This window comes from Pongo abelii, chromosome 1 (genome assembly GCF_028885655.2).
Source record: "Pongo abelii isolate AG06213 chromosome 1, NHGRI_mPonAbe1-v2.0_pri, whole genome shotgun sequence".
Lineage (NCBI taxonomy): Eukaryota > Metazoa > Chordata > Mammalia > Primates > Hominidae > Pongo > Pongo abelii.
In genome coordinates this window covers 121,500,411-121,644,589 of record NC_071985.2, presented here as the reverse complement: position 1 = coordinate 121,644,589, position 144,179 = coordinate 121,500,411, and the positions used below count along the sequence as shown (strand labels likewise).

The window sequence follows — 144,179 nt, the reverse complement described above, 5'->3', positions numbered from 1 at the left end:
GGCCAGGTGTGGTGGCTCACATCTGTAATCCCAGCACTTTGGTAGGCCTAGGCAGGTGGATCACAAGGTCAGGAGTTCGAGATCAGCCTGGCCAACATAGTGAAACCCCGTCTCTATTAAAAATACAAAAAATTAGCCAGGCATGGTGGCAGGTGCCTGTAATCCCAGCTAATTGGGAGGCCGAGGCAGGAGAATAGCTTGAACCTGGGAGGCAGAGGTTGCAGTGAGCCAAGATCGCACCACTGCACTCAAGCCCAGGCAAAAGTGTGAGACTCCATCTCAAAAAAAAAAAAAAAAGAAATTACAAGACAGTCTAAGAAAAAAGACAATTTACTAATAGTTCAGAAAAAAATAGACAATATAAACAGACACACAGTTGATAAAGATGTTGAAAACAGGAACAATAAAATAAATATTATAAACACAGTAAGAGAATAAGAGATGGATAACATGGATGAAATATGTAAAGACTGAACCAAGGTAAAGCTTACACATATTAATTAATGTATTATGTCTACTTAAAATATTTAAAAGCAAGCTGTATCCTGAACATTTGGGCACATGTTGTCAGGACCTCCTGAGGCTGTGTTACAGGTGAGTCCTTAACCTTGCCAAAATAAACTTTGTAAATTGAATGAGACCTGTGTCAGATATTTTGGGCTCACATAATAAAGGTACACTTGAGACTACGTAATTTATAAAGAAAATAGGTTTATTTGGCTCATGGTTCTGCAGGCTGCACAAGCCCATCTCACGTGCAAAGACACAGATAGGATCAAAATAAAGGGATGGAGGAAGATCTACCAAGCAAAGGGAAAGCAAAAAAAAAAAGCAGGCATTGCAATCCTAGTCTCTGATAAAACAGACTTTAAAACAACAAAGATCAAAAGAGACAAAGAAGGCCATTACGTAATGATAAAGGGATCAATTCAACAAGAAGAGCTAACTATCCTAAATATATATGCACCCAATTCAGGAGCACCCAGATTCATAAAGCAAGACCTTAGAGACCTACAAAGAGACTTAGACTCCCACACAATAATAATGGGAGACTTTAACACCCCACTGCCAATATTAGACAGATCAACCAGACAGAAGGTTAACAAGGATATCCAGGACTTGAACTCAGCTCTGCACCAAGCAGACCTAATAGACATCTACAGAACTCTCCACCCCATATCAAGAGAATGTACATTCTTCTTAGCACCACATCGCATTTATTCTATAATTGACCACATAATTGGAAGTAAAGCAGTCCTCAGCAAATGTAAAAGAGCAGAAATCACAACAAACTGTCTCTCAGATCACAGTGCAATCAAGTTAGAACTCAGGATTAAGAAACTCACTCAAAACTGCACAACTACATGGAAACTGAACAACTTGCTCCCGAATGACTATTGGGTAAATAACAAAATGAAGGCGGAATAAAGATGTTCTTTGAAACCAGTAAGAACAAAGACACAACATACCAGAATCTCTGGAACACATTTTAACACTGCTTTAAAAGCAATGTGTACAGGGACATTTATAGCATTAAATACCCACAAGAGAAAGCAGGAAAGATCTAAAATTGACACCCTAACATCACAATTAAAAGAACTAGAGAGGCAAGAGCAAACAAATTCAAAAGCTAGCAGAAGGCAAGAAATAACTAAAATCAGAGCAGAACTGAAGGAAATAGAGACACAAAAAACCCTTCAAAAAATTAATGAATCCAGGAGCTGGTTTTTTGAAAGGATCAACAAAATTGATAGACCACTAGCAAGACTAATAAAGAAAAAAAGAGAGAAGAATCAAATAGATGCAATAAAAAATGATAAAGGGGATATCACCACTGATCCCACAGAAATACAAACTACCATTAGAGAATACTATAAACACCTCTACGCAAATAAACTAGAAAATCTAGAAGAAATGGATAAATTCCTGGACACTTACACTCTCCCAAGACTAAACCAGGAAGAAGTTGAATCTCTGAATAGACCAATAACAGGCTCTGAAATTGAGGCAATAATTAATAGCCTAATAACCACAAAAAGTCCAGGACCAGACGGATTCACAGCCGAATTCTACCAGAGGTACAAAGACGAGCTGGTACCATTCCTTCTGAAACTATTCCAATCAATAGAAAAAGAGGGAATCATCCCTAACTCATTTATGAAGCCAACATCATCTTGATACCACAGCCTGGCAGAGACACAACAAAAAAAGAAAATTTTACACCAATATGCCTGATAAACATTGGTGCAAAAATCCTCAGTAAAATACGGGCAAATCGAATCCAGCAGCACATCAAAAAGCTTATCCACCACGATCAAGTCGGCTTCATCCCTGGGATGCAAGGCTGGTTCAACATACGAAAATCAATAAACGTAATCCATCACATAAACAAAACCAATGACAAAAATGACACGATTATCTCAATAGATGCAGAAAAGGCCTTCAACAAAATTCAACAGCGCTTCATGCTAAAAACTCTCAATAAACTAGGTATTGATGGAATGTATCTCAAAATAATAAGAGCTATTTATGACGAACCCACAGCCAATATCATACTGAAGGGGCAAAAACTGGAAGCATTCCCTTTGAAAACTGGCACAAGACAAGGATGCCTTCTCTCACCACTCCTATTCAACATAGTGTTGGAAGTTCTGGCCAGGGCAATCAGGCAAGAGAAAGAAATAAAGGGTATTCAATTAGAAAATGAGGAAGTCAAATTGTCCCTGTTTGCAGATTACATGATTGTATATTTAGAAAACCCCATCATCTCAGCCCAAAATCTCCTTAAGCTGATAAGCAAATTCAGCAAATCTCAGGATACAAAATCAATGTGCAAAAATCACAAGTGTTCCTATACACCATTAACAAACAGAGACCCAAATCATGAGTGAACTCGCATTCACAACTGCTACAAAGAGAATAAAATACCTAGGAATCCAACTTACAAGGAATGTGAAGGACCTCCTCAAGGAGAACTACAAACCACTGCTCAGTGAAATAAAAGAGGACACAAACAAATGAAAGAATATTCCATGCTCATGGATAGGAAGAATCAATATTGTGAAAATGGCCATATTGCCCAAAGTAATTTATAGATTCAATGCCATCTCCATCAAGCTACAAATGACTTTCTTCACAGAATTGGAAAAAAACTACTTTAAAGTTCATATGGATCCAAAGAAGAGCCCACATTACCAAGACAATCCTAAGCAAAAAGAAAGAAGCTGGAGGCATCATGCTACCTGACTTCAAACTATACTAAAAGGCTATAGTAACCAAAACAGCATGGTACTGGTAACAAAACAGAGATATAGACGAATGGAACAGAACAGAGGCCTCAAAATAACACCACACATCTACAACCATCTGATCTTTGACAAACCTGACAAAAACAAGAAATGAGGAAAGGATTCCCTATTTAATAAATGGTGCTGGGAAAACTGGCTAGCCATATGTAGAAAGCTGAAACTTGGTCCCTTCCTTACACCTTATACAAAAATTAATTCATGATGGATTAAAGACTTAAATGTTAGATGTAAAACCATGAAAACCCTAGAAGAAAACCTAGGCAATACCATTCAGGACACAGGCATGGGCAAGGACTTCATGACTAAAACACCAAAAGCAATGGCAACAGAAGCCAAAATAGACAAATGGGATCTAATTAAACTAAAGAGCTTCTGCATGGCAAAAGAAACTACCATCAGAGTGAACAGGCAACCTACAGAATGGGAAAAAATTTTTGCAATCTACCCATCTGACAAAGGGCTAATGCCCAGAATCTACAAAGAACTCAAACAAATTTACAAGAAAAAAACAAACAACCCCAACAAAAAGTAGGCAAAGGATATGAACAGACACTTCTGAAAAGAAGACATCTATGCAGCAAACAGACACGTGAAAAAATGCTCATCATCACTGGTCATCAGAGAAATGCAAATCAAAACCACAATAAGATACCATCTCACACCAGTTAGAATGGCAATCATTAAAAAGTCAGGAAACAACAGATGCTGGAGAAGATGTGGAGAAATAGGAATGTTTTACACTGTTGGTGGGAGTGTAAATTGGTTCAACCATTGTGGAAGACAGTGTGGCAATTCCTCAAGGATCTAGAACTAGAATTACCATTTGACCCCCATTACTGGGTATATACCCAAAGGATTATAAATAATGCTACTATAAAGACACATGCACATGTGTGTTTATTGCAGTGCTACTCAAAATAGCAAAGACTTTTAACCAACCCAAATGTGCAGCAATGATAGGCTGGATTAAGAAAATGTGGCACATATACACCATGGCATACTATGCAGCCATAAAAAAGGATGAGTTCATGTCCTTTGCAGGGACATGGATGAAACTGAAGCTGGAAACCATCATTCTCAGCAAAATATCACAAGGACAGAAAACCAAACACTGCATGTTGTCACTCATAGGTGGGAAGTGAACAATGAGATCACTTGGATACAGGGTGGGGAACATCACACACTGGGGCCTTTCAGGGGCTGGGGAGCTGGGGGAGGGATAGCATTAGGAGAAATACCTAATGTAAATGATGAGTTGATGCTGCAGCAAATCAACATGGCACATGTATACCTACGTATCAAACCTGCACTTTGTGCACACGTACCCTAGAACTTAAAGTACAATTAACAACAACAACAACAAAAAAGAAAAGTGAAGGGGGAGCAGGCATGTCACATGTCAAGTGAGGGAGTAAGAGAGTTGAGAGAAAGGGCAAATCTGCTTTTTATTTTTATTTATTTATTTTTTGAGACAGAGTCTCACTCTGTCACCCAGGCTGGAGTGCAGTGGTGCAATCTTGGCTCAGTGCAACCTCTGCTTCCTGGGTTCAAGCAATTCTCCTGCCTCAGCCTCCCAAGTAGTTGGGACTACAGGCACATGCCACCATGCCTGGCTAATTTTTTGTTTTTTTTTTTAGTAGAGATGGGGTTTCACCATGTTAGCCAGGATGGTCTGGATCTCCTGACCTCATGATCTGCTTGCCTTGGCCTCCCAAAGTGCTGGGATTACAGGTGTGAGCAACCATGCCCTACCGGGCAATACTCTTTTTAACAATCAGATCTTGTGGTAACTAACAGAGTGAGAACCCACAGATTACCACAAGGATGGAACCAAGGCATTCATGAGGGATCCACCCCCATGACCAAAACATCTCCCACTAGCTCCCACCTCCAACAATGGTGATTAAATTTCAACATGAGATTTGGAAGGGACAAATATCAAAACTGTATCATTCCACCCCTGGCCTCCCCAAATCTCATGCCCTTTTCACACTGCAAATTCACACTGGGGGACTATTCTCAATAGTCCCCTAGTTTTAACTCATCCCAGCATCAACTCCAAAGTCCAAAGTCCAGTTTATCTGAGACTCAAGGCAAGTTACTTCCACCTATGAGTCTGTAAAGTCAAAAACCAGTTATTTCAGTTATTTACTTCCAAGATACAATGGTGGTACAGACATTGGGTAAACATTCCCATTCCAAAAGAGGGAAATTGGCCAAATAAAACTAGCAATAGGCTCCACAGAAGTCCCAAACCCAGCAGGGCAGACACTAAACCTTAAAGCTCTAATAAAATCCTTGACTGTATGTCCCACATCCAGAGCACTCTGGTGCAAGGTGTGAGTTCCCAAAGCCTTGGGCAGCTCTGCCCCTGTGGCTTTACAGGGTGCAGCCCTTGTAGCTGCTGTCACCGCAGGGTTGGAGTTGAGTGCCTTTAGCTTTTCCAGGCTCTAGATGCAAGCTGCCAGTGCTGGATCATTCTCAGGTCTAAAGGGCAGTGATCCTCTTCCCACAGCTTCACTAGGCAGTGCCCTGGTGGGTACTCTGTGTGCTGACTCCTTGGGGAAATGGAAACGTGGAATTGGAGCCCCCACACAGAGAAGCTGTGTAGAGACACAGTAGAGGCTCTCTTGTAGCAGGCTTTTGCCTGGGCATCCAGACTTTCCAATACATCCTCTGAAATCTAGGTGGAAGCTGCCAAGACTCCACCACTCTCGTGCATGCTTGCATTCTGCACCCCTGCAGATACCACCACATGGAAGCTACCAAAGCATAAAATGTGTGCCCTCTGATGCAGCAGCCCAAGCTGTATCTGGGGCCATATAGCTATCACTGGAGCTGGAGTGGCCTGGATTCAAGGAGCAGTGTCCTTAGGCTGCGCAGGGCAGCAGGGCACTAGGCCTGGCCCCTGAAACCATTCTTTTTTCATAGGCCTCTGGGCCTGTGATGGGAGGAGCTGCCTGAAAGACTTCTGAAATGCCTTCAAGGCCTTTTTCCCACTGTCTTGAATGTTAGAATGTGGGTCCCTTTTAGTCATGCAAATCTCTCTAGCGAGATCTTGCTCTGCAGCCACTTAGATTCTGAAAATACTCTTTCCTTCTCTAACACTCAGCCAGACTGCAAACTTTCCAAACTTTTATGCTCTGCTTCCCTTTCAATTATAAGTTCCAACTTTAAGTCATTCCTTCACTCCCAGATCTGATCATAGGCTGTTAGAAGCAGCCACACTACTTCTTGCATGCTTCACTGCTTAGACATTTTTTCTGCCAGTTACCCTTGGTCATCACTCTTAAGTTCAACCTTCCACAAATTACTACAGCATGGACATAATGCAGCCAAGTTCTTGACTAATGGGTAACAAGGGTGACCTTCATTTCAGTTACCAGTAAGTTCTTAATTTCCATCTGAGACCTCATCAGCATGGCCTTCACTTTCCATATTTCTATTAGCATTGTAGTTACATTTAACCAGTCTCTAAGAAATTCTAGACTTTCCGTCATTTTCCTGTCTTCTTCTGAGCCCTCCAAACTCTTCCAACCTCTGTCCATTACCCAGATCCAAAGCAGTTTCCACATTTTTAGGCATCTTTATAATAATGTCCCACGCTTTGGGACCAATTTTCCACATAAGTCCATTTTGGACTGCCAGGAAGAAACACCTGAGACTGGGTAATTTATAAAGAGGTATATTTGGCTCACAGTTCTGCAGGCTATACAAGTGCAGCACCAGCAACTGCTTCCTGTCAGGACCTCAAAAAGCTTCCACTAACGGTAGATGGTGATGGAAAAACACACATTTTACAGGGCAAGAGAGGGAGCGACAGGGTGAAGAAATGGTGCGAGCCTCTTTTTAACAATCAGATCCTCCACTACCACAACAATGGCACAAATCCATGCACAAGGGATCTTCCCCCATGGCCCAACACTTCCCACAAGGCCCCACCTCCACCACTGGGGAAGGTTATGATTCTACTTATATTACATTCTTGAAATGACAAAGGACATGGAGGAAAAAAATAGTGTTTTCAAGTATGAATTTTATTGCATTTATGAAACAAGTTGTTCAAATATTCTGTACTTTTTTGTCCACTTGACATATCATTAATATTGAATCTATGTAAAGCAGCTCACTTTTCCAATCTGTTGTTCCATCTCAGGCAAGCAATGTTAAAAGTTTTGCTTATGTCCCATCTACTCAATAGAGTCCCTTTGTGTGAGACAAACCTCATGATCAGTTCATGACCAGAATCAGTGAATAACCCCCAGGGTACAAAATGGCAATTACAAGGTCACCCTCTTTCTGGAATTCCAATTGTTTCAAAATCCATTGTCTTGACAACTTTCCAATTTATTTAAAAACATAACTTCTGAAATTTTTATTTTTTAAGTTGTTGATGTGGGAGCATTGGGCTCCCACGGTCTAAAAGATTATACTCAGAAATGTAAGTTTATGATCTATGACACTGACATTTTTAAGAAATGGTGCCAGTTGTTTTGCTTAATATACCAAATTAAGAATTTTTCTGTTATCTCATGGTCATTTAACTTTTTTCTCTAACTTCAATATTTTTGGTAAAGTGAAATTTGGTATAGAGTGGTGGGAGAAACTATAGAAAAAGGAGCAGGCCTTCTGAAAGGTCAGAAGGCTCTGCATAGCTTTGGGGGAGAATAGCTGAAGGCAGCTGTTTTCTGACCCTGAGGCAGAGGGCAAGGAGTAGGTACAAGTGAGTGTAGGGGAATTTATCCTGATCAAGCTTGTTTACTTATATTGACTAGGAATGACCTGTGTGTGACATTTCCTGAAAGGGGAACAATAAATGTTAATTACCTGCAGGTTGTGTTGGCTTCAGGTTTTTGGCATTGTGCCTGCAGTGAATAAAAGCAAACAGTACCAGCTTCTCAGGGCTGCATTTTGACCACTTGAGCCAGGCAGTCCCCTAGCTGCTCTTACACTGCATACCTGTGTCTGAGTACTCCTTTCAGTCTTTTTGATGTCACTGTTTAGGGCTATGAACTTTCCTCTTAGCACCACCTTTGCTGCATCCCAGAGGTTTTGATAGATTGTGTCATTATTGTTGTTCAGTTTGAAGAATTTTTTAATTTCCATCTTGATTTTGTTTTTCACCCAATGCTCATTCAGGAGCAGGTTATTTAATTTCCATGTATTTGCATGGTTTTGAAGATTCCTTTTGGAGTTGATTTCCAGTTTTATTTCACTGTGGTCTGAGAGAGTGCTTGATATAATTTAAATTGTCTTAAATTTATTGAGGCTCATTTTATGATCTATCACATGGTCTATCTTGAAGAAAGTTCCATGTGCTGTTGAATAGAATGTGTATTCTGTGGTTGTTGGATGAAATGTTCTGTATATATCTGTTTAGTTCATTTGTTCCAAAGTATAGTTTAAATCCATTGTTTCTTTATTGACTTTCTGTCTTGATGACCTGTCTAGTGCTGTCAGTGTTCCTATTATTGTTTTATAAATTGGGGAGTTCCACTGCTAGGTGCATATATGTTTAGGATTGTGGTGTTTTCCTGTTGGACAAGGTCTTTTACCATTATATAATGTCCCTCTTTGTCTCTTTTAACTGCTGTTGCTTTAAAGTTTGTTTTGTCTAATAGAAGAATAGCTACCGCTGCTCACTTTTGGTGTCCTTTTCCATGAAATGCTTTTTTCCATCCCTTTACTTTATGTGACTCCTATGTGTTAGGTGAGTCTCCTGAAGGCAGCAGATAGTTGGGTGCTGAGTTCTTATCCATTCTGCAGTTCTGTACCTTTTAAGTGGAGCATTTAGGCCATTTACTTTCAATGTTAGTATTGAGATGTGAGGTACCATTGCATTCATTGTGCTATTTGTTGCCTGTGTACTTTGGTTTTTTTGTTTCTTGTTTTTGCTTTTTAACTCATATTTTTGTTTTATAGGTCCCATGTGATTTACACTTTAAAGAGGTGGTTCTGCTTTGATGACTTTCCAGGATTTGTTTCAAGATTTAGAGCTCCTTTTAGCAGTTCTTGTAGTGGTGGCTTTGTAGTGGTGCGTTCTCTCAGCATTTGATTGTATGAAAAAGATTGTATCTTTCCTTCTTATATGATGCTTAGTTTCGCTGGATACAAAATTCTTGGCTGATAATTGTTTTGTTTGAGGAGGCTGAAGGTAGAGCTCCAATCCCTTCTTGCTTGTAGGGTTTCTGCTTAGAAAACTGCTGTTAATCTGATAGGTTTTCCTTTATAAGTTACCTGGTGCATCTGTCTCACAGCTCTTAAGATTCTTTCCTTCATCTTAACTTTGGATAATCTGATGACAATGTGCCTAGGTGGTGATTTTCCCAGGTGTTCTTTGTGCTTCTTATATTTAAATGTCTAGGTCTCTAGCAAGGTCAAGGATGGTTTCCTCAATTACTCCCCCAAATATGTTTTCCAAGCTTTTAGAATTCTCTTCTTCCTAAGGAACACTGATTATTCTTAGGTTTACTTATTTAACATAATCCCAGACTTTTCGGAGGCTTTGTTCATAATTTCTTTTTCTTCTTTCTTTGTCTTTGTTGAATTCGGTTATTCGAAGACCTTGTCTTCAAGCTCTGGATTTATTTCTTCTACTTGTTCAATTGTATTGCTGAGACTTTCCAGAGCATTTTGCATTTCTCTAAGTGTGTCCAATGTTTCCTGAATTTTTTATTATTCTTTAAGCTATTTCCTGGAATATTTCTCCATTCATTTCTTGTATCTTTTTTTAGACTTCCTTGCATTGGGCTTCACCTTTCTCTGGTGCCTGATCAGCTTAATAACCTCCTGAATTCTTTTTCAGGTAAATCATGGATTTCTTCTTGGTTTGGATCAATTGCTGGTGAACTAGCGTGATTTTTGGGGGGTGTTAAAGAGGCTTGTTTTGTCATATTACCAGAGTTGGTTTTCTGGTTCCTTCTCATTTGGGTAGGCTGTCAGAGAGAAGGCCCAGGACTGAAGGCTGTTGTTCAGATTCTTTTGTCCCACAGGATGTTCCCTTGATGTAGCACTCTTCCCCTTTTCCTATGGATGTGGCTTCCTGTGAGCAGTACAGTGATTGTTGTCTCTTTTCTGGGTCTAGCCACCCAGCAAGTCTACCCAGCTCTGGGCTAGTACTGGGGGTTGTCCGCACAGAGTCCTGTGATGTGAACCATCTATGGATCGCTCAGCCATGGATACCAATGCCTGTTCTGGTAGAGGTGGCAGGGAGTGCAATGGACTCCATGAAGGTTCTTAGCTTGGTGGTTTAATGCTCTTTTTGTGCTGGTTGGCCTCCTGCCAGGAGGTGGTGCTTTCCAGAGAGCATCAGCTGTGGTAGTATGGAGAGGAACCCCTGGTGGGTGGGGCCCTAGAACTCCCAAGGTTATATGACCTTTGTCTCCAGCTACCAGGGTAAGCAGGGAAGGACCATCAAGTGGGGGCAGGGCTAGGCGTGTCTGAGCTCAGACTCTCTTTGGGTGCATCTTGTTGCAGCTGCTGTGGGGGATGGGAGTGAGGTTCCCAGGTCAATGGAGTTGTTTCCTAGAATTATGGCTGCCTCTGCTGAGTCATCCAGGTTGTCAGGGAAGTGGGGGAAGGCCAACAGTCACAGGCCTCACCCAGCTTCCATGCAAACCAAAGGGCCGATCTCACTCCCACCATGCACCCCCTAACAGCCCCGAGTCTGTTACCAGGTGGTAGGCAAGCCAGGCTTGAGAACTTGCTCCAGGCTACCTGCCTCCCAGTTGCGAAAGGGCTTGGTTCTTCCCCTGCCTGTGGAGTCTGCACACTGGATTCACACCCTTCCCCCGAGTTCTGGCCAAGAAACTTCTCAACCCATTCAAATTACTATAGAGTTCAGCTGGAAACTGCCTTCTCCCTATGGTGCTTATCTCCCCACCTCGCCCCACTCCTCTGGCCACCCTCCTGATGGATTCCTGTGGTGCCAGGTAGGACTGGCCTGCTTGGGAACCTGGCAAGCTCCCAGGGCCTTTCTGCTGCTTCCTCTACCCCTGTATTTTGCTCAGCTCTCTAAGTTGACTCACCCCCAGGTTAAGGTAGGAAACTTCTGCAAACAAACCTTCAGTTTCTCCAGTGGGGGTGTGTGTTCAGAAGAGGAGACTCTCCCTTTCCCACTTCCACAGTTGGGGCACTCACAAGATCTGGAGTGTCTTGTGGGTCTCGCAGGAGCAGTCTGCTTCCTTCAGAGGGTCTGTGGGTCCTCTCAGGATTGCTGGTTCATTCTTGCAGTCAATCTGGCACTAAAATTCACAATGTGAGCCTCTGCACACTGTTCTGTCCATCCAAGTTGGAGCTGCAATCTAGTCCTACCTCCTGTCCGCCATGATGACCTGCCTCTCCCTTGCGATTTTTAGATCCAAAAATGTCTTCCTATATATTTGACATACAGATTTAAGTTGGCAATATCTTCTTTTAGGTCTCTGACTGAATCCACGACCTTCATTACCTTCGACTTTCTGCTATTTCCGTTAGGAAATCACTTTTGAGTCTTATTTTCCTCTCTTAATGATAATGTATCTCTTCTTCCATTATTTTAAAGAATTTATCCTTGACATTGATTTTTAGTAATTTTAGTATGCTGTAACTCAGTATGGTTGACTTTCATTGACATTACTTTATAACATTTTCTTGAATTTTGGGATTTCTTTCTTTGCTCTTGTATCATTCTTTAGCCAGTATTTCTTTAAGTACTGTTTTACCCTATTCTGTCTCCACCATCCTTCTTCACTCCACTGACAATAATATTTCTCATTATATCCAATGCATCTCTTATAATGCTTCATCTAAAATCATTTTTTTGTCTCTCTGCAACTCCACCTAAATATTTTCCCCAACAAATCTTCCAGATTAATACTACTCTTTCCTCTATGTCTAATGTGTTTTCAAATGGATACACTAGTTTCTTAATTTTAATTGTCAAATTTTACTTCTAGAATATCCACTTGATCCTTTGTACGACCTACAGTTCTCTGCAAAACGTATTTGTCAATCTTGTTATTTCATTTTAACATCCATGTTTATTAATTCCATTATTTGGGTTTCCTTGGGGTATAAAATGGTTCCTTGGGTAAGTCTTGTTTTCCCATATACTCAAGTGGTTGCCAGATATTTTATTATCAGATGAAATGCAAAAACTTATAGATCAACTCTAGATGACTTTATCTTCCACCAGAGATAATTTACTCATGCTTCTGTTAGGCAGATGGGCTACAGAAACTAGAAATCCAGGAGTACATTGATTTATTCAAGAAATAATATCTGAAGTTGGAATTCATACTCTATGAAGAAATAATATACATCCACTTCAGCCTTACACTTGTTAGGAGTCCCAGCTGAAAGTTGGGCTTGTTTGCCAAAGTCTCATCTCCTTCCCAATCATTTCAACATTTGTAATTGTACCATGAGTCTTCTGAAAGTGGTGCATGGTTTTGCATCGTCTTAGCATCTGCTTTCAAAACTGGCATTGCCACAAGCTGAGAAAAAAGCTGCATCAATGATAGGCTCACTTCTTTGGGCTTCGTTTATTTGTAAAGGTTGGCCTCATGATTCACCAGTACCTGTGTAGCTCTTTGATGCCTTCTAAAAGACTTTTATATTTCAACACAAAGCTAATTAAAATAAAACTCACAAAAAAAGCATCTATCATAAGTAGAGTTACATTATTTTTTACAATACAAAAATGTAAGCACTATCACAATCAAGAAGTAAAAGCTAGCCATAACTCCAAAAATTTCCTTTGCAGTCACTTCCCCCATTCCCAGGCACAAACAGTTTTACCTTGTATAATTACAGATATTTTTGCCTTTTCTAAAATATCATAGGAATGAAATTATATATATAATTTCTAGCTACATTCATTACGTTTTAAAATTTCATCCATGTTTTTAAAATTTCATTTTACTTTTTAATGTTTAATTCTTATGAATATTTTTGATATAAGCATACAATATGTTATAATCAAATTTGGGTGATTAGGATATCCACCACCCAAAACATTTATTTCTTTGTGCTGGGAACATTCCAAATCTTCTCTTATAGTTATTTAAAAATATACAATAAATTATTGTTAACTATTTCACCTTGTTGTGCTATCAAACACTAGAAATTATTCCTTTTAATTGTTCTTTTCTACCCATTAACTGACCTTTCTTCATTCAACCCTCCCCACTACTACTCCTAGCCTCTGGTAACCACCATTCTATTCACTGCCTCCATGAAATCAGTTGTTTTAGCACCCACATGAGTGAGAACATGCAATATTTGTCTTTCTGTGCCTGGCTTATTTCACTTAACTTAGCGTCATCAAGGCTCATCCCTATTGCTGCAAATAACAGTTTTTTTTGTTTTGTGTTTTTTTTTTTTCCAAGACCAGATCTCACTGTTGTCACACAGGCTAGGGTGAAGTGAGTTAATCATGGCTCACTGCAGCTTCAACCTCCTAGGCTCAAACAATTCTCCCACTTAAGCCTCCCAAATAGCTAGGACTACAGGAACATGCCACCATGCCCAACTAATAATTAACTTTTTGTAGACACAGGATCTCGCTGTGTTGCCCAAGTTGGTCCTGAGCTCCTGGGGTCAAGTGATGCTCCCATCTCAGCCTCCCAAAATATTGAGATTACAAGAAAGAGCCACCAAGCCAGAACAATTTCATTCTTTTTAAGGCTGAATAATATCCCATTGTGTATATATACTGCCTTTTCTTTCTTCATTCATCCACTGATGGAACACACAGGTTGATTCTATATCTCAGCTATTATGAATAGTGCTACAATTAACATAGTGGTGCGGATCTCTTCAGTATGCCGATTTCCTTTCTTTCAAATATACACCCACCAGTAATATTGTTGGATAGTATAGTAGTTCTATTTTCAGTATTTTGAGGAAGCTTCATAGTATTTTCCATAGTGACTGTACTAATTTACATTTTCAACAGTGTATAAGCATTCCTCTTTCTCCACATTCTTGGCAGCATTTATTTTGTTTTTGATAAAAGCCATTTAACTAGGGTGAGGTGATATCTTATGGTGGTTTTGATTTGCATGTCAAATCAAATTGATTTGATTTGATTTGATTATAAGTGATGTTGAGCATTTCTTCATATATCTGTTGACAATTTGTGTCTTCTTTTTACAAATGTCTATTGAAATCTTTTGCCTATTTTATATAGAAATATTTGTTTTTTATTGCTATTTAAAATCCTTATATATTCTGGTTATTAATCCCTTTTTGGATGACTAGTTTTCAAATATTTCCTTCCATTCTGTAGGTTGTCTATTTACATTGTTTCTTTCTGTGCAGTTTTTTAGCTTGTTGTTATCCCATTTTTAAATTTTGGCTTTGGTTGCCTGTCAGGTCTTACTCAAGAAGGCTTTGCCCAGACAAATGTTCTGAAACATTTGCCCAGTTTTCTTCTAGTAGTTTCATATCTTATGTTTAAGCACCATCCTTTCCCTAATGTATGGTCTTGGCTTGTTTGTCAAAAGAGCTGATTGTTAATGTATGAATTTATTTCTGGACTCTCTATTCTATTCTACTGGTTTATGTGTCTGTTTTTGTTCCAGTACTATGCTATTTTGTTTACTATAGCCTTGTAGTATATTTTGAGGTAACATAATGTGATACATCTGACTTTGTTACTTTGTTACATCTGACTTTTGTGATTTTTGTTCACGACTGCTTTGGCTATTCAGGTCTTCTGTGAGTCCATACAAATTTAAGGATTGTTTTCCCACTATGAAGAATGACACTGGTTTCATTAAATCTGTTGATCACTTTGGTTAGTATAAACATTTTAACAATATTAATTCTTCTAATGCATGAACATGTGATATCGTTCAATTTTTTTGGTATCTGCTTCAATCTCTTTCATCAGTATTTTATAGTTTTCATTGTAAATACCATTAACCTCCTTGGTTAAATTTATTCCGAAGTATTTAATTTTTTGGAGCTATTATAAATGGGACTGCTTCCTTAGTTTTTCAGATAGTTCTTTATTGAAATATAGAAATGTCATTACATTATTCACTGACATGCATGTTGATTTTGTATCCTGGAACTTTATTGAATTTATCAGTTCTAACATATTTTTGTCAGAATCTTTATGTTTTTCTGAAAATAACATCATCTGTGAATAATGAAAATTTAAGTCCTTCCTTTTCAATTCTGATGTCCTTTCTTTCTTCTCCCTCAATAATTACCCTGGCTAGAATTTCTGGTGTGATACTGAATACAATTGTTAAAAGTGGGTATCTTGTCTTGTTTCAGATCTTGGAACAAAAGGCTTCCAATTTTTCCGTTTGTCAATATCATGCTGTGAGTTTCTCATACATGGCCTTTACTGTGTTTAAGTATGTTCCTTCTCTACCCAGTTTGCTGTTTTTATCATGAAGGAATGTAGAATTACATCAAATGCCTTTTTTTTGGCATCTATTGACATGATCTATGGTTTTTGTCCTTGATAACGTTAATATATTCAATTTTATTGACTGGGCCAGGCGTGGTGGCTCACACCTGTAATCCCAGCACTTTGGGAGGCCGAGGTGGGTGGATCAATTGGGGTCAGGAATTTGAGACCAGCCTGGCCAACATGGTGAAACCGTCTCCACTAAAAATACAAAAATTAGCCAGGCATGGTGGCACATGCCTGTAATCCCAGCTACTCAGGAGGCTGAGGCAGAATTGCTTGAACCCAGGAGGGGGAGGTTGCAGTGAGCCAAGATCATACCACTCCACTCCAGCCTGTTCTTGCTTGTCTAGTTCTTCAAGGTATACCATTAGGTTATTTATTTGGAGTCTTTATTGATTTGGCATTTATTATTATAAATTTCCTTGTTAGTACTGTTCTGCTGTATCCTCATAGTTTTGGTATGTTGTGGTTCCATCATCGTTGGTCTCAATAGATTTTTAAACTTCATTTAAAATTTCTTCACTGACCTATTGGTTGTTAGGAACATGTTTAATTTTGATGTATTTGTATAGTTTCCAATGTTTCTCTTGTTATTGCTTCCTAGTTTTATTCCAGTGTGGTCAGATACTTGATATTAGTTTGATTTTTTAAAAATTTGTTAAGCTTTGTGCCATAACATATAGTTTATTCTGCAGAATTCTGCTTGTGCTGATGAAAATGTGTATTCTGCAGCTATTAGAAAAAATGTTCTATAAATGTCTTCTAGTTCCATTAGGTCTAGAGTGTAGTTTAATTTTACTGTTTCTTTTTGTCCTAATGACATGTACATTGCTGAAAATGGGACACGGCAGTTGCCTTTTATTATATTGCAGTCTACCTCTCCCTTTAAACCAATTAATATATGTTTTATATGTTTAATTACTCCAATAATGGTTGCATATATATTTACAGTTGCTCATTCCTCTTGGTAAATTGGCCACTTTACCATTACATTGATGTTGTCTCTAATTTTTAGTTTTTGACTTGAAGTCTATTTTATCTAAGTATAGTAGCTACTTCTGAGATTTTTGATTTCCTATTGCATGAAATATCTTTTTTCACCCATTAACTTTCAGTCTATGTGTGTCCTTATAGATAGAGTGAGTTTCTAGCAGGCAGCATATACCTGGGTCTTTAAAAAAAAAAAAAAATTCAGCCACTCCATTTCTTTCAAATGGAGAATTTAGTCCCTTTAGATTCAATTCTAATATTATAAGGAAAAATTTACACCTGCCATTTTGTTGCTTTCTGGTTGTTTTGTGAATCATTTCTTCCTTTCTTACTATCTTTTCTGTGTAAAAGTGATTTTGTCAAGTAGTATATTTTAATTCTTTGGCTTTGATATCAATGTATTATGAGTTTTTGCTTTGTGGTTATAAGGATTACAAAAAATATTTTATAATAAGTTACTTTAAACTGATTACACCTTAACTTTGGTCAGTACAAGGAAATACTAAAAAACTCTAAGCTCTAAGTTTATTACCCCTACTTTTAGACTTTTTGTTGTCTCTGTATCTTTTTATATTGCCTATTTCTTAAGCAATATTACTTTTGGTAGGTTTATGTTTTAGTTTTCATGCTAAACTTTCTAGCATCTTATACACAATTACAGCATTAGAGTGCTCTGAATGTTGTGTGCTTAGATTTACCAGTGAGTTTTCCATCTTCAGATGATTTCTTGTTGCACATTAGAGCCCTTTTCTTTCAGAGTAAAAAAAATCTTTAGGTTGTCTTGTAAGATAGGTCTAGTGGTGACAAATTTCTTTCAGCTTCTGTTTGTCTGGGAAGTCTAGTTCTTTATGTTTGAAGGATATCTTTGCTGGATACAGTATTCTCAGTGGAAGTTTTTTTGTTGTCCTTCAGCACTGTCTTCCCACTTCCTCCTGATTGATAAGGTTTCTGTTGAGAAGTCTGCTTCCAGATGTATAGGAGCTCCCTTATACATTATTTACTTCTTTTCTCTGCCTGCTTTTAGGATCCCTTTTTTTGTCCCTGAAACAGAGTTTAACTATATGCCTTGTGGTATTCTTATTCAGGCTTAATTCTCTTGGTGTTCTCTGATCTTCTTGTATCTGAAGATTCATATCTTTATCTAGGTTTGGAAAGTTCTCTATTATGTCTGAATAAACTTTCTACCCCAATTGCTTTCTCTATATCCCCTTTAAGACCAATAACTTGTATTTGCTTTTTGATGCTGTTTTCTACATCTTATAAACATCTTCTTTCTTTTCCATTTTTCTCTCCTCTGTGTATTTTTAAATAGCCTGAGCTCATTAATTTTCTCTTCTGTTTGATCAATTCTGCTGTTGAGACAGACATTTTTCTGATGATCAATTGAATTTTTAGCTCCAAGATTTGTTTAGTTTTTGATAATTATTTCAAACTTTTTTACAGTTCTCTGAAAGAATCCTTGTTTCCTTCTGTTTTATTGTAGTTTACTGAGTTTCCAAAAATATATATGTATATTGAATTCTCAGTCTGGAAGGTCACATATCTCTGTCACTCTAGGATTGATCACTGGTGCCTCATTTAGTATATTTGGTGAGGCCATATTTTCCTGGATGTCTGTGATGCTTTTGGACATTCCTAAATGTCTGCACATGCACTGCAGATTTACGTATTTATTCCATTCTTCACAGTCTGACCTTGCTTATAACTCCTTTTTCAGAGGGCTCTCCAAGAGTTCAAAGTGGCTGTTAACTGCAGCCACTTCAGCAGTAGAGGGTACCCTAAACCTAAGAGTGCTGTGACACTTGCAGACTCCTAGCCCTAATGAATTTAGAAATGACGGAGAATTCCTTGGGTTCCCAGAGAAATCCTTACTCTCTTCTGTCTTTCCTCCAAGCCAATGAGTCCCTCTCTAGGCCTGGCTTCTTGGTGTTGGGGGAGGGTTAATGCAAGCACTGTCAGGGCCACCAAAGCTGATATTGCATAACAACCAAGGTCCAGTCTGCCAGACCAGTACAGTACCTGGGTTTGTGCAAGGCCAACAGCTGCTACTGTCTGATTGCCACTGAATTTTATTCAAAACCCAAGGATAATTTAGTCAAAGGAAGGTGAAGCATGGAGGGACTTGGGTCCCATCAGGGCAGTAGATTCTCTTCTGGCCTCAGATGAGTGTAGAAGCACCATCCAGGAGTAATGGTCTGGAATCAGAAGCTTCAGGATTTCTGCCATTGCTTTATTTTACTGAGGATGGGCTGTCACTCTCCTTCCCCAAAGCAGGAGTCTCTCTCCTGTGCTGCACTTCCTGGAGTTGGAGGATGGGTGATCCATGTACTCCCATGGTCACTGCAGCTGGTCCCTTGCTGAATCAAGCCAAAGTAAACAGCCTCTGAAAGCAATACAGCACCAGGGCTTGCTCAAGAACTGCAGTTAACATGGCCTAGCTGTCAGAGAAATTTATCCAGGGCCTCAGGGAACTTTAGCCAGTTGGTGGCAAAGCAGACCAAGTCTTGGGTTCCTGCTACTGGGGTAGTGAATTCTCCTCTAGCCCAGAGCTATTTTAAGTGCTCCCTCCATGGGCATTGGTAGAATTTTGCCTGGTGCCGTTTCATTATTACAAGGCAGCACTGAGTTATTATGCAAATTTCCACTCATGTCACTGTCCCCCAAGCACAGAGATACTCTCTTCCTGCTATGCTGCCTGAGTCTGGGGAAGCAGTGTTACAGGCAATGTGAGAACATCTTTCCTACCTTCTTCAATGCATTTTTCCTCATTATTATGCTAAAACTGTGATCCATCACCTCAATTATTGCTGGTGAGGTACTGGTGACCCCCCTCACTTGAATTTCTCGTTCTTATGAAGGTGCTTTCTTGCTTGGATAGTTGTTCAGTTTGACATTCATGCAGAGTGAACAATTGCTAGAGGGTTCTATTCGGCCATCTTTCTCCACCTCACATCCATGTTTTTGCATGTTATTTCTTTCCTTTTATTGATTAGCATTTGATTCCATGAATATAGCACAATGTATATATCCACTATTCTTTTCTGGAACACTTATGTCCAGGTTGGGGTTATTATGAATAAGGCTATGAAATTTCAGGTACACGTCTTTGTGTGAATTTCTGTTTTCATTTCTCTTAGGTAAAAACATGTCCTATGGAATTGCAGTTAATTTGGTAATTCTAGATTTACAGTTTAAAAAAAAAAAAAAAACCCTGTCAATTTTTCAGAGTGACTCTATGACTTTACTAACCAGAAATGTATACAAATTCCAATTTCAAGTCATGTTTTTAAAAAAGACGATCAATTAACTATATGCATTTGTCTATTTCAGGACTCTATTGTGCTATTGGTCTATTTGTCTATCTATGTTAATACTATATTATCTCTTTTACTGCAACATTATAATACATCTTGAAACCAGGTACAGTAAGTCCTCCATCTGTTTGAAGATTCCTTTGGCTATTCTAAATGCTTTGAATTTCCAGATTTTAGAAACAACTTGTCAATTTATTTAAAATATACTGTTGGAATTTTGCTTGGGGTTACACTGAATTCATAAACCACCAAGCAGAAATTGAAAATCCTAACAATATTGAGTCGTCCAATATATTTAGTAACATATCTTTCCATTTATTTAGGTATTTTAAGTTTCTTCTCATCAGTGTTTTGTAACTTGTAGTGTAAAGGTCTTACAGGTCTTACATGTGTGTCACTGAATGGTTCCTAAGTATATGGCTGTTTTATGCTATTGTAAATATGTTATGCTTCATTTTCCAATTATTCATTAATATAGAAATGCGTATTATCAATTGTCAAATTACTTTTTTTTAATCTGTTGATAATAATCACATGGTTTTTCTCATTTTGCTATGTGGTGAATTATATTGCTGGGTTAAGCCTAACATATATACAACCTTTTACATTGCTAAATTCTATTTCTTTTTATCTTAAGTATTTCTTGCTTCCATATTCACATGAAATACTGATTTTTAAATTTCTTTTATTGTACCATTTTGTCAAGTTTTGTAGTGGGATTGATATGGTTTGGATTTGTGTCCCCATCCAAATCTCATGTTCAGTTGTAATCCCCAGTGTTGGAGGCTGGTCCTGGTGGGAGGTGACTGGTTCATGGGGGTGGATCCTTCACAACTGGTTTAACACCACTCCTTTGGTGCTGTTCTTGAGACAGAGTTCTCATGAGATCTGGTCGTTTAAGAGTGTGCAGGGCACATCCCTTCTCTCTCTTCCTCCTGCTCCAGCCATGTAACATGTAACTCTTTCCCCTCCGCCTTCCACCAGGATTGTAAGTTTCCTGAAGCTTCCCCAGAAGCAGAAGCCGCTATGCTTCCTGTACAGCCTGCAGCATCAGGAGCCAATTAAACCCCTTTTCTTTATAAATTACCCAGTCTGTTATTTCTTTATAGCAATGTGAGAATGGATTAATACAGGGGTTATACTGGCCTCATAAAACAAATTCAAAATTGTTTTGTTTTCTAATGTTTGAAAGAATCTCTGTAGAGTTTAATATTATCTCTAACCTACACATTTGATGTAATTCTCCATTGGAGCAATCAGGAGTTGGTGTTTTCTTTTTGGTAACATTATGATTACCAATTCACTTTAATAAATATGGAGCTTTTTTCATATTTTGTATTCTCCATCATTTTTGACAAGTGTGTTTCAAAAGGTATTTGTCCATCTAAGTTATTCAATTATTGGCATAAAGCTGTTCATAACATGCACTTATTATCTTTAATGTTAATAGACTATAATGTCCTTTCTATTCTAAACATTATTAATTTGTGTTTCCTCTTTTTAGTTTGATCAGTTTGTTTCCTAGGCTGCTATAACATCGTAAACTAGATGGCTTGAAATGAGAGAAATTTATTCTCTCACAGTTGTGTAGACTAGAAGTCTGAAATCAAGCCTCCCTCTCAAGGCTCTAGAGAAGGGGTCTTCTTTGCCTCTTCCTTACTTCTGGTTGCAGGCAATCTTTGGCTTAAAGTTGGCATCACTCCAATGTCTGCCTTTATTTTCACATGGAGTTTGTATCTCTGCCAAGGCCTTCTTATAAGGAAACTAGTCACTGAATTTCAGGATACCCTAACCTAGTATGATTTCGTCATAACTAATTACATCTGCAAAGACCCTATTTTGAAATAAGGTCACATCTGAAGTTTCAAGTGAACACGAATTTTGGAGGGATATTATTCAGCCCAGTATATGTCTTACCAGGTGTTTATCATTCTTATTTCAAAAAACTCACTTTCGACTTGATTTTGTGTGTTAATTTCCATCAACTTTGAAAAAGTTCTTAGTAAATATCTCTTCAAATATTTGTTCTGCATCATTCTTTCAATCTTCCCTTTCTGAGACTCAATTACAAGTATGGTAAGCCATTTCACTTTCCTTCAAATTTCACACACTCTATAATTTTACTCCCTTTTTCTTTGCTTTTCCATTTGTATATTTTCAATTGCTTTGTCTTTATTGATTTTTTCCTCTGTCTACTCTTAGATCATATTCATTTCTAGATTTCTGTGTTTTGTTGTTGTTTCCATATTTCTGCTGAAATTCTCTATCTCTTCATGTATGTTTTCCACTTTGTTTTACTAGATCTTTAGGCACTTTTATTGTTATGATCACCCTCTGATAATGCAAACAGATGGACAATTTCAATTTGCTTCTATTGACTGATTCCTCTCTGGATCAAACTTTTTTCCTCCTTTGCATGTCTTATAATTTTTAACTGTGTGCTGTATATGTTTTATAAAAGGGCAGTAAGTATGCAAAGAAGTAATAGTTAACACCAGAAAACAGCATGCTCCTTTTGTTAGGTTCAGAATATGACACTGAATCAATCTGATGTACAGTTGAGAGCAGTTGGGCTTTGTTGCAGCTGTAGTTTGATTCACTTCCTCCTTGCTTTCAATATATAAAATTGTATTTTATATATATATGTTATATATAAATACACACACACACATATATGAGACAAGGTCCCACTCTGTTGTCCAGACTGGAGTGCAGTGGTGTGATCACAGCCCTGGGTGAAGTGATTCTCCTGCCTCAGCCTCCCAGGCAGCTGGAACAACATGCATATACCACCATGTCCTGCTAATTTTTAGTATTTTTTTGTAGAGATGCAGGTCTTGCTATTTTGCCCAGGCTGGTCTCTAACTCCTGGCCTCAAGTGATCCTCCTGCCTTGGCTTCCTAAAGCACTGGAATTACAGGTATGAGCCACTGTGACTGGCCATTTCAAATATTTTGAGTGAACAAAGTTTCCTTTTAACAGAAATCTGGATATGAGCCCCAGTGAGATTCTAGTGTTTCTGTTTTTTTGTTTTGTTTGCTTTTCAGCTAAGCTGCCAGTTATTGAAAGAACAGATTTTTCTTTGCACTCATCACAATAGTGTATTTTAGAATTTCTGGGGCATTTTACTTGTGATCTATTGATGTCCGTGGCTTTCTTTGCCTCAGGTGAACTTTCAGTCATATTATCGTTCCCTTTGGAGGACACAGTTCTTAGACCATAATGCCTCAGAATGACTTTTCCTTTGTTTCAGGTCTGTTATTTTTCTTAGCTTCCTAATAAATGAGCACACCCTTTCTAAAATGAGCACACTGGTTGTTTAAAACCAAGAAATATTTTCAACACTAGACTTACAAGGGTACTAATAAGCCATTACTTACTGAACTTTCATTTTGCAGCAAGTCTCTACTGGACAATGAAAGATAAAAGTTATCTTCCTCTTTCACAAATTCATTGAGCACTTAAAATATATGACATCTTACTATAAAATACAATATAATCTTAGTAACTTGGATGAACGAATATCAAGTTCCTAAATTATATTAGATTTCAGGTTTGATTTTCTAAAATCTTATTAAAAGTAGACTAGTTCAGGGTCCTTCTACCTTGTGATTCCACCTTTTTTTTTTTTTTTTTTGAGACGGTGTCTTGCTCTGTTGCCCAGGCTGGAATGCAATGGCACGATCTCAGTTCACTGCAACCTCCACTCCCCGGGTTCAAGTGATTCTTCCGCCTCAGCCTCCTGAGTAGCTGGGATTACAGGCACACACCACCACACCTGGCTAATTTTTGTATTTGTAGTACAGACAGGGTTTCACCATGTTTGCCAGACTGGTCTTGAATTCCTGACTTCAGGTGATCTGCCCACCTCAGCCTACCAAAGTGCTGGGACTACAGGTGTGAGCCACCGTGCCCGGCTGATTCCACCATCTCTTACAAGCTTGTAATCAATATCCAATTGGTACAAAGAGAAAAAACTGGGAGAAAGCATTATGAATTCTCAAAACCTTAATATAAAAATAGCAAATACATCCACTCCACTTTCTAAAATTCAGTTTTGCATCTACATCTAACTGCACATGAGGCTAGGAAATATAGTCTTGCGGTATACCCCAGGACAAAAAGGAAACAGATTTTTCACTATCGGTTCACAGTATCTGCCAATTTTGTTAGCTTAAGACCTCTTACTTTAAAAGTTAAATATTCAACTCAAAACTGTTGATGGAATTGAAGAGAAATGCCTTATCTGTTCAATCAAGCTACTGTATCTGACAATGGAGGCAAGGTATATTTTGATGGTATGATTGTCTTCTGTCACTTCAGCATTACAGTTAGGGATGAACACACATTCCAAATTCTCTTATAATCCCTCCACAAGCCTATAGCAGTGTCCCCTTATCAGTAGGGATATATTCCAAGACCTCCAGTGGATTATTTGAAACTACAGATAGTACTAAACCCTCTATATACTGTTTTTCCCTATACATACATATATAGCTATGATAAAGTTTAATATATGTATATCTGTGATAAAGTTTAACATATATATTAGCCATAGTAAGACATTAACAACAATAATAAAATAGAACAATTATAATAATATGCCAGCATACTACTCTTGTGCTTTGAGGCATTAAATAAAATATGGGCTACTTGAACACAAGCACTGAGATACTGCAACAGTCCATCTGATAACTGAGATGGCTACAAAGTGACTAATGAATGGGTAGTGTCTACAGCACAGATACGCAGAAGAAAGAGATGATTTACATCCTGGGCAGGAGGGCAACAAGATTTCATCACACTACTCTGAAGAGCCTATAATTTGAAAATTATGAATTGTTTATTTCTGAAATTATCTTATTATTTTCAGACCATGGTTGACTGCAAATAACTGAAAATGCAGAAAGCTAAGCCATGGATAATGCAAGCCAACTGTATTAACATTTTTAGCCTATGTTATTTCTAAGGGTAAAAGTTAACTAATGGGATTCAAATATTATGAAAGTATTTTTTTGTCTTAAAATAATTTATTTAATATGTTGGTATGTATCGCTATGCCTCGTGTTCTAGGAGTGGACAAAGTCTATGTTTTTCCCTGAGCCACTTTCCCCATACAAATTTTATAATTTTATAAACTTTGACTGTCAATTTCCTTCTCCCCATACTATGATGCTTCATAACTTAAATAATAGTTTCCTTGATACAGGAATCAGGACTAAATGACATTTTGCAGGTGTGTTACACCATGCTTTTCAAAGGCATGATAATTTTTTATGGTTTGTATCCAAATTATTTCTAGCAATGTCAGCATTTAGTCAATCAATGCTTACAGAAATATCTCCCAGGTTTATTGCTGTTTAATATAGGCATAGTATTTTATTCCCTTTCTGTCTTATTAGTCCAGAAGACTTCAGAAATATTATTTACTGATTCTTGTATCTAGCAACTAATTTATAATTGAGGTCTCCATCACATAAGCATTATTCCTTGAATTGCTCCAACTGACAGTTTAAATGTTTTCTCCCCACCTTTTCTTCTGGCCAGGGAACCGAACCATCTCTTCTAAAAAGATAAAAACCTGATTAATCTTCTTCATAGATTATTCTGCAAACCAGTTCATCACTGGGCACTTTCCAAATGAGCATTTTTTTTCTTTTTAATTTCAGCAGGGATCTGTAAACTATTCTTTACCTGTACATACAGAGATCCAAGGAGAAACAATCCAATCATTTGCATAACCAGAAAAAATGAGAATTCTGTTTTTGTAGATGCATGTATCACACTTATTTTGCATGTAGTTTAATTGGATTGCCAATTCTGTTCTTTAGAATTTGAGCTCTACAAAGGTTACATCCTATTAAAAAGGCTCAATATTTACCTGTTCAAGACTACTTTTACATGTAATTATAACTTGCCATAAACGAAAATCTAAGAAGCTCTTGACTATGGTTATGACTTTTGTTTGTTATTAATCATATCTGCTGTTATTCCCAAACTTCTCAATGTTACATGAATACTAACCCTTGTTTTATATAAAATATGACTAAAGTAAATTTACCTACAGGTGCCTCTCTCCTTCATTGGTGATTAAAATCTCACGCCAGAGACTAAACTTCATGAAACTACTGCAAGCATGTGTATGATAGACCAATTAGCTTAGTATCTGGCATTGTGGCCAGAAAAAAAAAAAAATCGTTACCTACAAAATCTCTTGGGCAACACTTAAGCCATGAAAGAGCCCACATGAATCCAGGTCTACTTTCCTTTACAGGTAGATTCCAGAACAACAACAAAAAATGTAAGACTACAAGAAATGATTTAATATGATAAAACTCCCATTTCAAAACCCAGTTCTAAAGGATTTACTGACTAATGCTGATTATTTAGTCATGGAAAATGTCTCTCATAAAAATGCTCCTAACAAAACATGATCTACAATAATTTATAAAATGTGAAGGGTTGGGATGTGCAGACTGATTGGTGCACGTCAGGTTGTTTCTCTTAAATAAGGTATAAAAAACTATGATATCATAGTCTTTTGACTTTATTTTCTGGGATAAAAAAGTATAGGCATAGGTGTTTTTAATAGTCTTCTTGATGATATCCTTTAGAATAATCTATCAAATGGCTTCTTTCATGTTTCCTGATTATCAGCATTCATCAGTGTTACTGTCAGCCTTAAGTGGTTGAAAACTTCAGAGCAGAATAAGCAACTTCTGTGAACCTTTCCCCAATCCCTGAGAATCATAATCATTACAGAAATATTTTATCCTTTCATCAAATATCTCTGGAAAGTAGCCGTGTTCGTTCATTGTTAATAGGGCAAGGTGCAGTGTCATAGAGGGTTAATCCATGTAAATTGGCTTCCACCCGTAAAGAAATTTTCTGGAACAGAAAAGAAAATTATATATAGAAGTTTGCTCCTTAAAGAGAGATCACTCCTTCAATATGTTCTATAGGCTACCTTGTGATTATGAATGTAAATCAATTCTAATGGTAGTGAGACAGCTGTTTTACTGTCAAAGGTATCCTCTTTGTGCCAATTAAAATCTGGAAAAACCAAGCTTCTCTATCCATAAAGTTCCTTGTTTTTCTTTGGTTTCTACTAAGAATCAGTAAAACTAAATGTCGAGAATGACCTATGTAAAAGTACACAGAATCGATAACAAATTCTATGTAAGAATTTCTGAAATTTATTTTATAGCCCCATTTTCAAGGCTAAATCTTGCTAGCAATACACTACTTCTTTAAACACAGAAACAATTTACCTGAAAAGTTACATCACTTGTTTATGACACCAAATTATAAACAGTTAATTTTCAAAAAGGCGGGAGAGTTGCCCATGGAAAGTTCTCTTTGTCCACCTTCCTGGACTAAGAGAAGGAAGTCTGACTGAATAAATCTAATACTGTGCCTTCTTACCTGAAAATCACGAATGTAAGTCAGGAAAAAACCAAAGAAGGAAAATGACATAGACCATTCTGCTGCGGTAGTGATCATGTGAAGCACATAACCCTGAGTGATGGGAAAAAAAGAATAGTTTTGTGAAATTTCATTTAAACGATCTATATACTATGTTTCAAATAAAAAACACACAATTCTTATAAAATAATGGAGCTTCTGAAAATCAACCCTTGACTTACCAGGCATATAATATCTCTAGAATTAAACAGCCAGCATTAGGAAGTCCTCCTAAATGACACTCTATTTGTTTCACTGGGAGCGAATAAAATTTCCACTTAAATAGCTAAGATAGAACAGGATCATTTTTACTCTACAATCGAGAAATTACTATTGCCTTACCCAAAGCCTTAAGATTCATAATATGCGACTAACAAAAGTTTAACAATGCTCAGAATAAACTTAGTAAGTGCTGTGTTTACGATATTAAATACTATATGGGTTACAACTGGGAAAATCTAGTAAATTATTTCATTCATTCATTTTCAGAAACATGCCCAATTTGGGGCTAATTCTTAAATAAAACACCACCAAGTGGTTTGTGAAAACAGATGAACTCATTTTATTCTTTAGTATATGTTCCTCTTCCTCTGTTCTCAGAGTCCAAGATGCTATATCTACATTCAGATATCCACTATATTGAAACCTAAATGCAGAGTCCACAATCAATTTCCAGATAACAAAAAGTGGGAGAAGATGTCTTTTCAATTCAGAAAACAAGTATTCAAAACATAAATGATCTCGGTTGGCCATATTATATACTATACCCACATTTAGGGGAGTCAATTTCTCAGAAAACTCTTCTGCCATCGCAATGCTCTTCATATTTTGACAATATCTATAGATCACAGGTGACAAGAGAATATGGAAGGTTCTACATAAACCCTACCATATCAAGAAAATAATTTTAATACAGAACTGATTATTCTACCAGAAGACTTTCATTGTTACTGATGAAATGAAAAACATATCAAGATCAACCAAAATAACCATCTTTAATATAAAACTAAGTTTTATAGACTGTAAGTTCTTACTTTGTCCTCGGGGTTCCAATGGAGTTTCTGTTCTAAATCAGTCCCAAAATTGCCACTGTGCAAAACTGATGAGAAAGTCAGCACTATAAAAACATAAGTCAAGGAAGAATCTCAGAGAAGATCTCAGAGAACAAAAATCACTTTACAGTCTAAAAGGATTACTCACACATTTATTGCTAAGGTCTAAACCCATTTTCTTAAAGACTTAATGTTACACAGCAGTGGTACTGTAAAACTAAAAATGTGCTGCTCAGAGGGTCACAACAAAATGGGTCTCACAGTCAAACCCCACCTTTTTGTTCAGAAAATTAGCAGTTCTATCATAATCTTTAGCTAGATAATGGTTCTCAGAGAGGGTATTTACTCATCCCTCATTTCTTTGAAGTGAGTATGATCAGGCTCAATATTTTTATTCCTAGCTCAATTACTGAGGCACTATGTACAACCTGAATTTCATATTTCAAATTCTTTAGTTTAGTATTATGAACCTAAGAATCCCTCCTACAAAAAAAAAAAAAAAAAAAGACCAAAAGGCTTCTTACACTGCACCAACAGTGTTTACTTAAATCTTGTCATTCAATTCCTTTCCAAGTGTAGCCACATTGTACAGTGAAGGATACTGCTAAATGCACTTACACCACACCAGATAACCAACAACAGTCTGATCCAGAAGACTTGTTTGCCATGGATTTTGGGCTGCATTTGGTAGGAAAGGATGGTCTGAACAAACATATATAATGAGCCCATACCAAAGGTAAGCACAGCTCCACTTACATGTGCAGCAAAAAGGGTTGTTTTCTGAGAGACAGAGAGAAGAAATACGTCAATAAAAGAAACTCAGAACACATTGGCAACACAACATTTAAAAGCACAACCCAGAGATTTCAATAGGACATTCACTGAGTAGAGAAGCTCGGCCAATTCTACAAACAAATTATTTTCTGAAGTAATTTTCTTTCATAATACTCAGCATAAACCTGAGGATTATAGTAATACCAAACTATTTCATATACCTCCACTGAAAATATAATAGGAATTATTCATTTCTTATTTTCTTCATTTAATAATATGTTTACTTGGTGCCTATTAGGTGCTAGGCACTGTTCTAAATCTTCAGATCCATTAGAGAACAAAACAGGCAAAAATCCAGCTCTGAGTTTAGTAAAGGTACATAAACAATAAATATAAACTTCAGAAATAAGGAAATTCCAGTGTGTCTGATGGTGAAAAGGGTCATAGGAAAAGCATAGTGCAATAAGAAAAGATTAGGATGGACTGCAGTGCTGGGAATAGGGAGTTTCCATTTAAATTCAATTTAACTGTAAATAAAATTTAAAGACTCAAGAAATTAAAATATTCTCCCTTGGCTCTAGCTTGATTGGATATATATAGTTACGCTGCCATAAACCAAGGAACACCAAGGATTACTGGTAATCACCAGAAGCCAGGAACAGATTCTCCCTCTGAGCCTCCAATAAGAGAAACAACCCTACCAACACCCTGATTTCAGACTTCTGGCCTCCCGAACTTTGACAGAATAAATTTCTATTCAGTCACCCAGTTTGATATTTTATTATGGCAGTGCTAGAAAATTAATACAGATTTCTGCTTACTAAAATTTTACTACTGTCCTTTGATAAATTTTGTATGAAGAAAAAAATTCCTCTAAGTAGGTAGTGAAGACACTTACCATGTAGTTATTTTACTGAACAACATATACAAATTTGTTTTAAAAGAAATTCAATTTTTATTTTTAAGTTAGATTTTTCAAATACCATCTTATAGCAATTATTAGGCATCTCTTTAAATGCAGGCAACCATAGCAATAAGAGAATTTTTTCCAATCCTGCATAGTCCCTTTAACCTCTCTCAATAAGTTAACAAATAATTAATGAAAGCATGTTTGTCGTAAGTACTAAGCTAGGTGCTGGAGATACAATGGTGAACATTTCAAAACCATTGTGCTTATAATTAATAAAGAAATACATTAACTAAAAAATAAAAATAATAAATTTACAACCATGGATATAAAGGGCGTTATGGCCTACCAAACAGAGGAAACAGTATGTGAGAGGAAATTAAATAAGCTTGTCCTATTTAAGGAGCACAAAAAGGCTAGTGATATATACAATGGAGACATTAAGAAGGGGGACAATGCAAAATTAGGCTTGAAAGGTAGACATCAGCCAGATTATACAAGATCTTTGAGTTAGTTAGGCAGTTTGGTGGTTTAGCAAATTATTTTTTTCTCTCTTGATTGTATCTCTTTTCACATAATTTTTAAACCTGTAGAACTTTAAGCAAGGACACAGGGAAGCAAAATGAGATGTATATACGTTTCCAAAAGATCACTTTTACTGCAATATGAAGAAATGATTCAAGGAATGTAAGAGTGAATGCACAGGAACCATTGAGGAGGTAGTAGTTCAGATGAGAGATGATGAAATCTAAACTAGTTGAGAAGAAGACAGTAAGGAGGGAAGTAAAGACAGAAATGGAAAGAAGTGAATGTCTTCAAAAAATATTCAAGAAGTAAAACCAGTTAAGTCCCGACTCCATTTAAAACACAGTGCTAGCCTCTCTTCCAAGCCAATACCTACAAGGGTAAACCATTTATAGACCTGGTTTTGTAAAATTTTTCCCGTATAAATCACCTAGAGTTTGTCTCCATAAAAGAAAAGGGGGAAGTGGAGGAGGAAGCAGTGCACTCACCACTTTAATTAAGTAGTAAACATTTACTCTGGAAAGGAAGGAGATCCTCATTAGTATAGTGGTGAATAAAAAAAAAAAAAAGAAAGGAAAGACAGTTGTTTGATATTTGGGTAATGCTACAAGGTCTGGTTATAAACAGGGCCCAGCAATAAAGCCGTCAGTGAAAGATGAAGAGGGCATCTAAAGTTGCATGAAGGGATGTTAACAAAAGAGAAAAAGTAATTTAATTAAAAATTACACGGCCATAGGTACTCTTATGGTGAAGGTAAATTAGAATAAAAGCTAAAAGCAAAACAAGAAAGTATATAGGCTACCTTAAGTAATTGAGATAAAGGTGGAAAGGCAGCTTGTGTGGGTGCTATCAAGAACTGCTATTGGAATTTGCTGAGGTGTGTAAACAAATATTGGAGATTCATCTTTACCATAAAAGTGATGAGAAACATTGTTAAATTGACCAGGCGACAGAGAATCACCATCCTCACACTGAAATTCCCCAAAACATTTTTTAATAATGAGCTACAGAAACTGATTAGGGAAGGCAGAACTCTATTTGTGGCACAGACAGCTAGCTAGTTGTCCACCCAAATTGTTGTTATCCTTTCATAGTATAAAGTGGCTGCTGGGAACTAATGTCCAGCAAAACTACATTTTCTCCAGGGTCCGTTTTTTCTGACCTGTGCACACCTGCTGCACCCCCATATCTAGCAAACATGAATGTCAGTGGAATTACATGAGTTACTGTCAGGTGACAAAAATTCTCTCCTTCACCAAACCCAGCTCAGGTTCCTCTGAACTCTCGTCAACTAAGTCCTGACTTCTGGGTTGCCATGTTCATCTCTGCATTGCCCAATTTTAGCAAGAATCTTGTTCAGTTTAGCCGTAATCATCCATTCTCAGTATCTGATCACCATAAATATATCACCTCTACCATCCCTCAAGTGATGTCTAATCACCCTGGCCTGCCTTCACCAAGAATCCTATTAGGTCAGTGCTATGGTTTTGACATTTGACCCCTCCAAATCTCAAGTTGCAATTTGATCCCCAATGTTGGAAACGGGGCCTAATGGCAGGTGTCTGGGTCACAGGGGTGGAACCCTCACGAATAGATTGATGTGGGGGGTTGGGGGTGGTGAATGAGTTCTCACTCTATTCATTCCTGTGAGAGCTGGTTGTTAAAAAGAGACTGGCATCACCACCCCCGTGCTTCCTCCCTTGCCATGTGAGCTCTGCACACACCAGCTCCTGCTTTGCTTTCCATCATGTGTAAGCTTCTTGAAGTCCTCATCATAACCAGATGCTGGCATCATGCTTCTTGTACAACCTGCAGAACCATGAGCCAAATAAGCCCCTTTTTTTATAAATTACCCTGCCTGAAGTATTCTTTTATAGCAACACAAAACAAACCAAGGCAGTTTAACCAGAATCCCTTCTTAACCCTTACATTTCCAGCTTAGTAATTTTCCATCCACTAACCACTGCACCCTGCTCCACAGCTATGAATTCCCACTTTTACTTGTATTCAGAGTTGAGCCCAGTGTTTCTTTCCTACTGCTCTCTCTGTGGAGAACTGAAAAATATTTGATAAAGGTTGACCACTACTTTAACATTAAGTATTTGACATTATTTTTCCTGAGAAAAAGCTAGAAGACCTACAGTTCTTCCTTTCATTTCCTCATATACAAGGCAGGACACCTAGGAATGCAGGCAATCAATGAAAACATCCAAACAAGTAGATAAAATAGGTAAATGATTATAAATTGTTAGGCATATTAAAAACAAAACTTTTAAAATCTGTAATTGTGTCACTTCTAATTTATATCAATTTTGTTTCAGTAGTGAGTTGGTTGAAGTAATCTCCAACTAAGTAGTAATGAAGACTCCAATAATTGTCCTGTGGATCCTAAAAAAAGTTAAAATAATTTGTATTTGTTCAGACTTTTAAATATGAATTTTTCTAGTTGTGCAAATAGCTATTTCTAATAGGGTCAAATAATTTAAAGGAAGTGATTTCTATTTTGTTAAGGTAAAGAAATAACAACAGCATGTAACTGAATGCTTCAGGTTTCCCTTTTAATATGTATATTTATGTACTTAAGGAAAATACCTATGCTGGGCTAAAACACAAACCTGGAAGTTTGCCACAACAGAAAGTCCTAAACAACTCAGTATTCCAAGTACAAGGCCAGCCTTGTTTAATTTGATGATAACGTTCTCTTCAGGACTCAGAGCATGAACTTGCTTATAACGAACATAAATGGTAGCAATGCCTGGGAAAAGATAATCCAAAAAACAACAAAGTAATAAATAACCAAGAAATAAAGTTGCCAATGAAGAGTTCACAAAGGTCACTGCTATCCAGAATCACAGATTTTCCTTTTAAAATTAATCAGGGAGAATAAAAAGAAAAAAAAAAACCAAAAAACAAAATAGCTGTAGTTTTGTTTTTACTTTTAAAAAATGGGGTCTCTCTATGTTGCACAGGCTGGACTCCAACTCCTGACCTCAAGTGATCCATCAGCCTCAGCCGCCCAGATAGCTGGGACTGCAGGCACATACCTGTGTGCCTGGCTCATGCTGTGGACGTTGGAGAACCTTAAGGTTGTATTATGGAACTACTGATGCCTCCTGTGACTAAGCAAATCATTTGCCTTCCATGGGTCTCATATTTACAAATAGTTATATAAAACACAAAATATTTTTAGGATTAGCATCAGAATCAGAACTAACTAGTTATAGAATATAGATAAAATGGGCATAGGCAAAAAACCCAAAAGCTTATTTGTATCACTCTCATATCATTTTATTTCAAATTACAACTTGGCTCAATAAGACATAGATAGTAGCCAATTACACAGGGGGAAAAGCACACCTTACCATATTTATTGGTCAAGAACTAGCTAAATCAAATTTTCCACTGCAGAAATATTGCCAGACAATTCAACAGTGTAGAAAGCATTACAGAGATATGCTTGTAAAGACATGTTTCTGAAGACTTTGGTCATGAAATGAACTTAAGTTGAATTATCTTCCTGATTTCTATTTTTGGCCCAAGCAAATAATAAATATACAGAAGAATGCAAATATTTAAAACAGTCACACTTGATGGAAAAATATTATGTCAGTAAACCATTAATAAAAATTTGGTTCAAAATAAACAGGGATATGAAATACTTCAGTAGCAACTCTATCCCTTTAGCATTAGAATGTTGCTCAAAAATCAAAACATGGTTCCATCTTTATTCTCAAACATCTAAACTGTTTATCCCAAAGGAATTTAGTTAGGATTAGTTGTGGTCAGCTGCATCCACAACTCTTTGTTCCTTACTGGTTGCTTAAGAAGTCCACTACAGTCCTCAAGGAATATTTGGTTATACTTAACAACTTCCATTTGAATGAATAGTAGAATAATCCAACACATATTTTTTTAAAGGTTCATTCCCGTAAGTCAGCATTTCTAGAAAAGTGTTTTTATTTTAAAAGGAGCATAATTATGATTAATTATTTAGTGATAACATACTCTCAAGTATAACTAGAAAGTAAAATAAGTAACACTCCAGTGTTGAAAGAAGAAAATACTGTAGCAATTTGGCTATTACCATTGTTAAAATCACTTTCATTACTTACATAAAACTGCCGCAATATTTAGCATTGCCCCAAATAAGCATTTTTCTGGAGCTACTGTACCAGTATCACTGAAAGAAAAAAAGGAAGGTATGTGGATTTCTCACACTAGATAAACACATATATTTCTTCTAAGGGATAAGAATATCAAGTTACTTCAAACCTCTTATCTTTTATAAGTCCATGAGTTCAACTCATATCATTTTATACAGAGAACATGACAATTTGAGTTCACAAATATCTGCCTACTTCACCTTTTACTCACATCATTTTAAGATTATTTCTCTTCCACATAGTAGAAATCAATATATATTGATTTTTAAAAAGCTGTCCTTGGTATGTTAAGACTATGTTATTGACCTATCATCATTCAGGCAGATGGATTTTTCTGTCCCACCAGAATATTCCCTAAACACCACAGGCTTTTCACAACTCTGCCTTTTTGCACCTTTTGTTGACTATGCCTGTATTCAATTAACACCTATTCACCTACTGATCAATTTTTAAAAGTACTATCAAGCACTTACCATGTGCCAGACACCATTTCAGAAACGGGAACACAGTGATAAGTAAAATAGACAAAGCCCCTGCCCTCGCAGAGCTTACATTCAAGACAGTTTTGAGTCTCTTCCTCTCTATAACCTTGGATAACTCCTCTAGCAGATAGTGATTCACACAGCATGCTTTCTGAACTTCTATAAACTCACTTACCACACAGCATTGCAATGTATCCACTTGCATGCCTGTCTTTCAGGGCAGTATGCAACACACCTGGGCAGATTAAAACCCCACCATTTACTTACTGCAGGACCTTAGGTTCATCCTTTTATCACCCTAAAACTGTTCCCTTCATTTGCAAAATGGAGCTATTAATTCCCTCCCAGCTCATCATATCACTATAAGGATGAAATGTAATGGTAATGCATGTTAAGCATCTAGCACAGTAGCAGGCTAATGGGAGACACCCATTAAATATTCTTTCCCCTTCTTAAAACTACTACAAAGATTAAAAAGACAATGTCTTTGGCCTTGAATTGACATACTACAGGAAAGAGAATCTGGGTCTCAACTAAGACAATGCAATGGGGATAAAAAAGAAATAGAAAGTTATAGCTGGTAAGAATCCGTAAAATTTAGTAAACATTTAGATTAGGGGTGTTAGGAAATGGAAAGTATTAAACATGAATTGTAAGGATTGCTCCTTCTAATTTTCCAATTCCATGAGTCTTTCTCTTAAAAGAAAAAAATCTGCAGTGAAAATAGAGAAACAAAAAATAATGTATTTGTAAAGAAACAATTATAAAATAATAAAATTTATCTTTTACATACAAAAGACTTTGGTACTCTTTGACCATCTTCAGGAGGAGGGAATAAAGGGTTTTTTGTTCCTGCTACTTTTCAAATTTTCCACAATGTATATGTATTATTCTTAGAAAAATCCATAATTTTCATAGCTATACTTCAAATGATACACGTAAGTTAACAAAGGCATGCATTTCCAAGATGGTTGGCTAAGAGTGTTCCTTCCTTTGACTCAGGACAGAATGACATACACTGGCCTACAAATGAAAACAGCCATGCCCATCACCTCATTATCATAGCACTTCATCTCAGTGGTCACAGCATCACCAAAAAATGTCTGACCATCTAACATCAAAATATATGTTATCATTATTCTGTATGTTAAATATTGGCAAAGTTTAAACGTTTTTAGATTAAAAATATACATAGATGTTGTAATATTTCTTCTCTTACCCCAGTGGCTAGTCACTCCCTTGGGCATACACTATTTGAACCAACTAAGAGAACACCTGAAGCACACTTATAGCAAAATTGTCTTTGAAGTGAAATTTACATTTGGTTATGTCCACTGGGGCTGTTAACAGCTAAACCATCTTTTTCTTTTCTTTTTTTTTTTTTTTTTGACAGTCTTGTTCTGTTGCCCAGGCTAACAGCTAAACCTTTTGGATAGGATCTAGGAACTGAAAAGAATTTTGCAGACTTGCTAGTTTAACTTAATCATTTTGCAGATGAAGGAAATGAGCCTACAAGAAATAAAAATAAGTACTAGAGTTTAAATATGTATGTCAGAATGTTGGAGAAAGACCTCAGGGTAATACTAAGTTCATTAGCAGAAAAATTAAAAAGCAGAAGGGGCAGAACAGAAAAGGAAGTGTCTAGGGTGCTTTTTAAAGAAAATCACATGCAGTACCATCAAGGAAGTGAAACTCAGAAAAAGAACTAAGTGGCCTCTTATATTACAGTAGTCCCTTGGTATCTGTGGGGGACTGGTTCCAGGACCTCCATCAGATAACAAAACCTGGGGATGCCCAAGTCTCTTACATAAAATGGTGTAGTATTTGCATATAACCTACGCACATCTTCCAATATGCTTTAAATCATCTCTAGATTACTTATAATATCTAATATACATCACTTCATTCCTGTGGATTCAACGAAGTACTTGGCACTTGGCAAACTCAAGTTTTGAAACTTGATGGAATTTCTTTCCCCAGAATATTTTCAATCTGTGGTTGATTGGATGTATAGAAGTGGAACCCATGAATATGGGGGGCTGGCTGTATTAAAAGTTCTTCAAAATGAAAGCAGACAAGTTCTCAGATGGAGAAAAAAAATACTGTGAAAGACCCTCATGAATCTTAAATATGTACCTTCTGGAGTTACTAAAGAATGGTGTGGCTCCTTAGACTACATATTCCACTAGCAGAGTGGTAATTATTTATCAAATTATTTCTCGAATTGGAACCTTAAATTCTAAAACATTTTTGGGTTTTGTAAATCTTCCCAAACTGCATCCAATTTGTTTGTATCTTTTGTGCCATGCCATACCACTGCGGAAACAACATGTAGATAGTAATGCCCAGATCTTTTCTTGACATTTTTAAAAGATAAATTTAATCTTCCAATTTATCATTCTTTAAAAGATTACTATTTTCTGTGTTGGAAAGGTTATTTTTCTGAAGGTAAACAAATGAATAAATGAAACAACCACAATAGCAACAAAACAAAAAATATTACTCAACAATAGCAACAAAATTTGGCATCTCTGTGAAGAGACAGATGTTTCAAAAGCATCATATAGAGGCTGAATACTTTCAGGGGCAGGCCTAACTATATTCCAGGTGAAATCATCTAGATTAAAACACTAGTAGTTGCTTAATCATATTTAATAATAATATTTTCACAATTATGTTTTCTTCATCTCCCTGCCCTATGTAATTTATTTAACTTTTATACAGAAGTTTAAGTCTCAATAGCTCAGAAACCATTCATATAATTATGATTTCCTCACATCCTTTTTGTGAATGCATAAATTGATGCAACAATTCTAAAGATATGTTTGGAAATGTCAAATGAAAGATGTAGATGCCCTATTACCTATCTAGCAATCTCAATTCTAGAAATCTACCTCATATCAACATCAGTATGTAAAGTTATATGTAATGAAACCTTCATTATAGCACTGTTTGTAACAGCCAAAAACAGGGAAGGAAGAATAAGTAAGCAATTTCTGTATCAACATCCTATCACTTTTTATAAACTAAATAAAATTAAAAACCCAAAAAAGTGAGAAAGAACGAGAAAAAAAAGAGAAAGAGTCTTGTACATACATGATAACAAGATAAAACAAACCAAACTCTGGAAGGAAATCTACTAATCTATGAATTGTCTCTAGGGTATAGAAACTGGAAGGTGTCAGGAAGGGATTTTTGCTTTTCATTTTTATAACCACTCTAGTATTGTTTAAAATTTGTTGTAATTATTACTTATTGCTATTGCAATTTTTAAAAAAGAGGGTTATTATAGCTTCTTGGCCTTTTGGCTAAGATCAAGTTTAAAAAACGAGGGTTATGAACATAGTATATGCAACTGACTACCCATTCTTCATTCGTTGTGAGATTTCAAATATGTTATCAATAAATTTTGATACTTAATACGTCAAAAATATCTAGGCAGCATAAAGAGTAAGAGCCTAGCTTCTAGAGTCAAACTGTCCAGGTTTAATTCTTGGTTCCAACACTAACTGAGTTATTTGCCCATGAGCAAGTAACTTGACCTCCCTGGACCTCATTTCCTTCTCTCTCAAATGAGGATCATAGTTTCTACCTTATCCAGTTGTTGTAAGGATTCAACTATTTAGGACATGAAGAATGCTTAGTAAATTGCTTTCTATGAGGCTGGGCACAGTGGCTCATGCCTGTAATTCCAGCACTTTGGGAGGCCAAGGCGGGCAGATCACGAGGTCAGAAGTTCAAGACTAGCCTGACCAACATGGTGAAACCCCGTCTCTACTAAAAATACAAAAATTAGTCAGGCGTGGTGGTGTGCACCTGTAATTCCAGTGACTCAGGAGGCTGAGGCAGGAGAATCGCTTGAACCTGGGAGGCGGAAGTTGCAGTGAGCCAAGACTGTGCCACTGCACTCCAGCCTGGGCGATAGAGTGAGATTCCATCTCAAAAAAAAAAGAAAAAAATGTTTTGGGCGTGGTGGCTCATGCCTGTTAATTCCAGCACTTTGGGAGGCTGAGGTGGGCGGATCACAAAGTCAGGAGTTCAAGACCAGCCTGACCAACATGGTGAAACCCCATCTCTACTAAAAATGCAAAAAAAAAAAAAAATCTGCTGGACGTAGTGGTGCACGCCTGTAATCCCAGCTACTCGGCAGGCTGAGGCAGAAGAATCGCTTGAACTCGGGAGGTGGAGGTTGCAGTGAGGTGAGCTGAGATCGTGCCACTGCACTCCAGCCTGGGTGACAGAGCTAGACTACATCTCCAAAAAAAAAGAAAATTACTTCATACGCAGTAAGTATATCAAGACATGTTTGTCATTTCCATTATCTTTTCATATCATTATTATTGTTTGTAGCATTTATTTTTTAATTTTAAGGGGCGAATAATTCCAATTCTATATTCTGAAACAACTTCAAATACTTACTTAGAAAACAAGGCACTAAAGAGTCACAGTTCAAGAACCAGTTCACAAACTGAATCTTATTGGGCTGTCTCTACATTTCTCTATCACAAAGAAAAAGCCAAATTCAAGTTCCTTTTTATATTCCCTTTATTGTTGTAATGCCAATGTAAAATCTGATTTTTAAAAGGCTAACATTAAATGTTGGCTTCAATGTTAAAATAAGAATGAGACATAAAGAGTCTCCTATACAAAGAATACATTTCACTTACCTGATATAAGGTAAAGCCGGGTCTACATGGTGGAGTGTTACTGCAGTAATGTATGAAAATATGAAAGCAGCAGATGTCCAAATTACAAGGGCTGAAGGAAGGAAACTGAGGCCTTGCTGAAACCACCACATTTCAAACAGGTTTTCTGAAATAGAGAAAAGATATTAGAAAAGATAATTCACAAGAGTTTCCTCATCCTACTTTAGCCATCCATGCCCACAGCCTTGTACTTACCACCCCAAGCTGTTTCACCTCTGAAATCATCCCTCATGCCATACCCCAACATTCGCTCTCCTTCCCTTTCTTAGTGAGCGCAACAAAGATTCACCCACTTGACAGAGCTAGAAACTTGCTTTCTTGTCCCATCTTCCCATGGAAAGTACCAAGTACTGTTTATACTACCTCCTAAATTTATTTCAAATCTACCCTTTTTCTCCATCTTCACTGTCACTACTTTACCCAAACCACCATCATCTCTTGGTCAATTATTATAACTTCCTAAGGGGTACCTGTGATATTGTGAAATACATATGTATTTGGTCTTCATCCCATTTCCTGGCAAAAAGCTCTTAAAACGCTTGGAATCTCCAGGGTAATAGGAGTGTCTTCTATATGCTAATAAGGCTTGCAGTCCATATAGTTTTACGATGGGAGCTGGTCACAGGAAAGACCAAGGCATAATTAGAGGGTTGGACGTTCGGCCCTCCATCCTCAATTCCAGAAAGGCAGAGAGAGAGGACGAAAGTTAAGTTGATCATGCCTGTGTAATGAGGCATCCATAAAAACCCAAATGGACTGGGTTCAGAGAGCTTCTAGATAGCCAAACATGCGGAGGTTCCTGAAGGATGGCATACCCAGAGAGGGCGCAGAAGCTCCGTGCCCCTTTCCATATCCCTTGCCTTATGCATCTGGTAAATATAAGCATTTCCCTGAATTCTGTGAGCCACTCTAGCAAATTAATCAAACACAAGGAGGGGGTAGTGAGAACCTTAGTTTATAGCCAGTCAGTTAGAAACATGGGTAAGACAACCCCAGCTTGTGATTGGTGTCAGAAGTTGGGAGGTAATCTAGTGGGACTGAGCCCTCAACCAGTGTGATCTGATGCTATCTCTAGGTAGATACCATCAGAATTGAATTAGGGGACATCCAATTGGTGTCGGCTGGTGGAGAGAAATCTCCATACTTCTTGATGATCAGAGAAGTATTGTGTTGATTATTGTGAGAACAGGAAAAACACTTTGGTTGGGTTTTCTTCTTTTATTTTTATCTTTTATTTTTTTGAGACAAGGCCTCACTCTGTTGTCCAGGCTGGAGTGCAGTGGTGCAATCACAGCTAACAGCAGCCTTGACCTCCCTGGCTCAAGTGATCTTCCCACCTCAGCCTCCCAAGTAGCTGGGACCACAAGTAACGCACCACCATGCCCAGCTAACTATTATCTGTAGAGATGAGGTCTCATTATGTTGCCCAGGCTGGTATCAAACTCCTGGGCTCAAGAAATCCTCCCACTTCAGCCTCCCAAACTGCTGGAATTATAGGTATGAGCCACCCAGCCCAGCCTAGTTTTTCTATTACTCAATCCTCCTCCAGTCTTGACCAAACCAATCTAGACTCCACTCTAAAACCAAAGTAATCCTTCTAATTTCAAAATACCAATCTGATTCCCTTATTCTCCTACAATGGTTTCCCCTATACCCTTAGTCTTTGCTCCTTAACATGGTCCATAAGGTCCTTGCATCATCTTGTCTTTACTTACCTTTTTTTTTGAGACAGAGTGCCACTGTGACACCCAGGCTGAACTGCAGTGGCACAATCTTGGCTCGCTGCAACCTCAGCCTGCCAGGTTCAAGAGATTCTCCTGCCTCAGCCTCCTGAGTAGCTGGGATTACAGGCATCTGCCACCACGTCCGGCTAATCTTTGTATTTTTAGTAGAGATGGGATTTCACCACGTTGGCCAGGCTGGTCTCGAATTCCTGACCTCAAGTGATCCACCTGCCTTGGCCTCCCAAAGTGCTGGGATTATAGGCGTGAGCTACCATGCCCAGTCTGTCTTTACTTATCTTTCTATATTCACCTCTGGCCATGCTTGGTTCTCAATTCTTTGCTCTAGCTATCATCATCTCATCATTACAAAAGCAAACACCTAGCATTTACTATGCCTTAGCAGTGTTTACTAAACACCTTAAATACATGAAATAATGTACTTTCCTCAACAGAATTACAGAGGTTAAGACAATTGCCCAAGGTCATAGAGCTGGATGTGGTGGAGATAGGATTCAAACTCAAGCAATTTGATTCTAGTGCCCAATCAACTATGCCACACTGCCAGAGCATATTTCTTGCAGATCTTCAAATGTGTCATGCTCTCTAGCACACCTTCAGACCTTCATGGTGACTAGAACACTACTACCCAGTTAACTTTTATGTTTTTCAAGGCTTAATCTTTCCAGCTTCAGTTGAGTGTCCCTGCTTTGTTTTTAACAGCACCCTTTACTTCCTCAACCAGGGCACTCATTACATTTAACTTGCTTGTTTGGTTTTCTCTTCCTCACTAAACTTTAAGTTCTGTGAGAACAGGAAACAACTGTTCTGTTCATTATTATATTTCCAGCTTCTACATTGGGGCGGCAGGAACAGGGGCGGAGACAGAGGGCCTAAATACACCCATACCCCACATCACCACTTTCTTCCTTGAATTCCAGATTAAGGATGTTGTTAAGTAATAATGAGTCAATAATGTGAATTAAGAAACATTGGTACAAATTCATGCTTTTAATTTTTTAAATTTAATTTTTAAAAATATAAGAATACTTTTAAATTAGAATACTCCTATGCATGTGAGAATAATTTCATGTTTGAAGGAGTATCTTCTCATATTTTTTTGATGACCTAAAGAAATTTAGTGTTTTCCATGAACTTTGTGAATACTTACAGCTTCCTCATCTGAGACTGACTTTCTAAAGAATGAAATCTCAGCCATTTTTGGTTGGTATTTGTCATTTACTCTGGCCATCTGATTTGTTGCTAAATATATACATTTGCATTTCATAATCTTCTCTTTTCTCTTCCTTTTTCCTTGTCAGTCCTTAACATCCCATCAATATCTTTTTTCTTCATCTATTCAGTTAATCATGACAAGTCCTTGCCAAAATCCTATTGGTGCTTTCCCCAGCATAGGTTTCCAGGACAAGAGTTCTTAATTTACATAATTTTGAATCATTTCTAGATCTTTAATTTTTTCATTTCTCATCTCTTTAAATGTTAATTTGTTTCTGATCATTCCCATAAGTCCTTAGGAGTCTATGTCAGTTTAGCTGTCCCTTGCACATATGTTTTACCGTTTTTGACTCTGAGCCTATATTGGACAATCTTAAAATCTGGGAGTATTCTAAAAGGCTTAACTAAGGGTGAGTCATTACAGAGAGGATCCATATTTGTTTTTTCCAGACAGTATGGCACATTACCAACCCGGGCCAACTTTATGTTAATTTCTTGGCTTCTGGTTTTTTAGACCATGTAGATATGTAAATTTGAACCTTGAATGAGTGATGGCAGACCCTCCAGTTTCAAGTTTTCAGGTGGTATCTTTATTCCCCCACCTGGAGCTGTGATTAAAATGAACAAATTTCTTTGTGATCTCCCTTTGCCAGGAGGGAGATATTTTTCTGGCCCACCTATGACTGAGTGTGTAGACTTTTGTGGGTCCTGGCTGAATTTGGGGGAAGGTGCTTCTCCAATACCATGAGTTGCACAATTTCAAGTAGAAATACTTAAACATCACCCCCTGAAACACAGGTACCATTTACACCAACTACCATGGAATGGCACCCATTGAAGCATGTGCCTGGGAGGTTATAGGGATATGAATTCTATCTCTCTGCTTTGGGTAGAGAGCAGCCTGTCACCTGTCCCTGATTGTGCTCTATTTCTGCTATCAGCCAAATGCCCCCAAAGGAAACACACTGCTAGTATACTACTCTAGTTTCAGCTCTTTTTTTTTTTTTTTTTTTTAACTTTTTAGCCCTGGAGATTTCCCTGTCTTTCGTAGAAGACCTGTCATGAATTTAATGAGCTAATGTAATTTATTCAGCATTTAGGTGTATTGGTAAAAGGGATTTTCAAATATTTTGTCCACCTCATTGCTAGTAGCAAAATCTCCTCCCACTTTGTTTTACATGTCTAAATCCTTCCTTTTCTTCAAAAGCTCAAATGCTATCTTCCACAGATAACTTTACCTAAGCGCTTTGTATGTAGAAATAAGCACCCCTTTCTCTGAGAACACTTGATTTTCACATCTTTTAGAGCTCATTATCTTCTACAGTATGAAAATTGAGGACGGTGTCTTTAGGGAATAAAATCCTTCCACTTCTCTACCTAAGCATAGCAGAGGACCTTACCCATAGTAATCACTCAATTATTTGTTGAATGAACAGCCAAAGCAAAATCCTTTTATTTCCCAAAACTATTCATGATTTTTCTATTTCAGTAAACATTACCTTTTTCAGGTTATGAGGATTCTAAGACTTCAGAGGAATCTTAGGTTCTCTCTTATGAAGTCCTCACATGCTGTCACCAAGCGATGGCAATTCTATTTCTACAAGTCATTTAAACAATTCTTCTTCCCAGTTCACACTGTAACCATGTGATTCTGACTTTCAATTCTCTTGGCCTATCTGCTTTTTCCTTCCCCTTCACCCATTCCACCTGCATTACCTAATTAACATTCCTAAAGTATTCCTCTGCTGAAAACCTTTTTTTTAATAAAACTGTGAACTTCAGCAAGCTTCATAACTTCTCTGAACCAGTTTCTCCTTTGAAAAATGGAATAATGTGAGGCTGTGTGCGATGGCTCAGGCCTGTCATCCAGCACTTTGGGAGGCCGAGGCAGGCAGATCACGGGGTCAGGAGTTCTGAGACAGGCCTGGCCAGCATGGTGAAACCCCGTCTCTACTAAAAACACAAAAATTAGCCAGGCATGGTGGCGTGCACCGGTAATCCCAGCTACTGGGGAGGAAGTAGGAGAATGGAGGCTGAGGTAGGAGAATCGCTTGACCCTGGGAGGCAGAAGTTGCAATGAGCTGAGATTGTGCCACTGCACCACAGCCTGGGCAACAGAGCGAGACTCCATCTCAAAAAAAAACCAAAAAAACAAAAAAAAACAAAAAAAAGAAAAATGGAATAATGTTATCAGCACAGATTGTACCATCTGATATATAGCAACCACTGCTACATGTAACTATTTAAATTAAAATCTCGATAGATTAAAATTAAATAAAATTTTTAATTCCTCAGTCACACTAGCCACATTTCAAATGCTCAAAAGCCACATGTCACCATCCTGGCCAACACGGTGAAACCCCGTCTCTACTAAAAATACAAAAAATTAGCCGGGGGTGGTAGCAGGTGCCTGTAGTCTCAGCTACTTGGGAGGCTGAGGCAGAAGAATCACTTGAACCTGGGAGGCAGAGGTTGCAGTGCGCTGAGATCGTGCCACTGCACTCCAGTAAAAATTTAGGACATTTCCATGACTGGCCGGGCGCGGTGGCTCAGGCCTGTAATCCCAGCACTTTGGGAGGCCGAGGCGGGCGGATCACGAGGTCAGGAGATCGAGACCATCCTGGCTAACACGGTGAAACCCCGTCTCTACTAAAAATACAAAAAATTAGCCAGGCGAGGTGGCGGGCGCCTGTAGTTCCAGCTACTCGGGAGGCTGAGGCAGGAGAATGGCGTGAACTCTGGGGGGCGGAGCCTGCAGTGAGCCGAGATCACGCCACTGCACTCCAACCTGGGCGACAGCGAGACTCTGTCTCAAAAAAAAAAAAGAACATTTCCATGATTGTGGAAAAGTTCTATTGGACTGTGCAGAGTAGTCTTTGTACAGCTTATACTGAAAGCACAAGCAAAGAACCTAACAGATTACTGGTGCATAATAAACGGTAGCTTTTAGTATTATCTGTTAAATAGTATAAAATAATACCCATTTCATAGAGGTTTATTCAAGGATTAAATAAGATACTTATTTTCAGAGATGATCAGTATGTACTTGTTCCTCTTCTAATGTGAAAAATGAATTACCTGTTTTACAAGTTCACAAAATGTTAGTCTTCAGATCTGCTCATACCTGCACCTTTTGTAAATCCTAAAATCCATACAAAGAAAATAATTTTTCTCTCAATCCACACAATTTTAAACATGTACAGTTTTAAATCAACACGCCAATATTGTTCATGGGCAGAATACTAGGCTACAGCATTGTTAACAGGTTATTTTTCTTTTACGAGTTGACACTTGAGTTTTTTACAATGATGTTGTACCATCTGGAATTAAATAATGTTTTAATTCTAGGATATAAATTTTCATATGCATTCTCACATCCAACACCTTCACTATCTTAAAGAGGAAAAAATAAATATCATTGAGTCTTCTCCCATAGACAACATGAGGAAAAAAAAAAGATTATTAAGCAAAATAAAGCAATTTCAAGTCCATGTGATGTAAAGAACACAGCTGTGAGATGAGATATCTCTAAACGCAAGTCCCACCTTTACTACTACCCAACTCTATGATTTCAGGCAATTTACTTAGCTTCTGAGTTACAGTACTCAAAGAGTTGTTCCTTGGAGTGGAGTAGAATAAGCATACAATATAATAATGATAGCTGATTTATTAATTATGTAGTCATAAGGCCACAGGTATGAGTACAACTTCTATGTATGAATTTTTTCTATGTACGAATTATCTTGGATTCGTATCTCCTTAGGCTTGGAGAGTCCTAGTTGTTTAAACTGACAATTTATAGAAGCAGGGCTTGAAATGGTTTACCAGTTTGCGAATGACAACTGAGGAATTTAAATGCATGGACTAGGTGAGGAAGACTAATTGTCAATGTGTTTTTGCCTTTGAAACCTGAAAGCATTGCTGAGTAATTGCCAAACAAACAAAATTAGAATTTTAATGATTCATAATTCAAAACACCTCTCAAAATAATTGAGAGTATGCAGGAATAAATTTCACAGGGCAGTAAGAATGTTTATAAAAATGTTCTTGCAGGCCGGGCGCGGCGGCTCACGCCTGTAATCCCAGCACTTTGGGAGGCCCAGGCGGGCGGATCACGATGTCAGGAGATTGAGACTATCCTGGCCAACATGGTGACACCCTGTCTCTACTAAAAATACAAAAATTAGCTGGGCGTGGTGGAGGGCGCCTGTAATCCCAGCCACTCAGGAGACTGAGGCAGGAGAATCGCTTGAACCCGGGAGGCGGAGGTAGCAGAGAGCCAAGGTCGTGCCACTGCACTCCAGCCTGGCCAACAGAGCGAGACTCCATTAAAAAAAAAGAAAAGAAAAGAAAAAGTCTTACATCTCTAACCTATCTTCTCTGCTTTCTTTGAAGTTCTATGAATCAAAACTGTGATTACAATTTTTTAACAAATATTTAAATACCCGTGGTAATAAAATGAATTCCTCATGCTGTCTTCGCCAAGTGGTGAATGCTAAGAATTAAGAAAGTAAATTCTGGAAGTTCCAAGTGAACGGTCAGAAAGCCCTAAGCTGCTTTTAGAGATGCACAGAACCATCAGGCTCAAATCAAAATATAATTTAAAAATACTTACTTTTCTAAATTCTAACTTGGCCTCCTGACAAACATAATATTCTCCTAATGGTTAAATCCTAAAGAGTCTAGAAAATTAAGTTTTTTAATAAGCTGCATCAAATGTTACACTAAGAGAAATGAGGACAATCCGATAATGCAATGCAAAATACAGAGTTGCATTTGGTTACTGATCTATAAATTAAAATTTAGGAGAACTGGAAAGATTATTTCTACAGTGTTGCTGTGTTTTTCAGATGTATCCTACTATAAAGCACGGTTGTGAAGATACCCAGGACCAGCAATTTCCTTTCTGTGTGAGACCCACCCGCTGCGATAGAATTGAGTGCAGAAGACTGAGCTTTGTGTAAACACAAGGTCACCAGGGATCATAATTTCAAACTCTCCCCTCCCCCCCCCGCTCCCTCCAGCCACCAAGGTTATCTGAACCCAGAACTCACAACAGGAACGTGTACTCAACCTTAGCTTTTGTGGGAAAGGGGTGAAGATTCTTGGTAACTGCTTCAACAAACCAGAGGAATTAATTAGACCGCTGATTTTCTCCGGAGGCGCGAAGCACTAGGCCGTTTGAGGATCTCCGCTCCGCTTTGCCTGGGACCAGGAAAAGACGCGAGACACAGAACTCGGCATCAGGCACTGCTTGGGGCAGGAGGAGAGTAGGGGAAACCAAGGAAGAGGACAGAAAGGTAGCGCAAGGGGAGCTGAGCCCAGCTGCACTCATCCCCGCCCCCGGAAACCCCCGCAGCTCCCGCCCCAACCAGCCCCTCTGGCGCCTGGAATAAGGTAGCCCCCGGAGGCAATGAGGGCCAGCAGGAGTCTCGCGCGCCTGCGACGCGGGTAAGGGGGCTCCAGGCTGCGCCCACTTCCCCGAGCTGCCAGAGCCCACCCTCTGACGCACCCTTCTAGAGGGAGCGGGCTGCAAGCGCTGGGGCCTGTCCCTTCGCCCCTACTTCGGCGTACCTTACCAGACCGACTAGCGCTGGCCGCTGGCGCCGAAGCCCGCCTGCTAGAAGGAGACAGGGCTGGGCCATGAGGCGCGCTCCTGAGCAGACCGGCCGGCCCCGAGGCGCGCTCACGGCCCCGAGGAGCGCGCTTGCGGCGCTGCTCGTTCAAACCTTGTTTCCCTTTACGGCAATCGCGAAAGTGTCGTGAACGTGCTGCCGCCGATCAGTCACCCAGTCGGCTGGAGTCGGAGGCGATAATTCTAGGGGTGTACTTGTTGGGGTCAGGGTAAGGCTGCAGGGCGCGGTCACCGGGCGTGAAGGATTTGAAGGGCGTTGTAGGGGCCAGTGGAGAGAGGACTGGATGCTCTGGGGCGGATCATTAGGATATAGCTGTGTATGAACTCGCGCGAGGCGAACGCCGTCCTTCTTCCTGGCGCAGGGTGGCCTCGCGCGCGGGGTTGTGGGGAGGCGAGGGGCGACTGCTCCCTTGCCCCTCTGTGGAGACATTGGGGTGGCGGAGCGCCGGCGCGGGAGCCGGGGGGCTGTTGTGTGGGAGCAGAAGGTAGGGGTGGGAAGAACCGTGGAGGGCCAGCGCTGAGCGGGCCGAGGGCTGGGAGCGCTACCCGTGCGGAACGGACCTTGCCTGTCAGGTCCACACCCTCCTGCCCGAATGCTGGCAAGTCCACACACCGTGTGGCATCCTCTGCCGGGTTTGTCTCCCCTTAGGAATGCAGTGCTGATGTTTGTGGCTGGGACGCGCTTCTGGTCAGCAACTTTTCTAGAAATTTCAGCCTATGTTCATAAGCTGTGAGATTGCTAGCTGGCGTTTATTTCAGCAGCATTCTTGCAAGGAGAAATAACCAGAAGAGTTGCTGGTGTTTGCAACACCAGTTTGAAACACCAGTGTTTCCCAGAAACACTGCATGAATGGGATCTTTAGCCATGTTTAACTTGTTTTCTCCAATTCAGTGCTTGGCATTTTGGTGTCATTTTTGCCATTTTGCATCCTTAGTATTGAATATATAATTTTGCTTGAAGTCTTTTAGTTAATCAGTAAATCCATAGTATAACAGTAGGCAAATTCATAGTTGTCTTTCAACAAATGTTAGTGTCTTGTCTTGTATGTGGACAAAGAATAAAGATTTATTTCCTACTCGAACTATTAGGAGTATGTCCAGTCCGTAGATGTTGAGTTGAACGACTTATAACACAAGTTAGACTTTGGTAAGGGCATTTAGAGCAGTACTAATTTAGAGCCATTGCCATTCACATAAAATTCGAGATTGAGGTTCTAAAAGCATTTAGTTTCCTCTTCGTTTTATGCTGAGAAAAACTAGTTAAAGCCCCCTGCACAACTTGTCTTTCCAACACATTTAAGAAATGAGTTAGGTAAATCTACCTTATATTAACACTAATCACATTTTATTGCACAATTTCTTTGTTTTCTAGGCTTTAGATTTGTTTTTTAAGCTGGTTAAAGGTGCTGATGTTCTTTTTGAGGGTCATGCTGTGCTTATTTTTAAGGGGCTAGAAAAATAACCTATAAAATACCAAGCTTTTGCTGATTTTTATGTTGTGTGTGTGTTTTTTTTAAGGGGGAAGAAAGTTATTTCCTCTTTTAAGGAGTGCAAGATTTCACTTCAGCAAAACGCTAGATCTAAGTTGTGTTACACAGCCCTGTTTTTGCTTCCAAGTCTGCTGATAAGGCTTTTGTTTTTGTAAACTCGCTCTATGTATCACTTGTTAAATAATGCTGAACTTAATCCTGTGATCCTATTAGTTTTCTTTTTCTTTTTTTTCTTCCTTTCTTTCCTTGTTCTTTATAATTTGCCCTTCCTTTCTGCTAGTGTGGCCATGAGTATTTTTCTTTAGGTAGCCAATTACCTGTGAAAAGACTGTAAACATACTGCTGAATCAGTGCAGATCAAAACTTGGCACCCTTAGACATGGTGGGGATGGAAATTCTGGAATTCACACAACAGGTTGTATATTGTGTAAGCTTACCTTATGCACTGCTCAGGAGTTAGAGATTTTTTTTTAATCTGATACTCGTCAGACATTCCCCATGCTAAAGTCCACACAGGAATAATGTAGCCCGTATGCCATTATCCTCAGCTGATATAAATGCAGCTGTTTTGCATGATAGACTTTTTTAGTAAAGGTATTAATTAAATATCTCTGATTATACTTTTTCTACCTTTGTTGGATTTTCCACATAAATATTTATGCTTGCACAAAGAAAATTCTTTGTCAGACCGTATGTGTTTTCCTAGTTCTCCTCTGGACTTACAAAAGAGTTTGTTGATAGCATTCATAACTTAGCTGTTTATGAGACCCCACCCTCCCCTTTTTGAGTTTCTTAAAGGTATGGAATGTTATATTTCAGCCTGTCTGTTTCATCAGAGTCTGGAACCACTAAGTGTTTATTAAATACTAGACGAATAATATTTGTTAATTGTTCAGTAAGTACTGATTACCTACTAGCAGGGTGTGGTGGCACATGCCCGTAATCCTAGCTACTCTGTGGCTGAGACACAAGAATCGCTTGAACCCAGGAGGAGGAGGTGGCAGTCAGCCAAGATCTGGTATTGCCTCCAGCCTTTGCTACAGAGCGAGATCCTGTCTCACAAAATTAAATTAAATTAAAATAAGTATTGATTATCTACTTAGTGCTAAGTATGGTATGAGCTTGTGGGAAAAGAGTGTTAACAAGACAGGCTTGGCCCATGCACTTGTGGAGTATACAGAACAGTGTGGGGGAAGACCAAAAAAAAAAAATCAAACAAAAAAAGTTCAAAGTGTGATGAGTGCTTTAAAGGGAGCAGAGCACTAGAGCCAGATTTTAACAGAGGAACGGAGTTGCTGATTACAAGTGAAAAGGCTAAAATAGCTATAGGACTGTGACAGTATTATAGGACTTTGACAGTATTATTATGAACTGACTTACAGCGTTACAGCTGATGGGAATTTTATACAGTTTAAAATATTCACTTTTACTATTATAATACATGAAAACATGTCCTCAGTTAACAAATAATTTTGGCTGTGTTCCAAAGTTACAGGTTTCTTTATAAGCACATTAGTTGCTTTCCATTACATCCAAGTAAAATGACAACTCTGCGTTAATTCTCCAAACTTCATTTTATCTCATTCTTCCATCTGGTTTACTCCTATCCATCCATGGTGATCTCTCTTGTACCTGAGCAAGACAAACTCTTTACTATCTCAGGGCGTGTTCCATTTTCTTGGATTATTCTTCCTCCTCCCCTAAAACGTCTGGCTCCTTCTTTTCCTCTGAGCTTGGTATAGAAGCTACTTGAAGACTTCACCCTGTTTAAAATGTGTAACCCCAGCTATTTTCTAGCTTAGCACTTTGTTTTCCTCATTGTGCCTATCACAGTGTGTAATTTTTTTATTTGCTTGTTTACTAGTTTTCTTTTCCCACTGGACATAGGAGCTGGGATCATGTCAGCCTCATTCACTGCATTTATATGTTGGCTGAATGCATTGGAAACTTGTAATCTATTTTCTTATAACCGTGAAGACTGGTGGCTAGGTTTCTAAGCTAGCCAGCAATAATTTTAATTTCTTACTTTTTTTTTCTTTTTATTACTTGTACTGTGTTAAGAAAAGGACATTTTCTGCTCATCCTTTTGGTCATAGGCCTGACTCCATATAAAAATTTCAGGTGGCTACAATAACTTTTGGGTTTTTTTGTTTGTTTGTTTTTGAGACATGGTTTTGCTCTGTTGCCCAGGCTGGAGTACAGTGGCGTGATCATGGCTCACTGCAGCCTCAACCTCCAGGGCTCAAGCAATCCTCCCAACTCAGCCTCCCAAGTAGCTGGGACTGCACGACAGGCCAGCATGCTAAGCTAATTTTTTTGTATAAATGTGGTTTTGCCATGTTTCCTAGGCTGGTCTTAAACTCCTGAGCTCAGGTGATCCACCTGCCTCAGCCTTTCAAAGTGCTGGGATTACAGGCAATGAGCCACCGTTCCCAACATAGAATAATTTTTTAATATTCTACCTCCTTTCTGTATTCCCATCCCACATCCGTTTTTCCTTCCTCGCCACATTGTCCTGATCTTCCTATTGTAGCCACCTACCCTATGCGGCTCCATTGAGATATGCTTGCTTTTCATTTGCTAAAATTCAGAAGTTCCTGTTTTTTTCTGTAATGGTTTTCATGGTCATAGCCCCTGGATCTCAGATATGATGGAAAGAAGAGTAGAGATGAACCTGTGGTAGTGACTGCAAACTCTGTATCTATATGTATGTGTTGAAAGTAAAGTAGCCATCTGTAGGTCAGAGACTACATGTATCTGAATTTATATTTGCAGTGTTGTTGCTAATAGCTTCACAGAGACATTGTTGCTGCAATGTTGGCAAAGAGAACCTTCAAAAACTCATTGCCTCTTTTCATGTATAAATTTGTACAGTGGCTAGATCTGGAAAGGTTTGTCAAAATGTAGATATTTATAAAAGAGAAATAGAAGGTTAAAAACAATCTAGGTCGCAGAAGGGAAAAACTGAGAGGGAAAGTATCAGTTTATCAGCTAGTCCTGCCAAATGCTCAAACTTAAAACCATTAGGATCAGTTGCTTGTAGCTATTTAGTGCCAAAAGCAGGCTAGCACTCATCTTTTTTTCCTTTTTTTTTTTTTTTTTTTTTTACAGTAAGGGAATAGAATACTGCAACAATAGAATACAAATGGAATTGACTAAATTTTTAATTCCCATTTCAAGTGGAATTCCGTAAGAGCTATCATTTACCAAATAAGAAAATATGTCATTGCTTGGCTATAGAAAATTTGGCTACTATGAAGCTAAGTGTATTGGTGGTTATTGGTCTCTCATTTGATCTAAAGTGATCTTGTCACCGGTTATTTAATATTATATAAACATTAAAACAGTTTTAATCAGTACCTTTGTGATACAGTTGTGTGAAAGAATTCCTCAAAATATAAGAAATTAGCTTTGATTTTTCTCCTTGATTTGAAATATTAATTTTTTTTTTTTTTTTTAAGACAGAGTCTCGCTTTGTCACTCAGGCTGGAATGCAGTGGTGCGATCTCGGCTCACTGCAACTTTCGCCTCCTGGGGTCAAGCAATTCTCCTGCCTCAGCCTCCTGAGTAGCTGGGATTACAGGTGCCTGCCACCACGCCCATCTAATTTTTGTATTTTTAGTAGAGACGGGGTCTCACCGTGTTGGCCGGGCTGGTCTCAAACTCCTGACCTCAGGTAATCCACCCACCTCAGCCTCCCAAAGTGACGTGAGCCACTGCGCCCGACAAAGTATTAAATATTTTTATTTCAGGGCATCTCAGTTGGTTAAATTGTGACACTGATGAGTCTCTTGAGATTTTTGAAAATTTATTTAAGGGCATTAACTTGACTATAATGACTATTTTTAAACCAAATATTGAGATACGTGATTGACAGAGGTTTTGGATGCCACCTTAGGTCATTAGTAACATTGAAATTTTGGAATTTGATATTTATAGGGCTATAGGAAAAAAGTCCTGTTCCATTGTGTTCACATGTCCATACCAGGCTATGGAGTGAGTGTCCCCCTGGCTGGTACCTACTTGTCCATGTGGTTACTCATGAGCTGAGTGCCTACATTTCATGTTTTATGGCATGTGACCCTGTGCTCCACTTCCTAGAATGCACATGTGGCCTGGGTTCATAGTCCTCTAGCCATGGCCTGGTCTCAGTTCAGTGCCTTCCATCCTGGGCAGCAGGAGCACCATGTTGCAGTCTACCACAGCTGCCTCTGGGCCTTGGCCTGGCTTCACTGCATTCCAGTGCTTCCTCCCCTCTACCCCAGACAGGGGGGAACCTGCCACTCTCAGGACCACCCTGCAAAGGCAGAATAAACCAGATCCTCTCACAGCAAAAAAAGTTAAAATGGACAACTGAGCATGTTTTGATAGTAGATCCATTGTCGAGATGTCCTAGACCCATACCATTTCTGGGACTTTGATACTGCTTTGTGGATAGTTTCCAGCCAGAAGATCAAAGCATACCTATGCCACTAATCTTTTTGTTCTATTAAGATTCTTTCTTTTTTTTTTTTTAATCTTATGGTCTCTGTTCCTCCACCTCCTCACTATGGTAAATTTCTCACAAGGTTCTTTATTCATTTTTTTCTTTCAATGCTTAATCCCTTTGAGAACTTTTCTACTTTCTAGTTTTTAACCGGACTTTAGCTTTTAAGTTGGTGACCTGAACTTTTCACTCTTAACAAAACTCCAGTTTTTTGATTTTGTCTAAAACATCTCTACTTAAAAGTCACATGTATATATTCCCTTCCTACCCTCATCCCTAGTTCCCTTTCACCCCCTACACCCCAAAAGCCAAAAAATAACAAACTGATTTTCTTTTCCAACTTGCCCTTTTGACAACAGTACCAGTAATCTCTAGCTGTTGACTTTTTTTCTTCTGTTTCCTCACCTCTCATATCTAATTCTTAAGTACTTTCTGCTGAATCTTCCATCTAAATAGAAATTACTTATAGATTTGACTGTCTTTCATATTTTCATTTTTACCATCCTACTATAGGCCCTCACCACTTCAAACCATTGAGATCACTGTACTTACTAATTTCTAATTGTTCTATTTTCTCCATTCTGATTCATCTTGAAAATACTCTTGTATTTCCTCATGCTACTTGATTACTTATAATTGTTATCTCTAATCTTTTCTAAATGAAATACAAATACTTCAGGGATTAAACTCAAGGTCCTTTATCAGCAGTGATCACTTAACCCACTTTCACTTTTTTTCCTTCTACTTCCTCAGTTCATCGGGACACTCTGCTAATACATATATACTGTCTTAAAGTTAATTTTTTTCATTGTTGTTTATCTCCACCGAGAATACCATCTATATTCGTTTTTACCAATAAGTAAGTTTTGTCTTTTGGTTTAATTTAAACAGAAACCCTGTGTTTGTTTGAATACTACTTGGTTTAGTTTAAACAGAAACCCTGTGTTTGTTTGAATGCTACTTACCAGCTGTGTGATTTGGACAAGTTAATTAGCCTCACTGAGCCTTAGTTTATTTTTCTGTAAAAATGGGGATAATTAATAGTCCTTGCCTTCTAGGATGTTTATGAGGATTAAAGGAGTTAGTATATAAAATGTGCTTAAGTTTTGTAATATGAAGGGCATGCCCAATAAATGTTAGCTATTACCATTAAATAAAAATCTACTTTAAGACTCATTGAAGTCATTCCTCTGATACTAATACTAATTTGGTAGCCTTGGGACCTCCGTTTCCGTATATGTGTAATGATGAGATGATTTCTAACATTTGTTGCATTATACAACTGAAAGCAGTGTGAGATCGAAAAAGAATATGAGCTTCAAAGTCAGACAGACTATCAGATAATAGGAAGCGTACTACTATTAAAGTCTCTTACTATTTTTTGCTTAAAGTTGAGGTTATACACTTTCAATAAGAACTAGAACCAAAATCAGGTCCCTCCTTTTCTGGTCCTGTTTGATACTTACTACTTTATTGCAATTTGATTTTTTGTTTCCTAATTTGTTAATATTGGCATAAGACGTAAATAGTGGCCAACAAGTGTATTTTTTAATTTTTATTTTATTTTCTTTTTTAGGTAAGCACCAGCCACAAAAACCTACAAAAGAAGGTAAATTACTGTCTTTAAATATTAAAAAAAAAAACAAGATCCATGAGTGGGCATCGATCAACAAGGAAAAGATGTGGAGATTCTCACCCGGAGTCCCCAGTGGGCTTCGGGCATATGAGTACTACAGGATGTGTATTAAATAAATTGTTTCAGTTACCAACACCACCATTGTCAAGACACCAACTAAAGCGGCTAGAAGAACACAGATATCAAAGTGCTGGACGGTCCCTGCTTGAGCCCTTGATGCAAGGGTATTGGGAGTGGCTCGTTAGAAGAGTTCCCTCCTGGATTGCCCCAAATCTCATCACCATCATTGGACTGTCAATAAACATCTGTACAACTATTTTATTAGTCTTCTACTGCCCTACAGCTACAGAGCAGGTAAGAGTTTCTTAACAGATCTCAACATTTGCTATATACCAAAAACATTGTAATTGGGATCGCGGGGTCATTTTAACTAAAGATAAAGTAATCTGACAGCTGTCTGTCAACTATTTTAAAATATCACACACACTGTGATAAAGCTTATAAGTACAGCCTACACACTTGCGTATTGGAAACCAGAAGCAAACAGTAGACTGTGATCCTAGTAGTTAAATTAATGTTAGCAGGGATTAACATGTAAAATGTTCTTTTAAAGTCACTAAATCTCATTTTTTTACAAAAAAGTTTTTCATTTTTTTAAATGGTAGAATAAAGTCTTAGCAAAAAAAAAAACAACAGAAAACTCTCTGGTATTTAGTATGGCATGACTGTAAACTAGCCTTATCAAAAGGTTTTTTTTCCATTCTAGTGAGAAGTGTTAAATTTCCCTTCTCTCTTCCTTTAAACATGTATGCCTGACAGACTTCAGGTATATGGCTTATTATTCTAACAACTGTGGCAAAGGAAGTGTGAGAAAAAGTCAGTATAATGTGTTTCCTATTCCATATCCTGCTCTGGCTACCATTAAGAAAGGATGCATGCTATTGCTTACAAAGACTCACACAGGCCTTCTCAGATCCAAGCCTCTCTTCTACTGTTACCCTCTATTACCCTCTGTACTCATTACTTGAAACCAAAACTAGAACTCTTTATTAGAATAGATAAATTGATATTTATTTCTTTGGTTTTAAAATATCCTTACCAAAACATGAACTAGGCTAGTAGGTAGATGAGAGAATTACAAGCATTTGTTCTGCCTGTACTAGTTAGACTGATCAGTTTCTGGTAATTCAAGACAATAGAAGGTAATTCTAACTAAACCATGTCAGAGTGATTCTAAGCTAAATGAGATGGTAATGGCCACAACATTCCTTACCTTGTTTTAAGCTTGAAGTAATTTTTTTTAAGTAATCTTCTCAGATTATTTGTCCTTTGAGATAAAATTACCACCATTCAACCCCCTATTCTTTTCTGTTTTCATCAATTTGTCTGTTTCCATAGGTTAAATAAAAGCCGTTAAAGTGAATGGCTATTGAGGGTCACCGTTACCCCAGAACATGTGATTTCTGTCATTTTCCAGGTTTTCATTTCCCATCACCCTTAATTCCTCTTTTACTGTTACAAATACAGTCCATACAGATTTTATAGATGTAAAATCTGGTTTCTCCTCTTTTTTTTTTTTTTTTTTTTTTTTTTGAGACAGGGCCTGCCTCTGTCACCCAGGCTGGAGCGCAGTGGCACTGTCTTGGCTCACTGCAATTTCCACCTCCGGGGTTTAAGCGATTCTCCCGCCTCAGCCTCCCAAGTAACTGGGATTACAGGCCCGCACCACCACGCCCGGCTAATTTTTGTATTTGTAGTAGAGACAGGGTTTCACCTTGTTGGTCAGGCTGGTCTGGAACTCCTGACCTCAGGTGATCCACCAACCTTGGCCTGCCAAAGTGCTGGGATTACAGTGAGCAACCGCGCCCAGCTCCCCTCCTCTTTTTAACTCTTCCTGTTGCTCAGTTCGTATACTTAAAAAACACAAACCAGTACATTATTTAAATATGTCCTTGGATTCTTTATCACATATCCTTTAAATTGTTTCACTTGGGGCTTGTCTGAGAATTTGACTGCCACTCCCAGAAGGGTTTGGTCCAAATCACACAAATCATTAGAGATATAGTAGAACAACAGGGAGGTGGGTTGATTCCAGTGAGTACTAAACTAGTTCTAGGATGGGGATCAAGGAGTGAGAGCAGGTTCAAGGATAGTTCAGCCACTAATAGTCATTTATTGAACACCACAGAGTATATCAGGTAATGTGTTCCCCTGTAATACTTTTTCTTGGCCTCTGTTCTTAAGTGATTTGGAACGTATGAATAACCCAAGAATTAGTTAAATCTTTAGGGAGACTTCCAGAATGGAAGCTATTCTTTTCACTAGTTGTGATGGTTCAGAATTGCTGCTAGGTGGAATCAGAGTATGACTGAGCTGCTGCTTGTTGCTCTGCAAGGGAAGGTAATATCCTATAATGGAGATGCCTGGATGCATTTTTAGCTACAAGGTAGCTATCCTTATTAGGCTCAAAGCAGAATGCATTTAAATAGGTCTTGGTTGTTTTCTATGACAAGCTGTTATCTCTGTGATCTTCAGTAAGATAAGTAAATTCTCTAAGTCACCCTCTTTAAATCTTATTTTGTGATATGATGATCATACATTCAGGGTACCTAGCGTATAATGTTCAAAATAGTAGATGGTTATTGTTTCATTGATCAAAAAAATTAGGTATATAATCTGTTCTTCCACAGCCCCCTTCCCATTCATGATTTCCTCTAATGATACATAATATTTCCAGTTACAAATTCATCTAAGTCCTTATTTCTTTTATATTTTTCTTTATCATCATGTTGGAGTCAGAGAATTTCATAAATTTTATCACCCAGGGAAATTCTCTTTCATTGTATCTCTGATTCTTTTGGGCCTTATGCCAGTGGATGATCATTAAGTTTCATGTCTACATGTATAGTATTACGAACTTCCCATATATTTTTTATGTTACTAATTTTTTAAAATGTATTAGAGTTTCAGACACCAATCTTTCTGGTAGAAAGGAAGGTCATTATTATAATAGTTTAAGCTCAGTTTGTTTCTTAGAAAAAGCAGTCCTCCTGGTAGATAAGAAAATAAGTTAGCTTTTATTTTTCACATTCTTAGGGTAGAAATACAGACTTCTCTCTTTTTATATGGAGAGCCAAAATTTCCCTTTGATCTGTTCATTACTCGGTATTTAAACTTCATTAGCTAGTAGCTTTGATTTTAGTGTCATAAGTTAATTCGGAATTTGTCTTGCAACTTGGTATATGTTAATATACTTGGGTTCACCTTGCCTCCGTCCACAAAAAGAGTTGGACTCTGTAAAATATTTGAAGAGATTTATTCTGAGCCAAATATGAGTGACACAGCCAAATATGAGTGACACAGCCTGTGACACAGCCCTCAGGAGGTCCTGAGAACATGTGCCCAAGGTAGTCAGAGCACTGCTTGTTTTTTTGTTTTTGTTTTTTGTTTTTTGTTTTTTTTTTTGAGACGGAGTCTCGCTCTGTTGCCAGACTGGAGTGCAATGGCGCAATCTCGGTTCACTGCAACCTCCACCTCCCTGGTTCAAGCGATTCTCCTGCCTCAGCCTTCCAAATACAGGACTACAGGCGCACGCTGCCACGCCCAGCTAATTTTTGTATTTTTAGCAGAGACAGGGTATCAACATGTTGGCCAGAATGATCTCAATCTCTTGTTCTTGTAATCCACCTGCCTTGGCCTCCGAGAGTGCTGGGATTACAGGCGTGTGCCACCGCACCCAGCCAGCTTGGTATTATACATTTTAGAGAGGCATGAGACATCAATCAAATACATTTAAGAAATACATTGGTTTGGTCCAGAAAGGCGGGACAACTCAGAGTGGAAGGGCTTCCAGGCTGTAGTTGAATTTAAATATTTTCTGGCTAAGTTTGTCTAAAGATCTGGGATTGATAGAAAGGGAATGTTCAGGTTAAGATAAAGATTGTGGAGACCAAAGTTCTTTTGAAGTCTTATAGTGGCTGTCCTTAGAGACAATAGATGACAAAGGTTTCCCTTTCAGATCTTAGTTAATCTCTTTAGGATTGGGACAGTCTGGAAGAAAAAGATCTAGCTATGTTAATAGAGGTTCTTTACAGATGCAAATTTTCCCCCACAAAGAACAGCTTTGCAGGACCAATTCAAAATATGACCAAGAAACATGTTTTGGGGTAAAATATTTTGATTTTCTTCCTTGTCTTGTAATGTTATGCCAGAGTCAGGTTGGAAAGTAAATCAAGATATCTAGGGTTAAATAAAACCCATCTGATGAGAATTTATGATTTGTAGGGCATGACTCCCTAGACCCCTTAGATACGAATTTGGGCAAAGTAAAAATCAACAGTTTAGTCCTCATCACATAAGACAGAAAAAGGAAGTTGGTGTTAACCTGTATTATACCCCTGAAAAGCAGAAATGCCGTTATCAAAAAGAGTCGTGTCAAATTTCAATATAACTTTTTGAAATATCATGAGTTGTTTAAACACTCATTTGTTTTTGTTTTTATATTGCTAGTTTTCATGCTTTTGATTCACCTCACTAAAAAATAACTTGTTAGATTTTTTTTGGTGTAGAAAAATGAAAAGAAAATTAAAATGGCACATTGACCATAATTTCACTGCCCAGTTAACTTATGTTGACATTGAAAAGTGAAGGGAAAAAAAATTACATAGTTAGAAAAATTCAGAGTGGCATAAAACAAAAAGTAAAATCTTCCCTTTTTTATCTGCCTTTCCTTCCTACCGCTCACCCTAACCCCTCTTCTCAAATATAATAAAGTTTAACAGTATTTTTGTGTGACAAATCACACCCTAAATTTTATTGAGTAGAAAAAGCAACATGTGGAACACACAGTACACCATTTAGAAATTGTTTAAAGTATGCAAAATAAGTTTTTATTGTTTAGGATTGTATATATATGTAATCAAGTCTAAAGGCAAACATGGGAATAATAAAGACTAAATTCAGGTTAGTGGGTACTTTTGGGGGAGATTGCATGGTGAATTGGAGAGAGCTGTTCATGGAGCTCCAATTATGCTTTTTAAGCTGAGAGGTTTGTCAAGGGTGTTCATCAGATTTTTAAAACTTTTTGTATGTTTGAAATAGTAATAAAACTCATATTGTACCTGCCCATATATATGCCTGCCAAAATCTTAGGAGTATTTTTTTCCTTCTGGTTGACACATAATAATTATATATGAGATACGGTGTTATATTTTAAAACATATGTACAGTGTATAATGATCAAATCAGGGTAATTATGTCTATCACCTCAAACATTTATTTCTTTGTGTTAATATTCCAGATCCTCTCTTCTTGCTTTTTGAAAATATTCAATGCATTAATGTTAGCTATATTCGGCCTACATTGCTGTAGAGCACTAGAACTTACTCTTCCTACATAGTTGTAACTTGCTTCTGTTAAACAACCTGTCCCTATCCTCCCCTCCTCCTTACCCTTCCCAGCCTCTTGTAACCACAATTCTTCCCTTTACTTCTATGAGCATTTTTTTTTTTTTAGCTCCTGCATATGAGTAAGAACTTGCAGTATTTATCTTTCTGTGCTTGATTTATTTCACTTAACATGATGTCTTCCAGGCTCATCCATGTTGCTGGGAATAACAGGATTTCATTTTTCTTTGTGGCTGATAGTATTCTATTATGTATATTTACCACATTCTTTATTCGTTCCTTTGTTAATAGATGTTTAAGTTGATTCTATATATTGGTTATTGTAAATAGTGCTGTAATAAACATGGGGGTACAGGTATCTCTTTGATATCTAGATTACCCTTCCTTTGGATCAATACCCAGTAGTAGGATTGCTGGATCATATGGTAATTCTTAGTTTCTTGAGAAATCTCCATACTGTTTTCCATAGTGGCTGTATTAATTTACATTCTTGTCGTCAGTGTACAAGAAAGAGCTCCCTTTTCTCTGCATCCTTACCAGCATCTGTTAATTTTGTCTTTTTATAATAATCTTTGTAACTGGGGTAAGATAATATCTCATCGAAGTTTTGATTTGGATTTCCCTGATGATTAATGATGTTGAGCATTTTTTCATATATTTGTTGGCATTTATATGTCTTTTTTGAGAAATATCTGTTCAGATCATTTGCTCATTTTTTGATTGGATGAGTCGCTTTTTAGCTGTTGAGTTCTTTGTATATTCTAGATAATATCCCTTGCCAAATGTATAATTTGCAAATACTTATTCCCATTCCACAGGTTCACTCTTCACTCTATTGATTGATATGGAGAAGCTTTTTAGTTTGTTATAGTCTCGTTTGTCTATTTTAGGTTTTGGTTTTGTTTTTGTTTTTCAGACAGAGTTTCGCGCTTGTTGCCCAGGCTGGAGTGCAATGATCTCAGCGCACTGCAACCTCCGCCTCCCAGGTTCAAGTGATTCTTCTGCCTCAACCTCCCAAGTAGCTGGGATTACAGGCATACACCGCCATACCTGGATAATTTTGTATTTTTAGTAGAGACGGGGTTGGTCAGCCTGACCTCAAATAATCCACCTGCCTCAGCCTCCCAGAGTGCTTGGATTACAGGTGTGAGCCACCGCGCCCTGCTGTCTCTACTTTAGTTTTTCTTGCCTGTGCTTTTGAGATCTTAGCCATAAAATCTTTGCCTAGACCAACGTACTGAAGCATTTCCCCTATGTTTTTTCTAGTAGTTTTATACTACTAGGTCTTACATTTGTAAGTCTTTAATCCATTTGAGTTGATTTTTGAATATAGTGAGAGATAGGGGTCTAGTTTCATTTTTCTGCATGTGGATATTCAATTTTCCTAGGACCATTTATTTATCCTTTCTATTATTTATCCACTCTATGTTCCTGGCATCTTTGTCAAAAATCAGTTAGCTGTAAATACATAGATTTATTTCTGGGTTCTCATTTCTTTGGGTCTGTATGTCTTTTTATACCAATATCATGCTGTTTTGGTTACTATAACTTTTTAGTATATTTTGAAGTCAGGTAGTGTGATGCCTCCAGCTTTGTTCTTTTTGCTCTAGATTGCTTTGGTTATTCTGAGGTTTTTGTGATTCCATACACATTTTAGGATTTTTTTTCTATTTCTGTGAAGAATGTCATTGGTATTTTGATAGGGATTGCATTGAATCTGTAGATTGCTTTGGGTAGTATGGCCATTTTGACAATATTAATTCATGGACATGGGATGACTTTTCATTTTGTGTGTATGTCCTCCTTAGTTTCTTTTATTAGTGCTTTGTAGTTTTCATTGTAGAGATCTTTCAACTCCTTGGTTAAATTTATTCCCAAGTATTTTATTTTATTTTATTTTATTTTATTTAGCTGTTGTTAATGGGGTTGCCTTCTTGATTTTTTTCCAGCTAGTTTGTTATTGGTGTATGGAAATGCTACTGATTTTTGTATGTTGATTTTGTATCTTGCATCTTTACTGAATTTAACAGTTCTATGAGTTTTTTGATGCAGTCTTTAAGTTTTCCCATATATAAGTTCATATCATCTGCAAAGAAGGACAGTTTTGACTTCCTCTTTTCTAATGCGAATGCCCTTTGTTTCTTTCTCTTGTTTAATTACTCTAGCCGGGACTTCCAGTACTATGTTGAGTGCGGAAAGTGGGCATCCTTGTCTGGTTCTAGTTCTTAGAGGAAAAGCTTTGACCATTTCCCCATTCAGTATGATGTTAGCTGTTGGTATGTCATATATGGTCCTTGTTGTGTTGAGGTATGTTTCTTATATGCATAATTTGTGGTGATGTTTTATCTTGAAGAGATGCTGAATTTTATCAAATGCTTTTTCTGAGCCTCTTGAGATGATCATAGGATCTTAGTTCTTCGTTCTGTTGATGTGATGTGTAACATTTATTGATTTGCATATGTTGGACCATCCTTGCATCCCTGAGTTAAATTCTCCTTCATCATGTTGAATAATCTTTTTAACGCGCCATTGGATTTGGTTTGCTAGTAGTTTCTTGAGGATTTTTGTATCTGTGTTCATCAGTAATGCTGGCTTGTGGTTTTCTTTTATTGCATCCTTGTGTGGTTTTGATGTCAGGGTAATGCTGGTTTCGTAGAATGAATTAGGAAGAATTTTCTCTCCAATATATTTTGGAATAGTTTCAGAAGAATTGGTGTAGTTCTTTAAAAGTTTGGTAGAATTCAGCAGTAAAGGCATTTGGTCCTGGGTTTTTCTTTGTTGGAAAACTTTTTAATATTTATTCAATCTTGTTATTTGTTATTAGTCTGTTAAGGTTTTCTGTTTCTTTTGATTCAATCTTTATAGGTTATACGTGTCTAAAAGTGTATCTACTTCGTCTAGGTTTTCCAGTTTGTTGGCATATAGTTGTTCATGACAACCTCTAATGATCTTTTATATTTCTGTGGTATCAGTTGTAATGCCTCTTTTTGTGTGTCTGATTTTATTTATTTGGGTCTTCTCTCTTTTTTTCTTGGTTAATCATAGCTAATAGTTGGTCAATTTTATTTCTTTTCAAAAAACCAACTTTTCATTTTATCATTTGTGTGTGTGTGTGTATATACACACAACATATATATGACACATGCCATGTGTGTCATATATGTATATATACATATATATGATATATATATATATATTCACTTTTTTGGGAGTTTTTTTTGAGACGGAGTTTTGCTTTTATTGCCCGGGCTCTTACCCAGCAATAAAAGCGTGCAATGGCGCGATCTTGGCTCACTGCAACCTCCGCCTCACCTGGGAGGCGATTCTCCTGCCTCAGCCTCCCAAGTAGCCGGAATTACAGGCATGCACCACCACACCCGGCTAATTTTGTGTTTTTAGTAGAGACGGGGTTTCATCACGTTGACCATGCTGGTCTCAAACTCCCGACCTCAGGTGATCTGCCCGCCTTGGCCTCCCAAAGTACTGGGATTACAGGCGTGAGCCACCACGCCTGGCCAGATTTTCATGTACATATATACACACGTATGTGTATATGTGTGTGTGTGTGTGTGTATATATATATATATAAATATGTTCTATTTCATTTAGCTCTGATCTTTATTTCTTCTAATTTTGGATTTGATTTGTTCTTGCTTTTCTGGTTCTTTGAGGTGCATTATTATGTTGTTTATTTGAAATCTTTCTACTTTTCGGATGTGGGCATTTATTTTGCTTTATTCTTTCCTCTTAGTACTTCTTTTGCTGTATCTTGTAGGTTTTGGTATTTTGTGCTTCTGTTTTTATTTTTTTCAAAAAATGATTTACTTCTTAATTTCTTCATAGATTCATTGGTCATTCAGGAGCATGTTGGTTAATTTTCATGTATTTGTACAGTTTGCAAAGTTCCTCTTGTTATTGATTTCTAGTTTTATTCCATTGTAGTCTCAGAAGATACTTGAAATGACCTCAACACAAATATTTAAAAATTTGTTGAGACTTGTTTTGTAGCCTCACACATGGTTTGTCCTGGAGAATGTTTCATGTGCTGATGAGAAGAATGTGTATTCTGCAGCTATAGAATGAAATGTTCTGTAAATGTCTGTTAGGTCCATTTGGTCTGTAGTGCAGTGTAAGTTCAATGTTAACTTTGTTGGTTTTCTGTTTAAATCAGGAGTGTCTAATCTTTTGGCTTCCCTGAACCACGTTGGAAGAAGAATTGTCTTGGGCCACACATAAAACACTAACGATAGCTGATGAGCGGGAAAAAAAAAATCTTATAATGTTTTAAGAAAGTTTACAAATTGATGTTGGGCTGCATTCAAAGCTGTCCTTGGCTGCATGCAGCCCACGTGCCACAGCTTGGACAAACTTAATTTAGATGGTCTGTCCAGTGCTGAAAGTGAGGTAACATTTAATAGTTTTTTCGATGTATCCTCCCAGAAAAAGAAAAAAATTACTCTTGTACTAGCATGCGTATATATTTGTATGTATGTAAAATCTTCAGTTCTGTTTCAAAAGTTTAGTAAAACCATATGTTTCTTGGAATTTTTTACCTGAGTTGACTCACATAACATCTCTGCAAGATTTTACAAGTTGGTTAATTGCTACATTGTGATAAGATTATTTGTTTATGTCAGTTCTTTCCCATACACTTATCAGGACATAATGAGTTCTGAATGATGCATGAGTTCCTTCACTCATTCACTATCTCCCCCAGGGTCTTACGGCAACTGGGATCATATTTATTCCTGAATTAGGCTTTCTTCTTAAAATACCTCTGAGAAGTATAAAATAATGTGAACAAGGAAGAAGTATATAAATATTAGTGTATCATTGTGCAGATTCACAGGAAGAAAGGAAAATCCAAAGTCAAGAAAACTTTTTATGTCTGTGATTGTTATTTTACTATTTCCTAGGATTGTGTATATACTAGTTATCTTTGTTCCAGAACAACATTTTGCCCCATTAAAATCTTAAGCTTGGACCCCAAGAAACCCCTAGATTTCTTGTCCCCTAAAGCAGAGGTATTCAGCAGAATATTCTATGATGATGGGCATGTTCTATGTCTGTGAGGTCCAATATAGTAGCCATAGCTACATATGGCTATTGAGCATTCAAAATGTACCTAGTGTAACTGAGGAACTGAATTTTTAATTTTATTTAATATTAATTAATTTCAAATAGTCACAGATGACTGATGGCTGCTGTACAAGATAGCGCAGCTCTAGAGAGTTACTGGATTCCTTTAGGAGCAAGAAGCGGTAGACCCAAAGTCCTGAAGACAGAGTTCTTAGTCATACAGGATTAATTACTCAGTTCAGTGTGCTTGCATGTAAAGTATGGTTCCATAATCATACTTACTGCTTTCAGGATTTATAACTCTGGGTTAGTGGAGGTATGTGCTAGCTCCTTTGGATAATCTCAGTGTCTTAAAAAACGGAACTCAAAAAAGGTTTATGAAAAGATCCTTACCTTTTAATAACTGGTACTAAATAGATCTCTATCAGAGAGAAACTACTTTGCAGTACAGAATATACTGAATGTTATTTGCATCTCTGAGTGTTTAATATTCACAGTATAACTTGATAACCAATATACAATAAACTACCTTGTGATTATAAAAAATATTTTATAGCCTAGGAAGGGGAAAATAATGAAAAGTGATACAATATACTCTTCCACATTCTTAAGGATAAATCAAATAAGACCTCTTTTTGAATATACATTTAAATTCAGTACCAGGCCGGGTGCGTTGGCTCACACCTGTAATCCCAACACTTTGGGAGGCCGAGTGGGCGGATCACTTGAGGTCAGGAGTTCGAGACCTGCCTGACCAACATGGCAAAACCTTGTCTCTACTAAAACAAATAAAATAAAATAAAAAATTAGCCAGGCCTCGTGGCACATGCCTATAATCCAGCTACTAGGGAGGGTGAGGCAGGAGAATCTCTTGAACCCAGGAGGTGGAGGTTGCAGTAAGCCAAGACTGCACCACTGCACTCCCAGCCTGAGTGACAGAGCAAGACTCCATCTCAAATAAATAAATAAATTAATTAATTTAATACCAGCAGTTCAATTTCTGTTTGGGAAAAGAGAAGCTATTCCTTGAAAACGTGACTGTGGATTTGAAAAATAGTATTCTGAACACTCTATACACTGGATATCATTTCCTAGTGTTATTTTATGGCCCATTGAAGAGATGTTTAAAAATGTTACAAACTCAAATAAATTTGGAAAATGGCAGCACATTATGTCCCCCTCTTGAATATTCACAGGATGTATTAGCAATATTAAGGACTAGAAGAAGTCCTGTAGTAAAGAAATCCGTTTAACATTGTTTAGTGTTTAACCCAGTGTTTCCCATATGAAGTTAGCATGGAATTTTTCATGTAATACCTGCAAACATTTTGAAGGATATGATTTTGAAAAAAATTCAATAATTGACCCTTCTAATCTAAAGAATCTTATGGAAGACACCTAGTCCAATATCTTGGGATTTTTGTAATCTCCCTCGTAAGTTGTTATCTAGCATCTGCTTGAACACCTCTAAAAGCAGGAAATTTAATTCTTTTACAATTCTAATTGTTTCAGTGAGTTCTTCATTATGTAGCACTTGGATCTTCTCTCCCATAGCTTCCAACTAGCTTTCCAACCTGCAGGTAAAAATATGTTAGTCAAACATGGTAACTGTGTGTCTGAATACTCTTGCCTTTCTTATTTTATTTCACAGGCACCTCTGTGGGCATATATTGCTTGTGCCTGTGGCCTTTTCATTTACCAGTCTTTGGATGCTATTGATGGGAAACAGGCAAGAAGAACCAATAGTAGTTCTCCTCTGGGAGAACTTTTTGATCATGGTTGTGATTCACTATCAACAGGTATTGTTGATTTTTTTAATGTTATTGATTATTAACAATGATTAAACCAATGTGCTAAGCAGTGTTAGAATACATGTTTAATCATGAGAATAAGTAATTTTTTGTTAAATTTTAGTATTTCTCAAAAGACTATGAACCTAGTTAATATTTGTTCATTATTGGTAGTGTTAGGAAATTTAGAAATTACTTTCTGCTTGTTATTTTTAGCCCCAAATATTGTTTTGGCATCTTTTGTTTTTAAAAGCTTGGGGCATAATTGTCATCATCAAAACTCTTGTGAACTAAAGAGAGTACAGTGGTGGGAGACTAGTTAGGTAATTTGTGGTCTTCATATATTTAAATGAATATTATGTAGACATTCAGAATTATGTTAATGGACTTGGATTATAACTACGTCATAAGACGCTCAGAGAAAGACTATGACAAATTAGGAGTATCGTTAATATTGCATTGTGTATTGGAAATTTGCTAAGAGAGTACATTTTAGGTGCTTTTACCACAGGAGAAAAAAGGTAACTATGGGACATGATGGATAGGTTAATTTGCTTAACTATAGTAATCATTTATATATATGGCATGTTTTACACCTCATATGCAATTTTTAAAAGAAACACTAAAGTGCTAGCAATAACTGAGTTACTCTGTTTGGATTATAAGTGATATCTCTTTATTTGCACTGTTTTGCAAGTTTTTAAAATAGTAGTTTATTATGTTTTTAGAGGGAGAAAAAGATACTTAAAATCTAAATGACAGTTTCTCGGCTAGTCTTTCTGACAGGAACTCATCCCTCCCCTCTTTTATTTTTGTTTTATTTAGTTTCTCAATTATTTTCTTGTTTGACATGGCACTTAAAATATTTAAAAAGAAACTAACAAAAACCTCTTATAGTTTTACCTCCTGAATCCAGATTTACAGGTATAGGTGCATATCAAAATCATTGCTTCAATGTATCCCAACAGCAGCTTATTTAGTAGAGGAGGAGAAGCAACTAAGCTTATATAATTTTTTAAGAGTCAAATCAAGAAATACTCAAAACTTCTGTTGAATAAATGGTAGTTGGCTGTCTTGAAAGGCAACAACCAGCTGACTGCAGGATGGCAGGATGGCAGGCTTCCTATTATTTATTTTAAATTGCAGTCATTTTTGCGTTGTAGTTTGAGGTCTAGACTTTTATAGGAAGTCATTTTCTATGTATATCATCCATAACAATATCTGTTTAAAAAAAAAAAAACAGTTATCAATCTGAAGCAAGTAAGTCAGTCCGTCTGGGGATTATATAGCCCCTTTGTTTTTCTTTTTTGGCTGTCTGCCCTGTAATGATTTGCTGATCATTAGTACTAGTGTCTCTAAGTCAGGAAAATACTCGAAGAAATGTTGAAGTATTTTAGTTGCCTTCAAGAACTTTGCTTCCACTAAGTGATTTGGTAAAAAAAAAAAAAAAAAAAAAGAGATTGAAATTATGGGGTAAGAGATTATGTAACAGATTATATCCTACTTTTCTGTTACAATAGGTAACTGAGAGAAGATTGTGCATTTACAGCATATCTTTTTGTCTCATCTAAAATCATTTCCAGCTCAGTTGTTTGCTATTCATATTATTTGGTTTTCATTGTGATCTTTCTTCTGCAGTTTTTGTGGTTCTTGGAACTTGTATTGCAGTGCAGCTGGGGACAAACCCTGATTGGATGTTTTTTTGTTGTTTTGCGGGGACATTTATGTTCTATTGTGCGCACTGGCAAACGTATGTTTCTGGAACATTGCGATTTGGAATGTAAGTAATACTTAATGGTAATTTTTGTTTTCTCTTTCACATATGGAGAATGTTGCCTTATAAGTATTTGAGTATTAGAAATTGATCAAATCACTAAGTTAGTTTAATAAATTAAAAAATTTATGCTTCATTATTATAGCTATTTCCTAATAGTCTCTGCATATGTCCCTCTATTATACTTTTTTAAAAGGAGATATCAGAACCTCCCAGCCAGTATTTTAAAAGCAATACAAAAAGCAGTAGCCCCTCATCTTTGTCTTTCCCACAGAAAAATTCACTTTTTTTCCCCACCATTATTTACCTTAATTCCGTTTTTATTTTGACATGTAAAAATGCATTTCCAGGAAAAAGAAGATGGTTTCTGAGAACAGCGCCCTCATCCAATCTTAATTTTTAGTGTTTCTGCTATTTTCAAAAATGGCAGAATTTATAATATCTGGATTTCACATAGTTTATGTTTCGTTGGTTATTATCTCACAGTTCACTTTCAATAAGTATTTTGAAAGCTTATTTATCTGTCAGCCCTAATGTATTCTCTTTCCCTTTCAAATAATACAGCACCAACCATATGGTGTGGGAACTGAAGGAAGGAAAGAAAATTAACCATGGATGTAGGAGAAGAGTAAATAGTGTTTTTAGAAGTGATTTGATATCACAGCTTTCTGTCTTTCAGTCTTTGAATTTCCCTCATGATGTTATCCTGTGATGAAGTATGTATTTAGAGAACTGTAAACAACTCCATATGGTTGGATGATAAGATGCCTGCCTGTAGGGAGTGGCAGGAGATAAGGCTGGAGAAGATCCAGAAAATCAAAGTCCTGTGCTCTGCCAAGAAATACGAGCTTTTATCCTGAATCTGCAGGGAACTTTTGCAGGACCTAGAGCAGGGAAATGACAAAAGTGCCTTTTAGAAAGATCAGTCTGGTGATAAGGCAGAGGGTAAATTGTAGTAGGCTGTGACAGAAGCAAGGAGACCCGTTAGAGGAAGCATCAGCATAATTAATGTGAATGATGAAGCATGCACTAACACAATGGCAGTGCTATTGCAGAGCAAGGAATAAATTGGAGAGAGACTTTTAGAGGTAGAAACTATGGGACACAATGTATATTTGGATGTGGGGAATGAATGAGAGGGCAGAGACTGAAATGACTCCTAGTTCCCTTCCCTGGGTGGCTGGATGAAGGTAGAGAAAGGCACTACAGGAAGAGGAACCTATTTAAAGAGAGCAGTCTACCCAGAAACATATGTGAGGGATTTTAGACATCCAAATAAAATGAGAACAGGAGAAAACTTAGAGAGCAAGCTTAGATAGAAGCCCATGAAATTTATTGAACAGCCAGAGTAGTAGGAGGCGTACTGGAATATAAAGCCAGAAGGATGCATTTCACAAAAGAACATTGCTAAATCCTGCCAAGACTCAAAGTGAGGACAGAAAAGTGTACATTGAATTTGGCAGTGTGAACTATTCATAGTAATTTTTGTGTAATGGTGAGATAGAAGCCAGACTGTAGGGGATAAGAAGTGAATGGAACAAATAAGTAGACTACTGTTTATTACACATTATATATGGTTACTTATAAAATGTGTGACTTTGATGTGAAGGAGAGAAGCATTGGTTAGAGGAGAGAATATGGGCTCAAAGGAAGGAGGGTCTTGTATTTTTATGAGAAAATTTTGAGCATTCAGAAGAAATCTGCTAGAGAAGAGATTGAAGATACTGAATAAAAAGAGGGAATGATTTATAGAACAATAACTAAAGATATAGGAACAAAGGAGTTCTAGGGTAAAAGGCAGAGGCATTAAATAGGAGGAAACTCTGCCACTGACACTAGAGTGCTTGCAAGGCTTGGGATGGGGGGCCGGGGGAAACACTAGGTATATTAAGATTAGTTTGAATTTAATATATGAACTTAAATTTTAGTATTACAAGGGATTAGTTTTAATTTGGGAAATTGTATCCAATTTTGAGAAATTCTACATTTGCATTAAAGCAGCACCAAATTTGTTTTTTAAATTAAAAGCAGGCTATAATGTTCACAGAAATGTGCTATGGCCAGGTACAGTGGCTTATGCCTTTAATTCCAGCATTCTGGGAGCCCAAGGAAAGAGGATCACTTGAGCCCAGGATTTCAAGACCAGCCTGAGCAATATAGACCTGGTCTCTACAAAAAATTTTTTTAAAAATTAGCCAAGCACGGTGGCACATGCCTGTAGGAGGATCACTTGCGCCCTGGAAGCAGAGGTTGCAGTGAGCTGAGATCGCACCGCTGCACTCCATCCAACCTGGCAACAGAGCAAGAACCTGTCTCAAAAAAAAAAGAAGTGTAGGCTAAGTGCTCTACGCTAGGGAGCCATTTATCAAAGTAACAATGTAGTGGAGGCATATAGAATAAATAGAGATATACATATAGATACATAGAATCTATAGAATACATATAGATATCCCGAAAGATTTATTGAAGTTTGTATGCATGGAGAAGAAAGTCAAAATTTATTTTGCTTAATAAGGAGGGAACAAGGTCAGCTCTGAAATGTAGTTTGAGTAAAGAAATTTTTTTAAATCACTTGCATTTTCTTACTGTTTTCTAGAAAAAAGTGAAAGCAGCTTTAAGTACCTTAGGAATCTTATTTTTAAACATGCTTATTTATTTGAATTGTTTTATTTTGATGTTTACATACATAAGTGAAAATAACGAGAATTTCTTTTTTATTTATAATTTAGGTTGTTATACTTTTAATAACTTCATAAAATAGAATGTTTGCCAGATAAGAATCTTTTGTTCCTTAGCCTCTTTAATATTACTGTTTTTAATTGCTATTAAATTTGCTTATAGTATCTTGAACAAAAATAGTCACAGGATTTTAATTCATCTGTAACTAAATGATTCTCATTAAAGTCTAGCATTTTGAGAAAGCAGATGTGCTTTGGATACATCTTCCCTGAAATTATGAGCTACATCTTCCAGCAGTTTGCTCTGATCACAGCTAAAAGCTACCTTGCACAGAGAATGTTAGTGCCTGTCATGTCTAGACAGACTCCTGTTCTCACAATGCCCCTGGATTCAGCAAGTAGAGATCTGACAGAGATGACTAGCCTGGATATGAAAGACTGGGGAGGAAAATGGGGTTAGAGGCTAGAATTTCATGGGAGGATTGGATTGTAGAAGATAAATATGAATTGAAGCTCATCTTTGCAAAATACTCTTTAAGATATTTATATCTTAAATTATACTGAATATCTCCCATTATACTGAATGAGAGAGTTCACATTTTCTCCCTTAAGGCCTAAACTATCTATATTAGGATGTTTTTGGATTGTTTTGTTTTGTTTTTGAGATGGACTCTTGCTCTGTTGCCCAGGCTGGAGTGTAGTGGCACAACCTCGGCTCACTGCAACCTCCGCCTCCTGGGTTCAAGCAATTCTCCTGCCTCAGCCTCCCGAGTAGCTAGGACTACAGGTGCGTGCCACCACCACGCCCAGCTAGTTTTTTGCATTTTTAGTAGAGACGGGGTTTCACCGTGTTAGCCAGGATGGTCTCAATCTCCTGACCTCGTGATCCGCCCACCTTGGCCTCCCAAAGTGCTGGGATTAGGTGTGAGCCACCACACCTGGCCTATATTAGGTATTTTTAATTCTATAACTTGTAGATATATATATATATAGAATCATTTCTATAAGTTAAATGCTTAGAAATCCTAATCAATCTCTAATAAAACTATACTTACATAAAACATCGGTCTTTTTTTTTTTTTTTGAGACGGAGTGCAGTGGTGTGATCTCGGCTCACTGCAACCTCCGCCTCTTGGGTTCATGCCATTCTCCTGCCTCAGCCTCCGAGTAGCTGGGACTACAGGCGCCCGCCACCATGCCCGGCTAATTTTTTGTATTTTTAGTAGAGACGGGGTTTCCCCGTGTAAGCCAGGATGGTCTCGATCTCCTGACCTCGTGATCCACCCATCTTGGCCTCCCAAAGTGCTGGGATTACAGGCGTGAGCCACCACGCCCGGCCTAAAACATCGGTCTTAAAAAAAAAAAAATCTATGCTGTAAAGGCAGAACTCACTTAAATTATTTCGGGAGCAAAATATTCTTCAATTATTTTTTCCAAGACAAAAAAATAATAAATTGAACTTGGGCCAATATATGTTGGCTCAAATGTTAATCTCTAAGTTATCTTTTTTATATATCAGCTTGGGCAAGGCTCGTAACTTTCATGGGCCTCATTTCCTAATTTGTAAAATAAGCTTTAGATTAGATGATCTATAAGGTTCTTTCTGTTTATAAAGTCTGTGAGTCTACTAATTCTACACAGATATTATTACAAGTGTACTTATTTATAATTACAGTAGGCAGAGTATTAATTTTTGCTTTTATTACATTTTTCAACTCATGCTTCTAAAGTTTCACATTTACATTAGCTAAAAACCCTGTCACCAAATGTTTATTTCTATGTAAGTAAGTAGCTTCCCACTCTTTCTTTTCTATAGTTAAATGAAAAAAGTTAATAGGCTATGTATTCCACTAGGTAGTCTGACAAATTTAGTTCATCTTTTTGTCCAGGTAATTTTAAAAGAATAATTATTTGAAGACCTCTTGATAATAAAAAACTGTTGTTTGTTAATGTATAATCCACTTTCTATGGATTCAGAATTGGGAAACTTTCTAATCCCTGCATAGAATCTATTTATCTTTAAATGTCTAGTACTTATCACATGAATTATTAAATACCAGAGGTTTTCCTTCCAGTTTCCAATTTTCCTGTGTAGCTTTTTTTCAGCAATGATTTGTTCATTTGGGCCTCAGCTCCGTTCGTTTAATTTTATCAGTTGCCATAGATGATGTCCTAAAACAACCATTTGTATTAATGTAAAACCTAGATTGCAGTTTGGCCTCTCAGATCGCCAGGTAAAATCATGGACGTCTATCTATCTCATTAGCATTCCTCAGTTCTTAATTTTTATTTAAGTAGTTTTTATTTGAAGCCTAGTCTATATTGCTACTTTTTTGTGTGTTATTATATGTGTTTCCAAACTTTTTAAGTGATTGAACTGGATGTTTTACTTATTTTTATCACTAGTAAACTAATCCAATGTAGTAGAGTATTATAATGCTGGTGTGGAATTAGGGAAGAGAAAGAGGAAAAAGGAAAACTTCTGGATTATCAGGAAATAGGATAAGGAGATGGCCAATTTGATTTTTGCTCTAACCATATCCAAATAGAAGTTACTCTTGATTAGATTCTTTCCCACTTACCCTTTCCACATATATGCTAGTTTTTTTGAGATAGCAGAGGTAGGAGTGTGGTGAGACTTGGGACAGGGAAGGAGCATAAGATGGATTAGTGGTTTTTCAAAATGTACATTGGGACTTCTAAGAAGAATTCCTATCTACAGGGAAGTCTAGATCAGTTCTGGTGCTAAAGGGATTTATGTCATAGTGTAATTATTTGGCAAGTAATATTCACCACTACTAGGTAATTAGAGTTGATTCTGTGTTTTTAGTATTAGTGTTTCCAGCTGCCTACTTAAAAGTCATTTTTTCAGTATATTACAGTTTTAATTTTTTTAACTTCTATCTTGATTTGGATAAGAACTATGTATGTATGTATAAGGATAGTATAGTACTGTATAAATTGTATCATTCCATCTTTAGGTGTCTTTGTAAGAAGAATGCTACTTTTTAAATCTATTTTTGTTACCTGTGTTAGTAGGGCTCTTTAGCAAAAGTTCTGAGTAAAGTTATTTTGAAATGTTTGTTTCCTTATGCATAGATTCGATGTTACAGAGTCCCAGATCATAATTATAATATGCCAGCTTCTCACAGGAACCCTGGGGCCTTGGTTCTGGAACTTCACGGTAACTGCTAGAATATTCATGCTATCTGATGTACAATGGTGTGAATTCAATAAAGACAGCACCTTTGTCATGCACAGAATAATTAAAACATGAAAAATCAAAAGTCTTCCTGTTGGTATGTCACAAACAGGTTATTAGAAAACATAATTTTAATGTATAATATTAGGGCAATAAAAATCCACCCTATTAAATAAAATTTTTAAAAAGTGGTATTTCTGGTGATTTGATGCTAAAGTCAATTCTCTCGTTTGCCTATTGTGCCTATTATTTTTATTCTATGTACTATTTTTTAAAACAAATACCTTTCCACCAGTAAATAGAATTTTTTTTATATTTCTATTTTGAAAACAGAATAAAGCAAGCAGAGTTTTTCTTAGGTAAGGAAGTTGAGATGATTCTATATTAATGTAGGAAAGATTCTGCTTATTCTGTTAACTTCTTTAGCATATATTTTAAGCAGTCTAGTACTAGTTCTGCTTGAGTTTACAGCAGTCTTGGTGTTGTATAATATTTATGCTGGAAGCTATTCTCATTTCTGTTTGTTTTGCTTAATGTTTTTCACTCTTAGTTGTGCTTTTGAAACTAAATATCCTTAGCTTTTCATGTTACTATAGTCATTCTTTGAATACTTTCCTTTTTTTTTTTCTTTTCAGTAAATACATATTTCTCTAATGTACTGCTAAAAGTAATGTATCTTTTTCCTCTTTTTTTTTTTTTTTTTAATTGAGATAGAGTCTCATTTTGTCACCCAGGCAGGAGTGCAGTGGCACAGTCATAGCTCACTGCAGCCTTGAAACTCCTGGGCTGAAGTGCTCCTCTCACCTCACCTTTCTGCACCATCACACCTGGCTAATTTTTAAATTTTTTTTTGTAGAAACAGGTCTTGCTGTATTGCCTAGGATGGTCTTGAACTTCTGGCCTCAAGTAATCCTCCGCCTCAGCCTTCCAAAGCACTGGAACTACAGGCATGAGCCACTGCATTCACCCTTCTTTCTTATAACTGCAGTTTTGACCTTATGACTTTTAAAAACATTATTAGGAAATGTTTTCCCAGTAAGATAGTCCAGAATCATTCACACTTTAGCATAAGAAAAAATAGGGCTTAGATTCAATTTATTTGGCAGTTCAGAGAATGTTGGAGAACTGTTCAAATGAAAACCTGACAGATCATTATATCAATGCAAGGGTTTATTAAGTTTCCTACATTAGGTCTCCTGCCCTGAAAAAAAAAAAAATTTGTAAACATTTTAATATTGCTTCAATAATACAGAAATAGTGAATTCCTTGTTGGCCAAGTTCTTTGTTTCATTTTTTTTTTTTTTTTTTTTGAGGCAGAGTCTCACGCTGTCACCCAGGGTGGAGTGCAGTGGAGCTATCTCAGCTCACTGCAAGCTCCACCTCCCAGGTTCACGCCATTCTCCTGCCTCAGCCTCCCGAGTAGCTGTGACTACAGGCGCCCACCACCATGCCCGGCTAATTTTTTGTATTTTTAGTAGAGACGGGGTTTCACCATGTTAGCCAGGATGGTCTCGATCTCCTGACCTCGTGATTCGCCCACCTGGCTGAGTTCTTTCTGAAAAGTATATTTCAGTGTTGTAAATCCAGTTATTCAGTGGCAGTAATGATGACTTTGAGGACAAATTCATAGGGAGGGATATTCTGCATCTTTTTTCAAAATAACCTTGGAATGTGGAAAATACAGTTGTCCCTCCATATCTGTGGGGAATTGGTTCCAAGATCTGCAAATACCAGAATCCAGGGATACTCAGGTTCCTGATATAAGGTGGTGTAGTATTTGCATAGAACCTATACACAGCCTCCTGTATACTTTAAGTCATTCTACGTTACTTACACCTCACACAATGTAAATGCCAAGTAAATAGTTGTTATACTATAATGTTTAGGGAATAATGACAAGGAAAAAAGTCTGTACGTGTTTAGTACAGACACAACTTTTAATATTTTTGATCTGTGGTTGGTATAATTCCTGGATGCAGAACCCACAGATAGAGAGGGCCGACTGTACTAAGAAGTATATCGTTAGCCTCCCTTTACCCTTACACTGTCTTCTGGTACTTTCTCCAAAGATCTGTAGCTTTATGCTCATTGCAGTTGCCTAGATTTATAGATTTATAATTTTTGATAGCCCCTTTTTTTATTGTTGATTATACTTAGCAAAGGTCTTTTCCACCAATGTTCTTAATGAAATTAACAGTCAGAATATTGACTGTATCTACTTTCACCTTGTTTGTCTATGATAACAAAGTACCCTGTATCTACTTTCACCTTGTTTGTCTATGATAACAAAGTACCCTATATTTATAGAGCCCTTTCTATTAAAATGTTTCTAAAAACTAATGCATTTTAACATCATTAAAAAAGTTTTGAAAATACTTTGTTTTCTCCATATATACTGTCTTGTCTTTTACCAGTTGCTAACTTGCAGAGATTTTCTTTTGCTTTTAATATTTACTGCTTAAACTGATTTGATAATTAAAATGAGATTGTCAAATATACTCTTTTTTTATGAAGTTTGGAAAAAACCTTCAGAAAGAATTGTCCTTAATAATTTGTTTCTAAGTGAATTTGATTTATTAGCATGTAAACTATCTATAAGCTATTTCCTGTTGTATTCTAGCATTTTTGGTGAAATTGCATTAGAATACAAAGAGTTTTAGCACTACGTAGGAACAACACTCCGGTTTCTCTTCAAGGTTATTTTCTTTATAACCTTGGAAAAGTCGCTTGACCTTTCTAAATGTTTTCATCTACAAAATGGTGATATTTCCTACCTCCTAGGGTGGTTGTCGCGATTTAAAGGGTGAAGAATGTAATGTGCTTACTGTAGTGCTAAGGATATAATAAGTCTTCATTATTGCCATATTAAGACCTGTTTTAGCTGACTCCCCAATGGTTGGCAAATTTTGTATTGTGCCAGTTAGAGAGGAAGAATAAGTTCATGATCCCTTTATTTAACTCAGAGATTGTGAGAGGATTCTCCTTTCGGGTCTTACTGTTTTCAAAGGTGGTAAAGATAGACTGCCCCTTAAATTTGAGACCTATACTCTTTTTTTTTTTTTTTTATATTAGAGGACTTCTTCTATTCCAGCCTTTGGCTATATTTTTCTCTTCTTACTCAGAGTTATTCAATGGGCTTTTTCTTTTTAGTCTTCTCAGAAAGTCTGAAGATCCATATAGTCATTCATGTGGTAGGTAATGTGTTTTTAATAATTAAGCTTATTTCAAAAATAGACTTCTCTTGCTGTCTGTTTTCCCAGTTTATAACACTTGAATTAAAAATACTCCAAATTATCTCTCAGTTGTATGGTTAATGTTATTTAATACTAAGATTACCATGTCTAGTTTGTCCCTTATCAAGGGTAGAAAGTAAAATATTCAAAGTCAGTATATTGAATTTCTAGGCTAATCTTTATTTCAGTCCACCAACAGTTCACCCCACCCATGGTATTTTTGGTAGAATCTATAATGAATGTCATGCTCTGGTTATCCATAAGTTACCTAGAGCTTCAAATCCATTTACAGATAATTATAAACCTGGAGTTAATAGCTATCTAATCCCTGAGTAAGAATCTAGACGTCTTCAAATAGATGATTTTTTAAAACAAAATGCTTCTCTTTAACAATAGCTCACAGGTCAAATTGTACAAATCGGGGATTCTTTGACATTGTGAATTTATCCCTAGTGCATATCCTATGTTAACCAAACTAATATAAACAATTGTGTTGCCAAACTACAACACAATTATATTTACTATTTATAGTTTAACAAAAATACTTACAAAATAACTGCAAGTGTATCTTTGAAATGCATATGTCACATGTAGAAGAACAATAGATTGTCTGTTTCTGATTTTAGAGGGGAAAGACATTAAAAATTTGTGGGAAAGATGATTAATGTGCTTAGCTTTCATAGAATGCCATTTAAATCCCTTCACATCCCTCAATTAAAACTGAGTTCTGGAATTCAAACCAAATGCATTTGTCAGGCATCTCTCTGAACACTGTTAAACAAAAATGGAAACTTTCAAAATAGAAATTTTTCTCATAGTTAGCTAACTTACTTTGGAGTTGTTCTACTCCCTTTTAAAAGCTATTTTGCACTTCTGATGTAATAACTGCCTTGATCAGGGAGTTTTCTAAGCTTTTTGTAGTGACAAAGACCTCCTGAGATAGTCACTCCAACTAAAGAGATGCTCTGTTCCCTTGTTTAAAAGTTTAAATTATTCATATTCATTTAGTACACTTTATTCTCTCTTAATCAGTAGACAATTAGGGTGTTGTAAGGAATGATTGGCCTAAAGTTTATTACGGGCGTTGAAGGTTATTTTGACCTCAGACTGTCAAATTTATAGCTTCCCCATCAGATGAATGGTTTGCTTCTTTTTATTTATTTTTTTGTGACAGCCATCAAAACAGTGTTTGTTTCTGGCTTGTCATAGTAATTTAAGTGTATCCTGATGAGAATATTCATTATGGGTTATCCCCAGTAATTGGGAGAATTCTTTTTTGTCTTTTGACGACCTATATTAAAATGAAGTAGAAATAGGAAATTATTATTTATTTATTTATTTTTGAGACAGAGTTTTGCTCTTGTTGCCCAGGCTGGAGTGCAATGGCACAGTCTCAGCTCACCACAACCTCCGCCTACCTGGTTCAAGCGATTCTCCGGCCTCATCCTCCTGAGTAGTTGGAATTACAGGCATGCGCCACCACACCTGGCTAATTTTGTATTTTTAGTAGAGACGGGGTTTCTCCATGTTGGTCAGGCTGGTCTCAAACTCCCTACCTCAGGTGATCCGCCTGCCTCGGCCTCCCCAAAGTGCTGGGATTACAGGCATGAGCCACCACGCCCAGCCAGGAAATTATTTTAAAGCAGCACCAGTCAAGATGTTCATGTACCTTCATAGACATAGAAAATTGTGGTTAGTATCATTTAATTTTCTCCCTCTACAACTTTAGGCTGTAGAAATTTAATGTGACACATAAGAAATTTGTTTTCCCATATGTTTTGTTAAAAAATCACTGGTGTTTGGGTCCTCTTTGACCACATACCCCATGTGTCTTGAAGGGTTTTTTGGTTTTGTTTTTTATTGTTTTTTTCTTGGTGTGGTGGTAGTGGTCAGTTTCTTTGTTTTGGTTTTGAGGAATAGTCCCAACACTTGGGAATATTACCACTGATGATTCTCCATTTTTTAAATAATAATAACAATGAAAAGGAAGTGATTACAGACATGCCAAATCCCTGCCCTTATATAATATTCTGTCCTCTAAATAACTGTGTATTTCCTGTATGGTCAAAAAGATTAAAATGAGCCTCTTTCTAGTATGTGTTACAGTAAATTGAGCCCATACTGAGACTTCTTAGTGGAAAGGTGGAAGAATGGATTGTCATGTAACTAGCTGTCTTCTAAACAAAATCATAAACTCTTGTTTATCATTTCTACCACCTGTCCCTCTTAGCTTGCTTTAGTTCCCATTCCTGGGAATGACTTTGCACTGCATGCACCCTTTTTCATTGACAGTCAAGATTAGAACCACACTTCCAGGAGTGATGATAGGCAGTTCTCATGATTCAGAGCAGAAGATTCTCATCCTGGAGTTCACAATATTCTTCTAAATCAGATAAGCAAATAAAAAATATTCTTAACTAACTACCAACTGGTAAGTAAGTTCTCCTGGCCCTCTCTCCATAACAGTAAGACATTATTCATCTAAATACAGTGTCAGTATTAGAATGGTTAAGAAAATTCTGTCAAAAGTTTCAAATGACTATTCTATAAAACTTGCCCTAAGAATCCCAGTTTGAGACTTTGTAAAGATCTTTTATGTTTCCTATTCTCTTTTATATTCATCCATGGTACAAAGATTAATTGCATGAGGTTCCCTCCATTTTTATTTTGTAATTCTATACTTCTGGCCCTTCCCCTTCCAAAAGGCTACTTCATATATCCAGCAAAATGTTCTAAGATGTCTACCCTCCTCCACCCAAGACAGAATCGATCATCTTTGACACCTACCTGCTTAGTCTCCTGAATCTGCTACTGAGTGTAATTCCCCTTATTGGCAACACCACTCACCAGGTCAGCTCTACAGATTCTTTTTAGCCTAATTCAGTCCATTTTTTTTTTCAATGTGTATATCAAGATAACTACATCACTGTATGTTTGCAGCTAAATAAGCTTCTGTTTAAAAAACATTCTTGGGCAAACAAAGACCCATTTTTTTTAGTTGCAAGACATTAGTTTCAACCCAGTTATTTATCACAGCATGACAGCTTATGTATCTTAAACTTACATTACAGATTATCTGCTTTACATATTTTTAGAAATGGAGGCTCTGTTCTGGGAATTGAATCCCTTTGCTGTTGTTATCTACTTTTAGACTAATTACCTTTAATAGATAAATTATTCACTTTGTTGAAAAACTAGCATTATAAAAAGGTATACAGTGAAAAGTCTCCTCATTCTTATCTCCCAGCTCCCCAGTTTCTATACCGTACTCCCCAATAGGTAGCCACCACTCTTAGTTTGTAATGTATCTTTCCAGAAATTTGTTATGCAATTACTGGCAAAAATAAAAGTAGGATATTATTTGTCTCTTTTTTTACACAAAAAATAGCCTGTACACATTCTGCAACTTATTTTCACTTACTATATCTTTGCTACTTTTTATATCAGTATATAGAGAGCTGCCCTACTCTTTTTAAAAGCTGCAAAATATTCTATTTTATGGAAGTACCATAATTTATATAACTATTCCCTCTGAGGGAATTTTTTAAAATTATGCTATTATAAATTTATAATTCCATAGTGAATAACCTTGTACAAACATCATTTTGTGCAAGCATATCTGTAGGGTAAGTTCTCAAAATAGAAGGCATTTGAATCCAGTAATCTAAGAAGGATAATCTCAAAATTGTAGAAAGTGCTAGTTTACAGGAGGAAAGGAAAAACAGCATATGTTTTGCTTCTCAATCTTTTTGCCCATGTTCTTTTTTTCACACTTTCAGGCTTCTAATTTCTGCTGCCCTGTTGTGCATGAGGTTTGTCTCTTCTTGACTAAAATTATTTTCAGCAACCCCAAAGCTAATTCTTGGCTGCTTTCAGTATCTTCTTTGCAGAAGTCTTAGAGTAGTTAACCTAGTAAGAATAGGAATTTGAGAACTGGAGGAGATTTTTTTTTCACACCTATACAATGGCAGACATTAAATGAATATATCTAAAGAACAGTAAGTTGTACAAAGTCTCAGTGATTTATGTTACTTTAATTAAATCACACCATTTATTTCATCTGATACTACAAAGCACTTATTTCAAGATTTCATATTTTATAGCAGTGCAATGTAATCCTCTGCTTGATACTCAAAATTTAATACCTCCTCAATTTTTTTTTTTTTTTGGTGGGAAAGGTTAACCTATGGTTTCAGCCCAACTTCAATGAGTCAGAAATTTCCTTTGGAAAGGAGGGGTTTTTATTGCTCTTTGAAATTCATCAAATTAAATTAAAAGGCTTTGGATTTTATATGATTTTGCTCATAACAAATTTTTGATGCCTCCTTTTCCCCTTTCCTCAGTATTTGAGATTTTTTTTTCTATTGTGCATGATAGAGGAATGCTGCTAAGCTTGCAAGTAATTAACTTGAAATTGTTGTGACTAATTCTGCTCTTTTGGCTTTTTGTACCTAATCAGAATTGATGTGACTGAGGTGCAAATCTTCATAATAATCATGCATTTGCTGGCAGTGATTGGAGGACCACCTTTTTGGCAATCTATGGTAACTTTGTTCACATTGTGTATCCCATGTAATGCATGTTGTCTTTTGCTTGTGTTTTCTAATATGGGATAATCCAGTTTAAAGGGTAATGTGTGAAATTCTTTTATTTTTTTCTGAAAATGAAAAGTCATGGCAAACAGTAGAACACAACTTCTCTTTAGAGGATGGTGAATTTTACTACTTTGAGTTATGTAGAACTTTAGGACTATTCCAGGGCTATTATTTTTGAAGGCCATTGAGAATCTGAATTAGCATTGTCATCCCATTTTACAGCTGAGGAAACAGCAGACAGTATAACAAGTTAACCAGTGACAAGATTAAATTAGACCTTTTATTCTCTTTCTTAACTATATGAGTCTACTAGTTTTTCTGTCATATACTTAAAGCTGAATAACAAATTTGAGATTGTAAGTTAACTCTGGTTCCAAAACAGGATAAATACCTTTTGAATGAAATCAGTGCCATGGTATTGTTTGAACGAGCTTGGACCTTGATTTCCAGGTCTACCTGAAATATAGTCACTCCTACAAACACAGATTCTTTTCCACAAACCTCTGAGGTAGAGAGTAAAATATGGGGGCCAAGAACACAAGCTCTGGAACCAGACTGTGCGCGTTTGACCCAGGCTCCATGGCCTACTGTGTGAACTTAATCTGTTGTGTAACTCTCTCTCTCTCCTCTGTAAAATGAGGTCATAAGTAGTACCTATCTCATAAAGTTATTTTATGCATTAAAGGAGTCAATATATTGTGTAAAGCACTTACAATAGTACCTATCAAATAATAAGCACTCAATAAAAGTTGTTGCTGCTCTTATAGTTTTAATGTATTCTTTCAGATTTGGGTTGTCATAGTATGTACTCCCCTAGTCATCAGTTAATTGCCGATTTCTACCATCACCCCTTCAGAATACAGTATTTATCATTCATTTGGTGAAATCTTAACAAAGAAAAGATTTACTAGACCTAAATTAATGTAATTCTTAAAAATCAGATTAATTTTAAAGTATAAGGGAAATTTACTGAGCAACATTTTTCCCTTACCTAACTCACTTTATGATGGAAAATTAGGTACTTGAGGAAGTGTAATTGATACACTACCCAAAGTATTTATTGCCAGAAATGAATTGTTAAATATCTTTTGTTGGGAAGATGAATCTGTGAAGGGGGAGGAGATGAAGGAATAAAAATAATCCACAGTCAACTGGGAAAATTCTGAAACTATTCAGTTATGTACATAATATCATTCATTTATGTATCTTAGATTTCACTCTAGAGACCCTATTGGCTTTTGAGACTAATGTGTAGGAAATATGAATTTTATTACTTTTGCTCTTCAGTAGACTAGTTCTTTTTTTTAATAACAGTTTTGCCTTATGGGAAGGAAATAATAGTTTTTGTTTTCCTGAAAGCAGATCATAAAGCCTAAAGCTTACCCCTACTTCTAAAGTTTTTATATCCCTTGACTATGGTGATTATTATTTTTATAAGCCTTGTATACCAAAAATTTCCCCCCAAAATTATTTGTAATATCTTGTACATAAAGTTTCAGCGTACCAATATCCAAAAAGTGGGATTTCTGGCTTGATTATTGGAAAACAAGACAGTGTTTGGTTTATACAGGTTGAGTATCTCTTGTCTGTAATTCTTGGGACCAGTAGCAGATTTCAGATGTTTTCAAGTTCTACAATATTTGCATATACATGATGAGATATCTTGGTATCTTGAGATACCAAGTCCAAATATGAAATTTATTTTCATATACACCTTATACACATTGCCCAAAGGTAATTTTATACAATATTTTTAATAATTTTGTGGATGAAACAAAGTGTGTGTACTGAACCATCAGAAAGCAAAAGTGTTACTATCTTAGCCACCCATGTGGATAATCTGTGGTTTGGCATCAGTGTTACTCCTGACTCTGAATTTACATACTACTGTTAAGCAATCATTTTCTAACACTTATTTACACATAGATATATTTAGCAAAAAATAAGACACATCAGTGAAAAGATAATGTGTTCAGGGTAGTGAAGCAGCACAATAGCATCACCAGAATACCTGTATGTTATCACTGTTAACCAGAAAAGTATCTGCAGGCCTTTTTGACATTTTCAACAATATTTTTATACCACACAGCAGAGAATAAGCAAAAAACAAAAACAAAATTAAAAAGCAGTAATGCACTTAGTTCTTGGCCCCATGTCGGGCATTGGGGAGAATCTGTTGTTGGATTGTCCAGCCTGCACAATGCCATTTTATTACCCTTTGTGGGTGTACTTACGTGACAGGATATGGGTCTGTGCGCAAAGATATATTGTAGCTATGAAGGGGGCTGGGAGGGTCGTTTTTCCCTTGGGGATGCTGAATAAACTTTTGTGCACCTACGTTTTGACCTCAACCTGTCACATAAGCTCAAGTGTGGAATTTTCCACTTGTGGCATCACATTGGCACTCAAGAAGTATTGGGATTTGTAGCATTTTAGATTTTGGATTTTCAGATTAGGGATGCTCAACCTGTGTGCCTAATTATTTGTTATAAATATGGAAATGCATAAAACATTGTAAATGAAGTTGTCTGTGCACGTTATATACATATCCTTATTTCTTAGGTGATGCCTGGTAGCAAATTCCTTCAGGTATACTTTTTACCTTTTTCCATTATGATTTATACATACAATCTACACATGTACATAGTAGATATAATTTTTTCTTTTATAAAGATCAAATGTTTTGTCCTGTCTTGTAATTAATATAACCATCCTTTTTAAATTATATATTTTATCTGAGGAACTCTCAGATTCACATCTGAAATGAAGTTCCCAGACCCAGTAAACTAGCAATCTGATTTCAGGATTCATTAGGTGAGGTTGCAATAGGAAAACAGATTCTCCCCCTGCCCCTTCATCCTATTGTTAGCACTTTGGTCCTACTGTTAGCATCATTAAACTAAAAGGGAACAACCTGACTTCTCTGGTGATATATTTGGAGACTTAGTGAAATATTCTGTTTTTTCTTTTTTAACAACTCCCAATACAGATTCCCATAATTGACCCCAGATCACTATATTATTTTTTTCTTTTTACTTAGCATTAAGGGTTCATTACTGAATATGCTGTTTTGAATTGCATTCTGTTAATACAGGAACAAATACTACATATTGAGCTCTCACTTATTTGTGTGCCAAATGGAGAAAAGATATTTACTTAGGGTTCAGGTATGAAATTTACATCTCTTCTGAGATTGAGGCCATAAAATGGAAATTGCCTTCCAAATCCTCATTAAGTTAGAAGGCTTTTACTGACATTTAGAAAGCAAGTTTATGGTCAGAACAAATAAAAACAGTGCAGATGTCTTCATAAGGCTGATTCCAGAAGATCAGCTGTTTTGTAAAGGTAAGTGATTTGCATCTATTACATATGGATTACCCATTCTTTGCCAAATTTTTTCCCCAAAGGGATGAATTTTTACCAAAGATTATAGTTATTGTTGTTGTTGTTGTTTTCCTTTCTTTTTTCCAAAGGAAAGAAATTGTCTTCATGCATAAAAGTCAGTGCTTGTTTTATACATTGCAAGAAACAAAAAGCATATTTTTTGTTTGTTGCTTCCCCAAAAGACATTCCTTTTAGAATGCCTTGGAACTATGTTCTATCATATCACTCTTTAAAAAAAACAAAGAAGAATATACTCTTATTTGGAAGAGACTTAATATAATCAACTCATAGTTACTTTTACTGATGCCTGAGTCTTTCAAATGTAGTAATTGATCAAATTGTATTAAGCCATAAGGGACTTTCTGGAATTCAGTTAAGGCAACTAGGTGAGTGTTACTACTGCAGGTGAGGTTTCAGGATTCATTTGGTCAGACTGAAGACGTTCTATGTAGTATAAATTGATTATATCTCATTCTTGAACTATAAGACTTTAAAATGCCTTTACACCTAAATAATTCTGATAGGGTGATTTTCCTTTGTAGACACTGTAATTATGTTAACATTTGCTGTATTTTGGTGGAATTCATTTACATTAAAATGATTTACAAACAGGCATTCCCGCATTCTTTGGAGGAAAGTGTCTAATCTCAAAATGGTACTTTTTATTTCTGCTCTGATGTACAAAGCCTATAAGGACATTTTATCATGCTTATAAGAAAACTAGTCAAAGTTTACTAACTGATATTAGTCTGCATTAATACAAACTATTGAACCAAAAAACATGACCTTTGTAATCTGGTAAAGATACTGATAATTTAAGATTTTCTTTTTCTATCTCTAACCTTTTTAAAAGTGAATTTCATTACATTGTTATTATTTGGATGCATACCTTCATGGTATGAGTCTGGAGAGTTTTCGCCTGGCTGTAGGACAGACACCATGACCCAAAGGAATTCTTACTCTTCCCAACTCTTAAAGACTTGAAACTTCAAGCAGACCTGACATAAAGATGTGTTTGGTATAGCTCTTTGGCTATTTCTAAAGAGTGGATGCACTTTGGCCACCTTTGATAAGTTCCAAGATGATGACAGAAAGAAAAAGATTGGGAAAGACAGAATGTGCCTGTCCTTTTTGACTTGAGGGAAAGAGAGAACTTGCCACCCTCCTTGATCTTAAGCGTGGGGTGAGAATGGCAACACTTTGTGTTTTTTATAAGTAGTGCCAATTTTTAAAGGATGACCTGGTGAGACTTGGGATTCCTTTGACTTGAGCTTTTCCTTCACTTTGCCTCATATTTTCTTGATAGCTCACTTTCTTTTTCATTGCTAATGTGGGGGTTTGATGTTTCTTCATACTCTCCCAAAACAGGTGTTCTATATAGAAAGTAAGAGAAAGGGAGAAGATTTTAATCTTCATTTAACAAATGTGTATTGAGCCACCTACAATAACCAGGGCTCTCAAGAGTGTACAAAATCAATTCAAACAAAATCTGACACTCAGGAGCTTATGTTTTGGTGTATATAGCTAACATATATGACAAAAGTGATGAAAACCTTAAGAATCTATGATACTTTGCTCCTAGGTCAATAGCTTGCTTCCTTACTTTGTGGTCCAAGCCATGTACTAATTTTCCTGGCTTTTCTAATGTTTGTGTTTATTCTTTCAAAGGGCAACAATTTTTATGATCCCAAAGCAATTTCACCAAATTTTAAATACAGTTATGACTCTCATTCAGTTCATTTATGACACAGATGACTATTATACAGAGATGGTACTCATTTAGTACCCTGGCCCTAATACAGGGCTGTCCCTGTAATAGAATAATGCTTTGCTTCTTTTGGAATCTGAGGGAAGTATAGTGTTTTCCCTTTTGCCAGAGAGATCTTTTGTCTCTATGGAGTCAAAAGTGGGAGGGGTGGGAAGAGAGGCTGGGAACCAGGAAACTAGCCACAGTATTGAGTTTCAGCCAGGTGCATCAGATTGAGACTGTAATGTCCCTAGTTTATTGAACAAGAGCAGAAAAATCTCTTGGAGTTCAAAGCAACCATGGTGTTTTCTCTTTTCTTGAAAACAAGTTTTGAACTTAGACTGTAGAGGTTGGAGATTTAGGGGGAGAAGATAACCATTTAGGATACTCCATAAAGTTTAGGACTTGACTTTTAGGTTGACCTAGTTAATTTTAGAAAATTTAACACTGCTACAGTACAATTCAAACTTGACCATTTGATTTCAATTTTTTTTTAGAGGTGCATTTTTGCAAGAGGTAACAGAGTTATCTAAACAAAGTGAGTTCTTGAGAGTTTTGAAGAAATAAAGTATCCAACCATTAAGATTTATGTCTTCTAGTCTTAACTGAGGTTTTCTATATAGTGGGAAGTGCCACATTTGCTATTTGATTTTAAAAGTGTAGATAGATGACAGCCGTACAAAGTGTAAACAGCCCTAATTAAAATGCTTTCATTGTGACCAGGCATGGTGGCTCACACCTGTAATCCCAGCACTTTGGGAGGCTGAGGCTGGCAGATCACTTGACGTCAAGAGTTCGAGACCAGCCCGGCCAACATGGTGAAACCCTGTCTCTACTAAAAATACAAAAATTAGCCAGGCATGGTGGCGGGCACCTGTAATCCCAGCTACTCAGAAGGCTGAGGCAGGAGAATCACTTCAACCCGGGAAGCGGGGATTGCAGTAAACCAAGATCACACCGCTGTACTCCAGCCTGGGTGACAGAGCAAGACTGTGTCTCAATTAAAAAAAAAAAAAATTTTTTTTTCATTGTAAGAACTCCTGGCTTATTAAACCATTGGGGGCTCTTGGAATCTTGTTTCTATAATCATTTGTTTCTATTACTAGACTACGTCATTTATTTTACTGTTGCTTTCTTTTCAATCCATATTGGACAAAATTTGAGACCAAAAAAGTTAAAGGGAGGGGTGCGAAAAAGAAGAGACTCTTAAATGATTTTTAAAATTCAGTACAAGTGTATTTCATTTTAAATGATGGATTGTGTTTGCAAAAATGCATGACATCAATCCACTCTGTCCCCCATACTTCAGGTAAATAAACACATTTTCAATATACTTTGTGAATATATTATTCACTTTTCTGAAAAGTACATGTAAACTTCAAAATTTTGGATGCACAATAGTAGAATCTGTTTGAATGTACTTGACCTGTTTTTTCTTCTGCATGTGAATGCCTTCTTAGTTGCCTTCTGCTTTTACTAGCTGCCTGTATCCTAACAATTTGGAGTTGGGAACTCTTCTGAATAGAAATTTTGTCTTCCATTCTCTATACTCTGCAGATTTTTATATCTAGTTGCAACATTTCTATTATGCTTCATACTTCCTCAAAACAATTATGAATGTTCTACAGATTTAGAGGTAGAATTCAAAAACATATACAAGGAAAAAGGCAGGGTGCACTCCTTTTATTAAAAGGCCAGAATACATCCTGGTTCACTGTTGCAAGACCACTGGGATGCATTAGGTGAATCTAACTTAGCTTGTGACACAAGTTAATAAAGTTGAATCCGTTTTTTTTTTGGTTTTTTTAAGGTTGATGTCAGAAGAGATTAATTTCTAAACAGTCTCAACTGTTGAGACTTGCTATATTGCTTATAATGAAGAGGAAAAGGACACTTTCATTACTTTACATATTTATGTAATTGGAGGGAATGGAAAGTTTTTGGGAATATGAATCAAATATTAGACTGTTTTCCTATTTTAGTTTGTATATGTTTTAATTGTTTTCTCTCTCTGCCCATTAAAGATTCCAGTGCTGAATATTCAAATGAAAATTTTTCCTGCACTTTGTACTGTAGCAGGGACCATATTTTCCTGTACAAATTACTTCCGTGTAATCTTCACAGGTGGTGTTGGCAAAAATGGATCAACAATAGCAGTAAGTATGCTTTAAGATTTTCAACACTTGTTTACACTAGGACTTGGTTTTGTTGTCATTTTGTTTTTTATTTCAAATGTATAAAATCATTTGTTAATTTATAATTTATACTTAGCCTTTAAAGAAACTAATGTTCAAAACTTCAATTTTATATATACTTACCCACATTTATGTGCTTTATATATTCATACTTTTATGCATACACACACACAAACACACTTACTCACATGTTTTTTAAAGTATGAGCTGCTTTGTAAAAATAAGCCTGGTCTCTTAAGTGAAATCCTCAGTTTGTGCCTAATCAATTTATGCTGCTACTTTTCATTAGCTCTTCTAGTTTGTGATTTATAGAAATTGCTGCCTATCAGGCAACCATGAGGTTCCTGAAAGTTTGAGTTGAACTGTTCTGCAGCAGATCCATGTAGTATCTGATGAGTACTGAATACTATTAACTCTTCTCTTCACTCTGTACAGGGAACAAGTGTCCTTTCTCCTTTTCTCCATATTGGATCAGTGATTACATTAGCTGCAATGATCTACAAGAAATCTGCAGTTCAGCTTTTTGAAAAGCATCCCTGTCTTTATATACTGACATTTGGTTTTGTGTCTGCTAAAATCACTAATAAGCTTGTGGTAAGCACCTGAGTTTTTATTTGTTGTGTTTTTCACTTTCATCTTATTTTGGTTTTATGGCTATAGTTTTCATTCTGTAGCTTCATAAATGGTCCTAGAGTTTGCCCTCCTCTAATCAGAATCTCTTGATATCAACATGGGAACTATTTTTACTCTTTTGTGAAGCTACAATTTGAAGTTACTGGAAGTTCTTGGAAAACATACAACTTTTCACCCTTTTATCCACTGTTTAATTTGGTTGTTCAGTTTATCTACATTCTTCAGTCTCAATCTGGACACTCAAATTAAGGCTCCTTGTGAAAAGCATCTTTTGTAGGATTAGTTGACATGATATATCCCTTTCTTTCTCAGACACATTTCATATTGTTGGGTTTTTAGTTTTGGGAATTCAACAGCTATTCCTAAATAATTATTGGAAGTTGATATCTGAGCACAATATGATTTACTATGTAGTTCACAATTGTCCTCTTATGAAAATGCCTACGTTATTCTGTTTTATTCATAGGTTGCACACATGACGAAAAGTGAAATGCATTTGCATGACACAGCATTCATAGGTCCGGCACTTTTGTTTCTGGACCAGTATTTTAACAGCTTTATTGATGAATATATTGTACTTTGGATTGCCCTGGTAGGTATTGTACTAAGTCTTATTTCATGGTTTGAGGGTTTGAAGGTTGCATGTTTTCTTATTTTGATGAGCCAGTCACGAGAGATGGTTCATATAATTGTAATGATTTGGAATGTCAGAAATCCACATAAATGGGGCTGTGTGAGAGTTTTATGGCTTTATATTTGAGCCTTTTATTTTTTGCATTAATCTTACTAGTCCTGCCTACATCAGGCAGGGCTCATAAATTGCAAATTTCTGACTGAGTAAAAAAGCATGAATCAGCATACTACACCCTGTGGGCCCATAGCCTGTTCCAATACAGTTTTATTGGAACACAGCTATGGCCATTCATTTATATATTGTCTGTGGCTGGTTTCATGCTACAATGGCAGAGTTAAGCAACTGTGACAAAGACAATAAGGCCCATAAAGCTTAAAATATTTGCCATCTGTCTGTCTAACAAAGAGTTTGTATGTGAAGGAAAGATTGCAAGGAAATTGAATTATTTTATGGAATGGAAGGTGAATCTGTAGAGAGAACAGAGTCCACTCCTCTTTACTTTCAGGAAGCTTAGGGAGAGCCTAAACGGGTGCTGAGAATGTCTCTTTTCTTTCCAGGTTTTCTCTTTCTTTGATTTGATCCGCTACTGTGTCAGTGTTTGCAATCAGATTGCGTCTCACCTGCACATACATGTCTTCAGAATCAAGGTCTCTACAGCTCATTCTAATCATCATTAATGATGTAATTGGTATATAGGAACACCATGTTTTCTGCAGGAAAGAATCTGAACATATTAAGGAGAATGGGGGTGGATAAGAACAAATATAATTTATAATAATCAATGTTGTATAACTTTTATTCTTTATTATTGGTAACACTCCCTAACTATCCTGTGTGAGAATGGGAATTTCAAGTCCCATCTTGTAAATTGTATATGTTGTCATGCAGGGTTTGGGCCAAGAAAGCATGTAGAAAAAAATGCCATGTGATTGTAATTATCCTGGATTCAGAATAATATTGTGATGGGGAGCCAGATCCGCAGTGGTGGAGAGTTCTAATGTTGACTGTTTGCAGGCCAAAAGATGATTGCTTTATAATTTTAACAAATGATTGTCTTTTAGTAACATCCTTGTTTAGTGTCTTCTCAAGCTTTCTTTACTAAGGAATTCAGCTTGTGACACAGATACATCCCACTAGCTTGTGAGGTGGAACTAGTAGTAAAGACCCTGAATTTGGATTGAAAGGTTTCCTATCTTTACATTGTTGAGGAAGTCCTTTTTTTTTTTTTTTTTTTTTTTTTTTTAATTGCTCAAGAAATGATTCTCTCACAGGCTTGGGAAATCCTGTTAGCATGCAGAATAATGTGGTAACTTTGTCAATTTCCCATTTTATTTTTTTAAATAAATATATGATCTGAAAGCCAACTTTTTCTCAGTTTTATTCAGTGGAAAGATAAACTAAGTTTTAATGTTATTTTTTTAAATTTAAGCAAAATTTATTTCTGTTCTTTAATAAGAAAATTTGGTCCACTGCATTGTTGTGATGTGTCTTGTGACATTTCTATTTTGTAGAAACTTTAAAAAGGAGACTATGTTCATTTTTCCTGTCAGTGGTTTTTTTGTGTTGTAGTTGTCACCTGTGTGATTATCAGTCATTTAGAAATCTCAAACCCTTCCCCTAAATTTTCAGCAAGTGCCTGGGCCTCTCTAAGGGGTCACTTTGTACTCTCCTTTTCTGGCACTCTCCTCTTTGGTATCTGTACTATCGTTTGAAATGGGAACCAGATATGTTTCCATTTTATACAGATAATTCAGTTGCTTGAAGAAGAGGGACACAGGAGAAAAGATTTAAACTATTGGCTAAAATGAGGTATCTTATTGATTTTCATCTATATCCTGTCCCATAATCAAGAATAAACAGTAGCTACACTGTCTTGTATGGCAGCCAGAACGCTGCTTGCTTGCACTTTTAATGATTCCATCAATACCATGTAGATTGAATTAGCAAGGAGAAGTAAACCTTTCATTTCTCTGCCAGACTATATTGGGAAATGAAAATCCGTCATTACTTTTCCTTGCTAGCAATTGTTCCAATATCTGGGATAAAGAAATACATACAGGAAAACGTTAGGGCAGACCAAGTATTAAAAGCTAGGACAGAGCAGGACAAAGGAGGAAGGATAATTCTACTTGTTTGGCCAAGTTAGTCAGTTGTCTTACTGACACATCAGGTATTATCTGTAGTGGAAATTGAGGCCTGGAGAGGCTAAATGGCATGCCAGTGTCAGTTGCTATTTTTCAGAACAAAAATTAGAATCCAGATCTGAATCCTGGTGCAGTGTTCTCTCCTATACTATATTGGGCTTTAGTGGGCTAAAGTTCTGAAGCAAGATGTTGAGGGCTAATTGTAATGTGTTTATTCTCCTAGATTCTTTTTCAGCATAGATGGAATCTGAAAAGCACTGGGATATTTAGTGTGTGCTTCCTTCAGCCCTAAATACAGCATTAGCATCAAATCAAGGGTACATTTGTAATAAACCTCAGCAAACCTTACCTGAAGAACCTTTTAAGAAAGTACAGATTTCCAGGTCCTATCACTGGAGATGATTTGGTATATTTGTGATGAGGCATAAGAGGATATTTTCACAAGATTCTCAGGATTCCAGTTCCTGTTCTGAAACCTTTGGAGGTACAACTATATTTAGGCACCACTGCCATAAACTACCAAAAAAAAATGTAATTCCTAGAAGCTGTGAAGAATAATAGTGTAGCTAAGCACGGTGTGTGGACAGTGGGACATCTGCCACCTGTAGTAGGTCTCTGCACTCCCAAAAGCAAATTACATTGGCTTGAACTTCAGTATGCCCGGTTCCACCCTCCAGAAACTTTTGTGTTCTTTGTATAGAATTTAGGAACTTCTGAGGGTCACAAATACACACATTAAAAAAGGTAGAATTTTTGAAGATAAGATTCTTCTAAAAAAAGCTTCCCAGTGCTTGAGTAGAAAGTATCAGTAGAGGTATCAAAGGAGGAGAGACTAGGTGACCACTAAACTCCTTCAGACTCTTAAAATTACGATTCTTTTCTCAAAGGGGAAGAACATCAGTGCAGAGATCCCTTCACCTTTAGCTAAAGAATTGGACTGTGCTGCTCAAAATAAAGATCAGTTGGAGGTAGGATGTCCAAGACTGAAGGTAAAAGACTAGTGCAAACTGAAAGTGATGGGGAAACAGACCTACTTATGGAAGCCATGTAGAGTTCTTCACAGGCTGCTGTTGACTGACATTCCTATCCTCAAATTACTCTAGACTGAAGCTTCTTCCCTTCAGTGAGCAGCCTCTCCTCCCAGGATTCTGGAAAGCACACCTGACTCCAAACCAAGGACTTAGATGCCCTGTGTCCAGTGCTGCTGCTGCTTTTACCAGTATCTCTTACCCTTCCTGTTAGAAGAAGTAGAGCTGCTGCCCCCCATGATTCTATCACTGCAAACATATCCCCGTGGCCAGGTCCTCCACTTGTAGTCCACTTGATTGTCATATTCATTGCCTTATTTTCCTCGTTCTCCACCCATAGTAAAAGCCAAAGACACATATAAAAATAAGATTTTCCTCTTTACTCTCATCCTTACATGTCCACACACTTCATGCAGAGAGGCTGAGCCTTTCGACCACAAAGTGTGTTCTCTGTTGAAGATGTTATCATGAAGGGAGAGGGCAGTTGCAGCAGCTTCTAACCAAGTGTCTACAACACATGTACTACTGTTTCCTACCTGTGTCACCTCTGCAAAAAATGCAGCTCTGAGCCCAGTTCTGTGAGCATGGTGTCAGAGCCCTCCAAAAGTCCTGAGAAATCAATACCAGGAATCCAAATTTCAGACACCAGTTTGAAGCAATACCTGGATACCAAGACTCAGAGTGAGGCTATGGATTTTGGGGGCTGACAGTTTTGCTGATCCTGCCACACTGGCAGGGGCTGAAGTCCAGAAATTGTGTGTAGCTGTAGTCATTCTTGTTCACCACAGCTCTTATTTCACAGTTTTTTCCCTTGGTTTCTTCTGTTTCTTCTGTTCCTCATATTCAAGTATTTTCTGTTGGAAATAGCCTGTGGGTTCAGATACAGGTGTTAGAGGCATCTGATCTGGTCAGGCAGATTATAATGAGCTCAGGAATAAGGATCAGAAATACCCTGTCTGCTCCCCATACTCCCATCCCTGCCAGGATATCTCTGGCCTCACAGACTTCTGGAGATCCAGACATTCAGTTTTGTCCAAAAAGGAGCCCATAAACAGAGGATACTTAGCAGTAATTAGCTCTAGACTAAAACAAAGAGGAAAGGGCTCAGTCCTGTTGGCTAATGGGTAAACCAGCTTCCACAAAATGGCAGCCCATTAGACATTTTCTTAGGTTTCAGGTTATGTCATTTCAACTCCACTAATAAAAGTCTACCTACAGCTATTTTGTGAGTTTCTAAAGAGAAGTATTCTTTCTTTCCCCTCCTCTTTATTCTAGAGGTAACCCTCTATGGGCTTAGACTGATGGGGACTGTTACTGTACCTGCAGGAGGATTCTTGCTCTTCTCAGCTTCCTGGATGAAAAGTGAGAAGAGCTGTGTCTTCACAAACTTCTTCACAAATCGGCGGTTGGTCTTGGAGGTCAGAGCCTTACAGAAGGATCTTTCTTGGAAGTGGCCTTGCCCATTTGCCTCCCGCTTGATATAGGAAGCATAATGGCCCACAGTCTTGACAAAGAACTGCACAAATGGGCCTGAAACATGCTCGTTGATTTGTTCTGCAGCTGCAGGAGATATAAAGGCCATCTCAGAGGGTGGCAGAAGGATGAAATTACCCAAACTCACCTTCAAGAATGGCTTTCTTGCAGGCTGAAAGCTCCTGGGGAAAGCCATCGGGTAGGGTTCATAATTACTGACTGAGATGGGAATCTGGATATGGGTTCTCTGCCATTGCTTAGGAAGAATACAATCCCAAATTCAGACTTGCCCTAGGTTCTAGGCCTCTAGGGCTGGTCTAGGACTACTGAGTGAGTTCATTTTAGTTCTGGAAGGGAATGATTGAGAAGCATGCCCTTGCACTCCCTGGAGAGACCCAAAATAAGAGTAAGGACTTACTCTTTAACTCATTGATCCCCTGACCAAGAGAGTCCAAGATGTCATCCTGAAGCTTCGGTGGCAGGATGTCTTTTTCATCACCAACCTAGAAGAGGACAGAGCTCCGAGGTCAAGCAGGAAGGAAGTGTGGAGTGAAGGGGGTTGGCAGAAAAGCATAAGGAGGGCATGAATTCTGCACCCCCACTCCACCCACAAATAGCCACATAGGACAGAAACAACAGAAGCTGTTTCTTGGCCTTTAGTTTGACTCTAGACATTTGCAAGGGATCCTCTCCATCCCGGTGGTACTTGATTTATATCCCTTGCTTAAAAGGCACTATCACTGATTGTCTTATAGTGAAGTCATCTGTGTTTATGTCCATGGGCTCCTTGAGAGAGATGTGGTCTTTTTAGCACAGATTCTCACTCAACAAAGAACTTAAATGTTTGTTTAAATAAGTGGAACATGGATGAAACTAGAGTGGTAGAGTTGGTGGTAGGGTGCAGGGGATCTGAACCCAGACACTTACCGACATTAAGAAGGTTCCTTCACAAAGATTGACCAGCAGGACCTGAAATAAACATAGACTGGCTTTCTCTGGTCCTCTTTTCTTCATAGACCTCCAGAGGATTTACCATCTTGATTTCTGCCTGTGGCTGTATCTTTCAGCCCAGGTAGCAACAAAATTAATATCTTCAGTTCTCATTTCCTGTCTAGCATTCTCCTTTCTCACCATTCCCCTCTGGAAATCTCAGTTCCCTTCCTGAGGAAAGGGTGTGGGTGTTTGTAGGAAGGGAGTAGGAGAAAGAGCTAAGGTAGAAGGGAAATACAAGATGCAGAAATCACAGCCAGTCACTCCCTTAATAAAACATTGACTGCAGAAATTGCTTCTACATGGAGCATTTAGTACATTGCTCACATAAGTGCTTTACACGTTTGATCTCAAGCAACAGTCCCGTGAGGCAGATACAGTCTCCATTTTGAAGATAAGGAAACAGACCCAAAGAAGCTGCCCGAGGTCATACTATGCTGCTAATAAGAGAACCAATTTTTTTCCAAGCCTAGACTGATATTCTTGAGATTGCATTCCTCTCTCTACAATTCCCCTTCAACTCCCTGCTCTCTAGAACAGAGACCAACATTGTTTTATTTTTTTCATGCTTGCAACAACTTATGTACAATTTTCTATTAGAAAAACTCCTGCCTCTCATGGTGGCTCATGCCTGTAATCCCAGCACGTTTTTGGGAGGCCAAGGGTGGGTCACAAAGTCAGGAGATCAAGACCATCCTGGCTAACACGGTGAAACCCTGTCTCTACTAAAAATGCAAAAAATCAGCCGGGTGTGGTGGCACGCACCTGTAGTCCCAGCTACTCCAGAGGCTGAGGCAGGAGAATGGCGTGAACCTGGGAGGCAGAGCTTGCAGTGAGCCAAGATTGCGCCACTGCACTCCAGCCTGGGCGACACAGCAAGACTCCGTCTCAAAAAAAAAAACAAAAAAAAAACTACCTCACAGCTTTGGGCCTTCCAGCAGGAAACAGCAAAGGAAGGAAATGAGCCCAGGGTCAACAGGAAGAGGAAAGGAAAGGAAGTGAGGAGACCATGTGTTTACAGTCCTCAAGTGAGATAAGCACCGGGCTGGAACTTGGGGCACCTGAGTTTTAGCACTGGCTCCATCACTGCCCAGGGAGCCTTCAGTCTAGACCAGAGATGACAAATAGGCATCCTGCTGGCTGATTCCAACCAGCAGATGTTTCTTTGATACTCACAGTATTTTTAAATAATTGATTTGGTTTCCAATATTTAAACTGGACTATCTCACATAAAGTTTGGATTTGGGGCTTCTCCTGAAAAGTCAGGAGATCTAACACTGGGTCCACATTTCTAAAGGACAACACTCGGATGGAACTGAGTAGCAGTTGCCTGCTTTAGGCAGGGCATGCTCCCACCAGTTTACCGTAATTTCCCAAATCATGTATTGGTCATTTAAATGCCCGCTGGGCCTCTCTTTTCCATTTGTGACCCTTGGTCTTGACAATAGAGAGAATGATCCCTCCATTGTCCCTTCTTCCAAATACAAGGAAAGAGAGAGTGGAAAGTATGCCAAAAAATAGAGCATGCACTGTAATTATCTGTCATCAGGGGAGAAAAGTTGAACTAGTCCAGGCCTGAAACCACTTGTACACATAGGCTCAGATGCCTTCATGAAGGGAAGACTGTTCCTTTGAGGGATTGGGAGGAGAGCGTGTGTATAAATAATTTGTTTTTCAAGATTGTTCCCAGAAATCTTTCCAGTATTTGGGCATATTATTGTCTGTGGAGTAATCCCTTACCAAAAGCCAGAGTCTGACTGGCCATCAGGAGAGGAGCCACGGCTTCCAGGGAGCTGGAGCTGCAGAGTCAAGAAGTTTCATAACTTCTGGGGTTGGGACATTTAAATGTTTATTGCTAAATATGGGGCTAATACTCTGTCCCAGTTAGTCACAAGGCTAAAGCTGGTTCAAAGGGCATGTGTACTCAGGAGTTCTAAGGAAGGATGAGGGGGCCGGTGGAGCAAAGAAGGGAAACACAGCCTTCTTCTTTACTTTGCAGCAATAGTTTCTATAGGAGGGGATTTGGTTTTATCTGTGCTAGGTTCCACTGTTGTCTGTGTGGCCTTGGATAAGTCTCTGGAGCTCAGTTATCTCTTGGAGTGAGTCAATGGTTATGGCCAGGGCAGACATTCCCAAGTCCCTCTCTGGCTCGAGATACAGTAACATACTATCTTTTGAAAGTCCCTACCAACAACTCTAAAGCACATGTTTTGAGTTATTTTTCCAACAGTGGGGATAGATTTATGCTTTTAATGCCCATTTTCACAACTGAGTTCTCTGGTGTGTCTGGGGCACTGCCAAGATGTAAGAAGCTAACAAAATCAAAGAGGATTCAGACCTATATCCTCATTAGCCACCTTAGCTGTGAGCTACTCAGAAAGATGACTTGCTGCAAAAATCTGCATTTTTAAGACTCATAGTTTGCCAGAGGGCCATGTTAGCTCAATTCCAAGGAATTCAAATACATTCCAGTGGGGTGTGCGTTGTATAGACCAGCTGTGTCATCCATTTGGACGAGATGGGACACCCCGAAGACTGTTCATTAGGGCCAGCTGGCATAGAACAGTCTTCTCACCCCTGAATAAGCTATCCACTGCCCCTTATGCCTAAAGGGGAATCCTTCAGAAGGGAGCCTGCATTTATTGAGCATCACCTGTGTGTCGGGTGCCAGGTTAGGAGCTCTAGGCAGGTGGTTTCCTCCAGAATCCATAGGAAGTGAACACTGTTATCCCCATTTTAGAGATGAGAAAGCTCAGGCTTAAAGAGGCAAGGTAACTTGCCCCTAATCACACAGCTGTAAGCAGCAGAGCTGGGATCTGAATCCCCCTCTACCTGGCTCCAAATCATGCACTCTTCTTGCCACATCGTACCTCTTCCATAGGGCTGTCCATGACCTCCTGCTGGAAGCGCATTTGTACTCCAACCATGAAGGGGGTGGGGCAGCAGACGGTGGCCAGAAGGCTCTCAGGGACAACAGGGATGTAGGTGTGCGCCCAGCTGAAGGGGTAGAGCAGTGCGGCAGCAGCATGGATGCACTGAGACAGGGTGCTGGGACAGAGCACAGAGGATGAGAGTCAGGGGGCCCCTGCACCACCATGCTACACACCCCGCATCGCCCACCACCAACAGCAGCTAGAGCAGTGCTGCCCATGCCCATGGCAGAAAGGCAAGTCTGGGGGCCATGCTGGTCACAGAGCTTGAACGTACATCGCTGGGAGGGAGGGACAGAAACGAGAGAGTCTGAAGCTTCACTATCAAGAGGGGGCCTTGATTTGACCCTTCTTTTCCCAGTTAGTCTTCTCAACTTACTACTGGCCAAAAATAAGTGACTCTGAAAAGAAGAGGGAAGAAGAGTTGCTTTCATTCAAGGAGATAATTGATTGAGCCCCTAGCCTGTGCTCACAACTGTGAACATACCTCACAGATGTGGATACCAGGAAGAGTAAGACACTGACCCTGCTTTTAAGGAATTCACAGTGTAGTTCAGAGACAAACATGTCAACAAGCACTGGAGGCTCAGCCGAGAGGCAAAGCCTTTTTACCTCGCTATGTCTATCCACCCTCATCCCCAGCCTTTGCCCCCACACAGCCCCCTCTGGGCACACTCGAGGTTATTAAAGATTACCAGGTTGCTGCCTGAGTAGCTTGGGAAATTCCCAGGTTCTAGGAACCTCTGCCCAGCAATTCCTACACGGAAAGTCCCACAAAGGTGCCTCCTCAAGACTTTCCAGTGAAGCATTTCTCGTCACTCCTGCCCAAGTCACAACTTGGACCCTACTCCTCTCGCCACCACATACACACAGTCCCACTCTCTGTCTTCTCTTTCATCCCCTGGCTTTCATGGCTCTTCTTTACTCCAGCCAAATTGCCTCAAAGTCAAGGCCAATAAAAGCACAGATGCCGGAATCCTTGTTTCAGTTCTGGGTTTCAAGCTAGCACTTCCTGAATTAGCAAAATTGAGTCTCTGAGAGGCTAGCTGACTGGAAGTCCCCTCCCTGTCTGAGCTTCAGGGAGCTGAAAATCTCAGTGTGGGAAGGAAGTGGGGAGTGGTAGGATTTCCCTGAAGAAAGTAAATGTCTGAGAGGTAAATCCTGCCGACCTCCACTTCCCAAACACTGATCTGAGGAGGAAAGGCAGAATCCCAGCTCCAGCCACACAGGAACTTCTGGTTTCCATTCAGGGCTGGGAGTGAAAGAGCTATTTCCAAAGCAAAAGATGATGCCACTCCCTTCAAGGATTACCTACAACTAGTTCCTTTTTGGTTATCACCCATTTTTACAGAATCTTCAACACAGAGACCCCACTGCTTGCCCAAGTTTCCTTTCCTCTGAAACCCATGACATTCACCTGACCCTCTGACTTCTGTTGAGTCCCTAACATCCTTTTCTTCTTTCCTAAAAGATAAAAGCAGGGTTGTCAACCTAAAATCACTGGTTTTCTCCCTCCCCAGATATGAATAGAAGGTCCACCCCTACCCCTACTGTTTTATGACTTTTTTCATTCTCCATTCTATTACATCTCCCCATGTCCTTCTCAGATCTGAAGCCCCTAAGAGGTAGAGACCATGGCACAATAGTACCCTGCTTCCACTACACACAGGGATATACTCAACTGTGAACTTAAGAACAGGAGCTAGCACTCAGCAATATGTGCTCGGCAGGTTGTTAGGTATCTAATGTGCATTATTTCATTTAATCCTCACCACAACCTTATGAGGTAATCACAATCATTATTTCCATTTTCAAGAAGTTAACAAACTAACTTAATGGGAACCTCATAGCTAAAGGTAGAAGAACTGGATTTAAACCTCCTAATTCTGCTGATTTCAATCCCTGCGCTTTCAACCACTATATAATTCTGCATCCCCTTCAGGTGAAGGACCTTGTCCTGTTTGTATCTTCCCAATGCTTGGCATCTGGCAAACAGATGACACACAATAAATGTTTGTTGAATGAGTATCTCCTCCTGCCCTGTTCTCCACCCTCCCTCAGCCTTGCAAGGGCAGAATCATGTCTGCATCCACCCTAACTGGTCCCACCTGGGCTGTCCCAGGAATACTTCCTGTCCTTCCCCAAGCTAAGTCAGGAGCATTCCTCAGGCCCAGGCAGCAGTCCTGTGTGGAGGAAGAGGCAGTGGGGGTGGTTCAAAACAGCTGTTTCTCTTGGTTTAAAGAACAAGGAGCTAGAAACAGGAGGGTGGGCGCATGGGCCCTACAGCCCATTTTCCTTGGATAACCTCCAGTCTGTTCCCTTGAACTCAGGGATGCTGGGCAGTTCAGGTGAGCCGTTCAGGGGCTGGGCCCACCTGAGACCTTCCGCCAGGAAGATGATTTTTCTCTCCAGCACGGCAGAGGCAAAGATCTGAAGTATCTGTTCAAAACTGAGACAGTGCAATAGAGAACTAAAATCCACATGTTCTAGGTGGGAGTCCAGGGGCCGTGTCAGTGAAATGAACTGTGGGGAAACCAGAGAGAGAGAAGGTGTCACTACACTGCAAGATCATGCAGACCCCGGAGTGCTGGGCCTCTACCAGCCTCTATTCCTTCTGCCCCCAGGAGTGAATCTGACCCTGTCTCTCTGTCCCCCTGCCAATTGGCTGGAGGACAGCACTGATGTGATCTTGAGTATGGCCCATAATGTCCTGCACCCTCCCTCACTCGCCTCCCCGAGCACACGCCCCTCTCTCACCGCGCTTCACCACATGGGCTTCTGTTCCTTGAGCAATCCCATCTTTCCTGCCTGCAGCCTTCACAGTGAGGGCCCTCCACCTGCACTGCTCTGCTCTGCTCCCTTCATTCTTACCCTCTTTCAGGTCACAAGGCCCCCCCTTGGCCATGTGATACTTTCCCATCTTCTTTTTATGTAGCACCCTGTTGTGTTTTTTTTCTTTCATCACAGTTACATAATTTCTAATTCAACATGCACTGGTGTGTTTATTTAACATCTATCCTCCCCACTGGACTTATAGCTCCAAAAGGTCAGGGACCACATTCATTTTGGTCACCACTGTATTCCCAGAAAATAGTATAGCTTGGCACACAGCAAGCATTCAGTACTTATTTTTTGAGAAAGTGAAAATTTCTAGCCTCTCCCCTTATTTTCCTGTGGGGAAGCCAAGGTTCAAAGGGGTACACAGACTATTCAGAGCTCCAGAGGTCACGACTGGAATTCTTAGAACAGTGTTCTACCTGCTGCCTCAGTGTGCTTGGTGCCTTAAAACAATAGCATTCCCCCGTGCATGGGTGGAGACTCGGAGGTGGGGATGGATGATAAGAAATGGACAGATGGATGCTGTAAGGTAGAGACAGGACAAACAAAGGAGAGTGGAGTGGGGGTGGGGGCAAGTGGCAGTCTGGGGGCTGAGGGAAAAGTCCTTTATAGCACCAGAAGCCTCAACTTACATGATTTATTTATTATAAATAAAAGTCTTGGTGGCTTGAGCAGTAACTAGGTGCTTGTGGGTATGAAGTTAGAAGGATCAGAAAATCTGGGTTTGATTTCAGCTTTGTCCACTCTAACCAAATCCCAGTCCCCATCTGGCTCAGTTTCTCTGTACTTTAACCTGGTTAATGAAAGAACAGTGCTGAGAGGTGCCACAGATGCCTACCATCTCCAGCTAGGGAAGGTCTCACCCATTTTGCTAACCCACCTCAGTGCCTGAGTCGGGGATGAAGCTCTTGAGAGTGACAGTCTTCCCAGGAGCAGGGAAGGCTGCCTCTCGGAGGCCCTGCATGAACGGGTAGATGACAGCCATGGAGATCTGATGTCTCTTCTCCACTTCATCCAGGATCTGCAGGGAAAAGAACCACAGGAGGCACAGCTCAAAGGGACACTACCAGGCAGGTGGAAGAGACTCTACGTGCCCCTGAGCATCATAATGTTCTCATACTGGTTCAGCTGATCCTCATGTATCTTCTAGGGCCCTCCACGAACTGGTCCTCTCCCTCCCTGGCAGAGGCTGGGCTCATGCTAAATAATCTGCAGTTTATCTCCCACATAAGACCTGCTTTTTTCCAGCTTCCTTTTTATTATCTCTCTACAAGTCCATATTCTTCCCCTCTCCTAATACCAACATAAAAGCACCTCCCTGGGAAGTCATCCCGGAGTAAACTCATCACCCATGATGGTACCATGTCCACTCATGCTGGTTGGAGCAGGAGGCTAGAAGCCTAAGCCTCTTGGTACCACTCTTTCCTCCAACTCCCACTGTAGATTCCCGAGGTCAGAGACTGCCTCCATCCCTAGGAGCACTGCAGAAAGGAATGCTCTGCCCAAGCAAAAGCTGACAGAGTTTCCTCCCCTCCTCCTCCAAGGGTCCTGCTGGGGTCAGAGCATAATGAAGTCCTTTCTGGCCACTAATGGATGGCATGGCCCCCATGGATTCTGCTCAAATCCTGTCTCAGATGCACTGGCACTCAAATTAGCTCCAGGAGAAGTCCTGGGGACCTCAACTGTTCTTCTACCCTTGAAGGAGTCAGAATGGGTCTTATAACTCCTTCATATTTGTTTAGTGCTTTGCCTTTTCTAAAGAGTCTTCTCATATATCACCTCATTTAAGCCTCACACCACCCAGTGAGATAGGAAGGTGAGATTATTATATCCATTTGACAGATGAGGAAACTGAAACTCAGAGCAGAAGTTTCTTCCCCTTGTCCTACTTCAACTACTTTCTTACTTGGGTAGAGTGGGAACAGTACCTGTCTCTGCAAGGGGTCCAGTCCCCTAGATTCAATTTCCACTTTTCCCTTAAGTCAAGTGCATGCCCCTTTGCCTCAGTTTTCCCAAGTGTGCTTTATTGCTGACTCTGGCTATGGGAGAAGAGCTCCACTAAGGGCTTAGTTGCACAGGCAGGGTTGGCAGCCAGAGACAGCCTGGAATATGGGCAGGACAAACAGGCCCTGAGGAATCCTGTTCTATCCCTACCTTGGAGAACAAGCCGAAGCAGCCGATGCAGCTGATGATGCAGTACACTTTGGGAAGGCGAGGGCCAGGGCCAGCAGGCTGGGGAGGGACAGAGAGGCTCCTTTAGTGCTGCAGCCTCCCCAAGGGCTTCTCCCAACTGGGTATGAAGGAGCACAAGGCTGAGGGCTGGGGAGGGGGATTTATGGGGAATGGTGGGTGCAGCAGGGAGGTCAGAATGGCCACCAGCATCACAAGAAGAAATCCTTGAGGGTACTGGGTGAGTTGGTAGGCAAGCGCTGCCACCTTCGGTGCCAACACAATCTGGGGTCAGCAAAGAGGGGTAGCAAGTGTGCCTTAGAGATGAAGAAATGACTAAGGAGGAAAGCACTGTAAAGGTGACTTGGGGAATCCTCCTGAGACCTAAGATTTGAAACTAATTGTCCAAGTCCCAGCCTCTGCTCTGGTAGGCTCCAGGGGCCAAGGTAAGCAGGCCTGGATAGAGCAGGCAGGGAGAGGAGTCAGTTGTATTGAAAGCCGGAGAGAGCACAGACCAGAACCTGACCAGCAGGGGGAGAAAGGGCATCAGGTCCTCGTGCTTGTGGGGCTGCAGAGGGACCACTAGCATGGCAGCAGGTCCTGGGCTGTGCTTTTTCTACAACCAATGCTGCCAATAAGCCGGGACTTTTGCAGCTCAGGCTTGAGCAAGCCCAGCCATGGAGCTGAGCAGACTGCAGAAAGGAAGGGGCAGTTCCGAGCTGCACAGACCAAGAGGCGCCTGCAGTATCCAATCTTTCTGCTCCCATCCACATTGGTCAGAACGAAGGAGAAGGTCTCCCTGAGAAAGAGCAGACAAGGCTTGATTTGCATTGCACACTGAATTCTAAAACAGGAAAGTGGTCAGCACTAGAGGGTGGAGAGGAGGGCAAAGGGGAGCTGCTGATTAATCATAGGAGTAAGGGCTCACTGGTGTCAAGCCCTAAACACATCATCTCATCTAATTGTCAAAACAACTCTTTGAGGTAGGTTCAGTAATTATCCCCACTTTAAAGATGAAGGAATTGAGGCCAGAGGGTGCTTCTTATTCAAGGTCACTCAACTCATAAATAGTGAAGTCAAAGCTCAAGCAGTCAAATTCCAGGGCTCATGCTAGAAGGGCCTTTGCTACATCGCCTTCTTAGATGCTAACTGCTTTCTGCTAAGTCCAGCTTGGGCCAGTAGCAGAGCTAAAAGCAGCAACTATTGCTTCTAGCACAGGTGGGAGAATCTGGCTCTTTGGACAGAAGTGACTGATCAAACGGATAGCTCATATCCTTGGCCTTGAGGGACCCCAGGCCAGATGTTTTCAAACTAATCAATTACATTCCCAGGCCGAAAATCAAATGACAGCAGTGAGGGAGGCTACAGGAGCCACAGAACTCGCATGTTCCTTCTCCCCAAATCCAATATCCTTGCCCAGGATAATTGAGCAATTACCTGGGATACTCAGTGAGTGATGCCCACTCATTCCCATCTGGGAAGCAGAACAAGGGGATAGCTTTGAGCAGCCGCTCCTCCTCCTCCTGCTGACCCCGAAGCAGGTTCTCCCGCTATAAGGTAAAGGAAAAGACAAGTGGATGTGAAGCTGGGGGCAGAGATAGCAGGAGACAGCTTCAGAGCTGGTGAGCTTCCTTTGAGGCTCTAAAGCAGTCTAGGGATAAGCTTCTCCACTAGCATAGGGGCGAAGGGTGCCTTTGCCCATGACTCTGCACAGTTTGCATTCTGGGTCCGGTTGGAACAACTCCAAAGCTGAAACAGCCCCTCCTGGGTCAACTCTACATAAGCTTGAGTTCGACCTCAGTATTGAGGTCTACATAGAAAGGGGACAGGGCCATGTTGAATATAGAAAGGCCCTGAAATGGCCCAGGCCCCTGGGAGGACAACATCAGAGAGGCACCACATCAGAGAAGAGAAGCGGCCAGCTCAGTTGGCACACCTGCTAATGAGAAGGATTCCCACCCCTCTACCTGGTGAAGGATCAGACAAGAAGGAGTCTAATGCTTGGGCTCGGGCAGAGGGCTGTGCCTGCCCACCAGTTACAAGGCTGCCCCACTCTTTCCTTCCCACACATCCCAGAGAGGGGATTCATTCTAGGAGTTCTGGCAGAAGGTAAGCTCTACAGAGTAGGGTGACTGAAAATGGGATTTGGAAGACCTATCAGGTCCCCTAAAAGGCAAAATATCTAGCCTAGTTTCCCTGCTAGGAAGCCTAGGTCAGTCCCTCACAAAGAAGCTAGACCTAGATTCTGTGGGTGATAACAGAGAACTGGGGCTGTGCTAAGAAGGAAATGGAGAGCAGCGAGCTCAGAGCTCAGGGCAGCTCCAGGCTCAAGCCCCGGTAGGGTAGGGAGAAGAAGGTGGAACCCCCACCCCTACCACCTTCCAAACACCCCAGTCCTCTGGCTGGCCTGCCCCTCCTTCAGTCCTTACCTTGGGAAATTGGTAGGTGATTATAGGCTCGTAATCATCCTCTGAACGCTTCTTTTTGAGAGAAACCACAAGAAGGTATTCAAAGAAGTGCTGTCCCCCAGCAAAGTTGGGCAAAGAGTGCTCCTGGACCCTTTCTGGTTCCTTTAAAGCTTCCCCTGAATTGTCCTGGGGCGGTCCTGAAACCAAGCCAGAGCCCATTTAGTATAATCTCATTGATCCATTCCTGGAGTGGAGTCTGTGAGAATCCGGGTGACCTCCACACCTCAAGGCCGCCTTGCCAATGCTGAGATACCTGGATACTGGCCAGCACCACCAGTCACTCAGGATCAGGGCCAAATGGGCAGTTTTCACACCTGCCCTGGTAGACTTGAAACCATGGGGAGCCAAGCAGAGGAAAGAAACCACTGACACAGAAGCCACGGAAATGTGCTGGAGAGGCCACATGGAGGCCAAGGCCCCAGGGTACCACAGAGACTGCCTAACCTGTCGGGTGCTTCCGGCAGTCCTGGAACAATACGGCCTGAGAGTATAGTTCATACTAAGTGAATAAGAACAGGCCCGAAGGGCATGTGACTGTGACCACACTAGCCCCACAAAGGGCATGACCAGCTCTTAAAAACCAGCAGAGGAAGCCTCCTGACCCAGTCACATGGGGAACCATGTGGAGGCCAAGATATAAAGGAAGAGGAGGAAGGAGCATTTCAAGGAAGAAACAGTCCCGCCTAAGAGGGTCACCCTAAAAACAAGGAAGTGGGCAGTCCAGTCCTGACCTGCTCGGAGTTGAAGCAGTCGGTGTCGGAAGAGCCTGAACACCCGGCCTACCACTTGTCCTTCCATCTCTGGGCCTTCAGGACAGAGCGGCCTCCCCTCTCCCCTAACACAGACAGACTGGTGACAGAAAGCCTGAGAAAGGGGCTGCTTCAGTCTCCAGCCACAGCTCTGTGAAGCCAAGCCACGCGCTGTCTTCCAGAGAGGGAATAGAAGTTTCCATCCTGTGCACCCAGTGGTTGAGCAAGAAGGATGTGACGGGACCCAGGAAGGCAGCAGAAGCCAGCACCAACAGAGTCAGCATCCTGGCACTGCAGCGCAGATCTCAGCTCCTCCCAAGAGCCCCAGGGTGTGGCGAGAGAAAAGGTCATGAGCAAACACCTCTGGCTGAAAGTAGCCAGAAAGGCCTGGCTACTTCTGGGCTAAGGGTTTTGAATCCGGGCTGCAGATTGTACAGAGAGTTAATTTACAACCTTAGAACAGTGGACAATGCTTGATAGTGTCAGACTGTGGGCACTGGAAACTGACTGGTCTCAGGATAGGGATCCTATACCTCCAACACTTGGATTGCTGACCTTTCACTTCTCAACTTGGTCAACGGAAGTCAAAAACCCCAGCAAGGCCACCTGCTGAATTCTAGAACTTCCAGCACTTCCCGACCTAGAGCACATGGCCAAACACTCTCTGCAGCCAGGATGCCACTGCCCTCCCCTGATTAAGATAAATAGACTTGGCCTAATAATTATCCAAATAAATTAATCCTTCCAACAAAAGAAAGAGTTCTGGAAGTCAATACCTAATAGCCTTCTTTCCTGATGGTGCAGTAGAGAGCAAAATCCATCTCTAAGCCCAGAGTTCGTGATATTTTGGAAATAGCTACAATGGTGAATTTCACCCCCTGGAGAGTTCTGTCACTGGCACTTGTTCCAGGGTTCCAGCAGAGTCCCTCTTCTCAAATAGGAAGCACTGGCTCAGGAGACTATCCCCAGCTTAAGGTAGGGGACTGATTGCACCAGCAGCCTGAGGGTGATTCTGTGGCAGTGGAAAACATCCGGGTGATCTCCACCCAACCCCCACGCCTGCTCAGCCTTCCTCCAGGTCAGGCCAGGTCAGCTGTTCTGCCCAAGCTACAGGCACAGCTGCTAGCCCACTGCTGTGTCTGGAGACTAGGTAAGAGAGAAAGAATAGCAAAAAATCACCTTGGATTCTCACAGAAACCCCTGAATGAGTAACTACAGGGAAGGCTTTTGCCAGGAAGCTGCCTCGAAGGGAAAGCAGGGGGCAAAAGGGTTTGAAGCCAGTGTTTGCCACTCCTGCTAAGAATAAGCACCCCTCTGGAAGAGAGTGGGGTGCTAGGATAGGAAAAACAGCTGCTTTGCTCCTAAGAGCTCTAGACCTGGCTTCTGTGGGACTAGAAAAAGCCAGGACTCATGGCCAAACTCATGTACAGTAAAGAAAGATGTTCAAATGCTGTAATGGGTGAGAAGAGCGAACCAGAACACTTGGAACTGGCACCACACCTTACCTGCAAGCTGCACAGACTTGTTGCACAAGCCTTACCACCTGTTTGAGGAACAAGCATCTTCCTGATACCGATGGGGAAACTGAGGCATAAAGTAATTCAAAGGCTATTAAAATTGATAGGATTTGTTGGGAATGGGGATTAGGAAAGCTCCAAATCCATGCTCCTGCCTTCTGGATGCATTTGACATCAAATATCCCACAGAGGTTTTCAAAGGACATTGAGAAACAGAATCTTATCACTGATCATTCCAGATTCTAATGAAATTATGCCTTTCCCTAAATCCTTTGGGCTGTGTTCAGATCATTTTCTTCTACTTTATCAAGCAAGCCAAGAGAATAGCAAAATTAATAAATCATTGACAAAAGAAAGTAATTAGACTTTTGGGATGAGGCCCAAGAAATGCAGCAAAAGACTGTTTTCTCCCCTCTTTCAAAAGGTGTTATCCACAGGAGAGAAAAGCATAAGAGAAAACTAACCTCCATCAAACTCATGTTTCATATAAGGCATCTCATTTAATCTCCAGTGTCCTAGAAAGGAATTATTATCCTGAGTTTTAGTTGAGGAGGGAGCCACCCTTTCTAGGGAAGTCAGGAATCTGGTTACACTTGTTCCTCCACCAGAAAGCCTCTCCCACACACACCTGACTGAAGTCCCAGATCTGTCTAGAATGCAGGTTTGGGGACCTTCTGGAACCTTCATCTGGGAAGCTGGCCCATCCCTTCCAGCTCAGCTGCTCTCAACCCAGGACCACCACCACATCACTCCTTGTCACCAGGATACACACACACACACACACACTCCCTCCTAATACACAACTGTCCTGGGGCCAGAAAGGCAAAAGAGGAAGGGGGAGAATCCCCAGGCAAGTGGAGGATGGTATGGAAGATGAAGAGGGCATATGCTCCTGGCCCTACAAGTGTTAGGCCTCAGTTCTTACAGTTCCTCAGTATCAGGAAGCTCCTCCAGGTACAATCAGGAAGTGCCTGGTGTTGGGGCAGGGGTGGGTGGGAACAACTGGAATGTCTCCTCTGGGCTGCAGGGGGCAGACCCCTTCCATTCAGACAGATGCCCCAGGGTCTGGGAAAACCAGGACAGACCAGGCCAGTGCTCTCCAGAGAAGAGAGAATGTCAGCCTCATCCCGCCTTCTGCTCCCACCACTGCACGGTCCCAGGCCTCTGCCCCAAACTGTGGTCTCTGACCCTCTCCCTGATGGTGCAGATGGAATGGCCAGATATTGGAGATCTGTGTCTAGAGAGGACACTACAAAGAGGGAAGGAGCAGGGTGTGGCAGGAGGAAGAGCAGATCACTCAGAGGTCACTGCAGTTCAAAGAAGGGTGCACTGACCTCACTCCCTGAGGTCTCCCCAACTCTGGGGCTTGGGCTAAGAGAGGGTCTCACTTGGCCTCCTGGCGTACCAATGTTGGAAAGGGCAGGTTGTCTGGGAATGGCCCCTGCTCTTTGCTCCTCAGACAGTAGGACCTCTGGGCAAAGTATCTAAGGGTCATGGCTGTTCAGCCATAGGACTGGCTAGCGGTAAGCCACACAAATATCTGCCGAATGAATGAATAAATGGATGAATTTCTAACTGCCCTCCTTCCAACCCCAGGGCTCTGCTAAGAAAGAAAAGAAGGTGCTTCTTTAAATTAGAAGTTGACTTCTAATTTAATCCCCACAATCCTGGACGGGGGAATTATGTCCATTTCACTGTTGCGGGGCTGAGGGAAAGGGAAGGGGTGCCCTGTCTGGGCGACACGCTGGAAAGCAGCAGCTGCGCAGGTTCTACCGCCGCTCCGCTGGAGGCCACACTCTGAAGGGCACCTGGCAGCGGGTGGGTGGGGGTGGTAACGTCATCGGGGAGACCTGTGTTTGTGGCCGGTGGCTATCTGCGGGGCAGGGGCAGGGGCGCTGGCTCCGAGGAACTGGGCAAAGGCCAAGGAGGACTCCCAGGGCGACGAGGTGGGGCGGGGCGGCGGGCACGCCGGGAGCTGAGGCAGTGCCTCTGGGAGGACACCACAACCGGGGCGCTTTCAGGCACACTGCGGTTGCACCGCAAGCTTCCTGGATGGAAGGACACGTGGCCCCGGGGCCCCACAACGGCTTCCTGTGTCCCGCCGCCTCCCCCTCGCCCCCGCAGGCCTGGCCTCGCCGTCCCCGCCCCCACCTGACCCTCTTCCCCTCTCCGCGCGCTCCCTCCCGCTCACCTGCCCACGCGCAGCCTCCTGAGCCCCCTCCAACTGCTCCCGGATCTCGACGCCCCGTGCCGCCCTCTCCCGGGCCCCAGCCGCCAGCCCTAACCCCGGCTCCCCGGTGCCCACGCCGCACCCCGCGCTCTCCCCGGCCGGCACTAACCCCCATGGCCGCGCTTCAGTCTCAGGCTGGCTCGAAGGCGGCGGCCGAGCCCATCCATGGCCCCTCGAGTGCCCGGCTCCCGCTCCCAGCTCCGCGCTGGCCCCGCCCCCCTATCCTTGACCTCCGCGGGTCCGACACTTTCACTTTCACGCGGGGGGAGGCCTAGGGGACAGGTTCGGGGCGGCGCGGCGCACCTTCCGGACTCCGGCCCAACCCCCGGGCGCACCTGGGCGGGCCCGCTCTGCCCTCTCCCTGGGCAGGGCGGCGTGGGGTGGCAGAGGGCGCTCGACGCGCGTCCGGGACTGGGCGGCGCCACCTCGTTCCCACCCTTTGTGGGGCTCCCGGGGAGGCTTGATTTAGCGAACCCCCTGCAGTCCGCAGAAGCGCATGTCCTGGCTGAAATCATCGTCTTCCAGGTGGCTCCAAACGAATTCCAAAAGGGGCAGAGTTTTCAGTCCTCACACCTCTCCAACCCCTCCACCTCTCCCTTTGCAACTGCTTTAGCCCCTCGACCATCTCCAGGTCTCTTGCCCTACTTGTCCTCTCACTCTCGGGGTTCCTGAGGAGGAAATGGAGATGCGGATTAGGGACCTGACCCTGCCTTCCATTCAAACTTGGCCTTGAGCAGACCAGCAAAATGGGGGTAACCCCTGCCATTCCACAGAAATGTGAAAGTTCAGGAATAGAAAACTTTTTGTAGGTTTTTACATAATACAAATTTAAGGGACTGTTATTGTCATAATTGTTGCAGCTGTCCCCTCTCCCCTTCTAATCCTGAATTTCAATGCAGCCTTTCCACTCCTCCCTTTTCACATCTTCATTAACTTCCAAATACGTCCAGGCTTTAAACTTCAGGTATCAACCATGACATTGTGGTTCGGCTAAGCCCACTTCCTCCTGGGAGATCTGCCCTAGTTCCCTGCTCCCTCTCAGGACATTATCTGTAGGGCTGGGAAGTGCAGAGTCCATCTGGGGTTGCCTGGTTTACAAGGTTTTAGGGACCGTTTCAGGAGGGGTAGGCAGAGGGAAGAAGGGACCCTGGCAGAAATACGTCTGGAATCTGTGGGCCTGACTCCCAGACCTACAGCCCTCTTTCCTCTCCTCAGGCGTGGCCTCCAGGTGACTCTCCAGTCACCATGGGAGAGCCAGAATTGGGAATCCAGCCCTGGTATTAACTGTCTAGTCTTGTCCCAGAGGTTCTAAAAGTTGACTTTATTCTGGCTGTATGCAATTTTGCACTTAATTACAGTCTGTTTCTGTTCCCTATTCTTTGTGTATTCCCGCACACAAGTACACTTCCCTTCCCCAAGCACGTTTTCTGGGCTGAACCCATGTCTTATGCATCTCTGTGTAAGAACAGTCGTTGCTCATGATAAACTTGTCCAATTGATTGAATATTATTGTGCCTTAACTTCCCCAATCTATTTTGTGGTATTCCCAACCAAACCAACTTCCTTTCTTTAAAAACAGATGAGGAAAACTGTATACATGTGCCCGAAAAAGATAAGTACAAGAATGTTCGAGGGAGTCTTATTTGAAACAGACTCACACTGGAAATAACCTCAAATGTCTATTAATAGTAAAGTGAGTGAATCGCAGTATATTCACATAATGAAGTACTACATAGCAGTAAAAATAAATAAACCGTGGCTGCATGCAATAACATGGCTACATTGCACAAACATCATGTTGAGAAAAGGAAGCCAGTCACAAAAGAGTACATTATGTAAGAGTCCATTTGTATAAAGTTTAAAACAGGTGAAATTAATCTATGGTATGAGAGGTCAGGATGGTGTTACCTTTAGGGAGGAAGGAGGAAATAATGATTGGGAGAATACCATAGCTTTTCTTTCTAGGATGCTGGTAATGTCCTATTTCTTAAACAGGTGGTAGATACATAGATGTATTCACTATGTGATCGTTCTTTGCAGTGAACACTTAAGCACTTCTCTATATGTATATGAGACTTTAAAAAGATTTTTAAAGTATTCGTTAGGATGTTAGGGTGACATTAATGAAGGTAATGAAACAGGAAGAAGCTAGTTCAGAATAAAATTAGAAATTATTGGGATGGGAGGAAGTGGAGCTAACTAAGTATAATCTGCATTTTTGAGAAGTGTGGATAATAATAGGAACAAGTTAATTGATCCATAGCGGAAAATTTGGGTTTAAAGTGATGGGTTAAGATGGCAAAGATGAGAGCATATTATGGGTATAGCAATGAGAATTAGCAAGGGTAGACATTTAAAGTATAAGAAAGAGGGTGTGCAGATGGAACAGCATCTGAGAGAAGAGGGAGGAGGGGGCAATTAGAAGCTTAGGTAGAAGTTTGGCTTTAAATGGGAAAAGGAAACTTTTTTTTTTTTTGAGACAGAGTTTCACTCTTGTTGACCAGCTGGAGTGCAATAGCGCGATCTCGGCTCACTGCAAACTCCACCTCCTGGGTTCAAGAGATTCTCCTGCCTCAGCCTCCTGAGCAGCTGGGATTACAGGCAAGCGCCACCACACCCGGCTACTTTTGTATTTTTAGTAGAGATGGGGTTTCACCATGTTGATCAGGCTGGTCTCAAACTCCTGACCTCAGGTGATCTGCCTGCCTCAGCCTCCCAAAGTGCTGGGATTACAGGCGTGAGTCACCGCTTGTGGCCGGGAGAAGGAAACTTTATCTGAGGGAAAAAAAAGATGAAAATGGCTATAGATGTTGATAAATGTGTAGAGAAGGTAGCAAGAAGTTGAAGGATACCACAGGAGGCCTCAGTTTCTGCTAAGACAAAAGATTCTTTTTCTTCTTGTAGCTGCCATCTTCCACTGTCCCCTGGGTCATTCTCCTAGTCTGGCTGTAGAGTGGAAGTGAACGACCCTAGCCTTCCTTTTTTGAAGGTCTTGAAAGGAAGCACACTAAAAAGTTGTATTGAAGGAGGCAGTCAGTATGACATAACAGAATGAGTCTGGGCATCTGACACAGACGAACTTGGACCTGAACCCACTCTGCCTCTTGTTTGCCCTGTAGCCTTGGGTTAGGCATTGCACTGAGCCTCACTTTTCTGATATAATAAAATCACCTTGCAGGGCAGTTGTGAGGATTAGAAAGAATATATTTGTAATAAAAATTCCAAACTTCACACATACCTTTAATCCTCAAATCACTGTAGTCTCAGCTCCATTTCTTTTAATTGCAGAAAGTACTGTCTATTACCAGGCTTGTTTCTCCAGGAATTTCTGAGAAACCTCAAGAAACACACACTCCAAAGACCAATTCTGATATTCACTGGTCATTAGAGTCCATCATGGGAATTCAAACTATTACTTTCCCTTCCACAATTATACCCATTTGTCTGAAGACATACTGCTATTGTTCTCCCCTGTGCCACTTTGCCCAACTTGGACAATGATTCTATCTTCAATTCCATATAGAGATAGCTGAGGTTAGAAGAGGTTTTGTTAACACTTAGTTGAAGGTTTGTTAAGACTTTGTTTTATGGTAAGAGAAGCACGTTATAAAAGGAAAACTTAAACACAAAGTATCACCACTCTTGGGGTCTGTATGAGAGTCCTCTTTGGAGTACTTCTCTCCTTACCCCTAGACTTGCCCCCATCTTGCAGGGATCAGCTAACCTGACTCCAGTGGGAATGCCCTTGAACCCAGCCCTGTCTCAGTATTCACATGTTCAAGAATGACTGACAAGAGCAATGTTTATTACATTCATGGGGAAACCCTGTCCCATACTTAGAACCTAATCTCATCTTTTGGCACAGAGACACCAGAACAACAACAAAAACAAAAACAACCCATCTTTCCCCAAGAATAGGCCAATCAATACAGAATGCCACCATCAATTGGCCTGCACAATTCCTCTTCCTTTGAGATGAACAAAAGCTCAAGCTGTCTCAAACTATGTATACTGCAAGCCATCTGAAGTCTTGGCTTCTCATCTCCTGTGAGAAATGAGTTGAATAACCTACACACCTTCCAAAAACAAGCAATGATATCCAGGATTAGGAAAGAACATCCATATATTAGAAACAAAGATAGCCTTTTCTGTTACCACAAAGAGTTCCTGGAGTTAAAAAGTTCTCAAATCTCTCTCCCCTAGAAAGGGTCTCTGCTCTATATTTGATAGCCAAAAATCTCCATGTATCCTCTTTCTTCCCATTCTTCTAAAGTGCTAAGATTTCAATCCCAACATTTTGTGTGTGTTGATCCCTCTGCTTGGAATGTTCTTCCTCCCACTCCTCACTCTACTAACTTCTACTCATTCTTCATATCTTGCTTAAACGACCTTTTCTGAAAAGACTTCTTTGACCACCTCTCCTTTCCATCTAAATCAGATCCTCCTGTTACAACCTCAATCACACCGTTTCCCTAGGAGCATTTATAGCCATTTGAAGTTACATATATGTATTTCTGAGATTATTTGTTCGACTACTCTCTCCCTTTCTAGAGTCATCCCCAGGAGGCATGGGTCTTATCTCTTTCTCTTACTTCTGTGTCCCCATTGCCTAGCACAGTGGCAGGCATACATCAGATAAACAGCAAATATTTGTTGAGTGAATTAACGTATGAATTAATAGATGGGTAGTATGCAGAAAGCTTCTATCTCTAAGGAGACAGAAAATTAATTTAAACATTTTTTTATTTTCTGGGTTCTACTCAGGGCAAACACTTCGGGTGCCTAAGACTCATTTCCCCTTTTACCCTTGCTGGATATATGGATATATTTGCTCAGAGGTGTATCAGATGGTGGAATCTGATCGTGGTAGTCCTGGTCTCCTTCCCCCAGGTTGATTCATGGTGGCCATGTGATCCAGGTGTGGCCAGTGAGAGGTAAGGAGGTATCTAATCTAGTAAGGGAGGCAAGAGGCAATCTCCTAGGGACTTCTGGGATAGGATTCTCCAGAAGTGATGCTGTTTCCCTGCCTCTGGGCATCACTGGGTTTGGATATGATGACAGGAACTGGTGAGATGAAGCCAGCTTGTGTAGCAGAACAGGGACAACAGGCTCTCAGGGTAATGGGGCAGGAGTCAGGGATGGCATGTCAGACCTGAAGCTGCCTTCACTCTGCACTGCTTGTTACCTGAGGTAATAACTCTCCTTATGGTTTAACGCAGTGAGCCTTCTAAATACATTTTACATGGCATCTCAGTGCCATGTAATATACACACATGTAATATACAAATAAGATAAAAGTTTCACAAAACAATATCACTCCTACTATGTGCAAGGTATGCTGATATTTCTCCTTTTTCTTCCATTCTATTATTATGCTTTTAAAAAATCCTTGTTTGAGGCACCTTAAAATTATTTCACCCCCAAAATGTGTTGTGACCCACAGTTTAAAACATCTTTGGGTTTTCTGGTACTTTTTCTGCAGACTCTGAAGCCAGACTATCTGAGTTGGTGTCTTAGGTCTGCCAGTTACTAGTTTGGTTACGTCAGGCAAGTTTCTTAACCTCTTTGTGATTCAGTTTTTTCATAATTGATAGAATAATAATGGCATCTACCTTACAGGGTTGTTTTAAGGATTAAATGAGCTAATACATCTAAAGCGCTTGGAATGGGAAGCCACTGGCAAGTCTGAACACAAGACTTACATGATCCTACAAAGATGAGTAAGGCATGGTCCTTGTTCTCACAGAGTTTGCCTTCTTGCAGGAATAATATAATGCAGAGATACTGGGATTAAGATAAGCACAGGGTAGTTCAAGATCATGAAGGAGAAACATGCATTTTAGCCTAAGAAATCAAGTCTGATCTCCAGTAGGTAAGCCTGGGAGACAAAATCTCACTTACTTTTTTTTGTTAACTAATAGACTAGTTTTAGATTTACAGAAAAATTGAGCAGAAAGTACAGTTTGCACATATCCCCTCACCCCAGCCCCATGTATAGTTTTCCCTATTATTAACATCTTGCATTAGTGTGGGACATTTGTTACAGTTGATAGACCAACATTGATCCACTATTAACTGAAGTCCATCATTTACATTAGGGTTCACTCTTTGCTTGTACATTCTATGGGTTTTGACAAGTGTACAATGACGTGTATTCACCATTACAGTATTATATGGAATAGTTTCATTGCCCTAAACATCCTCCGTGCTCCTCCTATTCACCCCTCCTTACCCCGTCCCACTCCCAAACACTGATCTTTCTACCGTCTCCATAGTTTTGCCTTTTCCCAGAATGTCATATAGTTGGAATCATACAGCATGTAGCCTTTTCATCATACAATATGAAGCCTTGCTTCTTTTAATTAGAAATATGTATTTACCTTTCAAAACCCTCTCTGAATGCAGAATACATTCATAAGCAAAAGAACAAAGAGTAATAATTTTTAAGTGTGTTTTCAGCACTGTTCAGGGGATTCAGCAGCCAATAGGTGTAACCAATTTCCTTAACAAGCATCTGCTTAATAAATATTTGTTGAACAAATGAATGAATGAATTCCCAGCATGATGACTACATTAGCAGATGGTCAATGCGTGCTTGTTGAGTTGATCTCTAGACCTAACATTTTGATTGCATTTAGGGGGTTCCCAGTTCTCTTTGACCATAAACTTAAGAGGAACAGATAGTTCTCATGGCTTGGTCACTTTATATGTTTCAGGCACTATGCTAAGTATTTTACAAACATTAATTCAAATCAGCATTATCAATAATCTTTTGAGCTAGCTATTACTATTCCCACTTTATAGATGAAGAAACAGGCTCACAGATGTTAAGGAACTTGCCCAAAATCACACAGCAGGTAAAGTGAACTTTTAATTCACACTCAGATGGAAACTTTATCCCCAGGAGCATCCTGATGAGCCCACCAGGACATGTCGTGGAATCTTCCATGGAGGTGACAAGCGGCCCAGCACTCCAAGCCTTCCATGATGGTCTCAAATAGATATCCTATGAGACTACACTCAGGTCTGTCTGTGTATTGCTCCCAAAATGCCCTACCTTGCTTTCTACACTGAACAGTGCCCCAAAGTGGTGGAATTTTTTTTTTTAATGGAAGCCAGAGGTTCATCATAATAGGTGTCATGGAAGTCCTCAGGGATGTAAATAACCCCCTAGAGATAAGGCTGACATAGAAAAGTCTACCTCAGTCCTGGGGAAATGAGCACACCATTCACCACTGTAGGAGAAAAGAAGGGGACAGAAGATCATGTAGGGCTTTGTAATTCATCAAAGATTCTTAGACATTTCTTTTTTTTTTTTCTGAGACGGAGCCTTGCTCAGTCGCGCAGGTTGTAGTGCCGTGGCGCATCTCGGCTCACTGCAAGCTCCGCCTCCCGGGTTCACGCCATTCTCCTGCCTCAGCCTCCTGAGTTGCTGGGAGTACAGGCGCCCGCCACCACGCCCGGCTAATTCTTTGTATTTTTTTTAGTAGAGACGGGGTTTCACCATGTTAGCCAGGATGGTCTGGATTTCCTGACCTCGTGATCCGCCCACCTCGGGCTCCCAAAGTGCTGGGATTACAGGCGTGAGCCACCGCACCCAGCCAATTCTTAGATATTTCTACCTACAATTAGAAATGTAAATTATCTCCAACACTTCAAACTTCTGACAGAGAAGATTTATAAATCTAATAAGCAGAATCTTTGTAAGCATATAACTAAGTCTTGTAAATCGAACATACCCACCCGCTAAATGTGCTAAGCAGAGAGAGCATCATCAAAGCAGCATCATGAGGACAAATCAGTTTCCTTGAATGAACACAATTTACCAAAAGTATTGATCCCATTTATATCTCTTTATTGTCTCTCTGCTTGCTTGTACAATTTCCCAGAACTACACATTTTTCTCATCCAGATAAGGGAGACTTAAAAACTAGGTCAGTCACATGAGTACAGTAACTGACATTTCAGAATCAGGGTTTGGTCTGAGACTCTGCATGGGAAAGCAAGGCCTGAGCATTAGTTCCAAGTTCATTCTAGATGAGCCATGAGTTAATAAACTGAACACTTCTTGTAGGAATACAACTTCATAATCATATACCTTTTCTTGCAATATAGTGCATCCTTTATTACCTTTTTGGCTTTTTTGAACAGTAACCTTTTATAACACTTTACCAAGATGTCTTTTTATAAGTTTTTATTGAATAATTTGAATTAAAATTCTCTTCTTCTTACCTGAATTGCAATGAAATCTTTCTGTTGCCCACCTGGGTCCTATACCCTATTTGTTCCTCTGAACCTTTTGTGTTTATTAACCACTGCTCTGGCCATTTATTGACAGAAAGAATCTGGAATTTTAGAGTGTCGAGTTAGAAGGGACAGTATCAGAGGCATTCATGTGCCCACCCGTCCACCCCCCGCCCCTGCCCCCGCCGCTGTTCCTGCTAAGTGCTGGGAACTCTGCCTAGCAGTTTCAACAATGGGAAAATCCTGCCTTCAGAAAATATAAAGCCTGCCATTCCCTGGCCTCCCTGACTGGGGTGTGAAGGCTTGTGATTATACAGCCAGTTAGTGGCTGTCAGGACCAGAATCCAGGAAATGTCTCTCCAAGTCCCTATCTTCAACGCAAGAAAGAGATCTGATGGATAACTCTTTTCTATTTTCTCCCCCACCCTTTTTTTTTTTTCGCTTGATGAGCAGAGATAGACAATACAGAACAGTGAGCACTTAGCTCAGTCCTGAAACTCAGAAATCAGAACATACTTGTTAACAGACTGATTAACACCACCAACCCCCACCTGTCCTGGTTGCCCTAATCACAAACCCCAAGAAGGAATGATGCCCACACCCCTACAGTTCTTTTCCTCTTCCCTCATCCCTGCACAACCCAGGAAGTTGCTCAGCTGAGCAACCACATCAGGCAGAAGGGCTGCCTGCTAAGTGATCATGGCATTTAAAGGAAGCCAAGAAAGTGATGAAAGGTTTCGAAAGACAACTGCAGGAAGAAAGAAAGAAGGTCATGGTGGACAGGATCCTGGAGGGAAGAGAGACAGGTTCAGGTGGAGAGGTTGGGAGCGGATTGCCATCACCCTCACCATGTTGCCTACTTGAGTCTCAGAAACAACTCTCTTTTCCTTTCCTTTGTTCTCCTGCAGAGAATATCATTCCATCTTACATCTCATTGTTAGTAGTGGCGAATCTGTACAGGTCTGCAGCAACCTCGATTCTTGCCTCCTCAGAAGAAAGATTTTGACTGAGGGGAATAAGGCAGAGAAAGGGACTGAAGCAAGTTTTAGAGCAGGAGTGAAAGTTTATTAAAAAGTATTAGAGCAGAAATGAAAGGAAGTAAACTACACTTGGAAGAGGGCCAAGTGGATGACCTGAGAGATTAGAGTGAATGGTCTGACTTTTGACTTGGGGTTTTATATGTTGTCATGCTTCCGAGGTCTTGCGTTACCTCTCCCCTGATTCTTCCTTCGGGGTGGGCTGTCCGCATGAGCAGTGGCCTGCCAGTACTTGCGAGGGGCCGCATGCACAGTGTGTTTACTGGAGTTGTGCACATGCTCACTTGAGGCGTTCTTCCCTTACCAGTTGGGTATTCTTAGAGGAAGGTCATATACCAGTTAAACTCTGCCATTTTGCCTTTTAGCGTGCATGCTTGGACCCACTCGTCCAACTCCTGAGATCTTATTGGGAAGCTGCCGATCACCAAATTTTGATGTTTTCTATCTACTGGGAGATTGCCTTTCCCTGGTGCCAGCTGCGACAAATTATTATTTTAGAGAGATAGTTAATAACCACCTGACCATCACCTCATGGTCACCTGGCATTCCTGGTTGGGGGGCCCACTCCTGCCCTGCTCATGTCTGCGTAACTACCTACTGTAACATCGTGTTTTATTTAAAGAGATAGATGCACAAAGTGTGTATATGTATAGGTGCCCACATGTCTATTTAACTGTATGTACTAGATTAACACCTGCCCCCAAACTGATCTCTGCTGAATAGAGCCAATCAAACTTGGTTCCCTTGGTGAGCTTGCACTCTTGGTATTACATACCGACTAGGGGACAGGGCCAGCCTCAGCCCTGATGTTACAGTCTCACCAATGCACCACAAAGTAGCAGTCTCTCATTGTGAGTTATCACCTGGAGTTCTTTGTCTCACAACTAAGAGAATTAGGGAGAGTGAGCACAAAGGGTGAAGTTGGAGCAAAAGTTTAATAAAAGAAGGAAGAAAGCTCTTGGCTGCGGAGAGGGGACCCAGAAAAGGGTTGCCATTTTTACAGTTGAATGCAAAGGCTTTTATAGGAAACCAATAAGGGCTGCGGATCTCATTTGCATAGGTACGAATTTCTGGTAGCTCTACCTTGTTCTTCTAATGCACATGTGGGCCCTTAGCTTGAGTTACTCCGTATTGCTTTGTTCCCCTTACTGTGCATGTGTCAGGGGATGGAATTGTCCATTGTGGGCATGTCTGGGCAAGCCACCTGTGCAGCCTTTCTTATCTGTGTAGCTGTGGGCATGTCTTAGGCAAGCCCCCCCTGTGCAAGTTCCTTTATCTGTGCCTGCAGCTTCATTTTTCAGCTGTTCTTTTGTTTGAAAGAGAACCCACCCGAAATACCTGCCTGACCAGTTTCTTCCTTTCTCCTCCCTCACTAGGAGATGCTCTTATCAGACTTTCCTAAGTGAAAAAAAAAAAAAAAAAGCCACAGCCTACTCCATCTTTTCTCCACTTCTTTGTTCACTTTTCATCTTACTCTAAGAAGTCTTTATGTAGCTATCATTTCCTGAACGTCACACTGCTTGGTGCTGGGAATCAAACCACACAAACCTGAACTCAGCTCATAGGACATACCATCTGTAAAACAAAAATAAAATTCTAACTCCCATGACCATCTGAATGGACTCCTTCTCTCAGCAAGGGCCTTCCAAGAGTTACCTGAGGGACTGGTTCAGGCCATGATGGGGGGTGGAGTGTGGACATGCCTCATCGTACACGCCTCCCTCTCAGAACAGACTCTGAAAGTTTGATGAGAAACAGTTAACAATCAAGTCTTTCTGAAGCCTGCTACCTGAAGGCTTCATCTGAATGATAAAACTTTGGTCTCCACAACCCCTTATTGTCACCCAGACGTTCCTTTCAATTAATTCCAGGTCTTTAGATAATAACTCTTTCAACTAATTGCGAATCAGAAAAATTTTAAACCTGCCTATAACCTGGAAGCCCCCATTGCAATCCCCCCACTTCAAGTTGTTCCCCCTTTTCAGACCAAACCAAGTACATCTTACATGTATTTGATTGATGTCTCATGTCTCCCTAAAATGTGTAAAACTAGGCTTTGCCCTGATCACCCTGGGCACATGTTCTCAGGATCTCCTGAGGGCTGTGTCACAGGCCATTGGTCACTCATATTTGGCTCAGAATAAATCTCTTCAAATATTTTACAGAGTTTGACTCTTTTCCATTGACACATTTCAGCCCTTCGAGGAGTTTTCACAACCAAAGTAATTTGCAGGGTACTTGCAAAGACCGACAGATATTTTAGATATAAAAATGCTTTAAACAATTGGATTATTTGAGCTAATATTATTGCCATATACTCCAAAGGTAAAACAGAGCTCACTAGTGTCCTTGCAACTGACAGGAAGCAGAATATAGTGGTAATCAGCACCTGATGGGATGCCTGAGTGATGTGAGGTCTGAGCAGCCATCACGAGTTGTAGAGAACGTGAGAAACCATGGGCATCAAGTTCCTAGGGTGAATGGGGCTGTGCAATTACTGCTTCGTTTTGCTTTTGCTTTCTTCCCCAGCTCTTCTCTCTCTGTCTCTCTCTCTCTCTCGACACAAAGGAAACCAAATGCAAATTGATACTTATTCTATAGGGCCCAGATACTAGTCTCCTTCTTCACAGGAAATTGAAAGTCTCAGTAAGTCTCTCAACAGAGGCCTGTTTGCAGGAGGCCAGGGCCTAGGAGGTGGAGCTAAGTTTGTTTATCAGCTTATTCTGGGGACAGAGGTGGAACCATCACCCACAACCAGAGGAAACTGTCTGGTTCCCCAAGGTCATTATGGGACTTCCTGCCAGAGCACCTGATGGAACAGTTCATGACTGAGGTGGGCCCTCACCTTAAAATCTTTCCGTAGACAGAAGTGGGGGATGGAAGAATTTGTAAATGACCAACCAACCACCTCTCAGGTCAAATCTGAACTCCCTCCTGACTTGAGGGAGGTTTTGTGCAGAAAAAGCACCAGGCCTGCCAGGCCTGCCGGGCCTGCAATGCAGTCAGAAATTGCTGCATGTAAATCTTGGCCCTGCCATTTGAAAGTTGCTCAACTTCTTCCCTGTAAAATGGGGAAGGCTATAATGTGCACTATACCCTGGTGATAAGGGTTATGTAACTTCCTCTCCTATCCATTTTCATTTCTCCCCTTTCCTTCCCACTTCCCAAGATCCCATTATCCTTCCTCTTACACTGACAGCCAAAACTTAAAATTCTGCTTGCTTTATTTTGCAGGGCAATTTAGTTTTCTTTGTTTCAGTTTTTCCTTTCAAGACAAGATTCTGGGACCTAATTTTTCAGAATTAAACAACCATACAAATGTTTTGCTAACACACACACACGTGCACACACACACACACACGAGTCCCCCAAGAGGACTTCTGCCTCCAGCTTTAAAACAGGTGCATTTTCTTTTCTCACTGTATTAGTTTTTCAGTTGATACTTCCCTTGTTTCTCCAGAGAACCTAAAATGAGCAAGACCACCAAGCCGGTCCACCATCCTCTACATGGACTTCGAGAGTCCCCAAAACACTATGCTTTTTATGGCCATTTGTATAATCTGAAATGGTGCTCCCTCCATGCCCCTCCCATGTCTTTCAATCAGCTTATTTGTAAAGTCTTCCATAATCATAGTGCCATTGTGCCGATATCTTATAAAAACATGTTTATTATACACACCTGCCAAACATAGGCAGCAAGTATTTTGCAATAAAAATGAAAAAAGCAATCAACAGTTGAAATCGTTCATCACTAGCCCAACATCCTTCCTACTACATGCCCCTTCTTCTCTGCTAATAGAACCCCTATTTGCTAGGTACCGGTAGAAATCTTTTGACTTTAAAGAGAGGAGGCCTCCTACCCTCGCCAATGCATGAATTGTAATTCACCTAAACCACACATAGTAATTTCATTCTCTTATAATTGGTCATGTGACCCAATGAGCTATGAGGGGAAGTTTGCTGAATGTAGCACCCAGGAAAGCTTTTGCTTTCTGGGCAAAAAAGGACAAACTCAACTGGTAGGGTCCCTTTTGCCCCTCTGCCATTTCTTCTTTCCTGTAATACTGACATTATGCATGGAAGTACTGCAGCAATCTTGGAACCATGAAGCACAAGGAAAAGAACAAAGAAGCAATCTATTAAACTATGGCTTAGCAGAAAGATAGCAAGAACCTGGGACAGTTGACAACTTTGAGTAGCTGACCAGCCTTGGTCTAACCACTTATGTGAAACAGCTGAGCCCTCATTTGTTTATGTCACTGTAGCTGGGTTTCCTGTTATATATACTTAAATGCAGTCCTAATAGGTACATAGTGCATCCTCTCAAAAACGGTTAAAGGCTCATTATATACACTTTTGCGTCAGCCTTGATTCCAAATCTAGTGCGTGAGCAAATCCTGTCTGCTCTACCATCAAAAGTGTATCCCAGATTTCAACTATTTAGTACTTCCCACCACCCCCCTGCCATTAACCTGGCTGAAGCCACCATCATCTCTCATTCATAATGCAGCGTTCTCTTAATGGGCCACTTGAGTCTACTCTTTTCTTCCTTCAGTCTTTTCTCAGCATGGCAGCCAGAATGATTCCATTAAAATGTAAATCAGATGGTATCATTTCTCTTATAAAAGCTCTCCAATGGTGCCCCTGTTACTCAGATTAGAAGCCAAGGTCCTTAAATGGACTTTGGGGCATCTACCTGATTGGGCTCCTCTCTGTTTTTTTCATTTGTTTTGTTTTTGTGTTTGTTTGTTTGTTTTGGTTAGATACTTTCTATTACTGTCTTCAAGTTTGCTTGTTCTTTTGCAGGATCTAATCTATTAAGCTCACTCAGTGAATTTTTAAATTTTGAATCTCATATTTTTTCAGCTTTTCTTCACTTTTTGTTTAATTTTTCATAATTTCTACTTCTCTCTTCATTATACTCATGTTTTCCTTTAAATCCCCGAACATACTTTTTTTTTTTTTTTGAGATGAAGTCTCACTCTGTTGCCCAGGCTGGAGTGCAGTGGCACGATCTTGTCTTACTGCAACCTCCGCCTCCCAAGTTCAGGCAATTCTCCTGCCTCAGCCTCCTGAGTAGCTGGGACTACAGGCACCTGCCACCATGCCCAACTAATTTTTGTATTTTTAGTAGAGACGGGGTTTTACCATGTTGGCCAGGCTGGTCTCAAATTCCTGACCTCAAATGGTTCGCCTGCCTCGACCTCCCAAAGTGCTGAGATTACAGGTGTGAGTCACCGTGCCTGGTTTTGAACATACTTATAATAGCTGCTTTAAAGCTCTTGTACATTAATATCTGTCATTTCTAGATCTGTTTCTATTGACACGTTTTTCTCCTGGTTATGTCACATTTCCTGTTTTTTGGTATATCTGGTGATTTTTTTAATTGGATGCTTGACATTATAAATGTTATGTTGTTGTTGAATGTTTAGATTTTGTGGCCAGGAAGTTAATTTATTTGGAGATTCACAAGAGCTTTTTTTTTTTTTTTTAGACAAGGTCTTATTCTGTTGCCCAGGCTGGAGTGCAGTGGTGTGATAATAGCTCACAGTAGCCTCGACCTCCTGGGCACAAACAATCCTCCTGCCTTAGCCTCTCAAGTAGCTGGGACTACAGGTGTATGCCACTATGCCCAAATACTTATTTAAAATTATTTTTTTGTAAAGACAGAGTCTCTGTGCCGCTGAGGGTGGTCACAGAGTCCTGGCCTCAAGCAGTCCTCCCACCTCAGCCTCCCAAGGTGCTGGGATTACAAGTGTGAGCCACTGTGCCCCGCTCAACTTGAACATTTTGAAGCTTGTGTTTAAACTTTGTTAGAACAGGTCTAGAGTCACCCTTACCATGGGGCTAGTGAGGCCCTTAACTAAAGTTTGACGCTTCTGAGGTTTCTATTAAATTCCCAGCTGCTCAAGAAGGACTTTCCACTCTAGCCGGTCTTATCAAATGTCTCCCAGCCCAGTGCAAGCTCTAGTGGTTGTTCAGCTTCCAGATCTCTGGTGGTGCTTATTTCCTTGGTACTTTTTGTTGTTGTTGTTTTTGCCCATTCTGCTGTAGTCTCACCCCCTGTATGAGAGCTTTGTATTCAGCCACAGATCTGAGGGAACCCCATGCAGGTTTCTGAAGCTCTTTTTCTGTACTACTCCCTTATCTCTGGCATTCTATTGTGAAGTTTCCAAGCCTCTCAGCCTCTTCAAACTCCATTCTTTGTCTCAGTGGGACTTGCAGGCTCTCCGTAGGCCCCCCTCCTTGTGTTGCAGTCTGCACAAGGCAGAAGGCTGGAGTTGTGGGAAGGCTCATCTCATTTGTTTTCACAGCCTTGCATTGCATGTTGCCCAATGTCTGAAAACAATCATTCTGTATATTTTATATCATATTCTAGTTTATTGTGTGAGAGTTAACTCAGTCATTACTGGAGGAGGCCACAAATACTTATTAAATGTGTGAAGCATTTTAGCTTCCATGCTGGTTAGTAGGCTGTGAAGATGAGTTAGTGTGCATACAGGAGGTAAAGGAACTGAAACTCAGGGTGGGTGGGTGAGGAGGAATTTGTCCAAGACAAAGCTGTTGTTAGACCTAGGAGGAGAGGCCTGGTGCTTTGCATCCTCGGGCTGTGCTTTCACACTCAAGCCACATCATCTCTTCCCTGGCTTAGCTGCTCCGAGCACTGCCTCCTCCTCAGTTGTCTCCTCCTCTTCAGTTATGTTTTCCAGCACTTGGGATGCTGACTTCTTCAGCCAAGCCCCTCCAAGCCCTCCCCATACCCACATTCAGATAAAGTGGAAAGAGATTTTCCATCCCAAGTGTATCAGATCATTTGGAAAGATCAAGACCCAGTAGCTCCATCATGAGCCAGTGGATGAACTTTCTGATTGTCCCTGCTTTGACTCCCACTTCCAATTTGCCCAAAGGCCCTCTCACCACCATGCAGCCTGCAATATGAGACCATGTCTGTGAAACCGTGCCATGAACAGCAACACTTAAGGAAATTGGATTATTTAATCAATAATTGGAGCAATAAGCATCTGCCTTGGTGTGCCGGGCCACAAGGGGCACAGGTAAAAGGCCTGTCTTCTCAAGAAGCACTTATTCTGGAGACTGGCTGCCCACTGTGGGGTTCAGTTAGCAGATAACACCCTGCTGCCAGTGGTTTCAGGGTCTGCCTCAGGTGCAGATAAGGCAAAGGATCCCTTTGCCCAAGGTCATGACTTACCAGGGAAGCCCATCACTTGTGGCTGAATGAGGAGAGCGTCTAAAGACCCAGGCATTTTAGTCTGAAGTGAGACAACTCTGATAGACGTCACTTGTTCTGGATCTCCCGGCTAGGCTGGCTGAAGCTTTGTCGGAGCTGCATCCAAACTCAGCCTCTTCCTCTGCCCAATCTTGCTCCCTCTTTCCTTTCACAACAGATAATTTCTAATTAACAGCTTGTGTCCACACTTCAATTCCACACCTGCTTCTAGGGGGCCCAACTCATGACACAGGGAATGACCATGACCATGGGCTTTGGCAGCTACAGTCCAGTCCAGTTTTCCTGCAGACAGGGAAAGGTCAGGTCAGGCAGGGGATGATGACTCCACAGAAGAGTCACCCTGATACCACAGGCTTCAGCTTCTCAACACTTTTTACCTCCCTTCTTTTTTTTTTTTTTTTTTTTTTGAGATGGAGTCTTGCTCTGTTGCCCAGGCTGGAGTGCAATTGCACAGTCTTGGCTCACTGCAGTCTCTGCCTCCTGAGTTCAAGTGATTCTCATGCTTCAGCCTCCTGAATAGCTGAGATTACAGGCACCCTCTATGCCCAGCTCATTTTTGTATTTTTAGTAGAGCTGGCGTTTCACCATGTTGGCTAGGCTGGTCTTGAACTCCTGGCCTCAAGTGATCCACCCACCTCAGCCTCCCAAAGTGCTGGGATGACAGGCATGAGCCACTGCACATGACCAACCTCCTTTCTTTATCAATGTGACAGAAAGTTGAAATGAAGATGAGTTACTGGGACATGAGATTAGATTATGTTTATTGAGTGTACACTCTGAGCCAGGTACTATGCTAAGTGCTTCACTTGCATTATCACATTTCATACCCTCAAACAACCTCCCAGGGAGGTAATCTCATTATCCCCACTTTATAAAGCCCTTTCCCTCTGTCTTATGAGAGTTGGGGCAGGCCTGAGGGCAGTGAGTGATGATCTCAGATGCCCTCCAGCATCCTGGCCTGTCTTCTACAGCATGAATCCCTGTGAGCAGCTTCATTCTCATTGCTGGCTCCTGCTTATCTCCTCTTTTTTCTCCTCCCTCCCCCAGCTCTCAGTTCTGCAGATCTGGCAGCACTGCTCAGACCCCACCAGCAAATCAGAGGCACTTTCAATGCCCATCCCCCACCCTCAAAAATAGGAAGAGGAGAAACTCTCAGACCACATCCTGCATTTGAGCAAAGTTCCCACCAGTGGTTCAATGCAGGCAAACATGTATGTGACATCTTCCAGCTCATAGCCAACCTAGCAACCACCAAAGCTGGGCTCCCAAGAGGTCACTCATTCACTTATCAGCAATGGACTACCAGTGATGGACCTGCTGTGTTGGGAGGGGGAACTGGAAGTGTACAGATGAGTGATTCATTCATTTATTCTTACACTTTTTCACCTAACAGTGACTTACTGTGGTCTTATTTTGTTTGAAGCACAGCTCCTAAAGATGTGGTGGGTAGCAAGAAAGAGCCTTGATCTCATGTTCCACTTAGTGGAAGAAATAAGATTTACAGTCCATTATCAAACAACTTCGTAACAGTCCAGTCACATGCACACAAAGTCCAGAAGAATGTACAGGAGATTTGTAGTTTGGGATGGATCATAACATCTCACACATAAAGGGTCTCAGGTAAGGTGAGTATTGAGGTGGCTGCTGCAGTTCGTTTTCTTCCTCCCTGGTTCTGCCCAGGTCTTTCTATTTAGGCTCTCTGGGTGCCTCACAGACCCACTGCTCTCCCCAGGGAGCACATGCCTCTCTCTGAACCTGCTACCTCTTCTCCCCCACGCCCCATCCCAGTGGACACTTGGCCTGTTTAAACCTCCCTCCAGTGTCCTCTCTTATTGATGGCTACACTGAGCAAGTGTGGCCCATGTGTCCCATGCTGAGATATGCTAAAAGAGCCTGGCTCTTCCTCAGCCTTGAAGCACATTAACAGAAGTCCCTTTCTGTTACACCAGTTTTAGGCCTGAATCCGGTCCCAGAAAGCAAGATGGGACAGTGCCAAGCCTCAGGAATGCAAGCATGTTAGGGCAAACAAGAAAAATCCACTTTGCTGTATTTAGAACAGAGCATTTCTCCTTCTTTTATTTTTATTTTCATTTTTCCCTTTGATCTTCCCTGGTGTTCTCCCTGTGCATTCACTTTTTTGGGTCATACTTATTTCTGCAGTGAACAGGGTTATGACATCATCCCTCTGTCCCCACTCATCCTTCCAACCTTTCTGAGACAATTCCGGGGCCAAGAGGAGACTGAGAAGCTGGGGGAGGTAGGACCTTCCCAGGACACCTGCCCAGTGCCAGCTAGGTGTTGGGCTGCCTACCAACAACCACGAGAGGGCGCCCCTTCCCCATGCCGCTGCTGCGGAGGCTCCCTCGGGAGTCCAGGCTTGGGGTGGTCAGAAGTGCTGTAGGCCCTGGACACAGGTTTGTATCTGGAAGGTGACAGTGCCTCTGCCTCATCACTGACTAATAGAAGGCCACTCTTCATTGTTATTTCCTCCCTATGGCAGAACTGGGTTCTGAATTTCTCCTCAAGCAAATCCCCAAAGTATATTTTTAACCTAACCTTGGGTTAATAAGTATAGTTTTTCCCATCTTTAGGGATTCAAGTTCTCCCTGGGGTTTGGAACAGAGCTAGATCCTGCCTTCACAGACCCCTGTAAATCAAGGTGAATCGAAAGTGGCATTTAAATCTGGCCTTATATGCCAAGAAATGGACATCCTCATGCTTCCACCCTTCTGGTGATCTCAGTTCCCATGACACCCCTACACTCTCATTAAATCCCCCTTGTTCCCATGTCTGCCACAGAGTTACAGAGTCCAACTCTGAGACTTCACTAAGACTGGTTTCCTTGTGTGTTTCCTATTCTCCTCCTGGCAATGCCCAGATCCTCCTTCTAATCCCTTCTCAAAGCTTGCTTTCAGGAGGAAGCCAGCCGGGTCCCTACCAGGGCAGTGTGGCCTTTCTATTCTCTGCAGTCCTCCATTCTTTCTGTACCACTGTGGTGTTTGTTTTAAGTCTCTGCTCCTTTGTGCTGCCTCTTACATGTCTCTTTCCTGAGCTGGATGCAAAAGCTATAAATGAAGATTGGCAGACATAAAAATATTTTTAAAATTATGTAATGAAAACAATATAAACATAATAGGAAGTAAAAAATGAAAAAATACAATAAATATGGTAATGGATTAATTTATATAATACAGAGAGAATTCCTAAAAAGCCATACCAAAGAGATGGAGAATCCAATAGAAATGACCAGGCAACTCAGAGAAGGAGAAAAAGTATTGGCCAATAAATATATACATTAAAAAGTTGCCCAACCTTTAGTTTAAACATAAATTAAAATAAGAAGGCATAATTTTAATATAAAAGATAGACTGAAAATACCCATTATTTATTGTTTACTAGAATGGGGGTAATAAGCATGCCTCATATGTAGTTGGAAGGAATACACGCTGAAGCACAATTTGAAAAGTAGTATAAAAATAGTAAATGGATGTCTTTTATACAAAATCATCTCATTGCAGAATTATCTGTGACCGTGAAATTTGAAAACAACTGAAATGTCCATCAATGGGGGATGTAGTAATTTAAAATTGCATATAAATTGATATTCTCTATTTTGATTATGTGAAAGGATGCTTTGCCATAAATTGTTGAGGGTAGGGGAGAAAGAGAGAGAGAGTGTGTGTGTGTATGTGTATGTGTGTGTCAAGAAAGAGGAGAGAGAGAGAGAGAAAGAGAGAGAGAGAAGGGAGTTAGGGATGATGCATACCAAAATTGTTAACAGTAGTTTCTTTAGAGAATGAATAGGTACTTTCATTTTCTGCTTTATATATTTTAATATTCTTAGGGTTTTGCTGAAATGTAAACTTGCTACAATTAAATTTTTTAAATTTCTTTTTGAGACAGAGTTTCGCTCTTGTTGTCTAGGCTGGAGTGCAGTGATGCGATCTCGGCTCACTGCAACCTCCGCCTCCTAGGTTCAAGCGATTCTCCTGCCTCAGCCTCCCAAGTAGCTGGGATTACAGGCAAGTGCCACCATGCCTGGCTAATTTTCTGTATTTTTGGTAGAGACGGGCTTTCTCCATGTTGGTCAGGCTGGTCTCGAACTCCTGACCTTAGGTGATCCGCCCACTTCAGCCTCCCAAAGTGCTGGGATTACAGGCGTGAGCCCCCGTGGCCGGCCCAATTTTTAAAATTTCAAGTTTGAGGAACAAATGAATAATTTGTTTGCATGTTTGTCTCCACCACTAAAAACATAAGTCAATAGAAAGCTGGAATCAAATTATATTTGGTTCATATTTGGTTTACTGTATAAATTATATTTATGCAGTGACTGACAGAGTAAACACTCCATTAATTTTTTAAATTACTTTTCTTTTATACATTTTAAGGGTGGATGCTTTATTTAGCACATTCTTCATTCCCCATAATGTTATATTTACCTGTATTTATACATTTGCCTCCCCAAGTAGAGTACAAGTTTCTTGAGGCAGATCAAATAGGGACTCTATAAGCTCTTATCAGTTCTTTACAAGGTGTAGATTTTCCATAAGTGTTTGCTGTACTTGTCAGATGCTGAAGGATTGGAAGCCATTTTTCCTCCTTGGGCTCCAATCCGCCACCCATATTATCTTCCTCTTCCACGGTGGGGTTTGAGTTTAGAACATACTAATGTCTCTTGTGACTTTGAAAGATTAGGAGTCTAGTAAGGAATGTCTCCAAGTTAGGTTTTCAGTTGGAATAGGCACTGGAGGAGATGAAGACCTTGCTTAGGAGAGAATCCACAGCTTAACCCTGGAAGGAAACTTGTTTAAGAAAAAAATCTGCAAATAATTGCCATGACCTTGACAATGAAAGTCAAAATCTGATTGACTAAGTTTTCTCTTTTAGTCCTGGGGACAAGTTTATCATTTTCTAGAATTAAAATGCCAGGATAAAAAAAAGATACATCTCTCCATCCACCAGCATAATAAGGCCTAATGTCAGGAAAGCAGAGATAAAACATTAATGCCTTTCTTTACTGTGCTCTCAGTGCCAATCTGGTCATCTGACTGAAGTACGGAGATAGACAACTGCAAAGCAATGCCAGTGAGAATGAATGCACAGGCACACTTGTGAAATGCTACATTTACCTCCTTCAGCAGGGCAGGAAATACCTACCAAAAGATGAAAAGACCTCAGTTCAAACTAACAAAGAATACCATGAGTGTTTTCTTTTCCTTTTTTCTTTTTTCTTTTTTCTTTTTAGACGGAGTCTCTGTCACCCAGGCTGGACCATGAGTGCTTTTTTAAACCTCATTTTAAATCTGAAAGAAGAATGAATACATTGGTATGCATAAGAAGTTTAGTATGAACCCATACTGTGTTTTGTTATCAACAAAGAAACAAGAACAAAATTGGCACCCTTTCAGTAAGCTGAGCTGAGGTATTTTCATACTGAAGGTTCTGCGGATTCTGGAGCCCTTGAGAACTGAGTAGGTAGGTTCAGGCAGCTATAACAAAATACCACAGACTCGGTGGCATAACAACAAATGTCTATTTCTCACAGTCTGGAGGCTGGGAAGTTTAAAATCAAGCTGCACACAGGTGAGGTGTCTGGTGATGGCCCTCTTCCTGATCTGCTGAAAGCCACCTACTTGCTGCATACTCCCATGGTAAACAGAGATCATCTCTTCTGTGTCTATTCTTGTAAGAGTACTAATCCCATTCATGAGGACTCTACCCTTATGATCTAATTACCCGCAATGCCCCCTCTCCATAGACCATCACACTGGGACTTAGGGCTTCAACATGTACATTTTGGGTGACACCGAGGAGCCAGTTATGAAAAAGGCACTGGGAGACAGGTAGGGAGATGTGCAAGGCCCTGAGGGTCTGAGCCTTTGAGTCTGGAGTGTAAGTCCATTCTCACAGGTTAAGGCAGGATCCTGAACAAACATTTGTTGAGGTTTTTCTTTTTGTGTTTCACATAATTCTTTTTTTTTTTTTTTTTTTTTTTTTTTTGAGATAGGGTCTTGCTTTGCCCAGGATGGACTGCACTGGTGTGATCGCAGCTCACCATAGCCCCAACCTCTGGGGCTCACTCAGGAGATCCTCCCACCTCAGCCTCCCAAGCAGCTGGGATTATCAACATGTGCCACTACGCCTGGCTAATTTTTCGTTTGCATACTTCTTGTACTTGCACAGTGGAGACACAGACACCAATACATCACAATACAGTGTGAAGGAATGAAAGGAAATAGAATGCACTGTAGGTAGAGGTGCCAGCTAGTCTTGGCTTGGGGGACAGTGGAAAGAGCTACAGAGAAGGTGTCATTGGAGGTGCCTGGTAAACAATAGCTGTTGTTGGGTGTGGTGGCTCACACTTGTAATCTCAGCACTTTGGGAGGCCAAGGCAGGAGGGGCACTTGAGCCCAGGAATTCAAGACCAGCCTGGGTAATGTAGTGAGACCCTGTCTCTACAAATTTTTTTTTTTTAATTAGCAAGGTGTAAAGTGCATGCCTGTGGTTCCAGCTACTCTGGAGGCCAAGCTGGGAAGATCCTTTGAGCCCTGGAGGTTGAGGCTGCAGTGAGCCATGATTGTGCCACTGCATTCCAGCTGGGGTGACACAGCAAGAGCAAGATCCTGTTTCTAAAAAATTAAGCAAGCCAGAGGTGGTGTGAGCACAGAGAGAGGTGGAGGCAAGAAGAAGGAGACAGATTGGGATGATGAGGAAGGAGATTCAGGGCCTAGGGTGATACCAGGAGGTAGAGCCTGAGTATCACCTCCTTCCCTTCTCCAGGACTGGGTCCCTTTTAGGTGAGACTGGATGAAAAGGGCTTTTCAGCAGCTGTCTTCATAGCAACTAATTTCTGACAGGTCAGAGTTGGCATTGCTCAAAATCTGGGCTTCATTTCTGAGAAGTTTCACAAGTCTGCCAGGGGAAGTCCCTGGACTTCTTGCTTCTTTCATGTAGGATAGGCTGTCGAAACCTCAGTGGATAAAAGACCTAGAGAATGCACATCCCAGAAGAAGCTGGCCAAGGATATGGGAGCAACCACCATGGACCAGAAGTCTCTCTGGGCAGGTGAGCATGGGGTTGATAATTCAGCAGGAAAGTTGGTGAGGAAGGAAGAGGTAACAGGTCTGTAGAAGAAGTAATCTTTCTCCTTTCCTGGGACTTCAGTCTTTCTGTTGACCTTAGTGTCAAAAAATTTCAAGCCAATGCAACTGTTGCAAGGGAACCACCTGATCTTTCCTGAACGGGCAAGAAGGCAGCAGTAGCTGGAACCCTTTGCACTGGCAGGATGTTCTCAGTTTGCGCAGAGGTGCTTCTTGTCCATATCAGAACTGGAGCTAAGACAGGAAAGAGGCCAAGCTTTCTTAGTCTCTTGGTGTATGAGCGTTGTATTACGAGTCACATCTTTCATGGGCTCTGCCGTGGTTATATTTTACAACTCTTGGAGAGCCCCACATTTCTCATCTGCAGAATGGTTTATTGAATTAAATGTTTTTTAAACTCTCCCTTTCAACTCTAAAGTTCTGATCCAAAACTCTGACTTTTGTGGTGGCTGGGAATTGGGATGAGAGTGGGGATGAGGCTAAATAAACAAGGCTATGAGTGAACGAGGGACGTTTACCAGGAGGGGAGGGGAGGGAATATGTCTGCTGGGGGAAAGAAATCATTTATTTGTGTCCATACCTCTTTCACCTTGTCTTAGCCTCTCAAGCCATGAAGCACCCACTTGGCAAGAGCGTTTTGGGTTCCCTGTTGAACTTAGCTGAGCCCTGGACTGACCCTTGAGAGGGTAGAGCCCGTAGTGAGGCCACACTTTGGAGAAGGGCCTGGAGGCTGACCTGACAGTGGATGGGCCAAACAGAATTTCTCTGACCATTTACTTAGTGAGTGTGTAGAGAACCGGAGCCTAACCTCCCTGCCTAAAAAAACATGTGAATCATCAAGAGAGAACAGTAGAGCCCTGTTTTCCAGCCCTAAGCTCTGCAGGGGAGGAATCAGTTCCAGCAGCTGTGTCATTGAAAGTTTTCTCTCCTTTTTGGCTGCCCCTTTCTTCACTTTCGGACCCATAAGGGTTTCAGAGTGAACAATATCCCCAGGCTGGGGGGATTGCAGTTCCAGGAGTCTTGTCCATTGGGCAAAGTTTCTAGGATCCAGGGGTCTGCTCTTTCTTTCCTTTAGGAGGATGTGTTAAGTATAGAATAATCTCACCATTCTTCCTAGGGTAGATGTCCTATGGAGAAGAGACTGGGCATAATTTCAAACATGTAAGTTTAAAGCACTACCAGGGCCAGATCACACTGCTTACCTTGTTCTAAGAGTTAATTGTTTATACATAGTGTGACCATCTCAATTTGCCTGAGATAGTGCTGGTTCAAGCTATGGTCCTAGGGAAATTATTAATAATGCTCCTTTTTACTCTTTGAAGGGTCTCGTTGGACAATAAACTATATGGTCACCCTACCTATATTCAACTCCAGACTAGACTATGAGCTCCTTGAGTGTAGGGAAGGCATTAACTGCATTATAATTTCCCCAGTGTCCTGAGCAATGCTTAGCACAGAGCATATGATTCAATAGAACTTTGTTGGATAAATGAATGAAAAAATAAATTCCCAGCTTGGAAAATGTTTCTGCCTAGGAACGTAGAGACACAAGGCACCCCAGGGCTGGGGATCTCAAGGTCCTGTAAAGAAACCCCAGCAGCTGTGGCTGGGGAACCCAGATGAAGTGTGGCTCTATCTTGTATGTAAGCACACCCATATTTTCACTGCCATTATCTGGGACAGCAGAACCAGGTTTGGCTCAACAGATTTCTCTTTCCACCCATCTATTGCAGGTGTAGTGGTCTTGCTGCTTATCCAGGGAGGTAAGTAGTCAATAAGTCACTACCGCCTGGATCTCCTGGCTTGGGTGCTTTCGTTTTTGATGTCCAGTTTCTTTTTCTGCTACATGCTTTTTTTCTTGATTACTCTTTCCGGTTCTGCCACTGACATATTTATGACACTGAGTTTTTGTTCTCTGTATCTTTTTGTGTATCCCTTGTTCTAGTTCTTTTTGAGCCACTCTCTCTCTCACCCCTTCCCCATACCTGGCCTCAATATGTGTGTGTGAATACAAACATACACAATGTTTGTATTATCTGTTTCTCTACTGATCTGTGTCATCCAACCATCCATACACACTGAATCTTAGTGCTCCATGGGTGTTTCATATGTTGATGGTATCTCTGTCTCTCAATGTATTTTTTTTTAATTTTTTTGAGACAGGGTCTCACTGTATGGTCCAGGCTGTAGTGCAGTGGTGTGACCATGGCTCACTGCAGCCTCGACCTCCCAGGCTCAAGCAATCCTCCAACTTCAGCCTCCTGAGTAGCTGAGACTACAGGCATGAACCACTATACCTGGCTAATTTTTAAGTTTTTTGTAGAGATGGGGTTTTGCTATGTTGCCAGGGCTGGTCTTGAACTCCTGGGCTCAAGCAATCCTCCTGCCTCAGCCTCCCAAAGTGCTGGGATAACAGGTGTGAGCCACTGTGCCCAGCTTCAGCGTATTTCTTAACTGGGGTCTGGGTACTCAAGAGCCAGCACTAAAGGCCCAGGCTGAATGACCCTCAGAGGCTCTGGCAGAATGAGCAAATGATGCAATGGCTGTCTTGGGGAGAAAATTGTGACTTTCTGGGCTCTAAGGCAATAGCACTAGAGTCTCATTGGCTCTCTTCACTCTACTCCAGGATCTGCCTACAAACTGGTTTGCTACTTTACCAACTGGTCCCAGGACCGGCAGGAACCAGGAAAATTCACCCTTGAGAATATTGACCCCTTCCTATGCTCTCATCTCATCTACTCATTCGCCAGCATCAAAAACAACAAGGTTATCATCAAGGACAAAAGTGAAGTGATGCTCTACCAGACCATCAACAGTCTCAAAACCAAGTCAGTAAGATGGGGGTGGAAGCATCCTGCATGGGTTTTAGAGGAGGGAAGCTGGTCTTAAGCTGAACCTAAGACATACTATCTCATTCATTCATTCATTCCTATGTATTTCTCTGGGTGTATTTCTGATCCTAACTGTTCTCACCAGTGCTTCATCCCTTCACTGAACTTCGCTTTAGTTCAAACAGCCAGGCCCTAATTGTCCATATTCTCTACACTTAAGAACTCTGTTCTCTAGACAAAGGCTTCCCTGGCAGCCAGAAAATAAATAATCATCTTATTCTTCTACTTCAGGAATCCCAAACTGAAAATTCTCTTGTCCATTGGAGGGTACCTGTTTGGTTCCAAAGGGTAAGACTACATCTTTATTTTTTGTTCATTTTCCCATGTAATTTTTGATCATCACCATTTTTCCTCCTCCTAAGAAGAGATATTAAACTAGGCTGTAAGAGGTTTTCCCTTGGCCAGGTGGCAAAACTGATCTGAGTTTTGTCATAAGCAGAGGAACAGCATTAGGTTTCCTGGGGTCTTTGAAGGAATTCTTTTGGAGCTTAATACAAGCCCAGACACTCAAGGCTTGAGAGAAAGTGGGCCATGAACAATATTCAGAAAATTCTAAATTATTTACATGAATGTTTTTCACTTTATGGATTATAGAATTAGTTTTAATTGGAAAGTGCAATTTTTTTTTAAATCACTTGAGGGTTTGACTTTGCGCCCTGGGGTGGGTTGGATGGGTTGCTTCCACTCAGAAGCCCCACCATGGCCCATAGCAGTCAGTGGACTACAATGTCTGGGATCATGGCTGTGCAGCCAGATGGCCTGAGCACCATCAGAGCAGCAGAGGAAACAATCAGTCCTGCTTTGCTTAAAATCAAAATAGCTATTGATACAAAGCACACATTCTAAATATTTTCTATTCACATAAAAATGATATCCCATTTACATCAAGAGCTAAATGAAAATACATAAGGATAAATATCACATTTTTTCAATCTTCAACTACAGTTTATCTAATTTTGAATTTCTTCTGCTTTATTATTTGAAGTGCTAAAATCTTAAAAAGTCCAGAGATTTTAAACTCGGCTGAGAGAGTCTTGGAGTTTTTATAGAAATCTGATAGTACAACTTGTGCAACCTGTCAGTAGTCAGTTACAGCCAGAGTAGGCAGAGAGAAGTAGTGTTAGAAGACCTATGTAGATTTCTGCACACAGAAAGAAGGAAGAAAGATCAGGCTACCTAACTTTTTTGGTTCTGTGTTAACTCCTCCGTGAACACCCTTCAATATGAATGGGCTTCCATGGCACCCATCCTTCTAATTATCAAATTTTCTCCCCTTCCTAATACTTGCTTAGGTGTTGATGCAAATAAAAATGTCTTCATTTATTCATTCATTCTTGCATTCATTCATTCATTCATTCAGTAAATTCATTCAGTAAATAATTGTTTACCAGTTTAATGGTTGAAAGTAGAACTTTGGAGATAGACGTGTTTGGTTTGGATTTCCCTTTAGATGGATGCAAGCTGTGTGACTTTGGTCAAGTTCTTTATGCCTGTATGCCGCAGTTTTCTTTAACTATACAATAAGAATAATAACAGAATTTACCGCAGGGTGATGTTGTAAAGGCAGACAATGCAAGCAAACTGTTTAGCATAGTGCCCCTGTGCAATAAGGGCTCAAGGGTTGCAGTAATCACTGTTATATGATTATTGTTGTTATTATTAGGTAAATGCCAGGCTTTGTGCCAGGTGCTGTGCAGAATAATTACATACATGTAATACAGAAACTTGCTTCTAAGGAACAAATTAGTAAATTTCTATTGAATGGGCATCTGTCCTAAAATTGGAGGCATCTTCCCAGAGGCTCAGGTGCAATGGCTTTCTAATCATTGTAAGCACTTTCAAATGCAAGAGAAAAGCTAGAAAACTATTTCCACCGTAGTTTTCTGATATCAGGCCAGTTTCTTGCTATCTCTTCAACTTCGAAGATGAGATACATGCAGGAATCAAAATCTCAATTTAATATTGAGTAAAACAAAATTAATTCAAGGCTCTAAGAAAGCCTGGGTGTGGGAGTTATTGTAAGAGGTGAAAAGTGACACAACTTAAAAGTTATGTCCTCAGGAAAATACTAGTATCTCATCTACAGCTTTGGGTTTTAAATGCTATTGGTGCCCTTGGTGTGGGCATCTGAGAATCAACTTCATGGCTTCAGAATTCTAGTTCAGATGAAGCCCTTGAGGAGCTGCTGATTTCAAGTCCCGTTTTCATCAGAAATCCTGGGGGTGGGGAGATCTGCATTGCCTATTTGTGGCCGGGATGCTTGTTTGGGGACCATGAAGTCACTGGAGTCCAGTTCTTTTTCCTGGAACTTCCCTAAATGTTACCCCCTTGAGGCACATGAAGCAGGATTAGTACCCTCAGTCCCAATTTAGAGGTGGCCAGACTGGAACCCAGGGAGCGGGTTAATGACAAAGTGGCCATCAATCAGAAAGGACTCTGATCTTGGACTTGAATCTAGTTCTTCTAGCCCTAAGCCCACCACATTGCAAACTGCTTTTCCAAGGGTGTAAAGTGTTAAAGAAAACCAAAGCTGGACAGTATTTAAAGCAGTAAAACGGATTTTATTCAGGAAATATTGAAACGGGGAAAAAGACCTCAGTATGGTACTGGGTTCTATTCCAAAGGCAGCAAAGGCAGGTGAGGAAATATAGCCAAAGAGCATGCTGGGGGCAATCAGTGGATGGAAAATCATGAAGAGGAAACACTGGGGCTAGGGGGATTCTTGCTAAACTGATTCAACAGGATTCCTGCCAAAGGATGCCAGCGTGATGAGATACCACCTGGGGGATGGCAGGGGGTGAGTAATCAGGTACCAGGGCTGGGGGTTTCTGGCTAAACTGACCTTGCAGGACTTTTTCTGGAATCGGGCACTGCAAAGACAGACACAGAAGCCCAAGGTTGAGGTCCAGTTGAGAAGAGGGCTCAGAGAAGCCTACCTAAGTTTGGTCAAGGCAAGAGTCTTTGTCAAAGGCAGCTCCGTTACCCTTAGGAAGCTCTGCAGAGAATCCAGTCTTCCTTTACCTGGCTGGATCAATGTTCTGGCCCAACAATCCTTTTTCTCTCATCTGTTCCAAAAGGGGAAAGCATTAGAATAGACAAATTGTAAGTGAATATTGGGGAAGAGAAGACTGCCCAGGATTTCTGTGAAAAATGTGTTACACTACAAGTGTTACTTGTTCTTTCCAAAAAGACACTCACATTGCTTCTTTCCAGGTTCCACCCTATGGTGGATTCTTCTACATCACGCTTGGAATTCGTTAACTCCGTAATCCTGTTTCTGAGGAACCATAACTTTGATGGACTGGATGTAAGCTGGATCTACCCAGATCAGAAAGAAAACACTCATTTCACTGTGCTCATTCATGTAAGTCATGAATCAAGTAATTCATGTAAGTCAGATGCCACGGTGTACTCAGTACTCTGATATCCAGAATCCACAGCCACATTGGGAGACAAAAAGGAGGAGATTGAGTCTGACAGCCCCAGCCTTTCTGAAGCTCCCATTAATGAGAGAAAAGCCCCGGTTCCTAGTTTAAGGCGGTAACAATGGAGCCCCCTTGCGCATTTATTTTGATGTTCTTCTTTTTGATGAAGAACATCAAAATAAAGCAACATCCATATGAAAGAGGGTGTAGCCATAGGATTTCCTGAGTACTGAGGTAGGCTCACAGAAGATCTATCAGATAGATTCGAAAATCTATCAGGTAGAAACCAAGATAGTTATTCCTGGGTACAGTGAGGCTGGGGTTCTCCTGCCTAATGTGGAAACTTCCTGAGCAGATACAGGCACAAGGCATCCCCACGTGGGGTGGGGAGGAAAGGGTTGATCTTTTCCATCTAATGTGGTTCTAGAAACCTCATAGATTCCAGGCAAGAAGCTTAGCACTGTACTCTGGGAAGGGGAATATTGCACCTTGTTTCTTTGTTTTTCCTAGGAGTTAGCAGAAGCATTTCAGAAGGACTTCACAAAATCCACCAAGGAAAGGCTTCTCTTGACTGCAGGCGTATCTGCAGGGAGGCAAATGATTGATAACAGCTATCAAGTTGAGAAACTGGCAAAGTGAGTACATCAGAGCAAGTTTCCATCCCTCTGCTTCCAATTTGGTCCATTCAAATGATGCATCAGCATGTTTGAGGGATGAGGGGAGGAGAAAGAGAGGGAAGGTCATTGTCCTAAGCCTGCATCATTCAGCCAGGAACAACTTCTTTACAGAGACTTTCAATCCTTCTAGCAGCATCATTCAAAACCAAAACAATTACTTACAATTGTTTCTACCACTGCTCGTCACAAAATCTCTCCCATTGCTTTTGGCACTTTAGAGATCTGGATTTCATCAACCTCCTGTCCTTTGACTTCCATGGGTCTTGGGAAAAGCCCCTTATCACTGGCCACAACAGCCCTCTGAGCAAGGGGTGGCAGGACAGAGGGCCAAGCTCCTACTACAATGTGGTGAGTAGGCCAGGGGAACCGC

At 39.9% G+C, this 144,179-nt stretch overlaps 4 protein-coding genes across 17 annotated transcripts in view; 2 read left to right on the top strand and 2 right to left on the bottom strand.

Annotated features, from left to right (window-relative positions):
- Positions 1 to 26,555: 26,555 nt before the first annotated feature.
- Positions 26,556 to 48,259, bottom strand: DRAM2 (DNA damage regulated autophagy modulator 2). 6 transcript variants are annotated; one of them, XM_024243286.3, is made up of 10 exons: positions 48,129 to 48,259; positions 46,133 to 46,196; positions 40,568 to 40,712; positions 40,059 to 40,203; positions 34,859 to 34,926; positions 33,362 to 33,501; positions 29,143 to 29,320; positions 28,523 to 28,605; positions 27,450 to 27,542; positions 26,556 to 26,912 (listed from the first exon to the last, which is right to left on the bottom strand). In XM_024243286.3, the coding sequence occupies exons 4-10, from the start codon at positions 40,187 to 40,189 to the stop codon at positions 26,805 to 26,807; spliced, it is 801 nt and encodes a 266-aa protein (XP_024099054.2). In that variant the 5' UTR covers positions 40,190 to 40,203; positions 40,568 to 40,712; positions 46,133 to 46,196; positions 48,129 to 48,259; the 3' UTR covers positions 26,556 to 26,804. The 6 variants fall into 6 exon arrangements, with proteins under 6 accessions (XP_024099054.2, XP_054385618.1, XP_009244759.2 ...); XM_054529643.2 differs by lacking the exon at positions 40,568 to 40,712; XM_009246484.3 differs by lacking the exon at positions 46,133 to 46,196 and having other exon boundaries at positions 48,129 to 48,246.
- Positions 48,258 to 94,014, top strand: CEPT1 (choline/ethanolamine phosphotransferase 1). 4 transcript variants are annotated; one of them, XM_054529634.1, is made up of 9 exons: positions 48,258 to 48,354; positions 56,242 to 56,655; positions 68,437 to 68,584; positions 70,214 to 70,355; positions 83,922 to 84,006; positions 91,213 to 91,344; positions 91,819 to 91,977; positions 92,483 to 92,608; positions 93,208 to 94,014. In XM_054529634.1, exons 2-9 carry the CDS (start codon positions 56,317 to 56,319, stop codon positions 93,325 to 93,327), a joined length of 1,251 nt encoding a protein of 416 aa, XP_054385609.1. In that variant the 5' UTR covers positions 48,258 to 48,354; positions 56,242 to 56,316; the 3' UTR covers positions 93,328 to 94,014. The 4 variants fall into 4 exon arrangements, with proteins under 4 accessions (XP_054385609.1, XP_063584253.1, XP_002810498.2 ...); XM_063728183.1 differs by lacking the exon at positions 83,922 to 84,006 and adding an exon at positions 76,127 to 76,211; XM_002810452.5 differs by lacking the exon at positions 48,258 to 48,354 and adding an exon at positions 48,796 to 48,898.
- A 2,167-nt stretch (positions 94,015 to 96,181) lies between these two features.
- Positions 96,182 to 113,578, bottom strand: DENND2D (DENN domain containing 2D). 6 transcript variants are annotated; one of them, XM_054529626.1, is made up of 14 exons: positions 113,108 to 113,135; positions 112,291 to 112,496; positions 111,421 to 111,471; positions 108,652 to 108,827; positions 107,660 to 107,772; positions 106,952 to 107,021; positions 106,208 to 106,285; positions 104,934 to 105,074; positions 103,590 to 103,738; positions 101,156 to 101,333; positions 98,223 to 98,264; positions 97,714 to 97,798; positions 97,143 to 97,382; positions 96,182 to 96,690 (listed from the first exon to the last, which is right to left on the bottom strand). In XM_054529626.1, the coding sequence occupies exons 3-14, from the start codon at positions 111,449 to 111,451 to the stop codon at positions 96,614 to 96,616; spliced, it is 1,380 nt and encodes a 459-aa protein (XP_054385601.1). In that variant the 5' UTR covers positions 111,452 to 111,471; positions 112,291 to 112,496; positions 113,108 to 113,135; the 3' UTR covers positions 96,182 to 96,613. The 6 variants fall into 6 exon arrangements, with proteins under 6 accessions (XP_054385601.1, XP_054385595.1, XP_054385589.1 ...); XM_054529620.2 differs by lacking the exon at positions 113,108 to 113,135 and adding an exon at positions 112,807 to 113,049 and having other exon boundaries at positions 112,362 to 112,496; XM_054529614.1 differs by lacking the exons at positions 112,291 to 112,496; positions 113,108 to 113,135 and adding an exon at positions 112,807 to 113,085.
- A 22,540-nt stretch (positions 113,579 to 136,118) lies between these two features.
- The window catches only part of CHI3L2 (chitinase 3 like 2), a 15,332-nt gene continuing 7,271 nt past the window's right edge, over positions 136,119 to 144,179 (top strand). The window contains exons 1-7 of the mRNA XM_054529600.1: positions 136,119 to 136,781; positions 138,550 to 138,579; positions 139,443 to 139,644; positions 139,939 to 139,995; positions 142,921 to 143,071; positions 143,643 to 143,767; positions 144,028 to 144,157. Of these exons, the coding sequence (XP_054385575.1) occupies positions 136,742 to 136,781; positions 138,550 to 138,579; positions 139,443 to 139,644; positions 139,939 to 139,995; positions 142,921 to 143,071; positions 143,643 to 143,767; positions 144,028 to 144,157 (735 nt within the window). The 5' untranslated portion in view covers positions 136,119 to 136,741. The remainder of the gene's footprint in view (positions 136,782 to 138,549; positions 138,580 to 139,442; positions 139,645 to 139,938; positions 139,996 to 142,920; positions 143,072 to 143,642; positions 143,768 to 144,027; positions 144,158 to 144,179) is intronic.

Bases quoted from the DNA above. Each gene is read 5' to 3' on its own strand.
- DRAM2 (XM_024243317.3), bottom strand. From the start codon at position 41,951: ATGCCTGTAATCCCAGCTACTCAGGAGGCTGAGGCAGGAGAATCTCTT. The intron at 33,502-34,858 runs GTAAGTAATGAA...ATCTTTTCCCAG, and splicing joins AAATATTGCGGCAGTTTTAT to GCATTGCTACCATTTATGTT. The intron at 26,913-27,449 runs GTAAGAAGGCAC...TTTCTGTTCCAG, and splicing joins CTTACATTCGTGATTTTCAG to AAAATTTCTTTACGGGTGGA.
- CEPT1 (XM_054529634.1), top strand. From the start codon at position 56,317: ATGAGTGGGCATCGATCAACAAGGAAAAGATGTGGAGATTCTCACCCG. The intron at 70,356-83,921 runs GTAAGTAATACT...GTACCTAATCAG, and splicing joins GGAACATTGCGATTTGGAAT to AATTGATGTGACTGAGGTGC. The intron at 84,007-91,212 runs GTAACTTTGTTC...TGCCCATTAAAG, and splicing joins CACCTTTTTGGCAATCTATG to ATTCCAGTGCTGAATATTCA.
- DENND2D (XM_002810450.5), bottom strand. From the start codon at position 109,488: ATGGAAGGACAAGTGGTAGGCCGGGTGTTCAGGCTCTTCCGACACCGA. The intron at 108,828-109,421 runs GTCAGGACTGGA...GCTTGGTTTCAG, and splicing joins ACTGCTTCAACTCCGAGCAG to GACCGCCCCAGGACAATTCA. The intron at 103,739-104,933 runs GTGGGTTAGCAA...GTTTCCCCACAG, and splicing joins TCCCCGACTCAGGCACTGAG to TTCATTTCACTGACACGGCC.